The sequence below is a fragment of the Camelus ferus genome, chromosome 11 (genome assembly GCF_009834535.1).
Source record: "Camelus ferus isolate YT-003-E chromosome 11, BCGSAC_Cfer_1.0, whole genome shotgun sequence".
Lineage (NCBI taxonomy): Eukaryota > Metazoa > Chordata > Mammalia > Artiodactyla > Camelidae > Camelus > Camelus ferus.
In genome coordinates, this window is record NC_045706.1 from 62,217,158 (window position 1) to 62,339,053 (window position 121,896).

At 38.5% G+C, this 121,896-nt stretch overlaps 2 protein-coding genes and 1 non-coding gene across 22 annotated transcripts; 2 read left to right on the top strand and 1 right to left on the bottom strand.

Annotated features, from left to right (window-relative positions):
* Window positions 1–7,945: 7,945 nt before the first annotated feature.
* Window positions 7,946–57,540, top strand: WASHC2A (WASH complex subunit 2A). Of its 14 annotated transcripts, none has more exons than XM_032491687.1 (31): window positions 7,946–8,103; window positions 8,196–8,318; window positions 9,105–9,269; window positions 14,768–14,830; window positions 17,517–17,690; window positions 19,233–19,326; window positions 20,688–20,749; window positions 21,973–22,020; window positions 23,783–23,893; window positions 24,457–24,544; window positions 25,186–25,257; window positions 25,966–26,084; window positions 26,542–26,599; window positions 27,803–27,862; window positions 28,252–28,425; window positions 30,584–30,711; window positions 31,762–31,848; window positions 34,213–34,314; window positions 35,861–35,992; window positions 37,940–38,106; window positions 42,699–42,801; window positions 44,843–45,001; window positions 46,846–47,031; window positions 49,146–49,274; window positions 49,409–49,489; window positions 50,065–50,187; window positions 51,167–51,229; window positions 51,580–51,792; window positions 53,449–54,066; window positions 54,896–55,073; window positions 56,842–57,167. In XM_032491687.1, exons 1-31 carry the CDS (start codon window positions 8,101–8,103, stop codon window positions 56,979–56,981), a joined length of 4,023 nt encoding a protein of 1,340 aa, XP_032347578.1. In that variant the 5' UTR covers window positions 7,946–8,100; the 3' UTR covers window positions 56,982–57,167. The 14 variants fall into 14 exon arrangements, with proteins under 14 accessions (XP_032347578.1, XP_032347579.1, XP_032347580.1 ...); XM_032491688.1 differs by having other exon boundaries at window positions 46,849–47,031; XM_032491689.1 differs by having other exon boundaries at window positions 25,186–25,254.
* Window positions 44,094–44,165, bottom strand: TRNAV-AAC. Its single transcript has one exon. It is a non-coding gene; the product is annotated as a tRNA-Val (tRNA).
* A 2,300-nt stretch (window positions 57,541–59,840) lies between the features above and the next one.
* Window positions 59,841–120,994, top strand: ZFAND4 (zinc finger AN1-type containing 4). Of its 7 annotated transcripts, none has more exons than XM_032491704.1 (10): window positions 59,842–59,973; window positions 67,744–68,044; window positions 87,131–87,206; window positions 88,151–88,218; window positions 88,851–89,022; window positions 99,402–99,549; window positions 110,916–112,094; window positions 112,623–112,677; window positions 118,799–118,916; window positions 120,064–120,994. In XM_032491704.1, the coding sequence occupies exons 2-10, from the start codon at window positions 67,783–67,785 to the stop codon at window positions 120,197–120,199; spliced, it is 2,214 nt and encodes a 737-aa protein (XP_032347595.1). In that variant the 5' UTR covers window positions 59,842–59,973; window positions 67,744–67,782; the 3' UTR covers window positions 120,200–120,994. The 7 variants fall into 7 exon arrangements, 6 of the variants coding, with proteins under 6 accessions (XP_032347597.1, XP_032347595.1, XP_032347596.1 ...); XM_032491705.1 differs by having other exon boundaries at window positions 88,854–89,022; XM_032491702.1 differs by lacking the exon at window positions 88,851–89,022 and adding an exon at window positions 91,523–91,709.
* Window positions 120,995–121,896: the final 902 nt, after the last annotated feature.

The window sequence follows — 121,896 nt, forward strand, 5'->3', positions numbered from 1 at the left end:
AACTACATACTCCCTGGCTCCTAAAATATCGTAACCTTCTCTCTAAGTATAAATTAAGATTATAATGTTTCTGTTTTTCACGAATTGAAACTGCTGAGCTGAATCCCTGCACATACACCATGCCCCTTACTCATTCCTATAACATATTTTACTTTGATTCTTTGTTTGATTATTGTCGATAAATACAAGAGCTTTGGAGGAGCTCGGGGAGTTGGTCTCTGGCTCCCTCTCACTCTCTTGACTTGACAAAGTCTTTAGTAATGTCATTCTTCCGTGGTGGGACTTTTGCTGGACAAAACCCACAATGGACAGAACCCACAGTGACTGACAACGGCTTGATATCCAGAATATATAAGCAATTCACACAACTCAATAAGAAACAAACAAACAGCCCAATCCAAAAATGGGCAGAAGATCTATACAAATATTTCTCCAATGAAGACATACAAATAGCCAATAGGAACAGGGAAAAAATGCTCAGTACCATTAATTATCAGAGAAATGCAAATCAAAACTACAATGAGGTGTCACCTCACACCATTCAGAATGGCCATCATTAAAATGTCCACAAGAGATAAATGCTGGAGAGGCTGTGGAGAGAAAGGAACCCTCCTACGCTGTTGGTGGGAATGTAGTTTGGTGTAGCCATTATGAAAAACAGTATGGAGATTCCTTAAAAAAATAAAAATAGACTTACCATATGATCCAGCAATCGCACTTCTGGGCACATATCCAGAAGGAACTCTAATTTGAAAAGATACGTATACCCCAATGTTCACAGCAGCACTATTTACAATAGCCAGGACATGGAAGCAACCTAAACGTCCATTAACAGATGATTGTATAAAGAAGTTGTGGTATATATAATGAAATATTACTCAGTCATAAAAAAGAATGAAATAACGCCATTTGCATCAACATGGATGGACCTAGAGTTTACCATACTAAGTGAAGTAAGTCAAAGACAAATACCATACGACATCACTTACATGTGGAATCTTAAAAAATGATACAAATGAAGTTATCTACAAAACAGAAACAGACTCACAGACAGAGAAAACAAACTTATGGTTACCGGGAAGTGGGGGAAGGGATAAATTGGAAATTTGGGATTTGCAGATACTAACTACTATATATAAAATAGATAAACAACAAGGTCCTACTGTATAATACAGGGAACTATATTCAGTACCTTGTAATAATCTATAATGAAAAAGACTATGAAGAAGAATATAAATATATGTATAACTGAATCACTATGCATACACCAGAAATGAACACGACATTGTAAAGCAGCTGTACTTCAATAAAAAAACTGCAGAATGAAAAGTACAGAATCAGTTTATATGTATAAAACCACATAAATAAATAAATACTGTGGGTATACATATATATTAATGGTATATTTATATCTATATACATTTATAGACAGACATATGTACATAAATACCTAGAAAAAGCTCTGAAACGTTAAACATCAGACTTATTGTTAAGATCACCTCTGAGGAGATGAGACAAGATGAAGCGTGGAGTGTGTAGTGTGTGCTGGCTTGGGGGGAGAGTTTAGGGCGGCATTGACTCTTATTTGTAAAGTCTGATTTTATTTTCAAAGAAATTATTTGTGTATTATTCGTTGAATGAGTCCTATTACGGTTCTTTTTCCTCTGGACGTGTTTGCCTTTGCCCAGAGGGCAGATCTGCTAATCTAGACAAGCTAGACATTCAGGGAATGGGCTGCCTAGGCACAAATGGTTTACCAACCCTTGCACAATAGGATGTATGACCTCTCCCTCCCTTCCACCCCACAGTACTTACCAGGTTCTGGCATCTTAAGAAAGGAAAGGGGTCCGTCATATCTGGCTGTGGACTAAGGATGGTAGCCCCCGCTCTTGAATAAGTAGGCTCGTAGTACCCTGCTAAGCAAGGCTGTGTGTGTGTGTGTGTGTGTGTGTGTGTGTGTGTGTGTGCGCGCTGGAAAGTTATCTTTTATGTAAGTAGGCTGGAAAAATTATACTTCAGATATGGTTTCAGGGACACAATGAACCCTACAATTTCTAAACTATGAAAGCTTTTCCATGACCTCCCTTGAGCTATCAACTTTCTAAGCTCTCATGTGTAACATTAAGAAAAAGAGGAACCTTCTCCACTTTGGCAATGGAAAGTTGGAAACACAGCCAGGACAACGCATTATGTCAATTTCTCCTAATTAATCTCAAGTTTATACATTCTGCTATTTAAAAAAATCTCCCTTATTTCAAATCAACTGCTTATAAATCTTTCTGTTTGGCAAACTGGGAAAATATAATTAGAGCTCTTCTAAAATGATGTTGTTATAAAAGTAAAATGCTCATAACAACATAAAAAATTCTTTCTGATTATCTGAATTCCACACTGCAAAGTCCAATGTGTTTCCTTTCTTTTCTCTCTGTTAACCCCACAGCCCTCAGAGCTTTCTCCAACTTCTGAACCCCTAGCTGTAAATTATAATCTGTAGGATCCATTTGGAATTACAATATTGAATTCTTATAGCATTGCCTACTTTATTTACCACTGATTCTTTCTATTTCTTTCTCTCCTTTGAAGCTCCTAATGCAATGGGTTGATTTGTCATTTGATTGACTAGAATCTAGAAGTAGCTGGTACATGATCCTCACTAACGCTTGGTTCTTTGAGGTGGCACTGGCCCAGTGCCTGGGCCAGTGTCCTCTTCCCTGTGGTCCATTTGCCAGGATGCTGCAAAGAAATTGTGGGGAGTCCTGCTAGATCTGGGCCTCCCTAAAGCCAGCAGTCCAAGAGAGGACTACTTCAGTTTCTGACCCTAAGCACTTTTCTTCCAGTACCACTCAGGCGGTTTGGCCCAAATACACCTCACTCCCACCAAGGGTCTATTCATAATTTGTGAAGCCCAGTTCCCTGACTCCATGGGGCCTCCAAAAGCAAGCACTGGCCTCTCTCCCCTATGACAGTCAGCTCTTTCTTAGTCACTTTCCATATGACCCAGAGACACACTGGCTGTCAAAGATGGCACTATGGAGCTGTACTGTTCACCAGGAAACTCTTAGCTTGATTCTTTACCCCACCATTCTGTAGTTTCAGAAGCCTGGGCATCACCTGGGAGTCTGTTAGAAATGCAGCATCTCAGGCCCATCTCAGACCTATTCATTTAGAATCTGCATTTTTCCCAAGATCCTTGGGAGCTACCTGGGCTCATTAAAGTTTGAGTAGCTCAGATTAGAGCTCTGGGCCTTAGATCTCCCTGGATACAGTTGACCTCACAAACACTCTGGCATGAAACTCCTCTGGGATTCTCACTGGTTGACAGTTTTCATCATGTAAAGGTTGCTATAGGATGACCAGGAAAGGGACAAGAAATCATGGAGCTGGGTGAGATGATTTCTAAGGCACCTACTAGGACTGTGTGTGCTTCTGAAATGGAAGCAGAGGTGAACTATGACAACAAACAAATCTTGAGTGTGTTGAAAGGAGGTGGTAGAGGTGAGAGTGGTGGGTCTGTGAAGCTATATTTATCTGGCTTTATCTCTCTTCTCTGCTACTCACAGACTAGGCCATCTTCATGAAGAGTAAATGAAACATATCTTGTAAAATGCTGAACGCACTGCCTGGTACATTTTTTATTCAACTACTCTCTTATGTATAGTGTCACTGCCTTTCAGCCAGATACCACCAGGAGCATACATGCAGTTGAGCAAGTTAAGTTTATTAATCATTGCATCCAGGGAGAAGGCACACTATAGATGCCATGGGGGTATCTCAAGAAGAGGGCGTTGGAAAGGACTTACTGTAGGATTTGGATTTGTGTTAGGTGGTGTGGCATTGAATATCCTTAGAGATGTATTTTCCACATTGTTGGAAGTACATCTTCTAGGTAAATTCCTTGAATTGGGATTGCTGGGTCAAAAAGTACATATATAGTTTTGCTGGATACTGTTGGATACTGCCAAGGTGTCCTTCAAAAGAATGATCTTCTCTTTGGGTTGCATTCCCATCAATAAAGTATGAGAATGTCTTTCTCCAACAGTTTTCTTTACAGGATGTGCTGTCACACTTTAAAAATTTTGCCACTCGGATAGGTGAGGAAAATATGTGTGCTCTTGCTGTTTTTTTAATTGCAGTATAGTTGATTTACAATATTGTGTTAGTTTCAGGTTTACAGCAAAGTGATTCAGTTATTTTTTCAGATTATATTCCATTATAGGTTATTACAAGAGATTGAATATAATTTCCTGTGCTGTACGGTACACTGTTTTAAAGTGATTTTCTTTAATAAATATTTGGACAGTTTCATACATTAGGGGCCATTTTTCTTTTCTTTTCTTTTTTCTATTTTTACTATTGAGTCTTTGATACCTTGTCACTTAATCTTTAAATGTTCCTTATATATTAGGGATATTAGCCATTTGTCTGTGATGTATATTGCAAACATTTTCTCCTCGTTTGTCAATGTCTTTTGACCTTGTTTATGATTTATTTTTACCCTGAAAATGTATTATTTTATGCCTTTGAATTTATAAGTTGTTTCTTTTGTGGTCTCTGGTTTTCAAGTCATTGTTAGGCTTTCCCTACACGAAGGTTGAAGAGGAAGTCATTCATGTTTTCCGCTAGTATTTGTACAGTTTCACTATTAACATTTAAATCTCTAATCCAGTTGGAGTTTATGTTTATGGAAAGTGTTAAGTATTCTTCCACTTTTATCATTTTCCAAATGGCTACCCAGTTGTTCTAGCCTCATTTTTTAAAAAAAGTCCATTTTTGCTCCAGTGGCTTCAGATGTCACCTTTGTCAATACACTGTTTCCAAAAGTGCGTGGGCCTATTTTAGGGCTTTCTATTCTACTTTTCAGGGAAAAGTATGCATCTTTTCTAGTAAAGTCTTGTTGGAGGTTCTATTATTGAGAAATAAACTGAGATAAATATGTGGAAGTATTATTTAATGTCATACAGAATTGAAAATCTAAAGCTTTGCAGCACACTTAAAATCCCCACTCTTACAACTGCTTAAAAGATTGTGAACTTGTCCAAAGGTGCATGAATCGAATTTTAATATACTATATGATTTATTAGGTAGATTCATCTGAATTCTCGGGCATGGTTATGGCAGTGCAAGAACTCTTTAACATGAATAAACTCACTACAAAGCATGACTCAGAAACATTTGAAAAGGTCTATAAAAGAAGTACAAGTAAAGAGAGTAAGACTGAACAGACAGGAAGGGGAGTTCAAGACAGCACCCTCCCAGGGGGGCAGGAAAGGCTCAGTCAAGAACACAGTGGTCGGGGGAGGGTGTAGCTCAGTGGTAGAGTGTATGCTTGGCACACATGAGGTGCTGGGTTCAATCCCCAGTACCTCCATAAAATAATAAATAGGTAAACAAGCAAACCTAATTACTTACCCCCAAAATAAATAAATAAATTTAAAAATTAAAAAAGAAAAAGAACATAGTGATCACTGACCTTGGGCAAAAGGGGGGAATGACTTTTCTAGAGACTGGAAGAAAAGGGGCCGAGGGAGCATGTAGGTAGCTGTTTTTGTTTACCTAGCATCCCTTCTTCTTGCTTTTGGTAGCAGTCTTGAATTTTTTTGTTTGGGGACCATTTCTGTTCTTTCTATGTGGTCCTGGTAGAAGAGCCAACTAGAAGAGCGAGAATATGACCTAAGGGGAGCCAATCAGATTCTATTTATCACAGGAGTAGAAACTTCAGAGGAGAAACACCAGAAGGGAAATGACTGGAAACGAGTTGTTCTGATGGCAGTGGCTTAAAGGAGACTGTCCTGAATTCCTCTGCTTTATGCCCTTCTCAAAACCATGTTCCGCTTGGCTTTCCTTAACCTCTGTGAGCCCTGCAATGTCTTTCCCTCTAATTTTGTATTGTTTGAGTTTGCCAGTCAAATTCGTTGTGCACAAATAAAGAACTGTACGAAATACAGAAGGTGTAGACACAGAAACATTTTCAGTTGAGGTGAGAAGTGGAAGTCTGTTTTCTCTGGCAGAGGCGAGTAGGGTAGATTGTTTGAACAATGTGTTACAGTTGTGGGAGGGAGATAATCACGGATAAGCATGTAGATCAAGTGTAAGGGAAAGGACTGCCAGTCAGTGCTGAGGGTCCAGCTGTTTGTAGAATATGAAAGTGCAGTGATTTCCTTCACTACGTAAGTGCAGGAAAGGAGAAAGGGCATCAAAGCTAGGAGCTAGCAGAGACCACATGTCAGAAACTTAAGGTGAGGAAATTAAAGGGTTGTCAAGAGAAACTGAAGGCTAATATCATGGGCTCTAGGCAGAACAGGCAAAGAAATAGGGCTAAGAGGGTGAAATGGGGATGAGGGGCACTGAGAGACTGAGACTGGGGTTAGTTGGTTACCGACTAGGGAATAAGGAGAGACCTGAAAGTTTAAGAGGCTGCATTATCGCAGACCAGATTTAGAAGTCAAACTGTCAGCTAATAAAGTCCCAGGTGTGGGTAATCCAGGGGCTTTGAGAATTGGGATGTAGATTAAAATTATTAAGGCACATTGAGGCCAGGGTCAGCCACATGGCCACTGAAGTCACCCATGATGATGTTAGATGAGACGTGCTTGGTAATTGGCTCACCTCAGTTTTGCCAACTAAATTCTAAAGTGGTTTTATTTATTTAAAAAAATTTTTAAATGAATGTAGGGGAATGGCTAGGAGGTTGGTAGATTGCAACTGAAAATGAAGTTCCCTTAAGAAACTAAGACTAGCTATAGTGTGACATAGTGCCTAATGATGTGTGTTCCTGGCTCTGTTTCTTCACTGGTTGTCTAACTCCAAGTAAGTTACTTACCCTCCCTGTGCCTCAGTCTCCTCAATTTAACATGGGGATAACGGCACTTACCTCACAGGGTCATTGCAAGAATTAAATAAATTAATATGTATAAGGTGTTTGGTAAATACTGAACACTTCATAAATGTTAGCTATTATTTTTAAAGGGGAGACATATAAATGAATTACAATACAATGTGAAATGAAACTTTATGATGAATATTTGTACAAACATAAAGAAAATAATTGAGGAGAGGCACTTAAAACTATCCTTCAGATAATCAGTAAAGTCTTCACTGAAAAGACAGTGGCAAAAACAAAAGAAAGTCTAAGGGTTTGATAAAACAAAGGGCATAGGGGATTGGCAAGATCTGTGTTTAATGCTCACGGTATGGTAGGCATCGTGCTGTTTTACAAATATCACATTTAATAGCACGTCCCTGCAACACACTTAACTTCCTTTTACTGAGGAGGAAAACTCACAGCAATTAAATACCTTGCCCATGGGCACATAGAAATGGAAAGAAATTGGCTCTTCATTTTAAAAAGTAATTTGGTCTGGCATAAGAGGGACTCTGCAGAGGGTACTTCAAAGGTGTGAGGTAGAATGGCTGATGACTGAGCGATCGTGGGGAGCTGGGAAAGTTGAGGATGGATTCGCAGGCAGGGATCAGATCATAAAGGATTTTTGCCTGTCATGTGAGAAGTTTGGACTTGAATAAGCGAACCCTACACAGTGAGCTGAAACCGAGCTTTCATTAAAAGCATGACGATGGCCAGATGGATGAGTCATTCTCCAGTAATTCTGGGCGCCTGCTACAGTAGGCGGAGATGCAGCAATGAAAAGGCGCAGCAGCAGAGAGCTTTTCCTCCACTCACATGGCCGGATGTTCAAAGGCTGGTTGTTCCACAGGTCCTCGTGGGCTCCTCTCTCTACAAGCGACGGGGGGCGTTGAGCTGTGGGGTCTAATCACGCGCCGTCACCTGGGCCCTTAGGCTGAAGTGCAACCGGGCGGCCCAGCCCTTCAGCGCCCCCTGGCGTCGGCGCGCTGCCTTCCTCCAGCTCCGCCGACCGCAGCCGGGCGCAGGCCTCCTAATTCGGGTCCGCAGCTGGCGGCCGCAGCTTCCTTCCGGCAGCGCCCCACGTCCGGTCACGTGAGGAACAGGTCACGTGCGCTCCGGTCACCTGAGGCTCGGTCACGTGCCAGGGCCGCACCGCCTGCGGCTCGGCTTCCGGAGACCTGCGGGGCTCAGCGGGGGCGGTCGTGCGGCCCCGGAGCTCACCAAGCTGCACGGCCGGGATGGTGAGGGCGGCGGGCGGCGGGCCGGGGCAGGGCTGGGCCCGGGCTGCCGCCTCCCCGAAGCTCAACCCCCCTTTTCGTCCTTCCCGCTGCAGATGAATGGGACCACCCCCGACCAGGAGCGGGCGCCGGCGTCCGAGCCCGTGTGGGAGCGGCCCTGGTCGGTGGAGGAGATCCGCAGGAGCAGCCAGAGCTGGTCGCTGGCGGCGGACGCGGGCGTGAGAGGCGGGCCCCAGAGACCAGAGGGGAGGGCGGGCCGCCTGGGAGGATGCGCGGCCTGCGAGCGGGAGGATCAAAGCCCCCATTCCCTGTCCACCCAGTCGGCCTTGCTGCCTCTCACCGACTTCGTAACACTTCCCTTCCCGCTTTTGACAGCTGCCTGGTGGCAGCCCACAGGCATCTGGGCGGAAGCAAGTCGTTTGGCCATAACCCTCTGAGTGCTCCTGCTCCGACTGCGGCCCGGACTCGGGGTTCTCTTCGTTGTTTGGGTTTTCTAGGCTTGCATCCAACTCCGTCCTGAGCGGGTCAGATCGGCTTCCTCCACACCGCAGGCTTCCTGTGGCACTGGTTAGGGGATTCCATGTTGGGACCTGGACTGAGCAGGGCGTTGGACAAACCAGTATATGGATATCTTTGAGACTCTACGCCCGGGCCCCTATAAGCTCAGAACTGTGATTGCAAAGTCCCATTTGAATAAGATTTTTGGATAAGAGTAGTGGTTTGTTATTTTGCTCTTCAGTTGTGATCGCTATAGAATGACAACCAAACGGGACTTTAAAATTCTTCCAGAAACGAGATAGGGAGTGTCCATTGATTCATTGCCATCTTTTGGATGAGCTTTCTTAATCATTTTCAACGTTGTTTGGTCTTAGTCCTGTCAAAAGCAGCATTCCATTTACATTCCAGCGCGCGCGCACACGAAAGAGAATAGGTTCTTTTCTGTTTTGACACGCAGAATAGATGCGTATAATACTGATACTTCTGTGTGCTTATTTTTTAAATAGCTACTACAGTTTCTACAGGAATTCTCACAGCAGACTATCTCTAGGACCCATGAAATCAAGAAACAAGTGGATGGACTAATTCGGGAAACTAAAGCCACAGATTGTCGTCTGCATAATGTCTTCAATGACTTCCTTATGCTGTCTAATACCCAGTTCATTGAGAACGTGAGTTGCTTAGTTACATCAGACTTTCATAAATAAGTAGTACTTTTAGGAGGCGCTAGAGTCATTGTGATACTAAGTGACCTATTACTAGGTTCTTTTACTATATTTTGGTGGAAGTAGTGGTTTTTGGTAATTGCTGCCCCTCCCCCACACTTCTTTAATTAGTGAAGGTTTTTTTTTGCAAGCCTTTGAAAAAAACCTAATGATAAAATTTCCCCATATTCCAGACTTTTGATCGATTTTCAGTTTCGAGAGGAGTCAATAGTTGTGCTAAATTGAGTGGCACTCAAACAAGCCTTGTTAGGGGCGTGCTCTGTAGGGAGAGCCATACACCCCGTCTTATCCTCTACGCACCAGCGTGTGGTGACAGTTATGATTATATCCAGTATGGTTTAAGTTACATTAAGGGCACAGTGTGTGTCTATTTGGGATATCTCACCTATCATTTTGTTACAGTGGCTGAACCTGTGTTACAGAATCAACTGTAAACAGATTACTGAGCTTTAACCCATGTGTGATTCTGTCTATATATTTACTGAGTTTCTAAGTGCTAGGTTCTAGGAATATACAGATAAATTTGACAGAGCCCCTTGCGTTTGAAGATCACACGCAATCTTTCATAAGAGTGTAATTCCAGAGTTGAAAGGAAGCAAGTGTGGCATGAGCCTGATGAGTGAAGCTGAGGATGGAGAGGAAGCTTAGTTGAGCTGATCTTTATTTCTCAGAGGGTGGCTCACTTTCTGAGTATCAGCATTAATTCATCTGTGAAAAGAGGATTATTAAAGTCGACTGTCTCCTGAGATTGTTAGATGCAAAGTAATAGAAGGGATTTTGAAAATTGCAGTATTATAAAAAGCCCGAGATTCAGGATTGTTGAGAGGAGACCAAATATTGTCATGCAGATATCTTATGCAGCACGTGTGTACATTTTCAATAGTTGAGGTTGAAATGCCACCTCTAGGCTTTTTGGGGAAGCTGTGTGTAAAATAAAGATCTTAATAAAGGTCTTAAATCTGTCTTTGCCAATGTATTTAAAGATATTCTAGTGAAATCTGTAGTCATTTTCTGGTCATCTACGCAGAACGTCCATGCTTGGGCCTGAGCATCTTTCCCACTGGAAAAGGCAGTTGGCAGGGCTCCCATCTCTGCTGATGAATGCAGCTCCAGCACTTTTTTTATCATGCTGAATTCTGGGTCCTTTTAAATATCCTTGTTGTTCTCATTCTGTACCTTTCTTGCTGGATCAGGAGCTTAACTCTTCTCTGCAGTCAGGATTGCAACCCTTGACTGGGCAGGGAATAAAATTGGGAGGCTTCTTTTGTACCTGAGGTGCCTGTACCACATTGATACTGGATTGGTACCCGATTGATACTTTGGGGGTGAGGAGCATCATAAACATCTTTTTCTGAATCATAGCCTTCAGGTTGTCTGTTTTCTCCAGCTCTTCTTTTCTGGCCAAGTTTTCTTAGATTCTGAGTTTTCCGTAATCTAGTTTCTGTGTGTGTGTGTGTGTGTGTGTGTGTGTGTGTGTGTGTGTGTGTAAAATCTTTATTTCTGTTCACTTCTTGGATTCCCTGCCTTCCATCCATCTCTCCATCTCCTTAGTCCTTATGCCTCTTCCCTTTCCATTCTGCGGCCAAATTCCCCTCTAGATAAGCCTATTGGCACTGCCAAGTTCAACTCTTTCCCAGAGAACTTCCCATAATGCCACCTGTTATGTGTTCTTTCCACTTATGGTAGAGCATGATGGTGTAAAGAACATGGCTACGGCTTAATAAAACACACACAAAAAATCTACATGCTGATAATATTGGGCTATGATTGGCTTCTCGTGTTTTTTCCAAACCCTGACATTGGTACTCATGTGTTAGAATTTTGGCTTGATTGATGGTGCCTTTTGGTTTCATGGTAGTTTATTGGAAAGATGTTTAAAGTTGAGTAGGTTTCTGGATTTTAGCAATTGACCTCAGAGGCAGCTCCCAGGTTGTGAACTGCATTACAAAGTTAGTGAAACTGAAGAGTAATCAGCACTTTCTAGGGCAAGAGAAATTAGTACCTTTAGTAAAGGCTCAAGGAGGAGAAACACTAATTAACGGTGGCCAGTGCATCAGTGTGTTATCAGAAGGGAATACAATTCTTAAAGCTTCATTAATCTGTTAATTTAGGAGTTTTTGTCCTGAAGCATTAAGTGACCTAGTTACTGATTTCTTTAGTAACACTTCCTAAAATTGTAATTTTATATTTATTGATGTCTCAAACTCGCCTGCTAAGTCAAGCCCCATGTTTTTGCTAAATGTTGTTATTCCTTGGGCCCAGCATGAGCCTGATATATCGGAACTCAGTGAATATTTGAATGAATGAGTGAGAGAACACGTAAGTGAAAGAGACCAGGGCTGTGTGTAATCTGTTAAGAAATCTCAGCCCCTGGTCCCCCTTTCTTCAGTTTCCCACCTTCACCTCTTACCTTGTCTCCCCAAGTGAGGAAAAGATGCTCTGAAGGGAAACACCACATATATTTAACAACTCTGGGAATTGTTACGTGATTTTAAAATGAGCAAACACCCATGAAGCTGTGAGTTCAGCCTGGTCAGGGCGAAGGAAGTTAGCACTGATTATTTGCTGTGTACTGAGTATTTGAGATGCCACCCTTAGAACCATGGGTTTCGTGTATCTGCTGGTTGGTTTCTTAGGTGTCCTGTTTGGCTTTTTGCAGGCTGTTGATTTTTTGGGAGGTAGTTTTTAATGACAGGTGGGAGAAGAAGTAGGCTGTTGGTGCTGTTCAGACCTCAGTGTTAAGTGTACTCTTTTAGATTAAATGGTCTCGCTGTTTAAAATCTAAAGTGACTTTAGTAGCTGCCATATTGAGAATTTTAAGATTTATTTACTTTTTTCCCTTGTCTTTGAATATTACTCCCCAAATTTCTGGTCTTTATAGAACTTTTTTTTTTTTTTAATATGGAAAAAGAAGAAGCATCTGAAATTTCAGATGCTCAAGGAGACCCTTTCAGCATTTTGACATGTGTATTTCAAGTCCATTTCCCATGCAGACGTTGGGCTTTAAGGTTTTTCCTTTCTTGTTAAAAAGGTAATGAACACTCATTGTAGGGGAGATTGACATATGTAAAAAGTATTAAAGTGAAAAAATTAAAACTACAAAAAATCAACTGTAATTCCACTACTCCAAATCAACCAACCACTGAACATTTTGGCATATTTCCTTCTAATCTTTTTTTAAATATAATTTTAATCTTTTCTATATGTATATATTTGCAGCCTGAATTTTTCTTAATGTTAACATATTATTTAATAAGCATTTTAACACATATAGGAGATTTTGTGAACTTTATATTGCTTTTATTTCATTATGTGACTGTATCTTCATTTATTTAACAGTGCCCTAGTATCAAATTTTTTAATGAAATATTTCATATGTCTAGAAAGGAACAGATACTAACCACAAATGCTAAAAATATACACCACCTTGCGTTAACAGATATTAATGTTTTGCCAACTTTGCTAAAAAGATACCAACTCCCATTTTTTTCTTTAATTCTAAATATTTTGAGTGCAGGCTGCTTTGTATCTCTGCCTTTTTACTGTTCTTACCTGGAGAGCATGTATATGTATCTGTGTGGGTTTATATAGGTGCATGTATGTGTAGTTTGCGGTAAGGATTTTTTCATTTGTTTTTTTTCTACATGGGTAACCTTTATTGTATAGTTCTTTTCCTCACTGACCTATGTGTATGAATGCACGTGTGTGTACATGTATGTCTTTGTGAATACAAAATCATACTTAAGTATCATTGTGGCTCTGTGTCTTGCCTCTGTCTTTAATTATATTTACCTGCTGTATACCAACAACACAGTCTTAAATACCAGAGATCTCAGATAGTCTTAGTAGGGCAAGTCCTCGTGACTTCTTTTTATTCGGAGTTGTCATGGTTAGCCTTGGCTTTTTACTCTCCTCTGTGAATTTCAGGATTATCTTGCTGAATGCCACAGAAAAGTCTACTAGCATTTTGATTGAAATTGCGTAGAATTACAAATTTGGCGTTTGCGGTTTTCCACTATAATTCTGATGCCATGAGCGTCTTATTGTTTGTATTTATGATTTTTTCTTGGAACTAAATTTTGAGAAGTGGAATTCTTGAGTTAGAAGATATGAACATTGAAAAATGACATTATCTAATCAGACTGGCAGATATTTTAAAAAGGTGGACAGCATCCACTGCTGGCGATGGTCTGGGAAGTGGGCACTTTCGTATGTTGTGGTGACCCTGTGACTTGTTCCACATTTGTGGCCAATACTCTGGAAGTAGTTATTAAGATTAAAAAACAGTTTTGTCCTTTGACTTGACAGTCCTATTTTTGGGAAGCCTATAGGAATAAAAGGTCCTGGGCCTAAGAATTTAGTATGTGTGCATATGCGTAGCATGGTCTGTTTACAACAGCAAAAACTGTAAACCTACATTATGTTCCCTAAGGGGGAGTTGTCAGATTAATTATGGTCAAATTCATACCATAAAATACCGTGCAGATACTCAAAAGATCAAGTCAAATCTATATGCATTGAACTAGAAGGTGGTTTATATGAATATCAAGTAGAAAAAGTGGGGCAGAGGAATGTGTATAGTGTGAGGTTGGAGGTAAGGATGGAACAATTTTTAAATACATCTCTTTTACATACATCTTTTTACTGACTTTTCAATTTTAATTGCGGTATGAATCACATCCCATAAAAATCACCCTTTTAGAGAGTGTACAAGTCAGTAGGTTTTAGTGTATTCACAACATTTTGTAACCATTGCTGGTATCTGATTCCAGAACATTTTCATCCCTGAACTATTTGTAACAAGACTGTTTCACTCTGGGAATTTAAACAGCAATAAATAGTTAAAAACGAAATCACGATGAGTTACAAGAGCGCTAGCTCTGTTTTGGGAAAATAGAGGCCACTTGCCCAACCTGTGTGGGTCAGTCATGTGCCAAATCATTGGTAGGCTTCGTCTGTTTTCATATAAATGGAATAATAGTGACTTTTGAACCATTTTAAGCAACAGGAGGACAACAACTTACTTTTACCATTTTCATTGTGCCAGATGTTAACGCTCTTGTTACCTGGTAGACGAGTTATACCATGCTCTCGGTAGCCTCATGTTTGAGTACCTGCATTATTGTTCTTTCAACATTCAATATTAGGTTAAACAGAAAGGTGTGAACACCAGTTTCTTATTGTTATTGTGACTGTGGTCAACAGGGAGATTGAAGTTCTTTTTATCATGTTTCCCAGTCATTTGTATCTTTTTTTTTTTTTTTTAATTTTTGGTGAGTTGACGACTGTTTCTTGCTTTTTGTCCTTGACCGATGGCCTTAGCGTTTGTTGAATAATCATTTCTTCCCTGTCCTTGTCTTTGTATTGTATATTGAATTTTTACATTATGATTGATTCCAAATGATGTTTTGACCTTTTAAAACTGAATTTGCTTCCATATATAGCGCGTCTATGATGAAGAAGTGGAGGAGCCGGTACTCAAGGCTGAGACAGAAAAACCAGAACAGGTACTTCCATTAAAACCACTCGTCTGCTGGGTTCCTTTCAGAGAAGAAAAGTGGTGGAGATTTGTCATGCGGCTGTTGGAGGGATGGTGGGCAGGGAGATGGATGCTGGGGGAAATGGGGAAGGTTGCTCCTGACAGCCAACAACTGAACTCTTTAGTTTGTTTCTGAAGTTTAGTGAATTAAGAAATGCATAGATTAAGTTCCTGAATTCTGGCTTAAGAACCAAGTTGAGGTGCTCAGAGATTGTCTGTAAAGGGCCAGGTAATCATTGTTTTGTTTGCTGGCCGCATTGGTGTCTGTCTCCTCATCCTCTTTTTTTCCCCTCCTCCTCCTCTTCTCCTTCCCCCTCCTCCTTTAAAAATGTAAAAACCTTTCTTACTTTGAGGGCTATTCAAGGAGAGGCCATGCTGGGCTGTAGTTTGTGAGTTCTTTCAAAACTGCCCTTCCCTATCTTTTTATGGCTGCGTTGATCCTTATTCCTGCCAGTTAAAAACAGCAGTAAGATGAGTGCTGGTCCACACACACTGAGTGCGTCCTGAGTGCCACAGGGTGTGTCAGTACAGAGGATGCCGAATGTGCAGGCAGTGTTTATTGACTCTAGTAAGACTGCAGGGAGCTGTGACTTGGAGACCTGGCTCTCAGGAGGCTACTATCTTGATTGGGGTGACAGGGCATAGCGTGTCAGAGCTGCCTGGCTGCTAACTGTTGGAAATTCAGACAAGGAAGAGCTCACTTGTGTGAGAGACCAGGGAAAAGCTTCAAGGATGAGATGTTAGCTGGGTGCGGAAGGGGGTCCAGATTTTAAGGCCATTTCAGTGGGAGAGAATGCCATGAGCTCCAGTTCAGAGTTGGGGGATGTATCTGGTGTTTTATGGACTGTGTTAGTGGAAGATACTGGAGATCTGGCAAGAAGAAGGAAAAGCAGGTGAAGGGCGGGTGCTAGAGGGCTGTATAAAGCAGGCTGAGCAGCTCCAACCTCTCCCCATGCTGTGGCTTCACGTGGTATAGATGCACACCCCTTCTTCCTGGGTTCACATCACAGGCCAAAGTGTAGGTGAGAGGTTCTCGACTTGCTAGCACTGGCAAATTGTACCTTTTTTCTCCTACTCAGGAAAGCATTGTGGAAAGTAAGTCTTTTATCAGAGTAACCTTGAGTCAGCTCTAATTTATTCAGAAAATACAAGTCACTGGAAAAAGTGGGTACTTTTCCAGTAACTATTACCTGAATGTTAGACTAAGAAAGGATATTAGAAACCAGCTACGGTTATGCCTATTTTTAGCCTTTTTATAAGTTTTTTTTATTTTTAATACTAGGAATTTGCTAACCACTTAAGTGAAATAGTATCTGGTTATACCAAGTCAGGGTTTAATTTTAAAGTGATAGCTGTTTAGTGAACTATTTTTAAAAATCTGCCCTGTATTTATTTCACAAGCATGTTTTCACACACTGAGTGCAATTTTAGCTACTTAACTCAGAACCAGGTACACTGGAATGCCAAAAACACATGGCTGAAACAAAAAAACTAAAGCAGAAAGACTTCCACACTTGAGGTAGAAGTGTGAACCACTCCTCAGGTTTTCCCTTTTGGCCCTCAAAATGATGCTATATGGTTTGGTTCTTTGTATAACTGGGTATCCACTTCTGGAATATTTGTGAGGTGGGGAAATGACACAATATTTTTTCAATATTTCTCACAACTGACAACAGTTGAGTGCATGAGGAGACTGTCATTGAGAGCTGCTGTGGTGTGAAATGGAGACGTGTGGAATTTGGTGATGTGTACAGAGTTTTGTCCTGGGCAGTGTGTTTTGGGAGGGCGGGGGACAGACATTGTTCTAGGGTGATGTGCGAGATAGATTACAGATGAAACTGACTCCTTGGTTTGAATCAGATTTATAAAGTAATTGTAATTGTCCAGTTATTTTATTAATTGTAATTGAAAAATGGCATCTCTGTCTGAGTATTAAGTCTTCAACTCCTAGAACTATCCAGAGGGCCACTAACCAAGGTTAGTAGGATACATTCACGGTATCCCGCTTAATTAAAAATGTTAATACTGCAGGGGTTGGGTATAGCTTAGTGGTAGAGTGCGTGTTTAGCATGCACAAGGTCCAGGGTTCAATCCCTGGTACCGCCATTGAAATAAATAAATCAATGAACCCAATTAAACCCCCCCAACAAATAAATAAAAATAATTTAAAAATTAAAAAATAAAAATTGTTAATGCTGTTAAAAAATGTTAATACACTCATGGTGAAGCTAAACGTCTAGGTCCTTCGTTCCCCTGGTAGCAGGGAGGTGAAGGGCCGTTTGACGTCTTGTGATGCGCGTTCATTGTGAAGACACTTTTACACACCCTGTCAAAGCTGAGCCATCACACCATAGTTGTGCTTTTGCTTTTGTAGATGATGAACCCGGTGCCCCGGAGCTCCAGGATCTTACGTAGTTCGATGTGCGTTCAATGCAGAGACGAAGTTGGGATTTAAAACTTACTCCAAAGTCTGTGTTGAGGCGTTCAGCAGAATCTGACTTTGAACATTTTTAATTGTTTAACATCTTAAATTGTTGAGACACTAAGATTTTTAATTAAGATATTTTTGAAGCAAGCTTTAGGGAACATCCCTAGTTTTTTATTAGGGTAGTATCAATACGTTGGAGGTCTTACTGAACAGCATTTTTTTGTAGGAGAAGACCCGGGAACAGAAAGAAGTAGATCTGATTCCTAAGGTCCAGGAGGCTGTGAACTATGGCTTACAAGTGCTGGACAGTGCATTTGAGCAACTAGATATAAAAGCAGGAAATTCAGACTCTGAAGAAGATGATGCTAATGAGCGGGTGGAATTGATCCTGGAGCCAAAGGTAAAGACACTCAACTGAAATATTTATTGTCACACCTGTTGTGTTTTGGGTACTTTACTTGGGCACAGAGTTGATAAGACACGGACTTCTAGGAAGTGAGCGTGTCACTTAGCCATCTCACCTTGACTCCATCAGAGAGACTTGCTGTACATGAGCATCAAGTGAGCACTTACTAGTTACTAGCATGCCAAGTCAGGGAGTGCAGAGATGCAGGGCATGGTTCCTGACCTCAAGATGCCTATTACAGCAGTGTCAGATGGTGGGGGAGAGGGGACATTTCCGAGAGTCACCATCACAAATGCTGTGAGAGCGAACTGACTTCCAACTGGGGAAATTAGAGTCAAGATGAGATTTGAGCTGAGTTTTGGAAGATGAGGAGGCTCATGAGAGGTAGATGTTGTTGGGAACCTGACATTCTGTAGCTTGCACTAAGAGAGACCGCAGAAGTGGTAAAAGACATGTGGGTTGGTCCCAGGTCGTGGCCATTATGAACAGAGCTGCCACAAACGTTCACAAGGAGATTAGCTTAGCAGGTGTTTGTTGCTTTACTGTGATGCTCTCTAAAATTGGCAAAGGAGGCAAATGGGGCAACGCAGAGTCGCTCAGTGGTAAACACAAGAGGTTGCTGTACTAAACTTGCAAGTCCTTGTGAATTGAGGCATGCCACAAAACCAGACTTCTAGGGCTTCACTTAGCTGCACTTTCCTCTTCCAGTTGGAGCTGACAGCGCTGCCGTGCCAAGCTGGGGCCAATCCTTTAGCACTGGTGCAGTTCCCAGCTTGCTTTTTCACTGAAGGGACTTAGAAGTCAGTCAGCAAACCCTGGGAAGTGTATTGCAGGGGCCACACTTGCTACTTCCAGGTCCCACACCACTTTCCCTGTGACAGGAGGCCGCGGGAATGCCGGCTGAGTCAGGGAGCAATTAGCCTGGTTAGCATTTTTCTTTCTTTGCACGAAATTGGTTGCTGTTGTATCTTTAACCTTTACATTATTAACCTTCCCAGACTTTCTGTTGTTTGTGGAGCATCAGAATTGTTCTTTCCTGCCCCCAGACTCTTTTCTGTGAGTGATATTAAGGCCAAAGGGCCATATCTCACCTTGGAGGTGGGAGGTTGCAGGTAGCCATACGGTGGGGCGCTTTCTTGACCCTAAATTTTGAATGTGTGTGATGGCCTGAAATGGAAGGCTCTCCAACATGTAATACCACGGCTCCTTCATTTCATTCTGTTATTTTATCATCCCATCTTATTTTACGAACTTCACTGCTCCGAATTCCACAGTGTGAACCTCTGGGGGACCATTTTTGTTAATATAATTAGGCTTCTTGAGAGATCCTGTATGACTCAGCTTTACTTTGTCATCTTTACCTAGGATTTGACTTTTTTTAATTGATGATTTTTGTTTTTAATCCTGCTGTTTCTTATTCTCCACTTTTATCATATAACCTTTTTAGGGTAGTCAGATGGAACAATGTCACATGGAATACCTAATTTTATTTTCAATCTGAATATTTAATTGCTTATCCCCTTTCATTATTTGCAGGATCTGTACATTGATCGTCCTTTACCTTACTTAATTGGGTCAAAGCTATTCATGGAGCAGGAAGATGTAGGCCTTGGAGAGCTTTCTAGTGAAGGTACTCTTTTGCACCAAATATTTTTGTTGCTTTTAACATTTAGAAATACTTTCAGACCTTAAAGTTATGGCTAGTACAAAGGATGCCCACATACCCTTTACCCACATTTACCATTTTGTTAACATTTCACATTTGTTTTTATCATTCTCTCTCTACATAATACATAATATTTTTTTCTGAACCTATTTGGGAGACATCACACAGAGGCCAGGCCCTCTTACTCCTGTATACAGTTGGCTCTCCAAATCCACGAGTTTTGCATCCGTGTATTCAACTAACCTGGATTGAAAATACTTGGGAATAAAAAATTCCAGCAAAAAAGCAAAACTTATATTTGCCATGCACAGGCAACTGTTTACATAGCATTTACATTGTATTTATAGCTATTTACACATCATTTGCATAGTATTAGGTATTTTAAGTAACCCGGAGATGATTTAAGGTTGTATACGAGAAGAACATGGGAGGTTGTGTGTGTAAGTTGTGTGCAGATACTATACCATTTTGGTATCTGTGCGTGTGTGTGTGTGTGTGTGTGTGTGTGTGTGTGTGTGGCGGGGGTTGTCCTGGAACCAGTTCTTCAAGGGGCAACTGTTTCTTTGTGTATTTTCTAAAAATAAGAACATTCTCTTAGAGTTACATATTCTGCATATTCATTTGAGCGTCTGTCATCTGGGTTGGACATGTGTATTAGGCTCTGATGTGAGGCTTTTAATATGAATATCCTGTTAATGAATTTTAAAAAACTGTCGAAGTGATTGAATCCTGTGAGACTTGGCAAGTATGTGCAAATCAAGTATACTTGACTTCAACTTTTTTCTGTGAAATAAAGTCACCAGTTGTCAGTTCTCTAACAAGAGCAACAATAAAAAGGTACTATTATCATAGTTAGGAAATTTCACCGGACATAATACTAGCTAATCTTCAGTCATATTGAGATTTTTCCAGCTGTTGCAATAATGTCCTTTACTGTGTCTCTTTTTCTCTGATCCAGAATCCAATCCAGGCTCACTCATGCATTTAGTTCTCAGATCTCCAGTCTTTTTAGTCTGAATAGCATTTCTCAGCCTTTCTTTGCTTTTCGCGACCTTGACATCTTCAAAGAGTACAGGCTAGTTTTTTTTCTTTGTAACCAGTATATTTTTGGTAACCCATTAGTGTCTTGTGGGGAGATACTTTGAGGCTATGTAAATGTTCCGTTCCTCACTGTAGTGAAGATATTTTTAATCCCAGTTGATGGATATATTTGCTTTTTATCAGAATCTCTTGATGTGGATGTGTGGGGCTTTGTGACCTTGAGAAGGAACGAAGGACGTTTTCTTATGACTAATGGCGATAACCTTTGTCTTTCTTCTAACCAGAAGGTTCAGTAGGCAGCGATCATGGTAGTATTGCGGACAGTGAAGAAGAGAACGAGGAAGAGGTAAGTGCTTTTTGATGAGTCCAGGTCATGGTGGGCAGGAAACTTGTGTGTATAGTGGGCTAAGTGGATAACTTACTTGTGAATAAGCAATTCATTTACATAAAACCTTTACTAGTGATGGAAGCCATATTCTGAAGTTTTTTCCTTGAGTTGGGGGTTCCTTTTTGTCTTGTGTACTGAACCAAGGAGAACTGCTTTAATCTCTTTTACCATCACCCTCCCTCCCACCTCCCTGCCATCTCTTATTGCCAATCTGTTTTGAGTGAGGCAGCTTGGATATTTGGGTGGAATTTCTACCCGAGATGTAGTCTTTGAGTAACTTCTGTCTTTGAATAATTGCGGGGAAAAGGTCTACATTTAAAACTTTTTTTTTTTAACTATAAAACCTTGTAGATCAGAAGAATGCTAAAAGCATCCACATACATTTTAGCTTTGTGCTGCCTCTGGCAGCTTCATACACACAGAACATAATCTGACCTCCTGCTCTGGGGTCACAGGGTCCGTGGGCCTTGATCACTGTTATGTCTAGAGTTGTTCCTTTAAACGAAATATTCGTTATTGCAAAGGGCAGAAACACTTTGAAGGATGGTCCCCGAGTGTCAGTTTTTAAAAGGAGAGTTTTGTACGTGTGCTCTTCTCTCCTCCTCCTGCCTCCATTCCCACTGTGCCCTCTCTCTAGCCCTGCTTCATCCCTGCAAACAAAACACCTCACAGGAGGAAATAAGCTTTTCTTAAATAACCTGGCCATAACTGATGGTCATTAGCAGAATCCTTTGCTTTTAGCCATTGAAGCATCTCTTTACCTAATTGCTTGTGTGAAATACTGCTGTTCCCTCCTTGGGCCTGTTGGTATAACTGTCCCACTTAGAGGACATAGAGAGCAGAGAGTCCCAAGCGTGAAATAACACAGACCAGCTTTTGATAATTTAGTCAATTAAATGTGCGACTCTTACTTTAAATTCAGAGGTTAGAGAAGATAGGGCCGATTGATATGAACAAATTGTTAGATGAATTTAAATGAATCACAAAAATTACCTGTTAACCAGAGCAGCCCTTGGTGATAATGCTAACTCCACCTTATCTGCACTGTGATACTTAGGTGACCAGTAGTCAGTACAGAGAAACTGGCGTTGACTGCCTCAGAGACTTAGACCCAAAAATCATTTCTATGCTTCCAAGTAAAGCCTCTGTTCACAATGAAACCTTTTTTCCCCCCCTTAAAGGAGTCAGATGAAGATTTTGCCAATCACAGTGACAATGATCAAAACCAGGTAAGGCTCATATGTTGAAGTGACTTGTAAATTTTAATTAAAGCACAGCATATACCCTAAATATATACTGAAATTACTTCTAAGTGACTTATGGAAAAGTAAGGATTTATTCATGTTTACCACTATTCATGTGTTTTCTTCAAGCATTTCATGTTTTTAGGCTAACTACCCCCTTGTATATTTTTCCTCAATTTCACTTTATATTTTATCTTCGTTTTTCTTAGACAACAAAGAAGTAAAAAACTGAATTGAGAAACAGAGCCTCTAAAATCAAGCCTAGTTACCCAAACTGAATTTTTCACATGAATCTACCTTCCTGTTTTAAAATTTGAGATAATATAGCAATAAGGTTAAGGAACACTCAAAAGATGGAAATTCTCTAATTCCACTGTCTTAGCACTGTTGTCTTAAGTTTTGTACACCCTTCTAAGGATACATTCTTTTCATAACATATGTAGTTTATTTTTGGCTATTTTATATTAACATATCACAAGTGTTTCATCATCATTTTAAATAGTCTTTGTAATTTGCTTTGTAAACATCTATTTTTTTTCAACATACCAATGTACAATACTATTGTAGTCTCTAAATGTATATGGAAATAATTTATTCAAATATTTTTATTTTTGAGATAATGCTGCGTTCAGTGTTTTCATACATAAAAATCCTTTGCTCCTGTGAACTCTTCTTAGGAATTAGGTGGTTCAGTTATTTGATTCTGCTGTCTGGTGGACTTCCCAGATTAACAGATCATGCATGATGATTTTCCCAGAATCTCATCAGCCCTGGGATTATAATTTTTGCTACCATTATATATGTACAATGGTATATTGAGATTATCCCAGTTTGCATTTCACTTTCCTAATTGGGAAATATTTTTTCACAAAAGTTTCCAGCTATCCAATGAAGGATTTAGCACTTCTTGGTTGGTACTTGCATTTTCCCAGTTGTGTTCGCAAATGTGGCTCATCTTTATCATTTTAATGATCGGTCCTTCTGTAGAATTTACTATCAAGATCCATAAATTCAGACAGCTTTTCAAGTAATACAATATGGTGATTAAAAGCATTGGCAGAACCATATGTTTATATCATTAAAGATTTATTTTGTGTGCCACCACTAACCTCAGCATTTTAAGGATTAAATTAGTTTTAAAAGTGCTTATAGCATAGTGCCAGGCACAGTTTATTGATTTAAATGTTAAACAATTTTAAAAAATTATACAATTTTTACATACCAGTGGCTGCCTTTGTAGAAATTAGAACTTAACTGATAAGACAAAGTCCAGTTCTCATCTCACTTTCCAGAGGTAACTGGTGTTAGCATCTGGGAGTATGTATTTCCACGTGTTTTCTCTGCTTCTACGATATGTCTGTGTTCATAGAAGTGACTTAGTATGTGTATCTGGGGTGGTCAGGATACCATTCTGGGTACATCATTCACTGTTTTGTCACTTGATCGGCCTTGAATGTCTCTCCAGTCTTTATGGCTTATTCCTTTTAACTATAAGTATTCTTATTAAGATAAGACTAGTTTATTCATCTCTCGAGTGGTGGCCGTTTTTAATATTTCAGTCTTTTTCTCTTGCCCTGAAAATAAATCTCATGTCTTGTTTGTCCTGGCGCATTTAGTGCGTGTCATAACTTTTGGTGCATTACTTGTTCCCATTTTGAGGGAGAAGTCTGAGGGCTCAGTGACAGTGTCTCCATTTCAGCTTGATAACCGTATCTAATAGTTTTAATCTGCTGGTTTGTACCCTTAGCACACTGCACAGCTGAGTGATGAAGAAGAGGATGATGACGGTTGTGACATTTTTGCTGACTCCGAGAAGGAGGAGGAAGACATTGAGGACATCGAAGGAAATTCCAGACCTGTAAGAAAGACTGTAGTTGCTATCGCTTGGCAAGGTTCTAGAAATGGTACCCGGGATGCATTCCTCTTACTGTCATTTATATTCGTAAACGTCTCATTTTGCATCATGTTTGTAGTTTCACTTAACACTTTTAGAAATAATGGTTGAACATCCCAAGTGGCCTTACAAGTACCACTGTCTTCTCCAAATGTTAAGATTTTACAGGTTAGAGCATTCAAAGTATATTCAGTTCCAGAGTTTTAAGACCCTAACACTCCTCCCCTGACCCCCGAGCACCTCATGGTAGTTTTCTTATCTAGATCTTTCAGTATTAAAGTGAAGTATAAAAAAAAATTAGGAAATAAAGAATGTCCCCCTTTGAAGGAACACTGAGTCATGTTTCTCAGCTGATCTGTGTAGGGGGCAGATGTTTAAATTTATTTAGTTAAGCCTTATTTTCTCATAAGTTCAATGTCTTTGCCATCATTTACATAATTTTGTTAGGTGTCCAAAAGTAAATGGTACTAGTTTGTTCCCAAAAAATGTTTCCAAAAAGTGATTCTTCTGGTCTTTTCCGCCTGTAGAAAAGAAGTAGACCTACGTCATTTGCTGATGAGCTGGCGGCTCGGATCAAAGGGGATGCCGGGAGCCGGGTGGAAGAGGAGCGAACAGGTGCGTCCACTGCCGCGAGATGAGCTGACAGGGCGGTAGGAGGGGCAGGACCCTCTGCTGGGCTTCACTGAGGGTGTGTGGCCTTGTTTAATTACTAAGGCACAAGAGGCTTCAGTTGTAGTTCTTACTCTTTTTTTGGTTTATAGACTCTTTGATAACTAAACATTGTGGATCCTCCCTGCCTCCCCACCCTGCCCCCAAGAAAAATGCACACATGCGCATCTCTAGATGCAGTTTCCAGGGGTTAGTGGATACCACAGAGAACCATGGGCCCCAGATTAAGTATCCTTGGCATAATATTGACTTACATTTTATTGTGACTAGATAAAAATGTACTGTACACTATATTTATTGATTTAACGGGGTGGAAAGATGCTGCAAAACTCCTACAGCAAGTATAGTCCTGGTGTGTGCGCAACCCCGGTGTGAAAGCTGTAGCTTCCTGCCTTAAAAAGGAGGCACTTTTGAGCATCTGCTCTGGGTAAGGCCCTGAGCGAGGTGTTCAGATGGAGCTGAGTTACAACATTGAAGGTCTCGCTCTTAGCTTAGGAGTTGTGAGGGTGGCAGACGTGTGTAAAGAATCAGCAGGTAAACACTAAGAGTAGAGTGAATATTGTTAAAGCTGTGACATATTCTTCAAGCCTTTTCCCCAGGGGAGGCCAAACCTCGGAAGACGCTGAAGGAGAAGAAGGAAAGGAAAAGCCCCTCAGGTGGTAGGCCTTCCCCCTGAATTCTGTTTTAGGAGGCGCTTGAGTTGGGGATGGCAGTATCTCTTACATTAAGTCATAAAAGCTCTTTCAGTGCTGACCAGTGAGCTCTGTCTCCATTCACTTTTTCAAGGCAATAAAGAGCATGCTTTGGGGGTGACAGTGTGGGGAAAAAAGGCTTTAAAGATTTGGGTTACTAGGTTTTATAGGGCTCATAGCTGTCTTTCTGGAACTGTCTAGAAACTACGAGTCTCTGGCGTTTGTTTTCGGTGAAGAATGTATCAGGCTCTTTTCACGCTGAACAGTGATGTCCGTTATATTCCCACTTGTGACTGCCAGTCTGCACGTCTTTCTTCAGTCTGTCTTTCCTTCCCCCAGATTCTTGGTGGGATGATTCTTGAATGGCAGTTGGACCATATACTTGCTTCAAAAGAAATTTAGATGAAGTGGGTTGCCTAAAGAATTTGTCGTGCTCTAGACATTTACAGACTTGAGGGTGGGAACTCAGGGCTGAATTTTAAAGGATTTTAGTGGATCGTTCAATGAGGTTTTGGCTGGAAGTCCTCCGATGACTGGCATTCAAATAGTCCTCGTTCTGTACAGTTAGATGAACTCTGTGCCAAATTTGGAGGTGTTGTAAAAGCCAGTCCCCAAAATTGGAGTTCCAGACCCGTCTTTGAGTCTCCGTGCAAAACATTGCTTTCTGTTTGCTAGGTGAGGAAGATAACCTCTTTGCACCCCCTAAGCTGACGGATGAAGACTTCTCGCCATTTGGTTCTAGAGGTGGCCTGTTCAGCGGAGGGAAGGGACTTTTTGATGATGAGGACGAGGAGGTGAGTCAGGGGGACTCAGCGAAGCCATCCATAGCTGTGTCGTGGGTCCACAGGGAAGAAATGCGCTTTGCCCCTTTAGTCAGGGCAGGATGGCTTCGTGGTTGGAAGTTGCTTTTGAACTGAGAATCACAAAGTGAGGAAATACTGTATCATGATACCCTTTGCTAAGTGGGGAGAGGATGTGCAAGTGTTAACAGTAAACAGTTCACTTGTTTAGGTGACTGTTTCTTACCTGATCTTTTGTCCTTTTCCATGTTTGTATTTAATTCCTGGACAGACCTAAATTATTTTAGCGTCTGATTTTTGCCATAGTCTTTACTTCGCAACTGATTTTCTGGCAGAGGAGTAAATAATGTGTGTCTTTAAATTTACAAGGCACTTTTCTTTAGAAATCCTTGATTGCAGCTGCATTGTACTCTGATGTTTTGAATCGTGTTGTCTCCTTTGTTACGAGCAGAGCGACCTCTTCACAGAAGCCCCCCGGGATCGGGATGCTCGAGCCCCTGTTAACGAAGGTGAGCGTGGATCGAGGCTGACTGTGCTGCTTCGCACACAGGTTTCCGGAGCTGTCTACTTCCCACCAGGAGGTGGAACCCCTGGCATTGTTCCCAGGTCCTATTTCCCTGTTAGGCAGGAAGCTGTCGTGTTTGCCTTGGTCAAGTTAAAAGCAGCTCATTTGCACTAAATTCACGTCTTACAAAAAGCAAGAAGTACCATCTGTAAACCCCTGTCACGGTGCTGTTTCTTAGAGAATTCACAAAAAGTCAGCCAGGGAAAGTGCTCCCACCCTATTGAGGATATTTTGATTTAATCAAGTTTAGTTCAAAGAAAGATTTCTGAAATTATGCATATAAACTGGAGATCAGTCATTCCCAGCCCAGTGTGCTTTAGAATAATCTGTGGCACAGAAGCAGTTTAAAAACTTAAAAATTTTGTTCCATTAGGTCTGTGATAGTTCTTGGGAATTGGATGAGTTATTTTAATTTATTTTATTTTTAATTTTATTAAAAAAAATTTGTTTTGGGGAAGGTAATTAGGTTTATTTAATTTTGGAGGAGGTACTGGGGATTGAACCCAGCACCTCGTGTATGCTAAGCATGCGCTCTATCACTTGAGCTATACCCTCCCCCTAGACGAGTAATTTTAAGCGACTCGGTCCCCAAGCCACAGGTTGTCAGATTTGAGACTTCTGATGATGCTGTCTGACCGAGCTGTCTTGAGCTTCCTGCTCTCCATCCACTTTTTAGCATTGGTGCCTCGTCTGGTTTCCTGCTTTCCTGTTGTCTTCATTTTTTCACTGATGTTTCTGATTTTTTGCTGGTTTCTTTTTTCTTTCTTTTTTTTTTTTTTAACGTGTTTGTTCTCATCAAACTGAACTGGGTGGAGTTAGAACGGTTAAGGAGTCCTGCTTGCTCGGCCCTTGCCTCCCCCATTTGTGCTTTACATCTTCCTTGGTCTCCCCAGCCAACCCCACTGCTACTGTCAGCCTCGAGTCAGCAGTCTTGCGGGGACTCAGCCTAGGTTGTTCTAGTACCAGGAAAAAAGTCATGACATCCACAGAGAAGACAAGACTAAGGAATTTTAAAATGCCTCTTTTATGAAAAATTTGTTTTTCAAAGTCTTCTATCAGCTATGTGTCGTGTTGCACATGTTCTAGGAAGGTGCCTTTAACAAAGCTGTTTTCTTTGTTGAAATGTTATCTCTTTTTCTCATTTTAGCACCGTCATCCTCCAAACCTGGAAAGAAAATCCCAGCAGGAGCCGTCTCTGTATTCTTAGGTATCAGAACTTAAGAGTTTGTTTTCAAAAACTATGTGAATGTCATTTTATCACTTGTGAAATTGTCATCTTCTGAGGGTGGGCTGGCTGGAGAGGGGAGGAGAAAGAGCTTCCCAGGGCATCGAACAGCTTGCAGGAGGAGCTCACTCACCTGTCTTAGCTCATATTCTCTTAGAAATCAGTGGCCTTGGGCTTTCTTGGGTTTGAGTGACCCCTGTGGGGACATTCTGTATCAGTAGAGGATGGAGGTGATTGGGTCATATTAAGGTGCTTTGTGAATGAACTGAGACTACAAGTTCCTGGCAGTGATTTTTTTTTTTCCTGCTGTAGAGTCAGGAAGCCCACCGACACTGGCTCACGGCTGGTTTGTCCTGTCCCTCTACCCACAGGGGACACTGATGTGTTTGGTGCTGCCTCTGTTCCATCACTGAAGGAGTCCCAGAAGCCCGAGCAGCCTGCTCCGGGGAAAAGCTCGCACCCGCCAGCGTCTGCCAGCCTCTTCGATGACGAAGACGATGATGATGACTTTTTTGCGGTCTCCCATAGCAAGCCTTCCAAGACAGGTACTGTTCCAGCCCCTGTCCCTCGGAATTTAGCCAGAAAAATGATGTTGAGCTAAAAAGGGTGTAAAATCCCTCTAGTTTCTTACCTCCTGCAGCACCAGAATCCCTCCTCCAGATTCCTGTCACAGAGTCGTCTCATCGCTGCTAAGACACTTATGGTGCCTTGGAGGTCTCTATTTTATGGGCCAATCTTTTCTGCTTTGGAAAATAATTACTAAGATTTTCTTCCCTATAATAGAGCGAGAAATCTGTTTGCCTCTAATGTCTGGTTGAGATTCTTGTTTTGTCCTTTTTGATTACAGAGGCAGTTTTTTTGTTTTTGTTTTAGATTTTTTTTGTTTGTTGCATTTTTTGCAGGGGAGGTAATTAGGTTTGTTTATTGTATTTATTTTTGATGGAGGTACAGGGGATCGAACCCAGGACCTCATGCATGCTAAACATGTGCTCTATCACTGGAGCTATACCCTCCCCCTGATTACAGAGGAAGTTTTAATCACACTGTCTTCCAGAGTCCTTAGTGAACTCCATGAGCAGAACGTCATGTGCTAGCTGTTTAGTTTCCAGCTTCTCCCTTCTGTGCCGAAAAGCTCCCGTGACCTTGACTTTCCCTTGTATGACAGGGTGGTCAGCCCCTTGGCCACCTTGGCACTCCTTCCTCTTCTCCCCTCACATTTCAGCCAGTTTGTTCATGAAGTCACTCCCCTAAACCAGTTGTTGTTCAATGGGCAGGTGACTCTCCCAGGACTCTTGTCAAATGCACATTCTGATTGAGCAGGTGTGAGGTGGGGCCTCGGACCCTACATTTCTAACAGGCTCCCTGGTGGGCAGAGATTGCTGGTCCCTGGGTCACGTTTGGAGGAGCAGAGGCTTGGGGTTGTGGGTGTTGTTCCAGAAAGGAAGGGTAGACCACTGAGGTGCACACAGCTTCCAGCAACCTGAGCAAAGGGCTCTTTCTCCTGAGTCAGAACTAGGTGGACGAGATGCCTCGAGAAGCAGGCTCTCTGGACTTGGCTCCTTTTCCAGCGGTAGGTATGGAAGTAAGGGTAGCAGTAGCAACGCGAGGGAAAGGACAGCCTGGTTATTTTCGAAAGAGTGCAAACGGCGCAAAATACGCCCACATAGAGGCCCCCAGAAATGACAGTGAATAAAGGGAGTGGTGCCCCGCGTGGCTTGGAAGGGCTGCCATTGGTGAGTATCGTTAACTGACTGGGGATCACAAGTGAATGCGTGCCGCTTTCCTCGGCGGCTGCTGCTCTCCCAAGACGTTCATGAGTCAGTGCCCTCATTTCAGTGACACACACCTCCTTCAGTGCAGTGGTGCTTGTGGTAGCGAAAGGTTGGAACCCGCCCGGATATTCATCAGCAGGGTAAATTATGGTCCTTCCATTCAGTGGAATTCTGTGAGGCTGTTAAAAAAAAAATAAGATCTATGTCTATTGATGTGGGAAGATGCCCTGAGTCCATTAAGTGAAAAAGAAAAATTGTAAGACACACTGTTCAAATTACGTTATTATTTGTAGCCGTATTTGTGGGGTAATACGTTAGTACACCCTTTGAAGGAATTAGAAACACCAACACCAAACTGTTCCTGAGGGCCTTGTTTGGGTGAGCAGGTGGAATTCTGAGAGAGGTTTCAGTGTTTGCTTTTATATGCCTCTGTATAGTTTAACTTTAAAAAAACATGTTTTGTGGGGGAGGGAATTTGATTTAAATAGAGATACTGGGGACTGGACCCAGGACCTTGTGCATTCTAAGCACTCACTCTACCATTGAGCTATGTCCTTCCTGCTTAGTTTGACCTTTTAAAAGCAGCAGCTAACCCTCACTTCTCAGATTCCTAGAGCGGTTGGCTCTAATGATCTTTCTTTCTGTAGGTTTTTCTTTACTCTTTATTGCTAGTCCAAACTACTGTAAGCACAAGGTGCTGTTGCTTAGGTAAGGTGTAAACCAGATGGTTGTCTGTCCTGTGTTTCATTTGAGTGGCTGTTGAGTTCTTTGAAAGTTCCTAGTCCAGTGTACCTAATATTTCTTTGTAACTAATCAAGAAATAACACACTTTTTCTATTTATTCTTTGGGAGAGAAGTGTTTTTAACCTGTGAATTTTGTGGTGGGATTTTTGACCTTTGTGTCATTTTCCACTGTGGTCTCTTTTTAAAGACAAAGTCAAATCCACTGCCAATATCTTTGATGACGAGGAAGGAGATCTGTTCAAAGAAAAAGCATCGGCTTTGCCAGAAGCCTCTGTGAATCAGACAGATGAAAATAAAGCAAGACCAGAGAAAAAGGTGAGCAGGAGGGAAGACTCAGCCTAGGAGTGGAGATTCGGGGCATCTTGCTAATTCACCTGGGACTCAGAGGGAAACAGCGTTTCCTTTCAAATGTATAGTGAACTTCAAGTGTACGGGAAGTTGAAAGGATACAGCAACACCCAAATAACTACCACCTAGATTCAGTAGTTCTTGGATTTAGCCTTTCTCAGTGGTTTTAACATCCATTGATCTTTCCCTAAACCAGATATCATGTTGAGGGCGGGGCTAAAGAATGTTTTTCTGTGTCTCATTTCGTCTATGTTTAGTAGTTGGCATTCTTAACAGAAGACCTTTCTCTTCTGCTTTTTTGGTAGCAGTATGGGATCATGGATTCTCTATTCAACATATTGCAATCCATTAACATCGTTGTCTTTCTGATGTTCAAATTGACCTGTATTTGGCCAGTGGGCTGCATCTCTGTTAGTTTTTAAGCTCTATTGACCGCTGTGCCTTCCCTTGCCGTTCTGCAGGGCTTGATCCAATCCTCTTCCTAAAGCATTTCTTGTGTCATGTCCTCCCTCTGAAAACCTGACCTTCCCTCTGCCGACCACTAGATGGCAGCACTCAGAACCCCCCAGGCTCCTGGGTTGCCCGCGTTCCTATCTTGGTTCTGCTGTCCATGTCCCATTCGTGCACTGTGTGAGGCAGACATTCTGTCCTGCTCTGACCCCCAAGATGTGCCCTTGGCTTTATCTCACTTTTCTCACGCAGTTCCTTCCGCCTGGAATGCGCTTGCTTGGGCCGTCTCCTGTGTCCAGGTCTTGTCTGTCCTGAGAAGTTTACTTTATCAAGGAACTGTTTCTTCGTTCTTTCCTAACGTGTCAACTTTTAAATTCGTTCTCATGACACTTTTCTTTTTGCATTAATTCTTAATGTGGACCTGTTACATGTGCAAGGTCCCCTGGTGCCTGCCTGGCACCTTATGCTAGCAGATGTTCAGTACATCTTCTGAATGAATGATTGAACAAACCCTCATTTCCAGGTATCTGGTTTGTTAACTCTCAATTTTTTTTTCCCTCAACAAAGGTTACCCTGCCTTCGAGCAAAAATCTCAAGCTCTTGTCAGAAACAAAGACTCAGAAAGGTTTATTTTCGGACGAGGAAGACTCTGAGGTAAGGAATTCTTTCTCTTAGTAAGTAAGTTCATGGATATGACATTGGAAACCATTTCTGAATCAGGATTTTCTCCATAGAGGTGCAAGATTTCTTATTAAGCTTTTTAGTTCTTTCTTTGAAAATAATCTTTTGAGAACACATGGTCTTTAGAAAGCAATTACATGTACAATACTTCCACTGTTGGGACTGAATCCAGTGCATCTCCTGGAAGGAAAATACTCTTTCTTCAGGATGCTCCAATTTTAGGCTATTCATTGAGTCACAGTGCAGCGAGGTGCTTGCATCAGAGCAGAAATTAGCATACTGCTTCCTTTTTCAGCGGTCTCTCTAATAGTGGGCGTAGTGGTGTAGTGATATGTATTTTGGCACAGCCTTTTATCTAGCGTGTGTGCTGGCACTGGTTTGCAAACAGCCCCAGTCTGTCATCCTTCCAGTGAATCAATGACAGGTGATCGCTCTCAGAAGTGTGACTGCTTTCTCTGACTCCCCCAGGCCTCCATCCTTTTAGAGCTAGTTTTAGGTCATGCTTTTAACGGATCGGAAACCTATCTAAGAATGTGTAATGGGCGTAATCGATCCCCTTCACAGAAAAAGATGTGGACACGGCAGAAATTTACATGTAATTTCAAGTAATTGTGACACCTGTACAAACCTTAATTGAAAAATTCTTTATTGCTAAAGAATGCCAAACATCATCTGAGCCTTCAACAAGGCACAATCATTTTGTTGGTGGAGAGTTTAAAATATTGCAGGAGTTACCAGAATATGACAGAGAAGCAAAGTGAGCAGATGCTGTTGGAAAAATGGAGCTGATAGACTTGCTTGAGACAGAGCTGCCACAGGCTTTGAAGTGGTAGAAAAAAAACACACTATCTGTGAAGCACAATAAAGTGAGGTATGTCTGAACTGCTTTTCGTAACCTCGCCTCAGTAATCAGCGTTGTCACTTCTGCCACGTTCTGTGGGTTGAGGCAGTCACGAGGGCCTGCCCAGGTTCAAGGGCAGGGGACGCAAACTGCTCTGCTTGGTGGTAGGAGTGTAAGTGAAATTGCAGACAGGTTTCAAAACCACCAGCAGAGGCTTTGTCCCCCATGCATCCTCATAGATTGTTTTTATTGGCTACTGTCCAGCTTTTTAAGCAAGGAGAGGTCCAACAATGCAGTCCAGGAAGAACTTTGGACCAAACGGATTGATTATTCACTCCTGCCTTTATATCTCAGGTGTGAAGCTAAAGCTTGCCCTGTGAAATCATTCTGGGGACATGTTTAAGGTAATAGAAAAGCCTTTTTCCCTCAACACCAAGGAAGATATTAGTCAAGAGTCTAAAACGATGTTGAAATTTGGTTTTGTTCTTTGTTTTGATTTTTTTTTTTTTAAAGCTACAGAGCTCTTTCTTTAAGTGAATTCTTGTCAACGTGTAAAGTGCAGCAGAGGCGTGGGAAGTGTGGGGCTCCCCCATGTGGCCTCTTCTACCTCAGCCGACCCATGGGACTCCTTGGGGCCCAGGCGAAGACCGCTGGGCCAGTAGAGCACTCCTCAGTTAATGAGCTCATTAGCTCTGTATTTGAGTAGACATTGATTCCATCATAAAAAATATATATATATCCAGAGAGGTCTTAGAAACTATGTTCTTGTCCCCCTTGTCTGGTTCTTGTGTACTGGAGTTTCTCTTCCCCAGGGAGGAGTTGTCCTGGGTCATGTTTCTAGTTCACACAGCTCAATTGGCAGATCTTTCTTTGCGTTATAGGCTGACATTTTATAGCATTTTGAAAATCTCTTCAGAATCTATCAGCTCTTTCTCTAGTTTGCAGCATCTGCTAGTTATAGTTCAAGTAGAATACCAAACATTTTAAGATCAAGATTGAATTTGTCTTCATTAAAAAGAAATCATATCATACTCTTAGTAAGAGGTGAGAGGGACCCCACTAAATAAAACAAATGTAGATGCAGTAATTTGGGAGCCTAGCGTCTCTTTTCATTATTAAATCTGTTTAATCTCTCTGATTTTTTGGACAGAAAAAGGGAAGTTCTTTTTTTTTTGAAGCATGAGAGGAAATTGATTGGAAAATTTCCCCTTGCCTTAAGTCATCCAGGTGGAGGTATCAAAGCCCCTGGGCTCCAGTGAGGCCACCTGGACTCCCGTGTGGGTCTGTTCCCTCTCACCTGCAGGCCTCCGTCCTGTGCACGGTGAGGACAGGCTCTAATGCGTGTGTTCCTCGAGGGCTGTGACAGCCAGCTTTCCTTTCAGACAGAGAGACCTGGACGCAGTGGAGCCATCATGTCGATCTTTAGTGTTTTACTTCTGATCCTTTAAAAAACTGGTATCTTTTGTTAACCAGAACCTTTAACCTTGATCCAACAGGATTTGTTTTCTTCTCAAAGTGCGACTAAGTCAAAAGACGCATCTGTCCTGCCCAGCAAACTCCCTGCCTCAGTCTCGCTTTTTGATGACGAAGACGAAGAGGTAAACACTGTTAACTGCAGCGCAAGACATTCCGGTTTTCCACTAGCAGAAAACCGTTACTGATGTCACTTTGTAGCCAGAGGCTCACACAGTAGAACGTGATATTAGGGAAACAGTCAAGCCCCCTAAGGCTCATGTAACAAAAAAAGTCTGGTTTTTATTTCAGTGACCCCTTTCTTAAGTTCTCTTAGCTATACAATGGGCAGGACTTCAGATTTCTTGACCCAGCTCTGCACAAGGCTTCGTAGATTTCATTAAAAACATAAATCTGCCTTTAAGAAGTACTTTTCAACCCAACGATCTATAAGAATGTCTGGGGTAAAGTAGGAGTGGATGGAGGAAGGCAGCCATGTCCTCACCTTGCTTTTCTTTCCCGCCCTGGATGAGACAGCAGAGCCGGGGAGGGAAATGACAGGGACGACAAACCGAACCTTTGCTCTTACCCAGTACCGTGCGGTGGCTGGACTCATGGGCTTTGGCCTCCGACCCCTCACGTTCATGTCGTGGTTCCACCACGTGCAAATCAGGGGCCTTGGGCAAGTAACAACCTTTCGGAGTCTCCTCTGGCTGAAGAGTTTGTCCCAGTCATTGCGACAGCTGAAACAGCTGGTGCCCCGCCCTTGGCACAGTGCGTGGCGCGGAGTGAGTGTGTAACGTTAGTGCTGTCACCGGTACCCCCAACGAGTGCCGGTTCAAGATTCTCAAGGCCTTTCCCACCTGCCCGCACTTTCCTTAAAGGCTCTCTTCCTTGAATATCCACACTCAGGACTTGTCACCTGCTATGGGATATTGTTCAGAGTGTTTTTCTATCTAACTTGGGCTCAGGCCTTTTGATAGTTTTGTTCCCCTTTCCTAAATAAAAGTACCTTAGCAGGTACTGTTGGAATGCTTGACTATACAAAAATTTACAAATGCCATTATACGAGTAAGAATCAGCTCTTAGGAGGCCAGTGACTTTATTTAGTAAACTATTACTTTGTATTATCTCTTTAAAATTAACGGGAAACACAAGACATTCCTTCCCTCTGTCCCAGGTGTGTGACTTTCGTAGAAGTAAAAAAGTGAAGAAACCTCCCTGTTTTTTCCCTTTTATCCATTGCTCTGGTTTCTGATTCATAGAAAGGTGCGGGTTTCTGGTTGCCGTGGGGGCTGTCCTGCTCTCATGCCAATTGCAGGCCTAATGAGCGTGGGGGGCCCTCCCGCAGGATGCCCAGGTGGAGCCGGGTTCCCTCCTGTTTCTGTGACCTTGTCCCCAAATTTCTCTCCCTCCTGCTCCCTCCCAGGTGTTCTGCCCTTGAATTCTGTGGTGTCTGTTTCCCTTCTGTGGATGAACACAGAGAAGATTGTGGACTGTTGTTACAGGGTTATATATAAGAGAGAAGTGAGATTTCCTGGCATTGTCATTTTTTTTTTCTTCAAAAGGTGTTGTATATATTCTGTACCTGATTAGAGTCTCATTCCCTAACCTTTCACATGAGAGAATATCTTAAGTTTTTTGTGCTGTGTGTACAAAGTTGTCATACTCAGCTGCCACTTGTTCTTCTAGGATAATCTTTTTGGGGCTACAGCTGCTAAGAAGCAGACCTCATCTCTACCAACTCAGAGCCAAGAGAAAGCAAAACCCTCTGAGCCTTCCAAAAAGAAAGCGTCTGCCTTATTGTTCAGCAGTGACGAGGAGGTGGGTTAAAATCCCCTAGGGAAGAGTAGAAGGTGTTTCAGTGGATTTAAGAGTTGGGGCTGGCCTAAACATTTCCTTTTTCTACCTAGTTTCGATCTAGTGAAATTCAGTCGCCAAAGACTATGTTCGCAAGACTCTTTCTATCCTTAAAAAAAGAGATACTTAGTATAGTATATTATCTTAGTATAGTATATTTTCAGAATGATTTGGAATTAAATAAATATGGCCCTCAAATTATAATGTTTGCTAACTCAAATGAGTTAGGCCTTACTTTACCTAGTTAAATGATCGCTGTGTTTTATTATTAAGAACTACAGCTGACATGGAAGGAGTATTTTCTGCTGGTTTAACTCCTTTTCTGTAACTCCTAACAGTGTTTCCATTTACTATCTAGATACGTATTAGTGGAGCCAGTCTTGAATACAGCTTAGCTGCTGTTCAGATTTCTTTTTTATATTTTATTTATTTATTATTGTGTCATTTTATTTTATTTTAAATTGGTGGGGGGAGGTTCCAGGTTTTATTTTATTTTTGGAGAAGGTACTGGGGATTGAACGTAGGACCTCAAGCATCCTAAACATGCACTCTACCTCTTGAGCTATACCCTCCCCCTCTTTCAGGTTTAAGTGTACAGAAAAACACTTTAAATAAAATATTGAAGCCATAAGCATAAAAAAATCTTCCCATATTATAATAATTACTCTTCTTCATTTTAACATTGTAGAAAGTTATGAGGGCATGATGTGGATAGATAAATCATACCTGGGTTCAGTTTTTTTTGTGTGTTCAGTTTTTTTTTTTATTGAAAGCAATTTAAAATGACACAACATAACTTGCTTTTTCTACTCACAGATGACTTTCTGATGGGTTTTTCCTCTTTTTGTTCCTTCCTAATACTGTTAGTGGTTTTTATCCCTGTGGGCAATGGCCAGTCATCAGTAGGAATTTTTCCTGTTACAGTGTTGTCATGGTTCAGGGGAAGTAAAAATATTAGCTGAAGCTGGGGCAGCAGCACGTGCAGAGTGAATAATAACCAGGATTCCAGAACAGTGACTCAACGTTGGCCGCTGGTTGACATCAGTTGCAGAACTGTAAAGAGAACTGATAGCGGATTCCCCTCTGGTGCTTCTGAATTCATTGGTTTGGGGTGTGGGCTGTCGGGAATTTTTTTCTAAAGCACTTTTGGGGATTCCAGTGTGTGGTGGCTGGTGAGTGTCACGGCCCTTAGGAGAACTCTTCTCAGGCTAGGATGTGTGAAGAAATCACTTGGGCATCACAAATGCAGGTTCTGGTTCAGACAGTCTGGGGTGGACCCTGAGACTGTGTAACTAAGGCTGCTGCCTGTGGACCCCACTTTGATTTGCAGAGTTCTAGACTCCAGAGACCACAGGCCCACTTGAGCACGTGCTCAGGAGCTCCTCGATTTGAAGGGGTGAGCATAGCCAGATGGGGTTTCCTTAAATGCTTCCTAAAGGCCAGATTCGGAATTTTGTAGTAAAAGAATCAGTGGCAGCTTTTATGTGTCTTGTTCACACATACACCACATAAGCATTTTATACATTTTTTTTTCCCCCAGCCTGCTTTGGGATTTTTAAATATTTTCCTCCAAAGTTGAGAATTCTTGACTTTTTTTTTTTTTTTCAATCTGCCTCTCCGCCTCATCCCCCTCTATAATTAATTTTGATCTCTAAAGTAGAGACGTTCCTTTGTCCACACAGAACAGGAGCGTAGACAGGAGAAACACTGGCCGATAGTGAGGGAGGAAAACGTGGGAATGTCTGAGGTCAAGAGCCCAACTGTCTAGATTTGAGTTCAAAGATGAGTCTTGGACGTGAGCTTTCTCCAAAAGTGAAATACAGCTTAGTTTAACGAATGTGACTTATTTTACTTCTTAGGTTTCTTTATCTAAATTGCCACTGGATTTTAACATATATTTTATATTTTAAGGACCAGTGGAATATTACCAATTCACAGACCAACTCAGCATCTGACAAGCCTAAAGAACTTCGGGACCCTGGGGCCACCCAGGACCAGGAGGTCAAGGCTGTGAAAAAGACCAGCCTCTTTGAGGAGGACGACGACGACGACGATCTGTTTGCTATTGCGAAGGACAGGTGAGACAGCCATCGTAAGAAATCATTTCATCAGCCTCTGTGCTAACAGGTGAAGGTGGTTTGCTGGGCACGATGTCATTTGTTGGGGGTGACATGCTGATTATTCATCACCTGATAATCATGCAAATGAGACGGTCTTTGATTTTTACTTGGAAGGTATTCTCTCCTGGTACTGGAAATTTTTTTTTTATTATTTTAATTAAAAATTTTTTTTCCATTTTTTATTGAATTATAGTCAGTTTACAATGTTGTGTCAGCCCCTGGTGTACAGCACAGTTCCCCAGCCATACACAAACATGCATATATTCACTCTCATATTTTTTTTCCCCATGAGCTACTACAAGATACTGAATATATTTCCCTGCAGTATACAGTATAAACTTGTTTATTTATTTTATATATACCAGTCAGTATCTGCAAATCTCTAACTCCGTTTATCCCTTCCCACCTCCCTACCTGGAAATGTTTTTCATCATGAGTTCTTACCTAATTTATTCTTCTTATATATATATTTTTAACTTTAAAATATTATTTTTCTTAGTTTGTTAGAGGTTTAAGTAGTTTGCTATCTCTTTTGTCTCCCCCCCCCCACCCCGGATACCCTAAAAAATGTAAAGTTTAGTCGAAGTTACTTAGTTTGTTGTTTGGGGAGAAATCTGTGCAGCATAGAAAACACATCCAGTTAGGGAGATCGTCATCTGCAGAGCTGTGCTGTATCACACCAGTTGCTGGTAATCCCCAGCTGATTCTAGGTGTTCCTGCACATCGATGCTTGGACTGAAGCCGGCAGTTTCTGTAGAGGGAGCATGGGCTGTTGTTGATACTGTAAAAAAATTTTTTTAAAAAGTGCATGATATTTCTGTCAACCTAAAGTGAAAACCCACACCTGTTCACAGTCACTGCAAGTTCTAACATGCATGCCACATTAGCGTTTAGAATAATTCCCTTGCATATATATATATTTTTTTTCTTTTGAGATTCTTAAAATTATTACTTTGAAATTTAACTGAATGGTATTAGCCTAAAAAGGCAATTGACTGGACCTGCAAACTCTCTGCATTGGTGTAGTTGAGCTTTAATTTTGATTTAATAGATTCAGAAGTATCTGTTTCTGTCTCTGAATATTGTGATCTCTTCAGATGTCATCATTTCTACTTTAGGCCCCATGACTTCACCCCTGGATGTATCTTGGGCCTCTGGTCAAGACTACAGGATCTGGAATCCCAATACCTGATAATAAATTCTGGTCTTGCCAGTCACTCTTTGAATAGCCTTGGACAAGTTATGTAACTTCTCTGGGTCTGAGTTTTCTCATCTGGTAAACAAAAATGATAACAGTACTTTTCTCACAGGATCATTGAGAGGATTAAATGCAATCCAAATGTGAAAAGCTTAGCACAATAGCTAGTACCTTATAAACACCTAAATGTCATTTATTATCTTTCATGTAGGGGAATTAACATTTCATTCCTTTATTGTTGTTGTTGTTGTTGTTGTTATTATTATTATTATTATTTTATCATTTTGCTCTCCTTCTTTCCTGGGACATTGTCCTTCCATTCTTGCCTGCCCAGCTTCTTTCAAGACTCAAATTAAGCCTTCTACTTTGAGAAGCCTTCCCTAACCCAGCAGATGAAGAAAATAGAGTGTAGAGCAAAAATAACTCTGTCTTTAATTTCCACCCCCCTGCTCCCTCCCCATGGCTCTACTGCACTTGAGCATTTTCTACATGGTATAGAAGTTACCTGTTTCCCCGTGCACCTGCTCCCTTTGCCCCCTACCACACATGTGTGATCACAGGTTTAGAGATCAGGAAACATGTTTCATTTGTAGGTCCCAGGACCAGCTGTACCCAGTACCTAGCTTTCAGGAGTGCTCTCTCTGCTCCAGGCTTGTTCCCTCTAGTAATTTCTGAAGTAGTCTGTAAAATTTTATGTATGGGCATTTTTCAGAGGAAATAATTCATAGCTTTCATCAGATTCTCAAAAAATGCTTTTATAGACAATAGTATGTGTAAAAGAAGATGTGGAGGAATTGGTGCCCTCGTACACTGCTGGTGGCAGTGTGAAGTGGTGCAGCCACTTGGGAGCCCAGTCTAGCCGTCCGAGAAAAAGTTAAACATGGAGATACCGTATGATTCAATTTCAGTTTTAGGTACACATGTAAGAGAAACAAAAACACATCCACCCAAAAGCTTGTATGTGAATGTTTCTCACAGTGTTACTCATAATAGCCCCAAAATGGAAACAACCCAAAAGTCCCACCAGCTGAAGGAGGCACAAAGTGTTCCATAAACATACAGTGGACTCTTACTCAGCAGTAAGAAGGAATAAAGTCCTGATGATACATGCTGCAGTATACATGAACCCTGAAACGTTTGTGTTGATTGAGAGAAGCCAGTCACAGAAGACCACGTGTTACGATTCCATTGGTGTGTAATGTCCGGAGGAGATAAATCCACAGAGACAGAAACTAGATGCGTGCTTGCCTGGGGCGGAGGGGAAGGGAGAATTTGCAGGGACCGTGAACAGGTGTGCGCTTTGACTTTAGGTGGACAGGAATGCCATGCACTTGATTATGGTGATCGTTGCACGACCCTGTGAGTACACTATGAAAGAGTAAATCTTGTGGTAGGTAAATTATAACTCAAAACCCATTCTGAAAAAAAGGAACAGAAGCTCTGTGACCCGAACAAAGTGGTGAAGCAGTGCCTTGTAAGGGGGGCCCGCAAACAGCCTAGCTCACCTGGACAGACCTGCTTTATGCTGTTTTTTCAGCGTGATGATAATGCTCCCTCTCACTCTCGGAAGTGTCCTGGTTTAGGCCAGAAACGCAATAGTTACCGTAATGTTTTTTGACGTCTGTACCTTTTAATGGATCAAGATATTCAGCCCATTATTCATGAGAAACAACCCCACTCGCTGAGCTGCATGTTTTTCTGCTGCGGCCAGATCTCCACAGGAGGCCCATTTTAGCCTGAGGTTGCCCAGGGTGTGGAATGAGGTCCGAGGTTAAGAACTCCCCGTCATTAGCTGTCATAACTGTGTCCAGAGAGCTAACCAGCTTTTCTCGAGCTTATAACTTCAGAATCTGGCATCAGATTTTTTTTTCTTATTTTTCTTTTTTTTTTTTTGGTGCATTGGTTGGTTTTGGTTTTGTTTTTTAGAAATAGTTCTGAAAATGATGCATTAAGATTTTCTTCTGCTGTAACTGCTTAATAAGGTTTTTGGTTTCTTTTGGCATCTGATGTAGTGATTTTTGGAATATTTTGTGATCATTTATCCCCTAGTAGTCATGTATTTTGCTTATAACTTGGGTAAATTTTTATCAGTATATAGCCTTAAAGGCATATTAGATATTACCTTACTGTGTCATTACAAATTGGCTCTTTGCTTTTATAATTTCTTCAAGGTATAGACTTAATTTTTAGCTGTCCTTCAGTGTAAGTATGTTCAACTGTTTGGTTGGTTGTGGTCCCTAGTCAGTCACCCTTAGATATTTTTAAGATGTAGGCAGACATTCAATGTTAAACTAGTGGCTACCCTTATATTATGCCTTGTTAACAGTTAAACTTAGAAAAAAGATCATGGTGCATAGACTTACTGGTGTATATGCTAGTTAATATTTACTGTAAGTAGATGGATATGGTAAGCAAAATACTGAAATGACTGACTAGTATTATTTTTCTCTAGCTAACATTGAATTTGGAGTTTTCATCACTTCGGTGATTCTCTAGAGTGCTGTTACCCCACGTCTGATGCTAGGCCTCCCTGTGTTTCTCCACTTTTATGATTCTGTTCCTTACAAGGTCTTAGTATTTGTCGTGGCAGATGTTAATTGACTTCTCCGTAGGGGCCAGTGTGGAATTCCTAAGAGCAGAGGTAGGTGAGGACAGGCTGGAGGAAGGTGGTGGGGGGAGCTGGGGCTAGATTTCAGCTGCGGTCGCCCATCCTGGGGTAGAGGTGGGTGAGTACTGCCGTGGTGAACAGTGACCGTGAGCTCTGCTTTCCCACGTTCTTAGAGACTGTGTATGGAGGGGGCAGCATGGGATGGGTTTCAGGTTTGAAGAGAAGGCATGGAAGGTCAGAGAGGCACTTTGGAAAGACAAGGTTAAGTGGCTGTGGCGACACCAGGCCACAAGTCCCAGCCTGAGGCAGGCCCCGGTCCTGCAACCTCTTCACAGCTGCCTTCCCGACCGCTCTGGAAATAGGCCTAGGTGCTCCCTCCTGGTTCGTCCTCTGCCACTGGGCCTGGTGAGAGAGGATGCTGCGTTTGCAGATGCTAAGTGTGCTGCGTGCCCTGGCAGAACTAACAGCTAGTGCACCTGCGGGGAGTTAGAAGTAACTGGAAAGGGATAAGATGAGGGAGGGCCTTTGGCGTCCACCCTAGAATACGGGATGGCGGCTGGTGATTTGCTGGACACAGACTGCACCTACTTCAAAGGTTTTTCTTGCCACTTTAAACCATGTAAGGTCAACAGATGACTTGGGCATTTTGGTGGCAGGTGGGTTCCTGCAGGTGTGGCCTAGAAAGAATAGACTGTTTTGAAAATCACATTTACCTTGCATTTGACTTTCCATTTGTTTGTGTAGCCAAAAGAAGACCCAGAGAGCATCACTCCTCTTTGAAGATGATGGTGACAGTGGAAGCTCCCTGTTCGGCTCCCCTCCCACATCTGTTCCTCCTGCAGCAACGGTATTCTTAACCTTTTAGGCCCAGGAAATATCCTTGAGGTGATGTTACGTGAATAGTGATACTGCCCTCCATCAGGTCCTAAAACCCAACCTTGGAGGCTGAGTCTTACAGAGAAACTTGTTTGCCTAGTTTTAGAAATACCTTCTGGTTAGCGGTATTTTACAGAGGAAGCACGTGTGCAGACTTCTACCCTGGAGAAGTGATTAGTAATCTATTGAATTTTGAAGGTTCTGGAAATAGAAAACTTCTTGGAAGGTGTAGTCATTATGATTGTTAAATAAGACAGAAGGTCAAAGGTAATGCATCTTAACCAGCTGAAGGACTGCACACTGAGCTGGTAAAATATTATCCCCTTTAGGCAACAGTGTATAAAAGATTTTTTGTTTTTAGAGTTCCTAGAATATTTTAAAGTTAAGTGCAGCTCAGTTGTAAACCTATCAAGAAAATTAATTTCAGAATGAAGATGAAGAGTCAGGGTATCTTGAGGAAGATTTAAAACCAGTAGTTTGGGTGGCATTTTCCTTGGTGTAAGGACCATCGTTCTATGAAGGGAGGCTACTTTCCACCATGCTTAAGTCTCATTTTTCACACTAATCCACTTGCATCGACATTTTATATAGTTTTTAGTGAGTCCAGCATATTCCACAAACGTTTTTTCCTTAGATCACTTTGGTCTTGCTTTACCTCTTTGGAAACTTTTGTGGGTTTCCAGTCCTTTATTTTGAGTTCAAATCATTATGTGTTTTACAGACCTCTTTCTAACAGTAACTAAAAATCTCCTTACCTTATTATTATTATTCATTCATAGTTTTTTCTATCATAGTCAGTCATGTTCTTTAGTTTCCCAAATTTGTCTTCCCAACCTGATTTAGATATTTCTTCAAAACTTACTTCCTCTTACCATCTAGTCTGATTAGTATGACAGAGTTGCAGTATTTTTCTCAAGAATTTTTGGTAGGTCACTTACCTCAAAGATGCCAGTAACTCTGGGCAAGTTACATAACCTCAGTCTCCTAATCTCTGAAACCCCCGCCTCTGCATAAGGAAAAGATGGGAGATGAGGCAAAGTGCTCGCTAACTTGTGCTGAGCACCGCTTGGTATAAAACACCGTGACTGGTGGTGGAAACAGACTGTATGATCCTTTCAAGTGAATGGACAAGTAGATGTATGATAACTTTTAATGCAAATTAGGAAGAAAGTAAAAGGAAGGGCTAGGTATAGATACAAATATTCTTTTCAAATTTTTTAAAAAAAATTTTTGGCAGGGGTAATTGGATTTATTTATTTTTAATGGAGGTACTGGGGATTGAACCCAGGACCTCGTGCATGTTAGGCAGGCACTCTACCACTGAGCTATACCCTCCCCAGCTTTCATATAAATATTCTTATCAATGAAGCAACTGACAGCCTATTCAGGAGAACAGGAAAACCTTTCCAGATGACATCTCAGCTGGGCCTTGCTTGAAAGATGAGGAGAAATTGCTTCTCCAGACAGTGAGGCTCAAGCATGGAAGGTTTACAGTAGGTTTAAGGAATAGTGAGGATTGATGAGGTGTAGATGGATGAAGGATCATAATCAGGGGTCAGCCGGTGGTCACTTTTAGCCTGTGCTGAATGCAGACAGTGAAAGTTTGGGGTGGGAGATGAAGTCATCTGGTGGGTGCTTTGTTTTGTCAAGACAGCTGTGGATGATGTCAGATAGCTGAAACGACAGGGAAGGGAGGTGGGGAGGAGGGAGGAGTACCTGTCTGGGTGGCAGATGTAGGAATTGAGCACTGGCGCACACAAGGTGTGAACAGACTTGAGACAGGTGCAGACGATAACGGTGGCGGGAACTGTCAGTGGCAGGTGCGGTGATGACTGCTGCTCCCTGTTTGTGCCCTTTTCGCCGCCCTGTCCTGTCTCTCCTGACCCCAGCCTTTTGCTAACGCTCTCACGTGCTTGGGCTTGTTCTATACATTGCCACGCTCATCAGGCACACTTTTCTTTTCTTTTCTTTTCTTTTTTTTTTGAGGATGTCATTAACTTTTCTTTTGATAGAAAAAAGAGACTGTCCCTAAAGGAACCCCTTTGCTGTTCAGTGATGAAGAAGGGAAGGAGGAGGCACAGTTCGGGGTGAAACCTGTGGCTCAGAAGCCTGAGACTGCCAAAGGGTCGGCAGAATTTGGGAGGACTCGTGTCACTGAGGAGTCCAAAACGGTAGACTTTTTTTTTTTCTTGTATATTCTGTTATTTTTGTCTCTCGCATGTTCTTGTAAAACGCATGCCCGCACACACACTTGGACATTTTTTCTGCCGCAGAAAATAAACAGCTCATTTGTTGAAAATTTCGAAAACACTGAAAACTGCAGAGGAAAATTTATGCTCCCACCATCCAGGGAAACCTTCAGCTCTGCCTTTGCCTTCCAGTCTCTCCTCCCGGTGGACGTGTGCACACGGTGATGTGTGTTTTTCCCCTTTTACGTTATTATTGTTATTTTGTGTTGATGTCTGTTTTGCCCTCCTCTGTCTCATCTCGTTTTTCTTTTTGTTTTGTTTCTGCTTTTGTTTTTTGTGGAGGAGGTAATCAGGTTTATTTATTTATCTTTTTTTTTTTTAATGGAGGTAATGGGATTGAACCCAGGACTTGGTGCATGCTAAGCATACACTCTACCCCGAGCTCTACCCTCCCCCTGTCTCATCTCATTTTTCATTTTGGTTTTCTTTCTGCATGAATGCTCTTTCTGACTTGCTTGCTTTCTCCGTAGTCTGTCTGTTTCCCCTGGTTCTCTTCAACTCCCCATGTGTACCTGAATTAAAATGACAGCTTTAAGAAGATTTTAGTTTACCTTTCTTTACACAACCCTGACTTTGGCTGTGAATTATGGAGTAAAGTGAAATTTGTCTTCTCCTAAAACATTAGCATTCTTCTTGCGAGCAGGCTGGCATCTCTGGGAATCAGCGATTGCCTTCAGTCTCTGCCTTTTCTTTTTTTTTCCCTAACTTTTCTCGTACTCTGTTCAACCATCTAGGTTTAATCTTTTTTCTAAGGCCCACATGAAGTATGTTGCGTACACTTTTTCCATCGAGGCTTCTTGGAGCTGCAATGATGCAAACATTTTAACTGTACCTGAGTCGTCATGTGACATTCTCTTCCCACTGATTCACTGTGGCCCTTTTCTGTGTTGCCGTGTCCCCTGGGTTACCTCGGGCACAGCCCGCCCCAACCTGAACTCTAGCTGCTTATCGTACTGCCATCTCCCTTGCTTGAGTACAAGGTTCTTGAGGACTGGGGCCATGTTTGTTTCACTCACCGCCATGTCTGTGGTGCTTAGCGTATTACCTTGCACACAGTAGGGGCTTTTAAAATTACATACTTACTTTAAAAAAGCATATTTTTTCAGTTTAACCACTTTGAAATTACAATACGCTTGACAATTGATGACACATTTAATTGGGATTTGTTTCTTCTTTCTTGGCCGTTCATAAGTAACAGTGGTTCTTACACCCCGTGTGTCTTCCCTGAAATGTGGTGCTTGTTAAATGAATAAATGCTGTATTTTAAGATTATTTCAGAGATTCTTCTAATTGTGTAATATGGTGTAATAAGCCTTCTATAGTTTAAGTGTCAGATTTTGTCAATTAAGTTTCTCTTTGGGAATTATGTGTTAGTTAAATACTAGGAAATATATGATCCATTCCCAGTGATCGGCATTTGTGTTACCTCTGTGACTTTGAAGTTGTTTGTTGCTCACAAGCAACCCTGTGGATCAAGGTAATATATGTGCAGATGATATATATGTATCTTGGTAGTAAGGAGTTATGTGTATAGGCTTTAAACTGATTGGAAAAATCATCTTTGACTATGAATTATCTGTACAAGACTCCATCAGATCAAGAATTGGCCTCAGTGTTTTGTTACCCGGGAGTAGATATAATTGGCTGTCGTGCCCTGAAACATGCAAATGTGACAGTTAGTGAATTCATGAGGTGCTTGGGAGGCCCCACAAGATAATTTGTACTTCCAGATGTTACTCATTTTTTTCTCTTATTATTTCCATTAGCAGGAAGCACCTTTGAATGTATCTAATCAGGAAGCAGCCAAGCATTCTGATTTATTTTCACCATCATCTTCCCTGGACAAAGGAAGTAAAAGTAGAACTAAAACGGTTCTTAGCTTATTTGATGAGGATGAGGATAAAACGGAAGATCAAAACAGCTTCCAGGCTCTGAAGAAAGAAGTAGGAAAGGTGAGAAAAAAGCAATTAAGGTTCAAGTCTTCAGAAGGGTAAAGGAGTCTCATTTCACAGTGTCAGTTCTGTGATGTGAGTTGCTGGAGAATTGAGGGTTTCAGTTTCTCCACATCCACACCGTCACTCATTGTTGACCTTTTTCATAATGGCCAAGTATTGGTGAGGATGTGGAGAAACTGGAACCCTCACTCATTGCTGTTGGGAATGTAAAATGGTGCTGCCACTTTGGACAACAATTTGGTGGTCCCTCAAATGGTTAAATGTAAGAGGTACCACATGACCTAGCAATTCCACTGTTAGGTATACATCCGAGAGGAATGCAAACATGCATTCACACAAAAACTTGAGTGTGATGTTCCCCACCGTATTACTCATAATAGCCGAAGGATGGAAACAACTCAGGTGTCCATCAGCTGATGAATGGATAAACAATGTGTTATAAGTGTACAGTGGAATATTATTTGGCAATAAAAGAATTGGACCTAGAGATCGTCATTCTAAGTGAAGTAAGCCAGAAAGAGAAAGAAAAATACTATATGATATCACTCATATGTGGAATCTTAAAAAAAAAAAAAAAAGGGACACTGAATTCATCTACAAAACAGAAACAGACTCGAAGTCTTAGTAAACAATCTAATGGTTACCAGTGAGAGGGGGTGGGAATTTGAGATTTACAAATGTTAGCCACCATATATAAAAACAGATTTTTTTAAAAGTATTAGAAAAACAAAAACAAAAACAAAAGAATGAATTACTGATACATGCTACAACATAGATGACCCTTGAAAATAAGCTGAATGAAAGAAAAGCCAGTGACAAAAAACTGCATATTGTATGAATTCATTTATTTGAAATGTCCTGAATGGGCAAATCCAGAGAGAGATGAAAGCAGATCAGTGGTTGCCGGGGTCTGAGGAAAGAAGTAGCTAGGGATGGAGAGTCATTGCTGACAGGCCTGGGGGTTCTTTTTGAGATGATGCAAATATTCTAAACTGAGATTGTGGTGGTGTGTGAACGGCCCTGTGAATATACTAAAAATGAGTGAATTTTATGGTATGTGAATTTTCCTCTCAATAAAGGTGTTAAAAAAATAGGGAACAGGTGATGGGCCATAGATAGCCAATGTTTTTTGTAAATCAAACTGAGGATATAGTCCACGTTGATTTTTACAACAAATGATTTATGAATTTGTTTGTTGTACCAGTAGTAGCCTGCTTATAAATGAGAGCTACACGTAGTGAAAAGGAATAATTTGCTATATTTCCTTCCAGTCTCTTTCTGTGGATGATTTTTGTATGGAATTTTCATGGTTCCAGAACTTTTAACCTTAGTTGCTATGTTACACTACTTTTTGTGTGTAACCAATAATAATTATTAGTTAATTTTTAATGTGATGTAGTTGTCAGAAGTGAGTTTTTTATTGTCATTATTGTTATTTTAATTTGTAGTTGTGATACTAAAGAAGAAGAGGGAATTTTAGAATCCAGCTGGGGGCATTAGAGTTCAAACCAAGTGATGTAAATAGTAACTTTTGAATATCAGATTCCCTAGCAAACAAAAAGAACTCATTTGGGATCCGACAGTGGTGGAGTGGAAGGTGGACAGCATTGGCAAAGGTTGGCCGGTCACACCTGTGCCAGGTCCTTGGCCTCAGATGCTGATAAGTTCAAGTTAGAGATACGTACTTGACCACTTTCTGTAGTTTCCAATATTAAGTCAGTCGGTGTCTCTTCTTCCCTTTGGGGATGAGATGGAGAGAATTTGTTTAATTTTATGTGTGTTCACCCCTAAAATATTTCTCCATGTGGAACTAAGGATCGTTCTTAAATAAACAGTTCAGACTCTATACAAAGGTTGAAAGATGATCTCTCCAGATTATATATCTGTATTTCTATATACTCTCCACTATTTTTGATATCTCCGTAGTCTTTCCGTCATATGACTGCATCATTCCCCTTCTGATTGGCACTCAGCCTGTGTCCGGCCTTTAGCCACTGTAAACAGAGCCGCAGGGCATATCTTTGTGGTTCCGTCTTTGCAGCTGTGTGTGATTTCCTTGAGAAAAATCCTTACGACTCTGTAAAATACATGAACTTTGTTCTTTTTCCTAGAGTCCTGAGCCTGAGGCCCGCCCCAAGAGCACAGGCGTCTTCCAGGATGAAGAGCTCCTTTTTAGTCACAAGCTCCAGAAGGACAATGACCCAGATGTTGACCTTTTCTCCGGCACCAAAAAAACCAGGGTCAGTTCCTGTTGGTTCTCCCCCCTCAGGGCTTTGCTGTCATATTAGGTGTGATCTCCACAGCTTTACCTGGAGCATTCTTTGAATTGTTTTTGCTTTGGATATTGAATTTGAGTTTTGTCTCTTCTGTCTAGTTGCTGGAGCCAAGTGTTGGGAGCCTATTTGGGGATGATGAAGACGATGATCTTTTCAGCTCTGCCAAGTCGCATCCTTTGGTACCAGCCTTTTGTTCTCAGTACTGCGGTGTGTGGGAAGGCTTCTGGGAGAGGAAATTAATGTCCAATTACATGATTAAGGAGAATGCTCTCTAGTGGACAGCAAATAATGTGCTGATGACAGTGTTCATGTTGTCCCCATCTTATGTTTCCTAACTAACATTAAAGCATTAACTGACTCAGGCTTTCTCACTGTATGACACATTTGTTTGATTTTTGTTTATTGAAACACCAATGCATGTGTTACGATGACAAACTATTCATGCCTTTCAGGTAGAAGGCTATAAATCTGGGTGTGGTTAGCCTGTGTGTGTCATTTCCCCCCTTCCCCAGTAGATTTTGTAAGTACTCTCAATTTTCTGTTTACCACAGAGAGGACGCCTGAGAAGTCACAGCCTTTAGAACGCTATTTCTAAAATGTCACCTTTGAATTTGTGCATTTGACCCTCATTTGAGAGTTGACTTTTAAAACTAAGAAGCCACTCTTTTTTTTCCTTCTTCTTTTTTTGCATTATGACTTTTCTTTAAAATTTCCAAGATACTTAACAGACTTTGGGTATTCTTTGCTTTTGAAGATACCAGAAAAGAAGAAGGTAGTGAAAAAAGACCAGTCTGTTTCCTCTTTCAAGAATCAGAAACATCCTGAATCCACTCAAGGTATCAAAGAAAAATGCATATGGAAATTGGAGACACCTCAGGTTAGAACTGATCTCTTTAAGGACTCTCAGCTCTTGTTTGCGTCCCAGTACAGAGTAACTCCTTCATGCAGGCCCCAGGTCCTTCAGAGTTCTCTTAATTAAGGAGGACACAACCACCAGGACCACCTCTCTTTGTTTACTGTTTTTGTTTTTTAACCGCTGCTCATCTCTCCTCTCCTCACTCCACACTCCGGTTCCACAAATCTATACTTACCGTTCTATTTGGAGTACCCTCAGGTTTGATTCCAAGATAGAATTAAAGTAGGATGAATACCTTCTTCCCACTAGAACCCCATTTCTCCCTTTGAGCTACCTTGGTGTAGGATTCTATTAGAATTAAGTATCAATTACATCCAATTTCTCGGTTCCGTCTCTGTGTTACCTCCTCTGAGCTCATCACTATTAGGCCTCCATCCTCAGCCGTCTTCTCTATGGCGCCACTCCTGAGAACAGACCAGCACCAGACAGCGAGTCCTGGTTCTGGCTGAGAGCTGTCCCTGGACGTCTCACTGAGGCCTCAGTGCTCTGAGCTACCAAATGAGGCATGAGGACTAGCACCTCTCCAGTGACTCGAGTCTCAGCTTCTTCTGCCCCTAAAACGAGTGCATTAGGCTGCAGTTGAATTTCTGTGTGCTCTGTAATATTTGCCGTGTGAGATAACCAGCTGCTTTAACCAGGTTTTGGTGCTCGGATACACCGCACTTCTTAACGAATCTTACTCATGACCTTTGTCTCCCTTTACTCCATGATTGCTCTCACAGCCCTCTACTTTCACAGTGGATAAAGAGTCACAAATGAAGTAATGTAGTGAGATGTTTTGAGGCCCCAAGAGAGATCTGAATGCCTTTTCCATTATAGAACTACAGAAATTGACAGCTTTGTTCCATCACAGAGTTATTTACAGACATAAGCGTAATCCAGGAGACACTTTTCCTTCTGTTTCCCTGATGGATTTTTAACTGAATGTAATTTCACACAGGACTCTCCAGGTCCCGCTCCATTTAAAAGCAAAGAGCCATCCCCTCGGATCTGGAAAATACAAGTAATTATAACATGTCTGGAATCTTCGTTGCCTGCCTTGCGGCATCTGTAAACTTTTTGGGGTTTTCCTTTTGTCAGCTGCTGCCAGGCATCTTCTCATCTCCTTTTCACCCTCTAGCTGTTGCTTCCTGTGTGCTGGGTCTGTAACACCTCTTCTCTGGTCCCTGCGGTGGGCACAGGTGTATAACCATCTGTTTTCATTCTAAGACTAGATCAGGAGACTTCCCTGCTCACCTCTTTCTCCTCTCGTACATTATATTATGTACAGTCTCTCTTCCTGTGTCCCAGTAATGATAGTAGATTGTTGTGTTTAAGGAAGCATACAGAGTAAGTTTCATCTTTCTTTTTCAGGCAAATTTAGCAATTAACCCAGCAGCCTTGCTTCCTGCAGCGACGACCCAGATCTCGGGAAAGAAGCCTGTTTTGTCGGAGTTGGATTGTCCTTCGTCTGAACCCGGGAGGATCCACAGTCCAGAAAGTGTGCCTGCTCTTCCCGGGAGCGGGGAGGCTGGTGTGAGTTTTGATCTCCCAGCTCAGGCAGACACCTTACCCAGTGCCAACAAGGTGAGGAAACTGCCTTTGCTTCCTTGCCTGCCTTTTTAAAAAAAAAAAAAACAACAAAAAACCAGAACAATTCGTGTGTTTCTTCCTACTCCATCCTTTGCACATAATAGGCTGACCGTGATTCCTCACTTGAAGGAGGTACCTCATCTTTCCTTCAGCCTTTCCGCCCTCCTTCCACCTCCCTGGTTCTGTGTCTCCTCTCCCACTGCCCGCATTTGTTCCATTTACACTCTGCTCAGGAGATACAGTGAAGTCCCAAGACCTCCCGGTTCTCTGGCACTGCCACGTGGAGGTCTTCTAAACACAGAGCCGATCTCCTTACCCTGTGCTTCCTCTGCCATCTCTTTACTGCTCAAAGGAGGACAGTCAGGCTCCTCAGTTTGGTATTAAAGCCTTTTACAGTCTATGCTCACTGAAGCTTCCAGCTTCCCCACCAGTCACCCCGACACTATCAGCCTAAACCCAGTCTCAGCAGGCACTGTTCCCTGAACACACATGCCCCGACCTGCTGCCGCCGCCGCCATCAGCTCCCGCTGTCTCCTCTTCCTCATCGACAGCTCTGCACAGACTTCACAGCTTCGGGGATATTTCCCGTCCTGCCCCTTGTCCCGGGCTCCCTCCCTGAGATCCCCTGGCACTTATGGTCCTGTCACACTGTTCCATAGGACTGTGGACTTGTGCCAAATGGACTGTGAGCTCTTGGGGGTTTTGCTTTTTAGTTGGTTCTCGCTTTTTCAATCCAGTCTTCCTGTCAAAAAAAAAAGTCTGAGCTGTTCTCTGAGTAGGCGACAGTACCTAGGATAACCCTGCAGATACATTCATTTCAGATATTTCCAAATCTGTTTTTCTTACAAAAAATAAAATATCTTTTTTTCTTTTCTCTTTTTTTTTTTGGTTAAGCTTAAATTGGCTGCTTCATGAAACAATTTGTGAAATTTCCTTGAAAAAGACTAACACAATCAAGTACTTTGCCCAAAGTATCTTATGCCTTCTTAAAACTACTTGATTGTATGTTTTTGGAAATACTACAAATATTACATTATTGCTAATAAGTGACTCATATTTCGAGGTTTTATTGAAAAAGTTCTGATTCCTAAGCCACATTTTCTTACGTAAAGTATTTAACGCTTGGAGTTAGTGTTTGTTGACTTGAAGAAAAGAACATGTGAGATTACCTCTCTTTCTTTATCTTATCTCTCTGCTCCTGGGGCCCAATTTTAGGCTAGCCTTCTATTAAAGGTCAGTACCAGATTCCCCCTGATTTGTTCTCGTTTTGAAAGATTCCCACATTGAAACTGAGGGCAGAGTAGGGGCCAGGGAGCACCGTGGGACACAGAGCATACCAACACACCTACTTCACAGGGTTCCAGTGGCGGATGAAACCTTTTGTATGAAACTGAGTGGAAATTGCCCTCAAAAGACTCAAAAACAGGGACCACTAAGGAATTAAGAATGACTTAGTCTAGGAGGAGTAGGAGTTCTTAAACACCTTTGAAAATCTTTGAGCAATAACCTCTTCTGTGTCTGAGATAATATCTGGATGGAAGTGGACCAGACAGCCTGACTGTATTTTTAGTCGCTGATTATTTGCCTTGTTAGCTTTGAGCACCTTATAAAAATGGCCAGATCAGCAAGTGTTTTTTTTTCCCATTGCAGAGCCGGGTCAAAGTGAGAGGGAAGCGTAGACCACAGACGCGTGCAGCCCGGAGGCTGGCTGCCGAGGAGTCCGGCGAGGCTGAGGACATGAGCGGCCCCAGAGGATTTGTTGCCCAGTTGGCAGATGGCACTACTTCACTGGATAGTCGTCAGCCACAGCCCAGGGCGACTGGTGGAGAAGAGAGGTCTGAAGAGGCCGTGGCAGCTGCGACTCCAACTTGGGCAGGTGGTCCTGTGCTGGGAGTGGACAGAAGCCCCTTTGCCAAGTCTCTGAGTCAGCCTCTGGAGGGTGACCTTTTTGATTCTGGAGACATCTTTTCCAAGGGCATCACATCTCAGTCCACGGGGAGAAGAAAAGCCAAGGGGAAGGCAGCAGACAGCCCGGCCAACCCGCCCGGGGGGAGTAAAGAAAAAAGCCCCCTGTTTCCTCCTCTGGGGGAAGCAGGCAGTGACGACGATCTCTTCCAGTCTGTTAAACCAAAACCAGCGAAGAAAACGAATCCTTTTCCTCTCCTGGAAGATGAGGATGATCTCTTCACAGACCCAAAAGGCAAGAAGAATGAGTCAAAACCCAACAGTCAGCAGGATGTTCTCTCAAAAACAGAAGATATTTTTGAGGTAATAGGACATAACAGCACATTTTTCCGTGCCTGGTTCTTTGTTGAGGAAAATACCCGATAGGCTCATGGGAACCACGGGTTACATTAGACCTGTGTTGTGGCTGCCCGATACCTGCTTGCTTAGTCATTGCAGTTAGGTTCTCTTACCAGTAACTCTGAAACTTATTCAGAAGCAGTTTTCTGTTTTGTTTCTGGCCGTAGCCACTGACACAGATCCTGATTTTTATAGTTTTTCTCAGGATGTGGCTGCAGTCTGTGTATATAAAATAGTGTATCTACAGCTCGCGTGTTTAACCTCTGGTTCTTGGGGAAACAGGCCCTGGCTGGAGCTGACTGATGCTCTAACGCAGGTAGCGAGGCCTTCGGGACATTCTTCAGGCAGATTTTGTTGAGCATCTAGGTATTGGAGCCACAAGCTGAACTAGGACCACTGCTCTGCTCCCCAGGGCTCTCAGGGAGAGGAATCGGAGACAGACAGGGCAGCCTATAGATAACGTTTTCAGGGAGTGTTAAATGCCATGAAGAAAACAGCCCAGGGCAGTGGGCAGAGTGATGGGTTGGGGTGGGAGGTGCTTCTTCGGGTGGGACTGGTAGAGAAGGGATTCTGGTAGAGCCCACGTGTGATCCGGGACTAGAAGAATGAGAGGGACGGGGCCAGGCAGAGATCTGGAGTGACACGTTCCACACGGAGGGGCGGGTCACATGGCTGTTCCAAAACACTGTGGCAGTTTGCCTTTCTACAGCTTGTTGAAATTAGTGTATGTAGTAAAAGAAAAAAATTGGATTTAAAATTGTTTTGCTTTTTTTTTTTTTTTTTGGCTTACAAGGATGATATATTTGCTACAGAAGCAATTAAACCTTCACAAAAAACAAGAGAGAAGGAAAGAACATTTGAATCCAACTTGTTTGATGATAACATTGATATCTTTGCTGACCTAACTGTAAAACCCAAAGAAAAGTCCAAAAAGAAACTGGAAGCTAAGTCTATATTTGATGATGATATGGGTAAGTTTGGAGTTTTACACATGACATAGTGAGTCATTACTGTTCAGTGACTTGATATTTCTTCTGCCACCTTTGTCTTGACCCTTTCCTGGAAAATGTGCCCCAATGGAACCCAGTGGGTTTCCTTTGACCTGCTCTGTAATTCTGAGGTAGGCTGAGGGCGGATAAAGTAAATGGGATAGTTACTTTGGTGAAACAGCTTTTTGTTATGAACATCAGGGAGTTTGAAGGAGCCTAGAATTTTACTTTTCAGGTATAGTTTCACTTTTATCTTAGTGTGCCACCTGCCAATCCTCAATGATGAATCTGAACGCTGATACCATGAAAGGAGGATCAGAAGCTGCCCCACATGCTAACATAGGCTGAGGTGGCTGCCTTGGCCGTGATACAGTTCTCGCTGGAGAGTGGAAGTCAGTGGTTCAGAGAACAGAGGGGCAGTGCAGGAGGGGAGCAGGATGACATAGGAAGGCAGGCGGGAACTCAGACTTTGCCTCGCACCAAAGATCTTCTGTGTTTGTAAACATGCTCATTTTCCCTCCATAGTATAACATCTGCTTTCTTAATGGGCTTGCCAGATGCCCCATAACTCTTAAATGTGAAGCTTCTGGTATATCCTGTGTTGGTGCGTAGGACTTGGGCTGAGGCCAGATGTGAGCTTCTGCCCCCTCTCCTCCTCTCTCCCGTTCTAGACCTTGCGGTTAACTGGGAGAAGGCTGCAGAGCCACACTGGGTCTACTCCCCACGCAAGTATGCTCTGTCTCTACCCCGCTTCCCAGCACAGGGTACAAAAGAGAATTTATTACAAAAAAAATGTGATACACGTCTGTTGTAATAGATTAATACTATTCAGAAACTGTAATAAGTAGAAAGCAACCCCCGGAGGTAATAATTATTGAGAGTTTGGTGTGTACACTTTCAGACACCGTGATAGTAGTATGGGTTTGCATACATATAAGTATATTCTTATTTTTTTTTCCCAAAAATAAGAATATACTTTCCTGTTCTGCTATTCCTTTTGGTCACAGTATCTTCCCATGTCAGTACATAGAGATCTACTTCCTTGTCTTTAGTAGTGGTAAACTGCTTTGTATTTAGCCATTAGCCTTTCGAGGGTGATCTAGATTGTGTCTTATCTGTTACAAAGGATGCTATGGTCTTGAACATTTGTGTATACATATCTTTATGTACACGTGCTAAAATCTCTGTAGGATAGAATCCCAGCAGTAACATGACTGGGTTACTGTCATTACTAAGATGAGTCATGGGACACTGGAGTCAGTGAAACACTAAACACAAGTGTAGTCATAAAGACTTACATTCCTAACATTGAGCTGCCTCAAATAGGTACATTTATTCTGAAAGACAGCGACCTGTGTGGGATTTCCCCTTGCTTATTTTTAGTGCCCTTTCCTGTTAAAATCCAGTGGGAAAAGAATGTACAAATAAGTATAGTGTCACAGATGAAGTCGGGGGCTGGGTTGGAGAATCAGATATCCTTCCCCTTTTTGTCTCATACACGTGTACACACATAGCTTTGTAGCTGTGAAATTATGCTCAGAGAGAAACTGTGACTTGTATGTGATCATAAAACTTAGTAGCAGAGCCAGGACCAGAATCTAAGAAGGCTTGGCTTGATCATAGTGTTCTTTGGTATCCCATACTGTTAACCAGACTTGAGTCTTTGTGGGTTCGTGCAGATGTGTCTTGAAAGCACACATTTTCTTGCCTATTCAGCAACTCTTTTTGTTTTTGTTTTTCCTTTTTAAAGATGATATCTTCTCCTCTGGTATCCAGGCTAAGACAGCCAAACCAAAAAGTCGATCTTCACAGACAGTACCTGAACCAAGATCTGAACAGAAGGTGTCCGGCATATTTGATGATCCCTTGAATGCCTTTGGAGGCCAGTAACGTGTACAGGGTATCTTTCAGCTACATCCTTGAGTTAATGATGCTGTCTTGAGTGCTCATTGTCTTAACTGGATTATAAAAAGCAAATACTGAAACAGTTACCCAACTTACTTAGTATTTTTCTGTACTAGTTTTAATCATGCTTAATACTGCAAAACAAAAATAAATGTTTCACAGTGTTTTGTTACTGTTTTTTTTAAACCATATTTTGATTTGTTAACCCTTGGTACCGGGCTATAATTTAGGGCATATTAGAGAAGAAACCTATTTATGCCTTTCATGGGTGGGCAGGGACTCTCAGAGGTAGCAAATGCCAAACAGATGACCAGGAGTCTTCCCTACATGTACGTGTATGGGAGCCCTAGCTTAGTCAGAGCCTGGGCACTTGATAGAGGAAGAGGATGAGAGATTATATACTTCATGAGTCTTTGCAGTTGGAGAGATTTCTTCTTGTTCCACTGAATTCTGAAGATGTCTGTACAGGTCCACTAAAGCAAGGTTTGGTGAACTATGGCCCTTTACTGTTTGTCTTTGTAAATAAAGTTTTATTGGAAGGCAACTGTACCCATTCATTTACATATTGTCTTTGGGTGTTTTCACCCTACCTGCAATGCCAGAATCGAGTAGCTGCAGCAGAGACTGGATGGGCCACAAAGTCTAAGATACTTTCTATGTGGCCCTTTACAGAAATGGTTTGCTGACCCTAGCCCTGAGGCATTCATTTCCATTCCTTGGAGCTTAGCATTATTTTGTGAAAGAAGCAGAATGAAGCCAGATAATGGTGGGGAGAAGTGCTGAGGATAGAAATGTCAGTTCTAGAGCAGCACTGTTCCAGAGATCTCTGCATTGATGGGAATGTTCTGTAACTGTCGTCGATTGTGGTTGGCTGACCCCCCCACCCCCCGCACTGGCTAGTCTGTTCTTCTGTGCCATCTTGGTCATGAGCATTCAGTCTATAACCATGGCACAATCTTGTAGATGTCCCAATTGGCTTCAGCAGTTCTGAAGCCACTGGCTTCTTCCATGGGTACTTCTAAGATTGAATTGGGAATTACTCATATTCAAAGGTTTTGTACAGCTGTTTGCCCTGCTCTGCTATGAGAATGACCCATTAGCAGAAGAGGGTGCTTAGTAGTTGCCAGTTCCTTTTCCCCATCCCTTTTGTACACCCTTCTTCCATCCCTTAGGTTACTTATGTGCAGGGTTTCCTGTTCTGTGTCTGAGCCCAGTGTGGGATCTGACTTAGTAAGCATTTGTTAAACATGTTTTTCTTTTGGAACGATCAAATCTGCTAATCCATCATTCCAGGGAATTCAGGAGACAGTAGAGTTAGAAAATACGCAAATTGCTATTTTGAGAGGCTTGAAAGGGGGAAGGAACCTAACACTCACTGGTCCAATCAAGGTAGGCACTTTTCCTGTTATTTTATTCAGTAATAATAACTACCAGATAGGTAATGTCCTCACTCCACAAATGAGGCTAAAATTTGGAAGCAGAGAAGAATAGTGGAACAAATTTGGATTTTTGTATTGAGACTTAGATTTAAATCTGGTTCTCCCACTTAGAGTGTAGGCAAGTTGTTTTATCTGGCACTTGAAAAATGGTGGATGCTAACAAGAATGAATGATTTGGCCAGGGCAGAGCTTCCTGTTTTGGAACCCAGGGTTTTAAGTTCATCCGCCTGACTCCAAAACTCATTCTCTCAGTTCTTCTTAAGAGGGGAGGCAGCTTTAGGAACTAAGGTTTTGATTTCAGTAAGATTCACTCCATCCCCGGGCACTATTTTGAGTATGATATACAAAGATAATCATCTCTCTGTCCTTCAAGGGCTCCAATCTATTCAGTATTAGAGTTTAAGAAGGAGCCAGGGGCGATAGAGCCTGAAGATGAATGAAAGTCCAGGGCTGCCTCATAAACCCCAGTGTGTGCTAGTTTTTTGAATCATGGAGATAAGTTGGTGGGTGGGGATCTCAGAGGAGCATGAGAAAGGACAGGTGATGGACATTAGGTGTTAGAGTTCATTTTAGACCGGTTTCTCTGAGTCACAGATGAGGGTGAATTAAGCTGCAGTGAGGTGAGATTACTGTTCATTATCAGTTAAGTAATTCACCTAGTGGTGTAGTAGGCAAGTTAGGTTGGAAATCCGTAAGGGTTGGATTTAGATTGCCTGTGGGAAAGAGAAAAGCAGCAGTGGGGTACATGTCAGGCTGGAAGGTGTGTGTTGTCTGTTACGGTGTACACCCAAGCTCGGCAGTTTGCGAATTAGAGCAAAAAAAATTAAAAAGTGGATGGGCATACCAGACTCTGGGGTTTTACCCGCTCAGTTTCAACTCATCAATTCTCAGTACATTGGAAGAGGGATAAATGGGTAGGACCTATAGAGCTTGTCTGCTTCCGCCCTTTTTTTCAACCAGGCATGGCAATGGCCCTATATTTCAGATGAGGTCGGTGTGCCCAGAAACGTTAGGGAAGAGCAGGAAGGGTGGGCGGCTTCAGGCTGGCCGGCCCGGACTGCACTGGAAATGCACAGGCCCTGGGAAGGCCATCGACTGGGACTCTCCCCCAGCACGCTGGCACCTCTATGAGCAGGTGCTGTCCACACCTTCGTCCGGCCAGAGGCCAACCCCACCGTTCCCAGAAGTCTGTGCGACTGGTCTCCAGGCTGCCCGCTTCGGCCCTAGTCAGGTGGCCACTGTTAGTAATAAAAGATTAACATCCGGGCCTCTCTTAACCGACAACCACCACCGAACGCGAAGGAAGCCCGGGCTCCCGAGCAACCGCTGGCGTCCGGCGGCAAGGCCCCGCCCCCTGGCCTCATCCTCGCTGATTGGAGGGCGACGTGAGTGCCGGCGAGCGATTGGTACGCGGTGTCACAAGGGGGCGGGGGCGCGGCGGCGGCGGAGCGTTGCTCTTCTGTGCGGGCCGCGGTGTCGCTCGCGGGGCCGCGCCTCCCTACAGGCCTGCGGGCCGGCGAGCGAGTGGACGAGAGCCGGTGAGGGCGAGCGGGCGGATGGGGAGGGCGGCCGGGACCGCGGGCCGCTGAGCCGGGCGGCGCTGCCGTCGCCGGTCTCCCGGCGCAGGGCAGCCGGGCCGCGCCCCCTCTGCCGCCGCTGCCCCTAGACCGGCGTGGCGGGCCGCCCTCGCCGAGCACACAGCCTCCTCTTTGCGTCCCTCCGCGAGCGCGACCTGGGCTGCGCGGTCCCGCCCCGCAGGTGCGGGACTCGGAGCCGCGGATTCTGACGCGGAGCCTGACCTCTGCCCTTTGGATCAGGCCCTTGCGTCTGGTGGCCGGAGTTTATCCTGGAGGAGCATGGGCTGCGCAGGTGACTCAGCCGTCTTCAAGTGTTTGTATGTTGACGGCTCGAGGAGACGTAGGTCCGCAGGATTTACCAGTCCCACTAGAAAATTGATTCCAGGCTAGAGTTTAGGGTACAGGTGCTTGACGTAGTGGATATAATTCTGAAGCTTGTATTTAAGTACAAGGGATAGGGGATATTGCCAGACATTAATGAAAGCAGTTCATTAAAAGTGTATTTATTTGCTGCATAACATGCTGGATCTCTTTATGTTGGGGGAACAGTTTAAAAGAACTGCTCTTATATGGATAATATTCTTTAGAACGGATTCCGAGTCACTGAAATTATCCAGCACTGCTATTGCATTACCAATCTTTGACTTCTCTTTCATCTTTGGTTGTTGTGTCTTAAGTACTTTTTCGAAAGAGATGAGAGAAGTGTTTTGGGAATTGATAGAAATGTTTTTTGACACCATTACTCTTAATAGCTAAGTATGTGTTTTTAAATTGTTGGTAAAAATTCTAGACGTACTTTTCCCTCGACCTGCCTTCTTTTTTTCCTCTCCCTTTTGTATTTTTTAGCTGTCCTTGTAATAGTTCTCATCCTGTTCTTCTTTGCCCCTCGTTTTCCAACATCATAGTTTCCATAATATGTTCAGTCCAGCATGATCACACACAACTTTCAGAAGCTGTCCATAGACCCCACTTTTAATGCAGGCTAGGCCTACTGGAGCTTCCATTTGCTCCTGTCATCTTCTGGTCCTCCAGTCTAGCATCACCAGATTTCATAGCCTCATTTGTCCTCTGTTACAGTGATTTCTCCTGCTGAGGAGCAGTGCAATTGTTTCCTAGAACAATACATTTTGATTTTGAATTTGGTTACCAAGTCTTGCTTCTTTTTGGAAATTGAATATTAATTCCATTGATTTGGGCCCAAATTAATGGTGAGTGGTCAGTGCTGTTAGTGCTGTACTAGTTGCTTTTTGTCTTTTAGCCCATAGTTACTTTATCCATTCTCATTGTAGATGAAGGATTTCCAAACCTGTCTTTATGTTACCATCCCCCACAACTTGTTTATTATATTCAGGGTATTGCTGTTGAAGGGTACTGTGGTGAAAGAAATGCTTCTTATATCTTCTGTCTCTAAATTCCTTGGGCAGGCACTAGTCCCCCATGCCTTTATTTCTGTAACATTTATTTCAGCATTCCTGACTCCTGACCTCTGTTGCTAGAGCTCCTACTATGTAGATAGGAGTGCTGTTGGCTTTGGGGGAACAGACACTGGTAATTCTGTAGTACATTCTTATTTGATATAGCATAAGTATGTTCTTAAGAATCCACATGTTTATCCAGAATTGTATTTAAAAAGCAGTTGTTCCTGTGAAGTGGGAAAAGGGATTAGGCGTTACCTGCAGGCATTTCAATGTATTAAAGATACAAGGAACAAAACCTGAGCAATACAGCCATTTATTTGGCTTTTACTTTAAAGTAATGGTTTTTTTTTTTTACCACTTTCACCAGCAGTATTGTTAGCACATTACTTTGTGTTATTATTTTTATTACTCCTTATTTTGATAAAAAGTGTAACAGCATTCAAAGCAGCAGTGCTGCCAGCAACAATTTTTCTTCCTGTGTTGCCATCTCTTCAGGGCCATTAGCAGTCTGCGCAGTGCGATTCAGGTTCCCTAATTAATTAGTTGGTCTTATAAAAATTCACCGTGGCAGAAATCTCTGTATGTGTGTGTATGTGTTATTAAGAGTTGAGCAAACTTCGATGGAGTTAGTTTGGAGTGAATAATAAAATGGTTCGCATGGGAAACCAACATACCTCCAAACAAACTTGCAGTATAACCAAACATTTCTTAATCTCTAAAACAGAGTAACACCTTACCTGTATCACGGGTTTGCTCTAAGAATCATTGGAGATAGTGAATATTATTCACTCTTTCATTGAACAAGCCTTTAAGTACCAATATGTACAAAACACTGTGGCAGGTGACAGGACGGTAAATCAGATGTTGCCCTTCCCTCAAGTAGCTTACGGTTTAGTAGAGTATGAAAGCCACGTTAAAAATGAAATTGATTGTCATGGCTGAAATACAGGATGGAGATTGGGTGCAAATGAGAATAACCATAAAAGGCTTTGTGGAATAGTTGCTATTTGAGTTGCATCTTGAAAGATGGTTAGGTGCACCTGATAGCCAAGTGTGGGAATGGTGGTGAGCAGAGCAAAGTAGGAGCAACGACAGAGCAGCCGAGTTCTGAAGCTGCAGGTGAAAGTGATTAGGGGATGAAAGTACCAGAGATGTTGCAGGATGGGATGAGGTATGTGTATAAATAAAATGGGGCTGGAAGGTGAGATGCATGGTCTTAGGAGCCTTTCTAAGGAGTCGTAATTTTATTCTATAGACAGTGGGAAGTCACTGGGGGCCTTGAGCTAAGAAATTACATGATCGGTTCTATATTTAAAAAAGATAACTGCTCCACATTCAGTGTCGTTAGGGAAATGCAAGTTAAAACAATGAGATACCACTACGTGCTTATTAGAATGGCAAACATCAAATGTTTGATGGTGAGGATGTAGAGCAACAGGAAATCTCATTCATTGATGGTGAAAATGCAAAATGGTACAGCCACTTTGGAAGATACTTCAGCAGTTTCTTGCAAAACTAAACACTATTACCATAAGATCCTGCAGTTTTGCTCATTGGTATTTACCCCCAGGATTAGAAAACTTATGTCCACACAAAAGCCTACACACAGATGCTTGTAGTGGCTTTATTTATAATTACCAAAACTTATACTCATCCAAGACCTGTCCTTCAGTAGGTGAATGGATAAATAAACTGTGGTACAGTCAAAACAGTGGAATATTATTCAGTGCTATAAAGAAATGAGCTGTACAAATCCATGAGAAAACATGCAGGAAACTTAAATGCATATTACTGAATGAAAGAAGCCAATCTGAAAAGGCAACATTCCAACTGTACGACATTCTAGAAAAGGCAGAACTGTGGCAGTGGTAAAAGGTTGGTAGATCAGTGGTTGCTACTGGTAGGAGAGAGGGATGAATGGGCAAAGCACAGAGGATTTTTAGGGCAGTGAAACTACTCTGTGTGTTACTATATTGGTGAGTACATGTTACTGTACGTTTGTGCAAATTAGTGAATGTACAACACCAATAATGAACACTAATGTGAACTATGAACTTTGAGTGATAATGATGTGTCAATGTAGGTTTGTCAATTGTAACAAATATACCACTGTGGTGTAGGATGTTGATATTGGGAGAGGCTGTGCATATGTGGAGGCAGGGAGTATATGAGGACTGTACTTTCTGCTCAATTTTGCTGTGAACCTAAAACTGCTCTAAAATGTAGTCTATTTAAAAGGAAAAAACCCCCATGCTTTAGACTAACTTGGATTCATTTCTCTCATTTTGTCTGAAATGGTGGTTTCGCTGTAATGCGTTCTAAAGTCAAATACGGAATAATTTTAGAACTTTGTGTGACCTCTCTTGCTTAAACATAGATAATTGACAGTAAAATAATTTTTAAACTATGTGATATGATACCCTAATCTAGTTTTTGTTAAACTTTCTTGTTCTAAAAAAGGTAACTGTTGCCATCCTAGAGAATGGATTGGAAGAGTGAAGGACAGGAGTCAGGGATTATATCAAAGCTACCGAAATTGCTCAATGGAGAACTAATGAAAGCCTGAACTAAGTCCTAATCAGTGTGGATGGACAGAGGGACAGATGACAGAAATAATATGTTGTACTGTTAGGACTGATCACTTCTAGATACCTTGGGGATAGAGGGAAAATCTAAAATGGTTCCTAGATTTCTGACTTGAGTGACTAGATTAGTGTTGGTACTCTTTACCAAGATAGGACTGTAGGATAAGAAGGAAGTTTGTAGGAAAGATGATTGGTTTTGGATATGTGGGATTTCAGATGTCTGTCTAGTATCCAGATTTCAGATGCCTATAGAAATCATGTCTGTAGAATGGAGATGTAGGTTGTTAATCGAACTACAATTTAAAAAAAACTGCTCCTTTGAACATATTGTTATGAAAATTGTAGTGACTTCATCTCATATCCTTTGGCAAAAAAAAAAAAGTAAAAATGTATCATCTGTTTTCTTCTTGATTCTTGCACTTCCCTAATGTTCAGCTGCTGTTCACCAAGCCATACAGATATTTTCCTCCCACTCTGAGGCTTTACCTATTCTGAAATACAGTGAAGAATTTACCTACCTTTAGGGATTACTTCCCAACTTACCTTATGAGGCCAATATTACACTGATGTCAAACCAGACAGACAGATAAAGAAAACTAGATCAGTAGCTCTATGGATTAAAAAAAAAACTTCAAAAAATATTAACAAACCAAATTTAGCAACATATATAAAGGATTATAAACCATGTACAAATAGATTTATCCCAGTAATGCAAGATTGTTTCAACATACTAAAAAATCAGTCAATATAATACACCATATTAATAGAATTAGAGGTAAAACCCACATTATCATCTCAATAGACAATGGAAAGAAAAGCATTTGACAAAACTCAACACCATGATAAAAAAAAAATACAGCTAAACAAAAAAGGAATAGAAGGGAACATTCTTAATCTGATAAATGTTGTCTATGAAAACCCCACAGCTAAAATCATACCTTATGGTGAAAGACTGAATGTTTTTCTCTACAATCAGGAAAAAGACAATAGTGTTTGCTTTTAACCACTTTTATTCAGCCTTGTGTTGGAGATTCTAGGCAGGGCAATTAGGTAAGAAAAGAAAATAAAGAGCATCTAGATTGGAGAAGAAGAAGTAAAAATTTGTATTTGTAGTTGACATGATCTTATATGTCGAAAATCCTAAGAAATTGACTAAAAAATCTAGAACTAGTAAAGAAGTTCAGCAAGGATTTAGTGTACAAGATCAATATATTAAAAACAATTGTATTTATAAACACTAGGAATAAACAATCTGATAATGAAACTAAGAACAATTTATAGTAGCATCAGAAAGAACAAAATTCTTAGGAATTTTTTAAAATGCAAAACATGTAATCTGAAAATTATAAAACATTGTTGAAAGCAATTAAAGAAGTTATAAATAAAAAATATATCCATGTTGATGGATTAGAAAGACTTAATATTGTTAATATGGTAATACTCTCCAAATTAAACTGCAGACTCACCACAGTCCTTATCAAAATCCCAAGTGGTGTTTTTTCAAAACAGACAAGCTGATCCTATGATTCATATGGAAATTCAAAGGACCCAGAATAGCCAACAGTCTTGGAAGAGAAGAACAAATTAGAGGACTCACACTTCCTGATCTCAAAACTTAACTACAAATCTACAGAGACAATGTGCTACTGGCATAAGGATAGACATGTAGATCAATGGAACAGAATCAAGGGACCGGAAGTAAGCCCTCACATTTTTGGTCAATTGGTTTTCAACAAGGGCATCAAAATAATTCAATGGAGATAGAACAATCTTTCTAATAAATGGTGTGAGACAACTGGTTATTGCAAAAGAATAAAGCTAGACCCCTATTTCACAATGTGCACAAAAATAAATTCAAAATAGAGTATAGACCTAAATGTAAGGGCTAAAACTGTACAATTCTTACCAATAGATACACAAGTTAATCTTTATTACCTTGAATTAGGCAAAGCTTTTAAAGTATGGCTTCAAAAGCATAAGCAACAAAAGAAAAATAGTCAAAGTGGTCTTCATTAAAATTAAAAACTATTGTGCTTCAAAGGGCACCATCAAGAAAGTTAAAAGGCAATCTACAAAATTGGAGAAAATATTTGCAAATCATGTATCTGTGAAAAGGCTTGTATTAAGGAACCATTAAAAACTCAATGGACAAAGGATCTGAATGGACTTTCTTAATAGACATTTTTTGTAAAGAAGGTATACAAATGACTAATAAGTACATAAAAAGGTGCTCAATATCATTAGTCATTAGAGAAAAGCAAATCACAACCACGAGACACTAATTCACACTCGCTAGGATGGCTTTAATCAAAAAACCAAAATGCATTGGCAAGGGTGTGAAGAAATCTGAACCCTTGTTCGTTGTTGGTAGGAGTGTAAACTGGTTCAAAACATTTTTGAAAACTGGTAGTCCCACGTTGCTAAACATGGGGTTACCACATAACCTAGCAGTTCCACTCCTAGATACATATGGAAGAGAAAGGAAAACATATGTCTACACACAAAGTTGTTATCAAACGTTCTTATACTATTATTCATAATAGCCAAAAATTGGGAACAACCCAGAATGCCCATCAACTGATGACTGGGTAAATAAATAACCTGTGGTATATTCATACAGTGGAATATTACTCAGCAATAAAGAAGAATGAAATACTGATTCATCCTAGAAAGTGAATGAACTTCGAATACATTGTGCTAAATGAAAGAAGCCAGTCACAAGAGATTACATATTGTATCATTCTGCTTGTGTGAATTGTCCAGAATAGGCAAAATTATAGAGTCAGGAAGTAGATTAGTGATTGCCTTGGTCTGAGAAAGAAAGGGAGAATTTAGGAGTATGTCTAAAGAGTATGAGATTCCTTGTTTGGATTGATGAAACTGTTCTAAAAATGGTTGTGATGATTGTACTATTTTGTGAACATATTAATACCCAGTAGATCTTACACTATAAATGGGTAACTTTTATGGTGTGTAAATCATATCTCAGTAAAATATTAAAAAGATATACTTTCCTTTCCAGGAATAATGTGTATCATTTGTCCTTTTAGTTTAAATTAAAGACTCCCCACCCCCTTTGCAAAGTTCTCACTGATTAATGGAAATTTATCAATATGATTATTCCTTTTAGAGGAATAGAGATTGTGTGTAATGTCTGTTACAGATATCAATCTCATCTCGATGCTATACTGATAGATGACTTCTGGGAACTTAAATGCTCATTGATTAACTAGTGAGTCCTACTTTAAAGGAATCTATTAAGATGATTGCTATTCCTTTTATTCAGTGTGATTCAGATGTACAGTGGCTACAACATTATACTTTGTATGGATTATGAAACATAATTTACGTGTTTTAAGAAAGGATATGCATAACTTTTTCATAGTCTTAAAAAGCTACACCTGCATGGTGAGTTCATTGGTTTAAATATCATTAAGAACAAAACAAATATTTGTTGAGCATGTAGTATATGTAAGTAACTGTCCAGAGTTCTGGTGAGATACAGAAAAATAGCACAAATATACCTGTTCTTAATAATCTTGACAGTCTAATTGGGAGAGTGATTTCAGAGACAAATGTGAAAAGTTCAGGATTAGACATGGCAAGCATTAAAATGGGTTCTAGGCTGTTTGGAAGATTTATATGGGCCAGAGTTGTTCAGAAAATCTTTATGGGGAAAAGAGACTTTCAGATAGGCTTTTAAAAAAAAAATTATTCTTGTTTTCTAGGTACAAAGCTCAAAACATGAACAACGATATATATTACCAATGTTCAAAGCTGATTTGGCTAGAACTGGAATACAGTTGCCTACAACATATTCCAGAGGAATTAGAAAAGTCAAAGTAATGGATAACAGAAAAGATCCTCCATTCTTCAATGAAGATAACGTGGGACCATTTTACTATAAACTTCCTTTCTATGATGCAATGGAGCTCTTCATTGAAACATTGACTGGAACATGTTTTGAGCTGAGAGTTTCACCCTTTGAAGCCGTTATTTCTGTGAAAGCAAAAATTCAAAGATTGGAAGGTACTAGTCTTTCTTTATTTTTGGAATATGAGGATTAAATTTGTTCATCACGAGTGTATAATAACTTTTTAGCTTTCCTTATGGAGAAATGTCAATCATACATGGAATTAGAAGAATTAGAAAATGAACCCATAAAACCCCCTACTCAGCTTCAACAGGTATCAGTTCATGAACTGTCTTATTTTGATTCCTGCACTTCCTTCACCCTGTTCCCTTTCTACCAGATTCCTTTGAAGCAAATCTCTGGCATCATGTTAATGGTGTGGAATAATATTTTAGAAGTTTTTCAACAGATTATGATGATGTGTGTATTCTGCCATAACTATCTTACACTTACTTTTAATGGGAAATAATAATCAAATTCCCTTTTAGTGACCTTGTTTGCTTTCTACAGTGTTTTGTGAATCCTTTTCTTTTTTTAAAGGAGATTTATTGAGAAGCATTTTTGGCTCTCATTTACACAGATTTGAAGTTTCCTCAGTATAGCAGAGATACTGAATATTGTATAATACCTCTTTTGTGGTTTGTTTATTTGTGGAAAGTGTTATAAATTACTTTGTGTTAAAATTGGTCTTTTCTTTGTAATTGGCAGGGTTCTTTTTGATGGGTGGGGTTTACAATGCAAGCAGTATTTAATTTGAAACCAGCTCTGGGAAACATGCTGAGAGATGTGGGAAAAATTCATGTTAGAGATCCCCTTCAGCTTTAGCCTAGCTGACCCGTATCTTCTACACATGGTGCATTCTGGAATCTGAATGTTTGTGGAAGATTTTCTTTATCTGCATATTTGGAAATATAGAGTTTTTGTGTTTGGGAGACAAGCCTATATTCTTATACTGAAAGGCCTTCACTTAAACTGGGTTTTACAACGCAAATTGCATTTGACATAAAAACCATCTCTAGGAAACATACTGAGAAATGTGGAAAAATTGTTGTTAGAGATTCCTTTCCACTTCAGGCTAGGTGAAGGCAGAGTTCTGAAACAAGTGGTATTTGCCATTTATAGTTGTTAAAATCCAGTAAAGATTAGGAAATTAAATTGTTTGATATAAGACTAAATGGATCTTTGATTTTTGAGCCAGCTGGAGCTTGCTTGTAATACAAAGGCACTGTGCTCTAGCTCAGTTTTAAGTTCAAAATTGCAGAAGAATGAGGAGGGTTGGAATTTTTTTTATCTTTGTAAAGTCAAGGATCCTGATATGAGCTTTTGAATATTTGCTATTCCTCCAGTAACTAACATCTGTTGAAGTTAGCGGCCAGTCCACTGACCACATCAGTACATCCACTAATGGCATATGAAGCTTTCGTCCCCCCAAATGATTTGGTGAGATATGGAGTCAGGAGAGTTTATTTTTACTTTGTTCTCCTTTTTCATTTATATGATGGTACAATGGTATCTTTTTAGGATCAGGAAGATAAAAACAACAACAACAACTCCTTGTGTTCCAAATAATCTCTGCATTTCCCCCCCTTTCATGCATTTTGAATAATCTCCATGCAGCAAAAGCACTCTAGAGAGCATCCTGTCTCTCATGTCAGAAGAGTAAATGTGGGCTTAAAGATGATTAGGGACTTGTCCAAGGGAAATATTTACTGACAGATTGGGACCAGAGCCAAGATGTCGGCTTCTTGTTCTCTGTAGGAGGAGATGTTGTCAGGGTAAAAGCAGTGGCTTTATAGTTATTAGACAGCTGAATCCTAGTTTAGACACTTACAAAACAAATATTGCAGTTGGGAAACTGAATGATGTAATATGTAAAATCTCTGTTGTCTTTGTCTGCTTGGGCTGTCATAAGAACATACTATACACAGGGAGGCTTAAACAACAGAAATTTATTTTCTCACGGTTCCAGAGGCTGAAAGTCTGAGATCAGGATACCGGCATGGTTAGGTTTTGGTGAGGCTTTCTTCCTGTCTTGTAGACAGGCACCTTCTAGCATGGAGCATCTCTTATAAGGGCACTGATCCCACCATAAGGGCCTCAACCCTCATGACCTCATCTAAACCTAATTATCTCCCAAAGGCGCCGTCTCCAAGCACCATCACATTGGGGGTTAGGACTTCAAGATATACATTTTGGAGGCACGCAGTTCAGTCTGTGGCATGTACCAGTAGTGGTCAATAGATACAAATTCCTATCCCCGTTAGTCATCTTTACAGCCCTCACTCCCCCCATTCTTCTTTTCCTCCTATTCTCCGTGTTTTCTTGTAACTTCTTGCAGCCCATGGGCAGTGACAGTCATTCTGTTCTATAGGAGGCTTCAAGAGGGCATCCTTCATGAAAAGTGAACTTTAATCCTTTTCTAGGTGATCTTTCTGTTTCTACCCAGGAAGACATTTGGGGATAACATAGTGAGTGAGACTCTCCAAGACAGAGGGAAATGGATTACATAGATTAGGAAGGCAGAGGTGACACAGCTGAGTAATCCTTCAGGGAGATGGTTGCTCTGCCAGACTGCTTCTCCTTTTGAGCAGCTTCTGGTAAGTTGGAGATAGAAGGAGATAGGAGGGGAGGTGGAGGGGACTGTGGAGAAAGGCTTGAAGGAGTGTGCTGGTTTAGGAATGGTGAGACTGTAGGAAGAAAGGAGCAGTACCCACAGCGTGACTTTAAGTGAGCCTTGAAGGGACAGGAGCACTGTTTTGTCTCTTCAGACTGTATTTTGTCTTGTCCTGTAGGATTACAATGACTTGTAATTTTTTGCTGAAAGCATGGTGTACCGTATCAGGTAACAGTAACCATCTACCAGTGCTTTATATGGAGTAGCTCGGCACAGTCCTGCAAGCGTGAGGCAGAGTTTTGCGTCTGTCATGTTTGTGGTGTTCCTCCCCCCTGCCTTTTTTAACAGCACATAAAATAATTTATTAAACAAGCTTATGTGCAGGTAATTGCATCACTAAAAGTATGTTGTAGGAATATACAAAAAAAGTGTGAGGGTATATTTTTCTGGTGAACTTCTAAACTGAGGATTATTATCAGGCAAAAGGGAAAAATAGTAATTTGCTAATTAGCAATATATATTAGGACCTTTTTACCACCTTTAAATACAGTGCTTTATGTAATTTATGATATAGTGTGAATTTTTGTATTAATTGATGAGCAGTTGGACTGTGCTTAATGTTTGCTGTAGCTGTAAATGCCAGAGGCTTCAAATTCCTCTAGTTCCCTTGTTTTGTCTTTGCTGTTGTCTTTAGGTTTCCTTGAGAACTCCTCCTTCGAAAGAATCTGTATCCTGAATCTCTTTCGGTTTTAATCCAATGTTATTAAACTACAGTTGGTTAGTGTGGTGGTAAAGTATTAAGGGAGGGGGAACCTTCCCTATTATCTAATGATTAAATCTGTCTTTTAGTGGGCCCATGTCCCTGGGCTGTCACCTTCAAAGTGTTTCTTAGCTTCTCACCTCTCCTCACCCCACAATGAACTTAGGTGAGGTAGGAAGCCTGGAAAGGTCTGGAATCTGTGAAATATCTTTCTCCCAGGTGGGATAAGGCTCTGATAAAGTGAGTTGGCCTTTATTATGGAGAATGCTCTGGGATTTTTCATAATGTTTGTGTTCCCCCTCCCTCTGCCTGAGCTGCAAGGAAATCTTTCTTGATTCTTCAGAGAAAGAACCTGATGGAGTTTCTAGAGATAAAACTGTCAAAAGTGTGGTAGCACCACTAAGACTGAGGCCCCCAGGAATTCCTCAGTCTCATGCTAGTCCATACTCAGTCTCCAGTAGTTCATGAAACTACCATTTAAGTGTTCCTTCCAACCGGCTGGTTAGCTCAGTTGGTTAGGGCGTGGTGCTGGTAAGTGTTCCTTCCAGTTTATGTCTCTAGAGCTTCTGCTTCCAGTAAGTGGATCATGGCTGCACCTGTTTGGATTTTCCTATCTCTGTAGATTTAAGGGTGGTGGTTTGCCCTCCTACCTCATTTCTCTGATGGCTCCAAGAAAAGTTGTTCTTTTTCAGTTTATTCAGCTTTATTCTTGTTGTAAGGATGGGAGTGGCAACTTACATGCTCTTTACATGTTGTAACTGAAGCTGAAATTGTCAACTTTCTTTTTAATATAACCATTTATGACTTAAAATTTCTTTCCGAGAACTGTATTAGCTATATACTGCATGTTTTTTCTTAAGTTGAATTTTATTCTCAGTGTTTGTTTTGCCGAAAATATTTTATTTTGTTTAAAAATCGTAAGAGCAGCTCTGCAACCACATTATATATAGGATTAGATAGATTTGATCACTTTTACAGTTTATTCTGATCAATAATATTGAACAAGATCTAGCATACACCTTCATTCCATTTTTAATGAAGATATAATTTACATATTGTGAAATTCACCATTTTTAGTGTTAGTTTTCTAGGGCTGCTATAACAAGGTACCACAAACTGAGTGGCATAAAGAATAGAAATGTATTATGTCACAATTTTAGAGGCTAAAATCCCAAAGTCAAGGTGTTGGCATTATTGGGTCCTTCTGAGAGCTCTTAGAGGAAATCTGTACCATGTCTAGCTTCTGGGAATCTCTCTTGTTCCTTAGCTTGTAGAAACATCACTCCAATCTTCTTAATCATCCTGTGTACGTCTCTCTCTTTCTCCAAATTTCCCCCTTTTATAAGGACACTAGTCATATTGGATTAGGGCCCTCCTTAATAAACTCATTTTAACTTAATTATATCTGTAAAAGCCCTATCTCCAAGTAAGGTCAGATCCTAAGGTAGTAAGGGTTAGAACTTAAATATATGAACTCTTGGGAGACACAGTTCAACCCATAACTAGCATATAGTTCTGTCGTTATTGACAAACATTACTGTCCCATAACTACCACCACAATCAAGATACAGAACAGTTCCATTGTCCACAAAAATTCTCCTGTGCCCTTGTAGTCAATATCTTCCTGTAAGCTTGGCTCCTGGCATCCACTAATCTGTCTCTGTCCTTATAATTTTACCTTTTCCAGAATTTCATGTAACTGTATATAACAGTATTTGGCCTTTTGAGTCTGCTTTCTTTCTCTTATATATAATACATAATGCATTTGAGCTTTATTCATATTGTTCCATATATCAATACAAATAGTGCATTCTGTTTATGGCCAATTAGTGTTCCATTGTGTGGATATACTACACTTATTCGTTCCCAAATTGAGGGACACTTGGTTTGTTTTCAATTTTTGGTGATTATGAATAAAGTAATTTTAACTTTACAGTTTTTTATGGGTGCATAGGTTTTCGTATCACCTGGGTAAATACCTAGGAGTGGAATTGCTGAGTTGTGTAGTAAGTGTTTATTTAATTTAATAAGAAACTGCCAAACTGTTTTCTAGCGTGGCTGTACCAGTTTGTATTTCTGTGAGTAATGTCTGAAGTTCTAGTTGCTTTGTATCATGAGAACGTGGTATTGTCTGGGTTGTTTTTGTTTCTTTTTTGCTATTCTACTAGATCTTGGTGATATCCCATTATAGTTTTAATTTGTATCTCCTTACCTAGTGATTTTTAGCATACTTTTATTTGCTTATTGATTATGTTTTGGTGAAATGTCTATTCGGTCTTTGGTGAAGTGTCAATTTCAATCAGTATTCAATCAACATTAAAAAAATTAAGTTGTGGGTAAATCTAAATAAACGTTTACTTAATAAAACAATGAAGATTTGAAAAACTGAATTAAAAATCCTGGAAGCAATGACATACAAGTCAGTTGTTTGTAATGAGAATGGTAAGGCTTCCAGCATTGTTCATGAGGAGGTTAAAGATGTGATTACCTTTAGACTTTATTTTATTAAATATGATAATTTAAAGTTTCTAAATTAATCACTAGACATTAGAAATAGAGATGTATAATTTCCAAATGACAGAATTGCCTGACCTTCTTCCATCTGTTTAAATACATAAAGGAAGCAGGTAGTTAGAACAATTGCAAAGCACAAAATAAGGTAGTAAAAATGAATAGAAATGTCAGTAATCCCTAAAATGTAAAGTGGATAAAAGTCTCTATTGAAAAACCACCATTGACAGAATGGTTTAAAAAAACTCATGTGAAATACTGTTTGTAAGAAACCTAATCTACAAATATAAGGACCCCAAAATGTTGAAAGCAAAAGAATTGAAAAGGTATACCAGGAAAATACTAACCTGAAGAAAGCTGGTATTTCTGTATTAATAAAGTTACTTATAAAATACATTCTGAAGTAAAACATGTGAACAAGTCATGTAGAGGGATGTTCATAGTAGTCTTTTTGATAATGTCAAAAATCTAGTAACAACTCAAATGACTACACTAGAATAGATAAATTGTGGTATACGTAAATATATGTGTCATACACTGGAGTCAAATTCTATGAAATAGTCTACAACAGGAAAAAGTAATGGAATAATAACTTCATACATGACATGGATAAATTAAAAAATGGTGAATTAAAAAAAGCAAATCATAGAGGAACACACATGCTATGATTCCACTTATATGAAGATCAGAAAGTGGCAAAGAAACAATGCCATGTATTGAAATAAAGCAGTAACAAAAAGCAGAAGGATAATCCACACCAAATTTGGAATGATAATTACTCGGGGTGGAGGGAAGAGGATGCAGCTGGGAAGAAGCATGGAGGATTCTTTTTTTTCTTCCATATCCTTGTTAACACTTGGTATGGTCAGTCTTCTTTAGTCATTCTAATAGGCATTTAGTGATACCTCATTGTGGTTTTAATGTGCATTTCCCTAATGACTAGTTATATCGAGCATCTTCATGAACTTAATTTACTCCTTTAAAAAAATCTGTTTTTTTAATTTTCTTTGTTGAGTTCTAAGAATTCTTTATTCTGAGTACAGGTTTTTAATCATATACACATTTTGCTGAGATTTTCTTCTATACTGTGACTTGCCTGTTTATTCTCTTAACAATGTCTTTTGAAGAGCATAAATGTTAATTTGCTGAAGTCCTATTTTTAAAATTTTTTATGGATGTGGATGTCATACTTAATAAATCTTTGTCTAGTCTGAGGTCACAAAAATTTCTGTATTTTCCTGGAAAGTTTCAATTATAATGATTTTTAAAATATTAAGCCAGCAATCCTAGAATTAACTTTACTTGATCATGTTGTGTTATCTTTTCAATATGTTGTTGAATTGTTTGCCGAAATTTTGTGTTAGAATTTCTGTCTTTGTTCGTAAAAGATACTGATTTTATCTTGTAATGTCTGGTTTTGGTGTCAGGGTAATACTGCCCCCACTGAATGAACTGGGACTATTCCTTCCTTTCCAGCCTTTGGGTAGAGAGTAGAATTGGTATTATATCCTCAAACGTGAAGCTTTCTCTTTAATAAATATGGAGCTCTTCAGGGTATCTTTTTCTCCTTGAGTATACTTGAGTAGCCTGTGTCTTTCAGGGATTGTGTTTATCTGTTGTTGAATTTTATTGGCATAGAGTTTATAATTCCCTTATTCATTCAGTATCTGTAGAATCTGTAGTGATGTCACCCCTCTCATTCCCAATACTGGTATTTTGCATATTATTAGAAAAAAATCAGTCTTTATTAATTTTAATGAACTTTTAAAGAATCAGATTTTGCTTTCATTGATTTTCTCTCTCGTTTTTTCTGTTTTCTATTTCATTGATTTCTATTTTGGTTTTATAAATTATGTTTTGGCTTACTTTGGGTTTAATTTGCTCTTTTTCTAATTTCTTTTTTCCCCCATGGCCAATCTTGTTTAATCATACCCAATGACTTTCCCCCTCCATATTATTTTGAAGTAAATTCCAGCTTATCATTTCATTCATAAATATTGCAGTGTCTGTCTCTAAAAGATTAGATCTCTTTTCCTTAAACGTTACATTATTACACCTGAAAAAGTAAAATAATTCCTTAATAACATCAGATATCCTGTCAGCCATCAGGTTTTCAAATGTCTCATAAATGTAAGTTTTTTTTAGTTTTTCATTTTTTAATTTAACCATTTTTTAAATTGAGGTATAGTTAATTTATAGTGTTAGTTTCAGGTGTACAGCAAAGTGATTGCTATATATAAATTCACATATATATTATTTTTCAGGTTTTTTTCCATTCTAGTTTATTACAGATATTGAATATACTTCCCTGTGCTATACAGTAGGTCCTTGTTACTTATCTATTTAATATATAGTAGTGTGTATATGTTAATCCCAAACTCCTAATTTATTCCTTCCTCGTGCCATACCACCTCCATCCCCCCACTTTCCCCCTTGGTAGCCATAAGTTTGTTTTCTATGTCTGTGAGTCAATTTCGGTTTTGTAAATAAGTTTGTTTGTATCATTTTTCCAGGTTCTGCATATAAATTTTATCAAATGATATTTGTCTTTGTCTGACTTTACTTAATGTGATAATCTCTGGGTCCATCCATGTTGCTGCAAATGGTATTATTTCATTCTTTTTTATGGTTGAGTAGTATTCCATTGTGTGTGTACGTGTGTGTGTATATATTAAATATACCACAACTTCTTTATCTAGTCATCTGTCAGTGGACATTTAGATGGCTTCCATGTCTTGCCTATTGTAAATAGTGCTGTTTTGCACATTGTGGGGTATCTATCTTTTTGAATTACAGTTTTCACTGGATATATGCCCAGGAGGGGGATTGCTGGATCATATAAGTCTGTTTTTAGTTTTTTAAGGAACCTCCATTCTGTCCTCTATAGTGGCTGCACCAAACTACAGTCCCACCAACAGTGTAGGAGTTTCCTTTTTCTCCACACTCTCTTCAGGATTTATTATTTTTAGACTTTTTAGACTTTTCAGCCATTCTGACTGGTGTGAGGTGATACCTCATTGTAGTTTTGATGCATGTTTCTCTAATAATTAGCAATATTGGGCATTTTTTGATGTGCCTGTTGGTCATCTGTGTGTCTTCTTTGGGGAAATGTCTATTTAGGTCTTCTGCTGAGTTTTTGTTGTTATTGTTAATCTTTTTTTTAAAATTGAAGTGTAGGCAGTTTATAGTGTTAATTTCTGATGTACATAGTGATTCAGTTTTTTTATTCAATTTTATATATATATATTTTCATATTCTGCTCGTTTTTTGATTTGGTTGCTTGTTTTTTGATATTAAGCTGTATGAGCTATCTGTATATTTTGGAAATTAATCTCTTGTTGGTTGCATCATTTGCAAATATTTTCTTCCATTCTGTAGGTTGTGTTTTCATTTTGTTGATTGTATCCTTAGCTGTGCAAAAGCTTTTAGCTTTAATTAGGTCCCATTTGTTTATTTTTGCTTTTATTTCCATTACTCTAGGAGCTCATTCAAAAAAAATATTGCTGTGCTTTATGTCAGAGTGTTATGCCTAAGTTTTCCTCGAAAAGTTTTATAGTATCTCGTCTTACATTTAGATCTTTAATCCATTTTGAGTTTATTTTTTATATGATATTAGAGAATGTCCTAATTTCATTCTTTTACAGGCAGCTGTCCAGTTTTCTCAGGACTTATTGAAGTGACTCTTTTCTCCATTATATATTCTTGCTTCCATTGTCGTAGATTAATTGACTGTAAGTGCGTGGGTTTATTTCTGAAGTTTCTATCCTGTTCCGTTGATCTATGTGTCTGTTTTTATGCCAGTACCGTATAGTTTTGATTATGGTGGCTTTGTAGTGTAGTCTGAAGAAGGGATAGTTATTCCCCCAGCTCTGTTCTTCTTTCTTAAGATTGTTTTGGCTATTTGGGGTCTTTTGTGTTTTCCTTAGAAATTTTAACTTTTTTTTTTGTTCCAGGTCTGTGAAAAATGTCATTGGTAATTTGATAGGGATTGCATTCAATCTGTGTATTGCTTTGGTAACATGGCCATTTTAACAATATTGATTTTTCCAGTCCAAGAACATGGTATATTCTTCCATCTGTTTCTGTCATCTTCAATTTCTTTCATCAGTGTTTTACAGTTTTTGGAGTACAGGTCCTTTGCCTCCGTAGGTAGGTTTATTCCTAGGTATTTTATACTTTCTGATGTGATAGTAAATGGGATTGTTTCCTTAATTTCTTTTCCTGCTGTTTCATTGTTAGTGTGTAGACATGCAACAGATTTATGTATATGAATTTTGTATCCTGCAACTTTACCAAGTTCATTGATGAGCTCTAGTAGTTTTCTGGTTGGTTCTTTAGGATTTTCTATGTATAGTATCATGTCATCCTTAAACAGTGACAATTTTACTTCTTTTCCAATTTGGATTCCCCATATTTCTTTTTCTTCTCTGATTGCTGTGGCTAGGACTTCCAAAATTATGTTGAATGAAATTGCAGGAGTGGGCTTTCTTGTCTTGTTCTTGATCTTAGAGGAAATGCATTCAGCTCTTCCCCATTAAGTATGATGTTAGCTGTGGGTTTGTCATATATGGCTTTTATTATGTTGAGGTATGTTCGATCTGTGCCCACTTTCTGGAGAGTTTTTATCATAAATGGATATTGAATTTTATCAAAGCTTTTCCTGCATTTATTGAGATGATCATATGGTTTTTATTCTTCAGTTTGTTAATGTGATATATCACATTGATTTATTTGCAGATATTGAAAAACGCTTGCATCCCTGGGATAAATCCCACTTGATCATGGTGTATGATCATTTTAATGCATTGTTGGAGTCAATTTGCTAGTATTTTGTTGAGAATTTTTACATCTATATTTATAAGTGATATTGGCCTGTAATTTTTTGTGTGTGTGATATCTCTCTGGTTTTGGTATCAAGGTGATGGTGGCTTCATAGTACGATATTGGTAATGTTCCTTCCTCTGCAATTTTTTGGAATAATTTCAGAAGGATAGGTTTAACTCTTTTCTAAATGTTTGATAGAATTTGTCTGTGAAGCCATCTGGTCCTGGACTTTTATTTTTGGGGCATTTTTAAGTACTGATTTGATTTAAGTACTGGTAATAGGTCTATTCATATTTTCTATATCTTCTTGGTTCAGTTTTGGCAAATTGTACCTTTCTAAAAAGTTGTCCATTTCTTCTAGGTTGTCCTTTTTGTTGGTATAGTAGCTCATAGTAGCCACTTATGATCCCTTGTAGTTCTGTGGTATCAATTGTAACTTCTCCTTTTTCATTTCTGATTTTATTAATTTGGGGCCTCTCCCTTTTTTTCCTTGATGAGTCTGACTAAAGGTTTATCAATTTTGTTTATCCTGTCCTTTTCTTTTCATTCTTTTTTTTATTAAGGAAGTTAAACTTCTTCCTAGGGGGAGGAGGTAATTAGGTTTATTTATTTACTAATGGAGGTACTGGGGATTGAACCCAGGACCTCATGCTTGCTAAGCAATCACTCTACCGCTGAGCTATACCCTCCCTCTCAATTTTGTTTATCTTTTCAAAGAACTAGCTTTTGGTTTCATTGATCTTTTCTATGTTTTTTAGTCTCTATTCCATTTACTTATGCTCTAATCTTTATGATTTCTTTTACTAACTTTGGGTTTTGTTTCTTCTTCTTTCTCTAGTTGCTTTAGATGTAACATTAGATTGTTTATTTGATATTTTTCTTGTTTCTTCAGGTAAGCTTTTATCACTATAAACTCCCCTCTTAGAACTGTTTTTGCTGCATCACAGATGTTTTGAATTATTGTGTTTTCATTCTATTTTTAATTTCTTAATTGAATATTGTCAGTTACAATGTGTCAACTTCTGGTGTACAGCATAATGTCCCAGTCATGCATATATATACACACATATATTTGTTTACATATTCTTTTTCATTAAAGGTTATTACAAGATATTGAATGTAGTTCCCTGTGCTATACAGAAGAAATTTGGGCTTTTTAAATCTACTGTTATGTGTAGTGGCTAGCATTTGCAAATCTCAAACTCCCAAATTTATCCCTTCCCCTCCCTTTTCCCCTGGTAACCATAAGATTGTTTACTATGTCTGCAGGTATGTTTCTGTTTTTTAGATTAGTTCATTAGTGTCCTCTTTTTTTTTTTTTTTTTTTTTAGATTCCACATATGAATGATATCATATGGCATTTTTCTTTCTCTTTCTGGCTTACTTCACTAAGAATGACAATCTCTAGTTACATCCATGTTGCTGCAATGGCATTTTTATTAAAAAATTATTTTATTGAGTTATAGTCACTTTACAATGTTGTGTCAACTTCCAGTGTAAAGCACAATTTTTCAGTTATACATGAACATACATACATTCATTGTCACATTCTCTTTCGCTGTGAGCCACCACAAGATCCTGTATATATTTCCCTGTGCTACACAGTACAATCTTGTCTATCTGGTCTACACTTTGAAATCCCAGTCTGTCCATTCCCACCTCCCGTCCCCCTGGCAACCACAAGTTTGTATTCTATGTCTATGAGTCTGTTTCTGTTTTTTATGTATATATGTATGTATGTATGTATTTGTTTGTTTGTTTGTTTATTTATTTATTTATTTATTTTAGATTCCACACGTGAGCGATCTCATATGGTATTTTTCTTTCTCTTTCTGGCTTACTTCACTTAGAATGACATTCTCCAGGAGCATCCATGTTGCTGCAAATGGCGTTATGTTGTCAGTTTTTATGGCTGAATAGTATTCCATTGTATAAATATACCACATCTTCTTTATCCAGTCATCTGGTTTTTTTTAAACATTTTTTATTGACTTATAATCTTTTTACAATGTTGTGTCAAATTCCAGTGTAGAGCACAATTTTTCAATTATACATGAACATATATATATTCATTGTCACATTCCTTTCTCTGTGAGCTACCATAAGATCTTGTATATATCTCCCTGTGCTATACAGTATAATCTTGTTTATCTATTCTACAATTTTGAAATCCAAGTCTATCTCTTCCTACCCCCCACCCCCTAGGCAACCACAAGTCTGTATTCTATGTCTATGAGTCTATTTCTGTTCTGTATTTATGCTTTGTTTGGTTTTTTGGTTTTTTTGTTTTGTTTTGTTTTGTTTTAGATTCCACATATGAGCGATCTCATATGGTATCTTTCTTTCTCTTTCTGGCTTACTTCACTTGGAATGACATTCTCCAGGAGCATCCATGTTGCTGCAAATGGCGTTATGTTGTCGGTTTTTATGGCTGAGTAGTATTCCATTGTATAAATATACCACATCTTCTTTATCCAGTCACCTGTTGATGGACATTTAGGCTGTTTCCATGTCTTGGCTATTGTAAATAATGCTGCTATGAACATTGGGGTGCAGGTGTCATCCTGAAGTAGGGTTCCTTCTGGATATAAGCCCAGGAGTGGGATTCCTGGGTCATATGGTAAGTCTATTCCTAGTCTTTTGAGGAATCTCCATACTGTTTTCCTCAGTGGCTGCGCCAAACTGCATTCCCACCAGCAGTGTAGGAGGGTTCCCTTTTCTCCACAGCCTCTCCAGCATTTGTCACTTGTGGATTTTTGAATGATGGCCATTCTGACTGGTGTGAGGTGATACCTCATTGTATTTTTGATTTGCATTTCTCTGATAATTAGTGATATTGAGCATTTTTTCATGTGTCTATTGATCATTTGTATGTCTTCCTTGGAGAATTGCTTGTTTAAAGGTCTTCTGCCCATTTTTGGATTGGGTTGTTTGCTTTTTTCTGATTAAGTCATACGAGCTGCTTATATATTATGGAGATCAAGCCTTTGTCTGTTTTTTTTTTATCACTGAGTAGTATTCCATTGTATAAATATACCGTAGCTTCTTTATCCAGTCATCTGTCAATGGTCATTTAGGTTGCTTCCATGTCTTGGCTATTGTGTATAGTGCTACTGTGAACATTGAGGTACATGTATCTTTTTGAATTAGAGTTCCCTCTGGATATATGCCCCAGGTTTGCTGGATCATATAGTAATTCTATTCTTAATGTTTTGAGAAGCCTTCATGCTGTTTTCCACTGTGGCTGCACAGTTTTATATTCCCACTAGTAAGGCACAGTGTTCCAGCTTCTCCATATCCTTACCAACACTTGTTATTTTCTTAGGTTGATAGTGGACATCCTTATGGGTATGATATCTCATTGTGGTTTTGATGTGCAGTTCTCTGATGATTAGTGATGTTGACTATCTTTTCATGTACCTGTTGGCCATCCGTATTTCTTCTTTGGGGGAAATGTCTCTTCAAGTCTCTTTGCTCATTTTAAAATCACATTGTTTTCTTGTTGAGTCCACTCTAATTCTTTTGCCTTATAAGTTGTTTGATTTTTTTTTATGCAACTGTTGGAGATTTTATCTTTGTCATTGAAATCAAATAGTTTTATTCTTAGGATATGTCTTGGGCACAATAGTTCTGGGTTAATTTTCCCAGATACCTAGTGGGTCCTTTTAATGTGTAGATTCAGGTCTTCTATTTCTGGAAATATTCCAGGATTATAGTTCTAAATATTAGTTCTGTTCCACTATTTTGTTTTTCTTTTTTAGGGGCTTTGATAATATGAATATTATTCCTTCTTGGCCTGTCTTCCATTCCTACTACTTTCTCTCTGACCCTTTTTCCTTCCTTATGTCATTTTCATACTCTTTACTGTTTTCCTACCTTGTCCTTTACTAAGTGTTTATCTGAGTATATTATCTTTTGGTGTCTTGTAGTTTATTCTTTATTTTTGGGGTAATTTTGTCTTTTTCCTCTATTTCTTTTCTGAGTTCAGTCAGCAATCTTTTTCATTCCCCTTCCTGCTTGGACATTTTCTACTCTTTAATTTTTGAATTTTTGATTCAGAGTGGTTTTTTGGATCTTCAAATGCTTGAGTATGTTTAACTCTGCTTGAGGAGTGACCTTTCAGTTTTCTTTTGCTTCATGGTTATTTTTCTGGGTAAAATTTACCGTGGTTGATAGATGTGGAATTTTGTTTTTTAGATTTTACTATTAACTCTGTATGGATTTGTTAATTTTTTTCTCCTGTTGATTTTTGTGATATTTGTATGTTTTATAGATACTACTTAATGGTACTCTGTCAGTATAACAATGTCCAGATATTTTAATAGATGTTTTATGTCTGTTTTGTCATGATGGTGGGGAGTGGGAGCAGTTGTGAGTCCTCCAGTTTTGTGGTTCTCTTTTGTCTTGAAGGACTGTAAGTTTTTACCCTTTTCTCCCTTTCCCCCTGACCACTGAACTACTAAGGGATGCTCTTCCTTTGTTGCTGTGAGCCTCCTGCAGAAGCTCCTTCAAGCTGCTTGGCTTTAAAGTCCTTTCCTTGTAGGTAGTATTCCAATCTGAGTCCTTTTGGTAGACTTTTCAGACTTAGAAAATGCCTTCTTTCTTACTGTGGTTTTGTACTGAACTTGTATACTGTCACTAGCTTCCGTCTCTAACTCCTCCAGAGTTTGTTAATCAGCGCTGCAGGAGCAGGATCATGAGACTTCCCACACTGGCATAGAGTGATTGCCCCTTTTTATTCCTAATCATTTTGAAGTTTGGACATTTTCTGTCTTTAAGTTTTAAGGGCTGAAGCTATAGTTTCTGTGTGGATTTATTTCCCTCCTTATTGTTCTCTATTGTTTGGGGAGGAAACACTGGGAGATGGGAGCCATGGTTCAACATTGTCTTTAATTATCCATCAGTCCTCTTGGTTCTGGTTTATTTTCTAAATGCAGATATGAACATGTTCTCAAACATTAACGTATCTGTGTGAAAATTCTAAAGAAGACACAATAAGCACATTTGAGTCATTGTTTGGGTTAGATGAGGTTATAAGGGTGGGACCCCCTTGATGGGATTAGTGCCTTTGTAAGAAGAGACACCTAGGAATTCCCCTTTTCTGTGTGCACACTCATAAAGTAATCACCTGAGCACACCAGGAAATGCCGGCCACCTACAAGCCAAGAGAAGAGGCTTCAGAACAAAACTGGCACTTTGATCTTGGACTTCCCAGCCTCCAGAACTGTGAAAAATTTCTCTTGTTTAAGCCACCCGGTCTGTGGTATTTTGTTACAGCCTCAAGCAGACTAAGACACACACATTCTCAAATACACATGCACTCTTGTATCACTTATCACAGCTTTGTTTATAATAGAGAAAAATTTGATAGGTGAAAATATATCTTAGCAGAGGACTAGGCAAAAAAGTTATGATAGAAACATATGCTAGAGTACTATCTAGTCATAACATACAATGTATATTTTCATTTTATTGATGTGAAAAAATGTATACAATGTATTAAGTGAAACCAATTGATGAAACAGCTCAAAGTATATTCCCATTTTGTTAAAAAATAAGTTTTAAAAGGAAATATACCCAAATATTTAAAATAGGTTTTATAGGATTTTAATTACATGTAGTTTTAATTTTCTTTTGTATATTTCTGTGTTGTCTATTTTTCATAAGTCATTATTTTTATAATAAACAAATGTTTTAATTTGTAAGAAGTTTCAGAAACACTGACTGTAGAATCTGTATGTGTGTACTCTGTCTTTTGGGAAGACATGGTTTGTTTAATAGGAATTATTTTTTTCTGGATATAATTGTACGAAGTAAGAGTTGAGGGTAAAGGTAAAGGGACACCCTTAAACAGAGTTGCCAGATTTCTGTTTGCAAAATCTGGAAATCCTATTTTAATGGAAAGTTGCTTTACTTTGTATATATGAGATTCTAAAAGCTTCATGGCACAGGAACCCTAGTCTTTTTAAATGTGCAAGTGAGGACACTCAGGCTCACAGAGGTTGGTGACTTCCTCAAAGTCATCCAGCAACTCAAGTGGCCACCAGGACCACAGTTCAGTCTTGGATGTTTCTTGCCACCCTGTCATGCCTGCCAGCCTTCTATTTTTTTTAGCCTGCTAACTGATAGCTAAGTCCATTAAAAATGCTTACAGGAATTGTGTTTAAGCAGTGATGTTACTTTGTCTTTAATCCAGTTCTAAAGTTTGTTTGTTTTAACAAAATAATACTATACAACATTGGTTGTATGAAAATATGGTATTACCTACCCAAATTACTTTATGTAGTTATCCTGGTGAAATTCTGTAATTTTGATCGAAAAGATGACCAAGGCACATTAAAAATTTTTTTTAATATTAAAATACTTTTAACGTGAAATAATTTCTAGTTTAAAAGCCTTTCCTTACTGGCATTCTTTTTTAGCTGGAAGCGAAAGAAGTGAACTGGTCCCTTTGGGAATTACATGTATATCTACTTCCCCAGCCCCTATGGGCTGTATTCCATGATGATCTTTTGGAATATTCGGTCTACTAACAGTCAGCACTACTGAAACATACACGCAGACAGCTACTTTTGTTTTATGGGGCCTGATTTTCTAGATGCTAATTAGCATAAATATTGGGTGCAATCTCGAGTTAGCCTGCTGGGGTTTTACCTCTCTAATCCATATACTCTCTGTGTGTCACGTAATCTCTCAGTGCTTCAATTTTATCATCTGTGAAATAAGCATAATGGTGATGCCTGCTTCACAAGATTACTGTTGTTGCAGTTAAATTTTGATAATACAGGTCAAGCATTTATAACAGTGCCTGCCTTATAATAATACACACTAACACATACAGCACTACTGCTATTATTCTAGTCAACTTATTGTATAGTGTCCTAAGCAAAAGTAATTTGAGAAGGCAGTATGTGAGATATTTGAAAAAGATATTCATCAACACCAGCAACTGTATCCATTAAATGTTTTATTGAGTGGATAGTGCTCGCTCTCTGGCTGGTATAGTCCAGATTTTCTTTGGGCATTCAAATGTACAGTTTGCCAAAAAAAAAAGTTTAATTATGCTGGAATATGGAATCTGCCTTAATATTCTTTTAACATCACAGAAATGTAAAGAAACTATCTTACAGGCCATAATCTTCAGCACTGAAAATTGCCCATAATACACTTTTGTTTTCAAGATTGAATTATTCTTTAACTGGTGTTCAGGCTCTACAAAAAATCATGTTAATATGCAGTGGTGGACTATAATCACATTCAAACATTGAGGTGGAGGGGATTTTCTATTATGGGAAATTAAATTTTCTGTGCTTTTTCAAGATTATTAACCTTTCCATTCAGAAGAAGTGTGAAAGATGCCATCTGACTCACTAAGTAAACTCACATGTAAACAGTCATCATTCCACAGGGACATGTTACTCTGGGAACAGACTTTTAGAATACAGTCCCCTAAGGGCAGTAAACTAAATTAAGTGTTCCATATATTTTTAAATTTAGATATAATTGGCATTTTATTAGTTCCAGGTATACAACACAGTGATTCAATATTTGTGTATACAGTCAGCCTTTCGTATCCTCTGGTTCTGCATCTGAGGATTTAACCAACCGTGGATCAGAAATATTGGGGAAAAAATTCTAGGAAGTTCCAAAAAGCAGAACTTGAATTTGCATCATGCTGGCAACTATTTACATAGTATTTATATTGTATTAGGTATTATAAATAATCTACAGATGATTTAAATTATACAGGAGAATGTGTATAGGTTATGTGCAAACACTGTGCTATTTTATATAAGGTACTTGAGCATCCATGGATTTTGGTATTCGTAGGGGACCTGGAATCAACCCCTGGAATACTGAGGGACCACTGTATTGCAAAATGATCAGTGCAGTAAGGCTAGTTAGTAGTTAACATCTATCACCACGCATAGTTACAAAAATGTTTTTTCTTATGATGAAAACTTTTCCCATCTACTCTTAGCAACTTTGAGATATACAACACTGTATTATTAACAGTAAGTCTCCATGTGGTACGCTACATCCCCATGACCTACTTATTTTATTGCTAGGAGTTTGTACATTTTAACTCTCTTAACCCATTTTGCTCACCCTTCACTCATAATGCACTTTTCACACTGAATATAACTGAATGAAGGCTGTTCTTAGAAGTGTCTTCTAGGCCCTAAATCTTAAACTCTTCAGGGCTGATTTCAAGATTTTATATTTTAAAGGGTTTCTTAATCTTACACTTTGACTCAAGGCCAGATAGTTACTGAAACATACTGCTCTTTTCCAGTGATTGGATTAGACCACATCTACTTTTAGCCACGCCTTTTTACCTATGATTCTGTGCATTTTAGCTAAGCATCTAGCATTTAATTTAGAAGTGTGTTTAACTTCATTATTATTAGTTCTTTAATAAAATAGATTTGTATCATACTCTTTTGAAGATTCTATTGAATTTTTAACCATTTTTTATAACCTTCCCCTAAGGTATTCCCATCTGTCAGCAGCACTTAATTTGGAATAACATGGAGCTTGAAGATGATTATTGCTTGAATGATTACAAGTGAGTGTAATTGCATATTAGCTGTTTTATAGACACTCAGAATTATGACTCCATATTTTTTTTTTTTTTCTGAATCCTTGAACCTTGTCTCTTCTGAATAGTTCTGATCCGTAGCTTTCAGTGTAAATCCCTAAGATGTGTTGGCTCGGTACCCATACTACCCGATCCTTGTCCTCTGATTGTTTGTTTTACCTTTTCATTATTCAAGCCAAACTACTTACTCCTGTCTTTTTAGATCTCCCTCTTCTTATCTTGCCTTATTTGCTCCTTTCTTTGAATATTGACCCATTTCCACCTGGCTACGTTCCTTTTCTTTCCATTTTCACAAGAGTTTTGGATAAGAGAGTATTGCTTTTCACCAAGTCTTTCATTTTTTCTTAAGCCCTCCTAACATGACACTAAGTGACACTGTGTGCACCAGTGATTGCAGATATACTGCCTGACCTTTTGTCTCTGTTTCTCACATAATTCTTCATGCTTTCCTTAGAATGAAAGGGTCTGAGGCCGTGTGGAATAGCTAGGAGAGCACTGGGAGTTGAGAGAACTTGTAAATTTGCTTTTTTTTTTTTTCCTATTGTTTTATTTTATTAAATAGATCTGCTGTTTCTAACACTTTGGGTCTTGAACAAGCTTCTTTTCTTCTTAGGGCCCCTTTCCCGACATGTGAAGTAAAGAGGCTAAACCACATGACCACAGAGGGTCCATTCCTTACTTTTATTCTGGGATGTCATGGCCTATTTAAAGCATATGAGAACTTCTTCATTTTTTCATTATTGATACAAGTATATAAGTTAACATTTTATTTTATGCACATTGCTGTATCTTTTTTTGTGTGTTTAGAGGGTAGTCATTAGGCCTGATAAACACATAATTATGTGTATATTTAAGACTGAATGCATTTTGATGATTGTGGTTTATTTTTTTTGTGTGTTAACTGTCCACAGCATTTCAGAAGGTTGTACCTTGAAGCTGGTATTGGCTATGCGTGGTGGACCTATAAATACTAGAAGAGGTAGGCATATGTTAAAATTATGTATGTTTGACAATATAATAGCAATATAATACAAAGCAATTTGACAATAATAATCTTCAAGCCAGATGATGTTTTTATAGCCTTAGGTTTTATTCAGATTCTCTTTATACTATTAGGTCTTAGAAGAACAAGGAGAACTTTGTTTCTCTAGGCATTGTTCTTGAAAGCCTAAATGCAGAGGCAGGAACTCATATTCCAGAAAATCTCATGATTCCTGATTCAGTCAAGAGAGATTTAAATATAAACCTCACCAGTATAGGGAAGGATAATGGGACGGCATGGTATACATATTATGTTGTTATCACTGTGTTTAGGTTCATACTGATCTTGCTGCTTTTTTTAATCCTGAGTCTTCAACTCCTGGGGTGTTGATTGTTATAGGAAATTCCTATGATATCTCTTTGCCTGGTTTGTGAGCATTTGGGTTTCATAGACATTATGGCCCTGTTGAATCCTTTTTTAAGGATGTGGGTGGTCTCTGGGAGTCCATTTGTTCATTCAGCAAACACATTTTGAGCATCTCCTATATGTGCAGTATTTCATGGGAGAAAAAGTTCCTGCTTCATAGCAATGCCTACAATAAACATGTAAAGAATTGATCTTGTTTTAAGCAGTTGTAAGTGCTCTGGAGGGAACAGGATTGCATGAGTGTCTGTGGCAGCAGGGTGGTATGAGGACAGCTGTGGAAGCGGCCTTGGAGAAGGTGATGAGCAGAGACTTGATTAAAAAGGAAGTTCGAAGCGTAGGAAGAGTGGGGAGTGTTCACATTTGCCTTGGATTCAGGTATGTCACGTGAATCTCCATAAAGCAGAGGCATCCTTAGATTTCTCAGAGCAGTCCTGCTCTGCGGGCCTTATTTTGGGGAAGGCCTTTGTATTTGTTTTGTATTAATGGCTTATACTTCTTCCACAAGTCACATTTCATCTCTGTGCTTCATAATTCTGATTAGAAAACAGGATTATCACCATCTTTTTTCTAGCTATTTCAAGAGTATTTTGTGAGATATGTTACTTTGGCCATTGAACTGTTTTGGATAAGTTAGAAGAAACAACAAAAATAATGTGAGCGGTGATTAACAAGCACTCCTAATATCATGGACTTTCCATTAGTTGGACTTAAGAAATTGTCCCATATGATGTAAGGTGATGTTTATAGTACCAGTTCTGAGGGTAGTGCAAGAACCCTAATGTGTTTACTGAGCCATTATGATAAGATAGAATTATGTAGCATTTAATGACACTTGAATTCCACTGTATTATATTTTTCAAAGTTGATTATTTGTGTATGGTATTGTCTTTAAAGCAGGATGCTTAATCAGAACATCTACTTTTCTTACTAGGACTAAAATTATGTTTATGAGGAAGAGTGTAAGTATCACAGATTCTGAGTTAAAAATATATGTATTTTTTAACTTAAAAAAAGAAAGTAAAAGACATCACTACCATTTGGTAATTGAAGCTTTGTAATACCTTTTTCCCTATAACTTTCTATGCCTTGTTTCTAAATTGGAAAATTAGCACCTAAAACTTGTCTTTTTTTTGACATTTTAAATTAAGTTGTTAATAATTTTGCCTTTATTGAGTCAACATTTTAAATTAAAAGCTTGCTATTATCCACCTTACATCATTGAAAACTTTGTGGAAAAGACAATCTATACCCAGATCTAGAACTTCTCAATATTTTATTTGAGGAACCTTATTTTTTTTAGCTATTTAATCTTAACTTGAAAATTATGGCTTAGAAAATACCTTTATCATGTGAATTCCAGTAATAGTTAGCTTTTAAAATTATTTGTGAATTAACCATTAACAAAACAACATAGAAAATACTTTTATATCTAAAACTAAATTTTATCCTTAACTATGTACACAATATTTTATACCTGATGAAATCAAAATGATTTTTCTATTATGGGAAGGTGTGTGTATACATACACATCTTCGATGGCAATGCCTCCCTAAGTAAGGCATACTCTGTTGGCTTAAGCAAGACTCTCATGTGGTTTTAGTAGTGGCAGTAGCTTAATTTTTATGTCTTATTAATGAGGAAAATGTAGCATTAACTTAAAATGACAATAAGTTGTTTTATAAATGTCTTTTAATATTTACATATTTTGTGCCTATGAAAGAGTATCAAAACATTCACATATTTTTATAAAACAAGCTAAATCTTACTGTATTTCTACAGATTTGTGTTTTAGCAGTAGTGATATTGAATTTAGGGTAGAGCATCTTTAATGTTTTTACCTATTACTTTCAGAGTTTAATATTTCTTATTGCTGTAACTTTTTAAAGGGTTGTATAGCTCTGTGATTCTGTTAATAAATAAGCTACTTGAATGAAAGTTACGGAGTTTGAGAAATTGTTGCCTCTTTTAAGAAAGAACAAATGTTTCTGCAGCTTGACATGAAAATGTCCTTGGAAGCAAACTTTTTTTTTTGGTAATGATTACTTAGACTCCCTGATCTGGGGTTCAGTGGCTTTTAGGGCATCAGCCTATGAGCTAGCAATCTCCTGAGGCTCTTTCCCGCCATAGGAGCAGAATCTGGCTACTGTGATGACAGTGGGTTGAGTTGATGGCTGCAGTATTATTCAGACCCAAGGACAACTCCAGGCCACTAGAGCTGTGTGCTCTGACTAGATACATAAGACACGTGCCAGGACACTTGGGGTCTTGGGAGGATGCTTTCAAAGAAACAACATATTGATCATTACACACAAGGCAGTTTTAGTGCACTAAGGGCCCCCTTGTGTTCTGAGTTACTCTGTACTTTTAATTACCTGACTTCAGGTCAAGAGCTAAGAAGAATCAGCCTTTATATAAAACCAGAAAAAGAAAAAAGGATTTGTTTCTAATATGTTTCCCAGTTGTGTGTGTGTTTTTTAATTAAAAGTAAGTGGAATTTATTTTGCTTTTAAATTATTGATTATTGGAACCAACACTTGAAAATATAGGGAGAGTAAGGTGTAAAGTGAAAACAGTCATAGATAATTATGTCATAGAATCAACAAATATGCGCTCTGGTGGCACAGGTATTTTGGTTAGATTGTGTCTTTGTACGTAGCAATATAATCATTTCATTTCTTTCATGTTAATACATGGGGAATGCTGAATTAACTATAAAAAGACCAGAAACTTACTTGCAGAATCTAATTTATATATATATATGTGTAGTATGCACAGGTTGTTGTTCAGATTCAGCACATCATATCCTGTCAATGTATCAAGATGCATAAAACTTGATAAAAATTGAAAGCTTGTTTATCAATTTTTCCATTTGTAGTTCCTATGGAAGATCCACTTAGGGAGATGGCTGAGTACATGGATTCCAGTCGAGATGAGGTCTGGGAGAAGACCTCCTGCACCAAACAAGTTACGTTTTTGGTATACCGAGAAGGAGATCAGTTGAATTTCTTTCGTGTAGTAGATAGGGGAGATGGCACTTTAACACCATTATCTGAATCTTTAAGGTAAATAGGTTTTCATTTGCATGTCTCAGAAATGAACACTGTATGATACACCCATCAACCTTCTGTTTACCTGTGTTGTCAAAATAATCTTAGTATATTCACAAGACTGACTAAATTTTATGAATTCTCAACTTTTCCCCTACCCCACCCCAGTTATATAATTCTGAAATTAGCCTTCATATGATTGATATGAGTAATTTTTAAAATTGAAGTTTCTTTATGATGTAGGATTTTTTCATAAAAAATTTATTTCTATCACTCTATGAAACTCTAAGATGCCTACTAGATTATAGAATCTTGTTATAATTGTGTGTTATTATATAACTGTGGCATAATGGAAAATCGCTCTGTTTTTCCAAAATGTAACTTCCTGCTTAAAGGTGGATAAATCTCCTTTCTTCTCTAGTCTTGTTTTCCTACTCTAACAGGAAGAGGGTTTGTTGTATTCTAAAATCAGAAGGAAACAACTTTAAGGTACTTAGCTAGTCAAGAGAATCAATTGGACAAGGTAACCTTTAAGTTTCACTCTGCCTTGCTATGATTCTTTGTCTCCTTTGCCTCCTTTAAGTCGCTAAACATGTACTGAACTTTTTATAGTCTCCACACTAAGCCTTGGGTTAAAAAGATTACTGTCCTTCCCTTCGTGGGACATGCAATCTGCTATAAATAGTATCTAAAATACAATATTGGCAGTTGTTATGAAAAGACACCAACATCAGCAACTCTGGAAAAGCAGATGAGGGCCTTCATGTTGCCTGAAAGATGAGGTGTTAGGGACAAACTCTGAGAAAAAGTGACTTTAAAAGAGGAGTAAGACAGGCAAAGAAAGGGAAGCTATTCCGGGTAACTAAATTTAATTCCGCAATGTAAAAACCTAGTGGCAATACCATTCGTAGGAAAAACAGCTTGTAGTCTGGAGATCAGTTTCTGTGGGTTGAGAAGTCTACGCACAGTTTAGGTAGGTGCTCTGCTCAGGGTCCCACAAAGCTGCATTCAAGGTGTTGGCAAAGGTGTACTCTTACCTGGAGGCTTGACTGGGGGAGAGAATCTACTTTCAAGCTCATGTTGGCATAATTCATTTCCTGGTGGTGATGTGACTGAGGACCCTGATTTTTTGCTGGCTCTTGGGTAGAGGCCGCCCTCATTTCCTTTTGATTTAACTCAGAATCAAGTGATTTGGGGCCTCAATGACATCTGCAAAATCCCTTTACTTCTGTCATATTCTGTTGAATAAAAGCAAGTCGTAGGTCATGCCCACCCTCAAGGCTAGGAGAGCGTACAGGGTGTGAGCACCAGGAGTTGGGAATCATGGGGGTTCCTTTAGGATTCTGCCCATTATAGAGTGTTATGTGGAAGAGGGATTATATTCATTCTTTGCTGCCAGAGAGCAGACTGTGACAACGGGTGCTGACCGCTGGCTCTAACGTGTCAGGACTTGGTTAGCACTGCAAATGTGGCTTAAACATAGGGGCTAGAAGTAGAGAAGAGGGAGCAGTGAGGGCTGCAACTTTACTCAGTGTCTCTCACTTAGATGATGAATAGAGTTTCCTTATACCAGCCTCTCCATGTGCTAGATAACTGTTGTGGTGGTTTTCTTCCATAGAACATCCTCTTTTGACTCTCCTTTCCTAAAGGAAAAAAATCTAAGCTCTGTGGCTTAGCATGGAAGGCCGTTTACAACCTGTCATCATCAGTTTTTCAGGTCTCTTTTATCATGCCATGTTTTTGTACATCTTTTTTCCTTCACTTGAAGTGTCATTTCCTCCTTTTACCCCTTTTTTTTTCCCTATTCAACTTCTACTTGTGTTTAAGACATAATCCAAATGTTGCCATGGATTTCGATTAAAATTGTATTACTGTTCCTCTTAAGATAATTTTTTTTTGTTTATTTTTCTCTTCCTTTCCATTCACCTATCAGAACTGGTTAATATGGGATAGGGTGGATGAGAAAGGGGAGCAGAAAACTTTCTGTTCATACCATATCTCGCCTGTTCTAGGAGAGCTTTCTTACTCTTCAACAGAGGGCAGCAAACATTTTTTTGTAAAGGGCCAGATGGTAACTGTTTTAGAATTTTCAGGCCAAGGGATAAAACTAAGGATACCATGTAAGTACTTCCATGACAAGAGAAAGTAAATTTCCACAAAATTTTTAGAGACAAAATACAAAATATAAAAACAATAATTAAGTACATGTGTATGTTTAATTCAGGTCTACTAATGAGAAGAATGGAATTCTTTTTGGTGGGAGTAATAGTTTACTTAATTGAGCTTGAAAGATAGTGTTGCCTATCAAATTTACAAAATCAGTTTTAAACTTCGTCTGTTAATATTGATCTGTAATGAGATTTTATGTATTTTATCTTTGAAAACGTCTTTTCATGCAGACGGGTAGTGCCAGATAGTGACAGCAGTCCTTGAGCATATGATTTTAATTGAGCATATTCTTCACTTGGAAGGCATTTATAGAATTCTGTCAGAGTCTTCTCTTGCTGTTGGCTTTTAGTATGTCATTATGATGCAGATTAATCACTTTTCAATTGCACATTTCCTCTAACTTACAATGAGGTATGAAAATGCTGCCTGGACTTTAAATTTGAGTTGAGAAAGTGTGTCTGCTTCAAATTCGTGTGGGAATAGAGATCTCGCTTTGTTTTTAACTTTTGAAAACATTCTACTACGTGTGATTCCAAGTAATGCTAGTTGTCAGTATGACATTACTGCAGTGTAAGTTTCTCATATAAATATTGTTTTGCCTTGTAATTTTAAGTGGAATTCATTAAGAAATATTATCAACTTCATAATAAAAGCAAAGTTCCTAAGGCGTTTAGCGTTGCATATTAGTGATTGAGAGTGGTCACAGTTCAGAAAAATTCGGTGTCAGCCCTGAGCTAAAAACAAAAAAATCAATAAAATTGCTACCGCCAAGCCATTGAGCTAATGGTTAAGTTCATCAGACACGTGAAATTTATCGACACTGCTGGTTCAGTAATACATGATAGGCTGAAATTCTTACTCCAGATAACCTGCTGACAAATAATATAATGAGTAACCATAGGTTTTAAACACCTTGCATTTTCATCAGTTTGTAAATTTGTCCAACAAGATGTTTTTTCTGTTCCACACATATTTTTACTCCATCGGTTATAGCAGATTTCACTTCAGTTTGTACTGAGTTAGTGTTCTAGCAACTTCTTTGAAAATATTCTTACCTGTAGTTGTTTCATGCAGACCATACATAGGAGCCTGTTCTTTAGTCACTTCAAATTTGGTGTTGATGCTATGAAGAAAGGAAGACAACTGAGTGGTATCAGTAGCTTATATTGACTCATCAAAAGCCAAGGAAAACAACTCAAATCATTTGCCTTATTTTTTAATTGACTATTGATGTTGCTTCCAGTGTTCTCAACTCTTCTAGAAATTATTCTTGCCAAAGAAATAGTCTTTAAAAAGGTTTGTTTTCTCTGGACCCATTTCTTCAACTGCTATGACCAAACATGGTTTAATCAGTTCACAGTCAGTAAGCCTTTCCTTGCTCGGCTAATAAAAAAGGCACTTGGAAACTTATTTTGGTTGCACTCTCATTTTCAGTTTTTATTTTTGCGAAGAGATTCTGTTGTGATGAGGTACTCCATGTAAAATTTTCTGCTTTTTTGACCACTGCTTTCCTGCAAGTTGGAAATGTCATGATCTTTTGACTGATACTGTCCAAATATGTTGTTTTCCTTTAGAATAGCTATAGTGTCAAATTGCATAATAAATACAGCTCTTTGATATCTAGTTGTTAGCAGAGCAATCTGCTCTCTCCTGTGCCCTAAAAGTCCATACTTCTCTTCTTGTTTTGACATGTTGGGTATATACTGGTAGTAAAGTGTCATTGCATAGCAATACACATGGCACTCAAAATGCTGTTGAATTATGACTATGCCACTGTGATTTATAGTGTCCCAAGCCACAGTGAAAAGCAATGAGAGAACCACTTACAATTTGTTGTAGCTGTTCAGTCCTGCCATTGTAGTGCAAGAGCAGAATACAGTATGTGATCAAGTGAGTGTGGCTGTGTTTCAGTGAAACTTTATTGGACACTAATGTGAATTTCATATAATTTTCACATTGTGAAATTTTATTTTGATTTTTTTTCAGCTATTTAGCGATGCTCTCCTAGGGCAGTCTACCCAAGCAATAGAAATAAAAGCAAAAATAAATGGGACCTAATTAAACTTAAAAGCTTTTGCAAAGCAAAGGAAACCATCAGCAAAATGAAAAGACAACCTATGGAGTGGGAGAAATACTGCAAATGATGTAACTGACAGCTTAATTTCCAGAATATACAAACAGCTCATACAACTCAATAACAAGAAACAAACAACCCACTCAGTGAAAAAGTGGCCAGGAGACCTGAACAAATATTTCTCCATTGAAGACATACAAATGGCCAATAGGCACATGAAAAAATGCTCAGTATTGCTAATTATCAGAGAAATGCAAATCAAAAGTACAATGAGGTATCACCTCACACAGGTCAAAATGACCATCTTTAGAAAGTCCACAAACAATAAATGCTAGAGAGGATGTGGAGAAAAGGGAACAGTGTTGGTGGGAATGTAGTTTGGTGCAGCCATTATGGAAAACAGTATGGAGATTCCTTAAAAAACTGGAAATAGACTTACCCTATGATCCAGCAACCCCAGTCCTGGGCATATATTTGGAGGAAACTTTAATTCAAAAAGATGCATTCACCCTAATGTTTGTAAGTGCACTATTTACAGCAGCCAAGATATGGAAGCAACCCAAATGTCCATCAACAGATGGTTGGATAAAGATGTGGTTTATTTATACAATGGAATACTACTTAATACTCAGCCAAAAAAAAAAAAAAAAAGCCATTTGCAGCGACATGGATGGACCCTGGAGATCATCATACTAAGTAAGCCAGAAGGAAAAAGAAAAATAACATATGATATCACTTATATGTGGAATTAAAAAAAAAAAAGGACTCAAATGAACTAATTTACAAAACAGGAAGAGATTCAGACATAGAAAACAAACATGTTACTGGGGGGAAGTGGAGGAGGGTGGAGAGATAAATTGGGAGTTTGGGATTTGTAGATACCAACTACTATATATAAAATAGATAAACAACAAGGTCCTATTGTTTAGCACAGGGAACTACATTCAATACCTTGTAATGACAAAGAATATGAAAAGGAATATATATGTAAATGAATCACTATGCTGTACACCAAAAATTAATGCTATTGTAAATCAACTATAACTTCAATAAAAGAAAGCTGGAAAAAAATAAGCGATGGACTGAGTTTGGCCTTGGTCATAGTTTGCCGACTCCTGCTCTAAGAAGAAACAGAGAATTGGGTGTGTATTTGATTCATTCTGATGCAGGATCCAGTATCAATCATCATTTTTAGTCTCAAATCTTTTTAGTTAATTGTGTTACTTTACTTTTTTTTTTAAAGTGGAAGGATGCATTGCAACATTTAAATGGTAATTTATCTGTGAAAGTCACATGAGGACTTGGCTTCAGGATGAACAGTATTTGTGTTGAAACAAATAATATATTTGCCCATCTCTTATTCTTTGATATTATTAGAGAAAAAATTTAGAGAAAGTTAAATATATCAATCATTCAAGAAAATATTTAGAATAGTTAACTATAAAGAAAGATATTTGGGGATTAATTTTATAAGTTATTATGTTATCCTAGTCTTTGTTACATTTTCCCATTTAGAAAAAAAGTTGGGATTGGTTTCTAACTGATCTCATGAATTTATGCATTGTGAGAGAAAACACAATAATGTGATACTTGTAGAAAAAATTAGGTGAATTTAAGTGCTTTTTATCCTCTAAAATGCATCTAGTGAAATATTTATCATGACTGTACTTTTTTACATGTATATACACACACTGTTCTCTATGGGAAAACAGTAAAGGACCAGTTTTTTAATGACAGGAAAGTTGAGTTAGAAAACTCTTTTAATATTTAATATGGGTAAATTTAAAATGCCACAGGATATAACAGAGGAGCAGTTGAAGTTAAAATATAATAAGGTAACCAAGAATAGAATACACTTGAGTCATTTCTTCCAATTCCAAGGGTGGACTGGCAGAAATCTTCACTCAACCCTCCTTTTCAGGTATGGTTAACTTCAAGACAAGAACCTTCACATACTGTAAGTTCTGTCACTTATTTGGGTACATGAGCATGACGCAGTAAGATCTGTTGTTTGGTGCCTGGGGAAGCAACATGAAGTAGTATAAAGAACAGGCTTTGGAACCAGATGGACAGGGGATTTGACTCTTAGGTGCACCATTTACTAGCTCTCTGGCTTAAACAAAATCACTTAACCTCTCGAGTTGACTATAGCTTCCTCATTTATAAAATGGTGGAATATATCACCTTATATGGTTTTTGTGAGGATTAGAAATAATATGTGGGAAGTGCCTGGCAGAGTAGGCATTCACTAAATGGTAGCAATGTTAATTTAGTGTTGTGCCAACTGTTAATTTTCATACCGTACTAGGCACCTATAATAGGTAGAGAACGATTGTCATGAGTCAAACACATGAGTCTCCACAAGTTATGGAGACCAGTTGCCGCTGTTCTCCCTCCTGGTATCCATGGCTGCTGTGCAATGTAATTAACCCATGATTTCAAAATGTCATCAGTTTCACCATGTAAAGTTTATGAATGGGACTCTCCACTCTCTAACTTTGCCTTCGTGTGGTGGTAGTATGTCCTTCACAAGCATTATGGAGTATGCTCTGTTAAGGTAATCTTGAATTGTTTCCATTTTCTTACAACCATATAGAACAGGAAGCCTTATTAATTCTCATACTACTTTAGCATAGATTCATACTTTAATTTTCCGATAGTAAATTGGACATGGTGGCTAATATACATTCTTATTATGCTCTGTTTAAAATTTTATTCATTCTTCAAATATGCTGAGCTTGTGTGTTTTTCAAACCTTTACCATTCTAATTTTCCCATTATTGAAAAAGCAGAATGAAATTTCAATCATGTTTGTATTCAGTTCAGCAAACATTTATTAAATATGTGCCAAGCACTGTGCCGGGTGCTAAGACTAGGAAGGTGAATGAAGTGTAATATCTGCTTTCAACTTGCTTACAAATGGGGGAGTAAGAGGGAAAGATAGACACGTAAGAATAAATATGAGGATAGTGTGGTAAGTGCCATTATATTACACAGTCAAAGAGGTCTCCAAATAATAATGTTAAGGTATGAATAAATGTCGTGATTGACCAGTAATTGAAATGTTTTACCTGTTTAGTAATTTGTGTCATGCCTTGATCAGGGTGTATTTTTTCATTTTAAAACCTATGCTTTAATGGATGGATACATTTCCACACATAAAAGATCTTCACTTATGGTACACTGACTTCATATAAAAGATCTTCACTTATGGTACACTGACTTCAGAAAAGCTCAGCTGTGCTGGATTTTCAGTAATGCTAGGTCATGATATTTATCCCCACTTATTTTTTCCCTCCTAAGAAATACATGTTTGAAATACATTTGCCTTGAATTTACATTGACAAGATGGACTTACTATTTTATCATTAGCAGCATCTGTAGTTTCTATTGCCCGTAGAATATTTTTAGTCATCGGGTGGGCATCAGACACATTTCAATAATAATTATTGTTTTCTTTGCAGTGGTGGTTCTGTGTATAATTTGTATACTGATGAAGATGAGGAAGTTGAGCCTTCTCCTTCTGGGCAACAGATAATTGAAAATTCAATAACTATGAATAAGATGAAGCTGCTGAAGGCTAAGATGGAGAACATGCATCTCAGCAAAAAGGTGAAGCTTGGCCAGGTCTTTCTCAGTTTCTCCCTGCAGGGCTTACAGCCCTGAAGTCTGTTGGTAATTATGGAAACAAAAAGATTTATAAAATATTACTCATTTCAAGTTTCTGGCGTCAGTTATTTACGGAGATGTTAAGTGTGATGGATTGATTTTTTAGGCCAGGAATGCATCTAATGTGATAATACTGAACTTAAGATAATTCCTAATTTTTAAAAATTTCATATTTCTAGAGCTAAGAAGGATAATAAACGGTAGCCTAACCTTAATTTTGCAATAGTTACTTTAAAAACTTCTGTTAATATTTATTTATTATGGATATCTCCTCTATCTGGGTGTTTATAAGGAGTGTTCAGCTCTACTAGGTATTGTCAGTTTTACAAAGTGGTTCCGAAGTAACTGAATGAATTCTGTCCAATAGTGAATGAGAGTTGCATTTTTCAAGCATTCTTACCAGTATTTGGTAATCTTTTAAATTTTTGTTGTTCTGATTGGTATGTAGTGGCATCATCATATTATGGTTTTAATTTGTATTTCTTTGACTAGTAAAGTTGAGCACCTTTCATGTATTTATTGGGTATTTAGATATCTCTTTTTTGTAAAATGCCTGTTCAACTTTTGCCTGTTTTTTTTTATTGGGTTGTATATGTTTTGCGTATTGATTTTTTGAGGTCTTTTTATATTCTGGATATAAGTTCTTTGTCATGTATATATCACTACTCTGTTTACTTTGCTTTTCACTCTTATAGCTCATCTCTTTTTCTTTACTGAAATATAATATGTACACATAATAAATTCACAAATCTTTAGTGTACAGCTTGATGAATTTTTACTTTTATATACAGTCATGTACTTAAAACTCAAATTAAAATAGGATTTGTCTTTCTCTCCAGGTTTCCTTGTAACCTTTCCCAGTCAATTCCTGCCTTTCCTTACTCCCAGAAATAACTGCTATTCTTACATGTCACCATAAATTAGTTTTTACTGTTTTCCAACTTTGTATATAAATAATATCATATAGAATATACTCTTTTTTGGTCTGATTTCCTTTGCTCAAAATAATACCTTTGCAGCTCATCCATGTTGTTGCACGTATCAGTTCGTTCTCTTTTACCGCTGTGTACTAACCCACTGTATGACTATATGGGCATACCTCGGAGATACAGCAGATTCAGTTCCAGACCACTACAATAAAGTGAGTCACATGAAGTTTTTAGTTTCCCAGTGCATATGAAATTTATATTTACACTGTACCATAGTCTCTTAAGTGTGCAGTAGCATTATGACTAAAAAACAATGTACATACTTTAATTAAAAATACTTTTTTGCTAAAAGATACTAACCATCCTCTGAGCCTTCAGTGAGCTATAGCAGTAACATTAAAGATCCCTGATCACAGACCACCATAACAAATATAATAATAATGAAGGAGTCTGAAATATGGTGAGAATTATCAAAATGTGACCCAGAGACATAAAGTGAGCAAACGCTGTTGGGAAAATGGCATTGATACAGACTTGCTCAACAGAGGGTTGCCGCAAACCTTTAATTTGTTAAAAAAAAAAAAAAAAAAAAAAGCAAAATGCAGTATCTGAAGCACAGAAAAGACAAACACAATAAAATGAGGTATGCCTGTACTTCGTTCGTTCCTTCTCTGTTTAACATTTAGGTTGTTTCTAGATTTTGGCTTTCATTGACAAAGCTGTTTTGAACATTTTTATACATGTCTTTGGTGGACACGCGCACTCTTTTCTCTGGGCACATAGCTAGGAATGGACTCGTAGTGTCATAGAGTAGGTGTATGTGTAGCTTTTGTTGTTTTGCTAAACAGCCTTACAAAGTGCCTGAACAGTTTACACTCCTATCAGCAACAGGAAAGTTCCAGTTTGTGCCACATCCTCACCAACACTTGACGTTGTCAGTCTTTTTTATTTTTTCCATTCTGGTGGATGTGTGGTGGTTTTAAATTACATTTCTCTAATGAACAATAATGTTAAGCTTTTCATATGCTTATTGGCCACTAAGATACTGACTTTTGTACCAACAGTCTTTATATCACGTGAATCACACTGTTTAAATACAACATTTTTTTTTAAAGATACTGACTTTCGTTAAGTGATTATTCAAGTCTTACTCATTTTAAAACTTGGGTTGTCTGCCTTTTACTTACTGATTTGAAGGCATTTTTATATACTATGGATACAAGTCCTTTTACAGGTATATGATTTATAGATATTCTGACACTTGCAACTTGTTCTTTCACTTTCTTATTCTTTTAATGAATAAATATTCTTTATTGTAACATATTCTAACGTATTGGTTTTCCTTTTATGATTACTACTTTTTATTAACTTTTTATAAAGTCTTTTCCTACCACAGGGTTTTGAAGACATGCTTCTGCATTTTTTTTTCCTCCAAAAGCTCTATGATTTTTACTTTCTCTTTAAGATTTATAATCCATCTGGGAAAAAAGCCCCACAACTTTAAAAAAAAAATGTATAACGTGAATTAGAGTGAAGACAGTTTTCTTCCAGAAGATGTGCAGTTGGCCTAGTTCTATTAAAAAGAAAAAAATCCTTTCCCCACAATCCTAAATGTTTATGTACCTAATAACAACTTCAAAATACATGAAGCAAATGTTACAAAGAGAAATGGACAAATCCATAGTCACATTAGCTTTCTATACTTGCATTGTCAAAAAATGACAGGAAAGATGAACAGAAAATTAGAAAGGATATAAGAAGACTTGATCAGCTATCAACCTGTTTGTCTGTATTGACATTTAAAGAATGCTCCACCTAACAACAGCAAAATACACCTTCTTTTTAAGTGCATCCAGAACATTTACTAAAATAAACTGATACAACATTGTAAAATGATTATAAATCAATAAAAAATGTTAAAATAAATAAAAAATAAAATTAAATAAACTGTATTGTGTGCTATGAAACAAGTCCCAATAAATTTTAAAAGATTCAAATCATACAAAAAAGTTTCTCTTAATACAATAGATAAAATTAGGAGTCAATAACAGAAAGATACCTGGAAAATCTAATATTTTGGAAATAACAAACTTCTAAGTAACTGACAGATCAAATAAAAAATCCAAAGGGAAATTTAAAATTACACTGAATAAAAATATTCTGATAATGTGATGAATTTATTTTTTTAATCTGAAACCATTCTTAGAATGAACCACTCTTGGTTGTGATGAATTTTCCTTTTTATGTCTTTAGATTAAATTTGCATTTAGGATTTTTGTTCATCAGAGACATTGGTCTGTAATTTTTCTTTCCATTCCAACATACAGCAAAATTGGAAGAATTTTACAGTGAACTCCCATTTGTCTGCCAGCTAGATTCTATAATATATTAAATATATATTTTTTAAAATTTAACTATAATAAAGTAAACATACCATAAAATTTACCATCTTAGTAATTTTAAGTGTATGTACAGTTCAGTAATGTTAAGTACATTCACACTGTTGAGCAACAAATCTCTTCATCTTGCAAACTGAAACTCCGTATGTCCCTGCTCCCCTAGCCCCTGACAACCACAGTTCTACTCTCTGTTATTTATGAATTTGACTTTCCTGATAACCTCAAATAAGTGGAATCTACAGTATTTGGGTTTTTGTGACTTATTTTACTTAGAAAATTTCTATACTTTTGTACGTCACAATTTCCGTACTTTTTAAGGTTGAGCAAATATGTATATATAACGTTTTATTTACCGACACATCTGTCAGTGGAGACCTGTGTTGCTTCCGCATTTGGCTATTGTGAATAATTCAGCTAGGAGCTTGGGTGGGCAAATATCTCTCTGAGACTCCACTTTAAATTCTTTTGAAAATGTACCCAGGATTTCAAGATCATATAGTAATTCTATTTTTAACTCTTTTGAAGAACTGCCATACTATTTTCCATAGCTGTTGCACCATCTTACAATCCCATGAATTGTGCATAAAGGTTTTAATTTCTCTATATCCTCACCAACACTTGTTATTTTTTTTTAAATAGTAGTCATCCTAATGGGCATGAAGTGATAACTCATTGTAATTTTGATTTGCATTTTTCTAATAATTAGTGATGTTGAGCATCCTTTCATGTTCTAGTTGGCCATTTGTATATCTTTTTTTTGAGAAATGTCTGTTCAAGTGTTTTGCCCATTTTGAATCCTTTGATAGTATCCTTTGCTACACAGAAGTTTTAAATTTTGATGTAGTGCAGTTTTATTTATTTTCACTTTTGTTGCCCATGCTTTTGGTGTTATAGCCAAGAAACCATTGCCATATCCAGTTTCATGAAGCTTTTCCTCCTATGTTTTCTTCTGAAGATTTTATCATTTTAGATCTACACATTTTAAGTTAATTTTTGCATATGATATAAGGTAAGGGTCCACCTTTATTCTCTTGTATGTAAAATCTAGTTTTTCCAACTCCATTTGTTAAAGAAACTGTTCTTTCCCCATTGAGTGGTCTTGGCACCGTGTTGAAAGTCATTTAACCATATCTGTGAGGGTTTATTTCTGGGCTCTCTATTCTATTCTATTGGTGAATATGTCTGTCTTTATGCTAGTACCACACTATTTTGATTACTGTAACTTTGTAATAACTTTTGAAATCAGGAAGTGTGAGACCTGCAACTTTGTTCATCTTTGTCAAGATTGTTTGGCTATTTGGAGAAAGAGAAAGAAAAATGCCATATGATATCACTTATATGTGGAATCTTAAAAAATGACACAAACTTATTACAAAACAGAAACAGACTCATAGATATAGAGAACAAACTTATGGTTACCAGGGGGGAAAGGGTGTGGGAAGGATAAATTGGGAGTTTGAGATTTGCAGATACTAACTACTATGTATAAAATAGATAAACAACAAGTTTCTACTGTATAGCACAGGGAGCTGTATTCGATATCTTGTAGTCACCCATAAAGAAAAAGAATATGAAAAGGTATGTATGTATATGTATGACTGAAACATGCTGTACAATAGAAATTGATAAACATTGTAAACTGACTATACTTCAATTAAAAAAAATTGAAAAAAGATTTTTTTGGCTTTTTGGGGGTCCTTTGAGATCCCTCATGTATTTCAGGATGGATTATTCTATTTCTGCAAAAATATGCCACTGCGTTTTTGATAGGAATTACATTAAATCTTTATATCACTTTGACTCATGGCTTATTTAAAAGTGGACCCCTTAGTTTCCATACATGTGAATACTGAATACCTTTTTATTATTCATTTGTAATTTAATTTCATTGTGGTCAGAGAACATACTCTAAATGATTTCAGGCCTTCAGAATTAGTAGAGGATTGATTTGTGGCTAAGCATATTGGTAAATGCCACTTACGTACTTGGAAGAACTGTGTAGTCTATCACTATATATAGTGTTCTGTATATATCAATTAGATAAATTTGTTAATTGTGTTGTTCTAGTGTTCTGTATCCTTTCTGGGTTTTTTTGTCTGTTTTCTATCAGTTATTGAGAGGGGGTTATTAAAAATTTCCCTTTTTGATTGTGGATTTGTGTGTTTCTCCTTTTTAAGATGTTTATTTTTGCTTTACATACTTTGAAACTCTGTCATTTGACCTAGTACAGATTTGTATCATATCCAAGGAATTGAGATATCTTCCTTGTAGTTTTCATTATTATAGAAAGTATTATTTATTATTTTTATTATTATGAAATATTATATGAAATTATCTCGTGTAATGCATATGTCTTAAAAGCTTTGTCATTAGTATAGCTAAGCTAGCTTTCTTTTAGTTTATCTTTCTACTGTATGTCCTTTCCAGTCTATTACTTTCAGTCTATCTTCCTGTAGTTAAGGTTTATCCTTGTAATTAGTACATGGTTGGCCTTATTAGTATTTTTTAATCTAAACTGACAAGCTTCAGTCTTATTCTAGTACAGTTAGTAAAATTACTGATACATGTGGATTTTTATCATCTTACTATTTGTTTTCTATTTAACCTCCTGTTTTACGTTTTTTTCTCTCCTTTTTGTTATTTAATTTTTGTCCTCCATTACTTTATTAGTTATGCATTATTATACTAGTTTTTCTCAGATGGTTACTCTAGATATTATATGTGCATTCTTGACTACTTATAGTCTGATAAAAATGATTCTTACCACTTTCCTGTTAATGCCAGAATCTTAGAACACTTAACTCCGTTTATATAGCCAGACACCTTTTGTGTCTTTGTCATGCATTTTAACTTTACATACATTTTGAACCCCATAAGTTGTTTTATATTGCCAATATTATTATTTATATTTACCTACATATTTTCCTTTTCTGTTGTTCTTTGTTTTTTCCTCCAATTTTGTGATTCCTTTAAGGATTATTTTCTTTCTGTCTAAATCATATTTTTTAGTGTTTTTTTTTTCTTTTTCATTTGGGGTTCTTGACAATTAAGCCTCTTAGCATTTGTCTAAAAACTTACCTATTTTACCTTTTTGTTTTGGAAAATGTCCAGTCCTTAAGAAATGTTATGTCATACCCATGAACACCCATGTACACTTTACCTAGATCCACCAATTAACATTTTTCCACATTTATTTTCTCTTCCTATTTTTTTTTTAACGTGATTCCTCTGGGAGTTAGTTGCAAATATCATGACATTTCTCCCTAAATATTTAATTCAGTACATATTTCATAAGAACAAGAACATTCTCCTACATAACCACAATACAGTTAGCACACACATTATTTATCATTGATACACATTATGTCATCTGTATTCATAGTTCTCCATGTCTCTGTAATGTACTTGATAGCATTTTGTTTTGTTTTGATTTTTGTTCTTTTTTCATCTGAGATCCAATCAAGAATCATGTGTTGTACTTAGTTATCAAATTTTCTTAGTGTCCTTTTATACAGAACTGTTCCTTAGCCTTTTTTTTGGACATTAATGTCAGGTATTTTTGAAGTGTAAGCCAGTTTGTGGAATATCCTCAATTTGAAGTTGTATTGTTTTATCATAATTAGATGCAGGTTAAACGTTTTGGGCAGGAATATCCCATAAATGATGTATTTTTTTCATTACAACACAAGAGGGAGCACAGAATGTCAGTTTGTAGTATTTTTACTAATTTTTAAAAGAAAGTTAACATTTTTGATATTTCCCTTTTTATCCAAGAGTTGTTTCATAGAATTTGAAAAATTCCTGGCAAGAGAGGTTTTTAAATTTTGCACTGTTTTCAGTCTGTTTTTATTGCATAGAAATCAGAGAATGTTATTTCTATAACTGCTTAATAGAGTTTGATTATTTGTGATCTAATATCACTCTTCATGACTATTCCATGTATACTTCAGAAAATGGTTTATTCTCTGTTATCAGGATAAAAGTTTGATAACTATCTGTAAGATTGACCTTATTAATTGGTGCTCTATTTCATTTTTTTTTTGTCAGCTTGATTTCTGTTAGAATGATAGTAGTGATATGTGAAAGTCTGTTATTAGTGGGTTTCTGTGTATTTCTCTTTCCATCTTTCATAGTTTTTGCTTTAGGAAGATGGTTGTGTGATTTGGTGTATTAATATTAGTAACTGTTACATTTTCACTGTACTGCTATTTTTAGATATTGTAAGTGTTTCATCTCTGACTTTCAGCTTGAATTTTCATTGCCTGATATCAGGGCCATAACCTTTGATATCCTACTGTTTTAATTTGTTTTGTGTGCTCTTTCCCATATCTTTATTTACTTTTGATTTAATGTTTTGGGGTATATATTTTATATACAGTATAGAGTTGTTTTTGTTTTGTGAACCAATTTGAAATTTAAGAAAATAGGCAACTTAATCACATTTACATTTATTGGCATGACTGTTATATTTGGTCTCTAATTTCTTATTATTTTGTTATATTTACAGTTTCTTTATGGTCTGTTTGTGTGTGTGTGTGTGTGTGTGTGTATGGATATATGAGTGTGTGAGTGTGTATTTTTTGGTACTTCAGAAGGCTTTAACTTTTTGTTCTATTGTTTAACTTTATATTAATATCTTTTCTCATGTCCTTATCTGCCTTTTCCTTATTTAACCTTCTACTCTTTTATTTTTTATTTTTAAAAGATACCTTTTGACTCCTACTTATTAACTAAGTTATAATCAGTGAACTTATTTTACTTTCTCTTTTCTTTCTCCTTCCATTTTAAATATTTGTATCAATTCTGCTTTTTTTTAGAAAATATAACATTTATAAATCATTTTTCTACTCTTGTCCCCACTCTTATTTTAGTTTTAGATCTTTAATTAAATATATCCCATGCTTACTATCAATTTTTTTTTACTGAAGTTTACCCATGCTTTTTGGTTATAAGAAGCTCACCTCTAATAAATTTCTCAGGAAAGACTTGTAAGTACAGTAATTCCTGAGTTCTTGGATGTTTAAAACTTTTTCTTTAGCCTTAACACTTAAAGGACAGTTTGGCTGGACATAAAATGTTTGGTTCACACTTTTTCCCTTGAATTTCTTTGAAATGTTGCTCTGCTGCTCTGTATATTGCCATTGTGAAATCTAATTGCCAGGCTGACTTTCTGTTCTTTGTGAATGACTGAATCTCTTTGGAGAAAATAGGAGGGTTTTTTTTGTTTGTTTGTTTGTTTTTCCTTTTAAGTCTAATGGTTTTATATTAGCATATGTCTTGGAATAACTATTCTGGATCAGTTTTCATTATACAACTGCAAACTCAAACTTTCTTTTATTTCAGGATGATTTCTTATAGTTTATTTTTATTTTTTAAAATGTTCCTTCTATATGTTTCTTTTTTTAAAGAGACTTCCTTTCTACATTTGTTGGATCTTCTTTTTCTTCTATACAACCACTTTCTCCCTTATTCTTTTTAATTATTTTATTTTCATTCTTTTGGCATTTTCATACTTTCTTCAGTACTTTTTATTAAATGATTAGTAGAATCTAATCTCCCTTGGGCACCTTGTAATTTAGTCTGTATTTCCTATTATTTTCTTGATTTGGCCATTTCTCTTTTTTATATCTTCCCTTTTTTTTTTTGTCCATTTTGTCTTGAGTTTTTAGATTTTGGATGTGATATGACTTTTCAGAAAATATCTGCAAATACTAACTTAAGGTTGGAGTGTTGTGATACAGGGTTGTTTTGCTTCATTGTTCTTGGGTGGGGGATTTTCATCAGCTGGAATGTTCTGATTCTCATTTTATGTTTTTAGTAGCTTTGTATGAATTTGGTCTACCTTTTTCTGTTTGTTTTCTGATTTTTTTGGTAATTTTTATTTACTTGAATAAATATTAACAGTTAAGTGTAAAAAGTGAAGATTTTGTGTTGCAAATTTTCTTATTTCAAGAGCATCTTTTTCTCTCAGTATAGTGAAATGCAGTTTTTTTTTTTAATCAATGGCACTCTTTTATTGGAGGGTAGGATTTGTGTGTTTTCTGATTTTTGTGATTCTCTTTTGTGTCCTTAGGATTCTTACTTTCGTTTTCTTGCTGCCCTCTTTACTTTCACTATCAAGTTCTCAATAGGATGCCATTTCCTTCCAGCTTACCCCTTCTTCCCACAGAAGTGGTGCCTTTTTTGAAGCTACCCCCTCACATCCTGAACAGTTTCAAGCCACTTGTTTTTGATTTCCTAGTAGCCTGCGTTTTAATATCCTAGATCTTAAACTTGTTGTCAGTATTTCATAACCGTGTATGTTTTCTCTTTTGTGGATTTTGTCTTTGTTCTGTCAGCCCTAGGTTATCCACACTTCTCTTTTCCTCCCTTCCTTCATCTCTCCCTCCCTTCCTTCATCTCTCCCTCCCTACCATCTTTTCTTCCTTCTTTCCCTCCCTCCCTCCCTCCCTTCTTTTCTCTGTTGCTCCACACACTTGCCTGTTTCTTACCACAGTCATAGGCTTTGCAGATGAATCTCCTGGATTTGGGTATTTTCTTACTTAGGGGTAATTCAAAGTTAATTTTATCTGTCTCCTAGTTTTGATGAAGACATGGGTTATGGTTGATTATATTTGCTTATGTTGTTATCTATTATGGTTTTTTGGAAGATACATGAAGAAATTTAAATTTAGGCAATCACCATTACTCACTACAACCATAAAGTCGTTACCTTCACTTTTGAAGAGTATTTTTTGCTGAGTATAGAAACTGCAGATTGGCAAGACAATGGCCTGAGGGTAAAAGCAGCTACAGGAGCCGGCATATCTTGCCATATTTCTTCTTTCTTTGGATTTTTTTTTTTAGCTACCCTCTACTTCTTGCCTCAATTGCTATCCACTGAATTATCCAGCTTTTCTCATCTTTCTAGGTTGGGAGTGTCCAGTCATGTCATCAGGTATTCCATCCCATTGTGGTTCTCATATTATTCATAGCTTAAAGATAAGAGCTAAGGCTTTATATCTTTAATTTTCAACTTTATCCATAACGTCATGAATTGTTGTGATACTTTTATTAAAACCTACTATATTGGGGACCCCTAGACCACTCCCAGGTTTGATAATTTGGTAGAAAGACTCACAGGACTAGCATATCATTGTATTCATGGGTAGGATTTATTACAGAAAAAGGGTACAAAGTAAAATCAGCGAAGGAAGAAGGTGCATAGGCTGAAGTCCAGAGGAAGCCAGGCACAAGCTTCTCAGAGTCCTTTCCCAGTGAAGTCTCATAGGATGTGCTTAATTCCTCTGTCAGTGAGTTGGGTCAGCACATGTGCAATGTTGCCTACCAGTGAAGCTCATTAGAGACTCTGCACCCAGGTGTTTTATTAGGAGCTCTTTGTGTGGGCACTCTCTGCCAAGCACGTACCAAGATTCTAGACTCCCAGAAGGAAAGTCAGTGTTCAACATAAACCATATTGTTTGCGGAAACAGATGAGGCACAATGAGCCACTCGTATCAGTTAGGGTGGCTGGAACCTTGAAATACACTTTCCTCAAAGCAGCCAAAGGCCTTTTTAAGGATAGCAGTTTAGGTCTGTTAATTCCTTTCTGCAATAGCTACCTAGCCAAACACTGCTCATCTTACTAGGAAAAGCTGTTCAGGACCTAAGTCACCAATGTCATGTCTAATATGTATCTAATATATATCTAGCTCAGCAATGCCAAATCTAATATAATTGATTTTTTTCTCAGCAAAACTGACAAATAATAGTGATGAAAATAAATGAAACAAAATTATTTTTCTTTAGCATTCTCAGAAAATTATACTCAGTGAAGCAGGATAGCAAAATTCTCAGTCATAAGCTTAAGATTTTAATCTTTTTAAACATTTTAAATTGAAATATGTTACAGTAAGTAAAATTTTCTTCCTGCATTAATTTTTGTTAATGGGCAGAGGAAGTGACTGTGTAAAGGAATTATATATTCACTCTTTTCTTTTAGCCTAAGAAAGCTGTCAAGGTGAAACCTTGTCCACCTGTAGCTCCCCGACCTTCGAGTGGTTCCACGGCAGCTGCTCGCCACAGATTGTTAAGGGTTCTCCCCCACATTGGGCAGTCTTGTTTACCTTCTCCTGGGAACACGTGTCTACCTGACTCCATCAGCAATGCAATTTCAAGTTTGGCAACTCTGCCCCCTGCTGATAGGCCCATGTCGTCTATCGCTAGTGATTTTCTAAAGGAAGATGATACCTGGGAGAGTAACACACTGTCTCATTCCAATGGTAGCTTCAAACTACCACCACCTCAGATACCCCTTATGGAGTTCAAAAATGACAAAGAGCTTGCTGATTCTGTTCTCCATCTTGGCTCATCCCTACCTAGACGGACAAAACACTTTGCAGGAAATTTGTCATCTAATAATGAGGATGACCCTGCTTTATTTCCCCCTTCAGAAGAGCATGTAACTGAAGAATCGCTTCTACCTGAAGTGGATTCATTTGCTTCATTTACAGAAGGAAACACTGACGAACAGAGCAGTGGCTTAGAAGGCACACGGAAGGGAAATCCAGAGTTCTTACTCACTAATGGGGATAAAGGGCTGAAAGCTACAGAGAAGCATCTTAAACATGTTGCAAGAGTGTTGAGTGGTGAACCAGTGGAGACCACAGTTCTGAACCACCGTGAATTAAGTCCTCACAAGAATAGACTCTTATCACCTCTTCGCTGTTCTGCACCGATGTCACTCCATAATTCTCTGGTGAAACCACAGAGACAGTCCAAATGTTTTGAATCTGGGAACCTCCAGTCTTCTGCTTCACAAAATGCACTTCGGTCATTGGATGTTCGAAATATAAGTGATTCTTCTTTCTCTAGGATTACTCGCTTTCGAGCTGTTAAAGTTGATTCACCTGGGAAAAGAGCTGATATTATTTCTAAAGTTGAGGCTCGGAATATCACAGAAATGGCCAACAAGGCTTCCAAAGAGCCTGTTGGTTGTGTAAATAATATAGGTCTTCTTGCTTCGTTGGCCCGGAGCGCAAGCAGAGACGGCTTACAGAGCACCCGTGGGGCAGGCAGGATTCGGACCTCTGGAGTTGGGCTGTCTACAAACCTCCAACATTTTCAGGGGGAAAGCCTTAGGAGAAGTTCTCCCCAGTTAGAACCTACAGAATTTTTTCTAGTAAGTATTTGCCTTTCAATATATTCTACTAGTTATCCTTGTAGTGATTCAACATAAAGTTGATTTTTTGTTTGGATAATCCATAAGGAGGCCTAAAGTTGAATTCTTTTCATAACTTTCTCTTAAAATGTTTATCTAGTTTGTAGAAAATTTTTTGACAGTTGAATTTTAAATAATTTTTAGTCCTAAATTGGGAAATTTAATTTGATAATAATTAGTGTAAATAGTATATCATATTTTTTCTTTTTTTCTTTTTTCTCTTTATCATTTAAATGCTAAATATTTTTATTAGTGTTTTTTCCAAATAAGAACTTTTATTTGAGCCATCAAATTTTACTCTCTTAAAGTATAATGTTGATGGATGTGAGAATCAGGTTCCAAGTAAATTTAATTAAAAATAGATTAAATAATTTTAAATGAAAGCCCAATATCATTTTTGTAGTAAAATACAAGTATTTCATGTTTGGTGATCTTTTCTTCTGTTCGCCATTAACTCACCTCTCTAGATGTTCTGTGCTTTAATTGTAGTCCACCCGTGGTACTGGAATGAATGGAAATAATACAGCAGCAGGGAAAAGAGTAGGTAAGCTACAGATAATTTTGAAAACCATGTAAGACAAATAATTATAGCATTATTCATACTGTTGAATTTTCAAAGAGAAATAAGAATGTTCTCTGGTACGTACAGGGAAAATTCTTCCTAAACTTTGTTCCACTTAAGAAAATGATTATAAGAACTGACAGTAGGACCTATTTGAATAATAAAACAAAAATTGAAATTGAGGTCTTTGTTGCTTGAGAAGAGATATGGTCTATGTGAAAAGACAAGATAAGTGGCAAATTAACATGCAGATCACAACCCTCCCTGGCCACTCTAGAGCCATGCTGGGTGCTGGATGGGCTTTGAGGAAGTACCCTAGAAAAGTGTTTCTTAACATCATGGTCCAATATCAAAGACAGTACTAAGAGTTCTATTTGTTGAACTGATTATTTCTGGATAAAAGAAAGGGACAGTCAGTCTCTTTAACTAGCCCTTTCCAAGGCATAGTAGCAGAAGTGACTGTATTGTTAGCATTCTCTTCTACCAATAACACCTTAAAGATGCACTGGCCAGCCATTATTTCCAAAGAAGCTATTACTGTCATCATCTTTTGTGTTTTAATGCCCAGACTAGACATGGAAGCTCTTACCGAAGATGTACCACCCTTCTAGCCCCAAGGTTCTAAAGGGTACTTTATATATTATGGTTATCATGAGAGTTTTATGTCTTCAAAGAGGTACCTAGGTTTGGTTTCCACTACTATGTAAGGTCCAAGGTCCTAAAATCTTAATATATCTACCGTTTTCAATTTTTTAATTCTGGTAAAATCCACATAACGTAAAATTGATTAGTTTAACCATTTTAAGTGTACAGTTCAGTAGCATTAAGTTCATTCACATCTTTTGCCAGCCAACACCACCAATCCATCTCCAGAACTCTTTTCATCTTGAAAAACTGAAACTCTACCCATTAAACACTAATCCTCATTCCCCTCCCCCCACAGGCCTTGGTAAGCACCATTCTACTTTCTCTGTCTGTAATTTTAACTACTCTTAAGTACCTCATATAAGTGAAATCATTCAGTATTTGTCTTTTGGTGCCTGGCTTACTTTACTTAGCATAGTTTCCTCAAGTTCCATCTATGCTGTAGCGTGGATCAAAATTCCCATACTTTAATATTCCATTATATAGATACACAACATTTTGCTTACCCATGCATCTGTGGTTGGAGACTTGCTTCCACATTTTGGCTATGGTGAATAAGGCTACTATGAACATGAGTGTACAATTATCTCTTTGAGATTTTGATTTCAGTTCTTTTGAGTGCATACGCAGGTGGAATTCCTAGATCATATAGTAGTTCTGTTTTTAATTTTTGGGGGAGCTGCCATCCTATTTTCCATAGTAGCTGTACCATTTTAGTATTCCTACCAGCAGTGTACAGGGTTTCTAGTTTCTCTACATTCTCACCAAAATTGTTATTTTCTGTTTTGGGTTTTGTTTTTTTTTTGGTAGTGGGCATCCTAACGGGTTTGAGGTAGTATCTTACTATGCTTTTGATTGCATTTTCCTGATGATTAGTGATATTGAGCATCTCTTAATGTGCTTAACCATTTGCATATCTTCTTTGGAGGAATGTCTGTTCAAATCCTTTTTCCGGTTTTGAATTGAATTGTTTGCTTTTTGTTGTTGAGTTTTAGGTGTTCTCTGTATATTCTGGATATTAATTCCTTACTAGATATATGATTTGCAAATATTTTCTCCCATTCTGTAGGTTGCTTTTTTACTCTGTTGATAATGTCTCAATGCACAGTAGTATTTAATTTTCATGAAGTTCAATTTGTCTGTTTTTTCTTTTGTTGCCTTTGCCTTTGGTGTTGTGTTCAATAAATTGTTGCCAAATCCAGTGTCATGAAGCTTTTCCCCTATATTTTCTTCTAGGAGTTTTATAGTTTTAGGTTTTACAATTAGATCTTCGATACATTTTGAATTAATTTTTATCTATGGTCTACTGTAAAGGTCCAACTTCATTCTTTTCTGTGTGGATTTCCACTTTTCCTGGCACCATTTGTTAAAAAAGTCTGTTCTTTCCCTATTGAATGGTCTTGGCACCCTTGTGAGAAATCATTTAATTATATATGTGAAGGTTTAGTTCTGGGTTCTTAATTGTGTTCCATTGATCTATATGTCTGTTTTTATGCCAGTACCACACTGTTATTTTATTACTGTAATGTATCTACTTTTAATGTTATAATTATTTTTCTTTAACACGTATTCAGGTCTGTCCTGTCCTAACGGACATCTTAGTCTCTTGGAAGTTTGTGTTGTTCTTATCTCTATTCTCTTAACTCTGATTCCGGCTATGGTGTTTTCTTCTTTTCTTACTGCTTCTCTGAAATTGCTGTTGCCGAGGTCACTAACGATCTCTGTAATTTCAGATCCAGTGGATGCTTCTGTTCCTTATCTGACTTGATTGTTGTGGCCTTCCTTCCTGAAATAGTTTTTCTTTTCCCCTTTCCTTTCTCTTTTTTCTTTATTTCTTTTTTTTATTCTAAGCTATTACCTTGTTGTAGATTTTGGGTTTTATTTGTTTCTGGTTTTCTTTTTTTTTACCTTCAGTTTTCAGTTTTCTTTTTTACTTGTTTTACCAGCCCTCTGCTTATCCCCAGGTATATACTCTTTTGATTGGTTTCCCTTAGGTCAGGTCATCAGCTGCTACCTGCAGTGATGATTCCCCAAACTAGAGCTGTGTAACTTGCTGCCATTTCCTTTCGGTAATAACTGTATCATGCTGAATTACCTAGAAGGGTCTGTGAAAGTTTTGGCATAATTTTTAAGTCATAAATTGACTTAATCAAGTTCCTTCCTTTGTCCTTTTGCTTTTCACTATAGGCTCTCCTTTGGAAATCTTCTCCATCTTCATAGTTTTAGTCACCATTTTTAGGCAGATGATTACCAACTTGCATCTTGAACATTGCTTTATTACTTTGTTGGCTGCCTTTTCTGCTGAGTGAATTTTTATAGAATATTGTGTTAGATTAAATATTAGACATGCCAAACAAGTGAGTTAATTCAGATATCTTTAATCTGATTCTGAAAAGCAACTCTCACATCAGCATTATTTTATTGACTTTTTCTTTAGTTATATGTTCATTGCACATTTGAGAGAAGGCTTCAGAGAGGAGTTGAAGATTGATAGTATCTTCTTACAGGATAAGTAGAAGTTTTCTAGGTTGACAAAGTGAGTAGAGCATTTTGGAAGAGATTGCACATGTAAATGATCTGGAGCATCATTTAGGATGGGTGTGATGCAGCAAATGACAGAAAATGACTCTGGGGAATTAGAAAGATATCATATTGGACATATAAGACCTTGAATGCCAGTCCATGGAATTTCAATTTTTCCTGTTGGTAGTAGGAAACCTGTATATTAGTTTTGGTTCCTAGCCTGCACTATATGACTGATAATTTTTTTTCTCTAGTGAGTGGAAGGATATATGGAAACCATTCTCATAGGAGAAGATTGCAGTTATGTTTCTGTGCCACGTCATTCTTGTCACTGCTATGTTCTCTGTCTCTACACATTCATGAGTTCTTAAATTAAAAAAAAGTTTGGGAAACATTGAATTAAGCACTCCCAAGAAACTTCAAAAATGAAAATATGACTACACTGAACTAAATTTTCATCAACAGATTTTTCCTCTGTTGTTTAAGGGAGAATATTTTAGGCCTGAATTCAAAGATAATTGCTATTAGCTGAGCTTCAGAGGATACTTGGTAGTACATGCCTTTCCTCCGTGTCCTGTGCAAGTGCTTCTCTTGTTTTTATTGTGTAAGAAGAGGAAAGTATCCCATCATCTCTGTGAAATGTTCTTAATAACTTAAAGTACACTTGAAGAAGAAAGTGCTCATTAACTTGAGTTGGTGCCTAGCCACCATTAGGAGTCATTCAGTTAGTGTCCAGGTTTTGGCAAATTTTTTTTTCTGTTTTGGGCAGGATCTGGGAATGTATTTTAGACTGGTAATAAAGCATACTTAAGTTTGCTAGGCTTGTTACCCAGCACCCAGCCTGGGTTGTGGCAAAAAGAATAGTGCCCATTAATTGTAATTCCAACTTCTGGAACCCTTGAAGGATTTTTGGAAACTTTCAGCTGCCGGATAAACATTAAGCCCAGGCCTCTCAAACCTTTCTCAGTAGTGGAGATTAGGTACCAGTACTGTTGACACTCTGCCATTTTCCTTCTCACTCCTTTCCCTTTCTGTCGTGTAATCAGGACTGAAAGACCAGTTTCATGATATTCAGGTGCTCATTCTTGGTATGAAGGAACAGGGTGATTGTAATGCATATTATGTTGTTTCTCAGAAGCCTCATAAATACGATTTTGAACCAGACATTTTTCTTGACTCTGTCAAATCTGGTGTACTTTATATATACTGATTTCCCTTAGAAATAATCAGAAAAGGGTTGGTATATACAAAACTGTAAGTCTTAGAAATAAAAGTCTCAGTCAGTAGAAACCCACCACGTCTTAAAAAATTTAACAGTTCTAGTGCATCTTCTCTTGCAGACTCTGTAAATAATTTTATTTTATTTTTTACCATTTTTTTATTGATTTATAATCATTTTACAATGTTGTGTCAAATTCCAGTGTAGAGCACAATTTTTCAATTATACATGAACATATATATATTCATTGTCACATTCCTTTCTCTGTGAGCTACCATAAGATCTTGTATATATTTCCCTGTGCTATACAGTATAATCTTGTTTATCTATTCTACAATTTTGAAATCCCAGTCTGTCTCTTCCCACTCCCCACCCCCTTGGCAACCACAAGTCTGTATTCTATGTCTATGAGTCTATTTCTGTTCTGTATTTATACTTTGTTTGTTTTTTAGATTCCACATATGAGCGATCTCATATGGTATCTTTCTTTCTCTTTCTGGCTTACTTCACTTGGAATGACATTCTCCAGGAGCATCCATGTTGCTGCAAATGGCAGTTATGTTGTCGGTTTTTATGGCTGAGTAGTATTCCATTGTATAAATATACCACATCTTCTTTATCCAGTCACCTGTTGATGGACATTTAGGCTGTTTCCATGTCTTGGCTATTGTAAATAATGCTGCTATGAACATTGGGGTGCAGGTGTCATCCTGAAGTAGGGTTCCTTCTGGATATAAGCCCAGGAGTGGGATTCCTGGGTCATATGGTAAGTCTATTCCTAGTCTTTTGAGGAATCTCCATACTGTTTTCCTCAGTGGCTGCGCCAAACTGCATTCCCACCAGCAGTGTAGGAGGGTTCCCTTTTCTCCACAGCCTCTCCAGCATTTGTCACTTGTGGATTTTTGAATGATGGCCATTCTGACTGGTGTGAGGTGATACCTCATTGTAGTTTTGATTTGCATTTCTCTGATAATTAGTGATATTGAGCATTTTTTCATGTGTCTATTGATCATTTGTATGTCTTCCTTGGAGAATTGCTTGTTTAAGTCTTCTGCCCATTTTTGGATTGGGTTGTTTGTTTTCTTCTTATTGAGTCGTATGAGCTGCTTATATATTCTGGAGATCAAGCCTTTGTTGGTTTCATTAGCAAAAATTTTTTCTCATTCCATAGGTTGTCTTTTTGTTTTACTTATGGTTTCCTTTGCTGTGCAGAAGCTTGTAAGTTTCACTAGGTCCCATTTGTTTATTCTTGCTTTTATTTCATCTAGGAGAAAATTTTTGAGATGTATGTCAGATAATGTTTTGCCTATATTTTCCTCTAGGAGGTTTATTGTATCTTGTCTTATGTTTAAGTCTTTGATCCATTTTGAGTTGATTTTTGTGTATGGTGTAAGGGAGTGTTCTAGCTTCATTGTTTTACATGCTGCTGTCCAGTTTTCTCAACACCATTTGCTGAAGAGACTGTCTTTATTCCATTTTATATTCTTGCCTCCTTTGTCAAAGATTAGTTGACCAAAAATTTGTGGGTTCATTTCTGGGCTGTCTATTCTGTTCCATTGCAGACTCTGTGAATAATTTTAGGTATAAAAAGCACAAATTAATTTTTTCTGGCATAGAGATTTGCTGTGACAGAAATGTGTTTTATGTCTTGCTTAATAGTATTTAACATTTAGAATTTTATGTCTGTATTAATCAAGGTGTCCTTTCTCTAAACAGGAGAATGTACTCATCACCTCCCACCTGTGAAAGCCCCTATTCAAACAAAGAAGAAAACAACAAAGCATTGTTTTCTTTGTGGAAAGAAAACTGGACTGGCTACTAGCTACGAATGCAGGCAGGTTGGCTAGCTGGAAAAGCTGAGATGCTTTCTTTGTGGTGACCCAGCTTGGGGATACAATATCAAATGTTCTTTAACTCACCTGTTCATAAGATCATTAAGATGATGGTCTAATAGCAGCCCTCAGCTGGACTCCTAATTGGCTGAAGTAAAGAGCAAATAGATAGCTTATGAGTATCCAAACTCATGAGATCCCCCGCTGCCCTTTAAAGTAGAAGATAAAAATCAGTGAAAGAGTGGACCTTCTTTGTCTTATAATAGATATACTTGGTTTTTCTTTGAATGTAGCTTGGAAGAACGCTCCTCCAAGATTCTGTTTTAGCTTGAACAGAAAAGAACTCAACTTAAAGTTAATGTACTATAAATTAAGATTGCTTGGTACACCTTTTTATTTCAGAACAAATGAATAATATGTTTACAAAAATAATGAATGTGTTCTACCTATAAATACTTCTTTCATTATCATTGATTAATATGCTCCAAGGATGGTATCTGCCCCTAGGTAGAGGCCAGGCATTAAACAAAGCTGCTGCTTTTTAGAGTGTATTCTGTTCAAATGGAAACAGCTTATCTTGTTGCTAGAAATAATTTAAAATCCTTTCATGGCATAGTTAGGTTTTACATAATTTATTTTTGATGGTGTCTTTATTTTTTTTTAAATTTTAAATTATTTTTTTTATTGCAGTGTAGTCAGTTACAATGTGTCAATTTCTGGTGTACAGCATAATGTCCCAATCATATATATATGAATGCACACATACATTCTTTTCATATTTTTTTCATAATTTTCTTATGAGACTGAATTTATCAGAAATTCAGAGTTCTCTGAGGTTTACTAGATATAAGAGAAGTGGTAGACACATATTTATCAGCTTTTCCATTTGACTAGTTCATAAAGGTCTACACTCTTTTTCATTTCGTAATAGATTCCTTAGTATAATCTCTTACAGTCATGGACAGCTAACTTGTTCTTTTTCAGGGTGCTTGTGTTTGTTTATGAGCAGAAGGGAAATATCAGCCCTGAAATTGCTGGTGAGAACCAAAGGGCTTCTGTTGGACTACCTGCAGTCAAGATTTCATCTCCCAAAGAGATGAGGCTCGTGTAGAAATGTGATTATTCACATAAACTTTTTTTGTGCTTTAGATGTGGAAACAACTTCTGTGCGTCTCACCGCTATGCAGAAGCTCACAGCTGTACCTATGATTACAAGAGTGCAGGGAGGAGATACTTACAGGAGGCGAACCCTGTGGTTAACGCACCAAAACTTCCAAAAATCTAACTCTTGCTCTGCGCCTATCTTTTCTGCCCAAGGAATCGTATTATAATGACAGAAGAAATACTGTTGAGACTGCACTATTTTTGTTCGACTCCAAAAGATTTGCCAAATAACAAAAGCATATAATGCATACTGCTGGAGAATGAGAATGCTACTGTATTTGACATCTTTATTCTTTGGTGAATCAAAAGTTTTAAAAGTAGTCTTAAAAACTTTATGATGATTTAGCTGTGTTATTGCATGTCTTGTGTTAAGTATTTTATATTTGATATTGCAGTTTTACTAGCGAAGTCTTCCAAAGATGCACTTTAAGAAGTTAACATTGACTATGTAACCAGCTTCCACATTGAATGAGCTGTCATGTAATGGCTCTACTCAGATCTAAAATTTTTTTGTGGGAGTCGGGTGGGAGGGGATTTAAAAAAAAATCCCATACATGAAAGTTTATTGAGTTTACTGGCAAGTTCCTTTTTATTTCAAGCTTTTTATAGAAAAGAACATTTGGTTTTCCAGTGTGGTTTTAACATATATTTCTTCCATATTCAGATTTTCATTCAGATATGTGTCCATTCTATAAAATACATCATGTTACTCATACTATATATTTATTAAAATACTACTATTTGAATGGTAGTTTTAAAATAGAAGATTTCTCACTTGTTGCCATTAAATACAGAACTCTACTTTTCACTTTTTGAAAAATGGCTATATTTAAAATAAAATCTCACAGCTTGGTTTGTTTTTCTTATATGTTGAGTGCTATTACCAGGAGATATTCAAATAAATATTCAACTTCTTTATGATCTTGATTATTTGATTATTTACAATAATTTTTCTTTGAAAAAATCAAACCATTTAATCAAATAAATCAGTAATTTACTCTATTTGGAAAAAGTGACTGTCAGTATAAAAGTGTTCTTTTAGGGCATAAGAGCTGTGCTCCCCAGATGTAGCTAATATATCATTCAAACATTTGGGAGGCCACTTGCTTTATGGCAGCTTAGTTGAATCTGATGCTGAACCCTGGTACATAGTTGGCAGGCAACCCAAGTCCAACCCTAGTGGGATCTGCATGGGTACCAGAAGGCTAACTTAGGTGTTCCTCAGGGCTCTTCCTTCATGCAAGGCTGAATGAACTGAAGAGTTCTGTTACCCTTCCTCTACATCCTATAGGAGGTTAAATATTGAGTGGAGGAAGATGCCTTCATCTCTGAAGGCATGCTTCTTCAGAGCAAGAAGGAAATACATTTACAAGAGGGAAAGGTGAGAAATTAGTGGAGTAGTGATGCAACTTTTTAAGGAGGGGCTATACAGGCCAAAGAAAAATATTTCCATCTGTGCTGAGTGGTTCAATCTTTCCTCCCTTTTATCAAGACAAACTTTGCTTTAGACATTTAAAGTATAAGAACTCTATTACATGGGTAGATTGCTGAAAAAATAGACCAAAACATGCGTATTCAATAAATATGGATGCTTAGAACATGATTGATATATGCTTAGTTCACTATGCTTTTTAAACGAAGACCATGTAGAAATAAGTCTTGCTTTAAGGTTAGCAAAGCTTTTGGTCAAAGTTGAATTTTTTTTACTAATTTCTAAGTCACTGAGAAACCAGTTTAATTCAAGAAATTATATCATTATTGAGAAGCATTTCTTTATGCCTTAAATTCTTATAGAGAAGTGACCATAATTTTTAGAGA

Bases quoted from the DNA above. Each gene is read 5' to 3' on its own strand.
- WASHC2A (XM_032491687.1), top strand. The intron at 26,600-27,802 runs GTGAGCGTGGAT...TTCTCATTTTAG, and splicing joins TCGAGCCCCTGTTAACGAAG to CACCGTCATCCTCCAAACCT. The intron at 55,074-56,841 runs GTAAGTTTGGAG...TCCTTTTTAAAG, and splicing joins TATATTTGATGATGATATGG to ATGATATCTTCTCCTCTGGT.
- ZFAND4 (XM_032491702.1), top strand. From the start codon at position 67,783: ATGTTCAAAGCTGATTTGGCTAGAACTGGAATACAGTTGCCTACAACA. The intron at 112,095-112,622 runs GTAAGTATTTGC...CTTTAATTGTAG, and splicing joins AACCTACAGAATTTTTTCTA to TCCACCCGTGGTACTGGAAT. The intron at 112,678-118,798 runs GTAAGCTACAGA...TTCTCTAAACAG, and splicing joins AGCAGCAGGGAAAAGAGTAG to GAGAATGTACTCATCACCTC.